We start from the raw sequence: 144,179 nt of genomic DNA on the forward strand, positions 1-144,179 counted from the left end.
GAAGATTTAGCCTTTAAAATTGTTTTAAATATTTTTTTAAATATTGTAAAGACTCAGGAGAATGTATGTGTAACTATTGCTTCCTTTGTTCCTATAATCAGATGGATCAATATTTATGGGATTTTGATTTATCCCTGAATATTAAAGTTAGTGGAAACGTTATGAAATAATTCTATAATCCTTGCATTAGATATAATGCGTTATCACATTGTTGTGATTTATCAAAGGACTTCACAAGATTTTACTTGTGTCACAGAAAATAAAGATCAAGATAAATAAAGAATAAAGAGTTTGCCTATTGTAGGCAAACATGACAATATATTTGCACACAGAAATGTCTCACAAACAACAATAACAATTTGCAGTTATATGGTGCCCCTCACCCAGGATAGCCTCCCAGAGCACTTGGAACAGTCATATTAATGACCAATTTTGTCTGTGGGATTATTGTCTAGGACACTAGGAGAAACTCCCTTCTCATTTGAAATAATGGCATTGCATCTTTTAACATCCACATGAGCAGGCAGCAAGGTTCTTATGATTTAACGTCTCACCTGAAGAAGTAGAATCCTTGCATTTGATATGCGCCTTATCACGTCTTTGAGACATCACAGCATGTATTGTAAAGTAGATTAAGTGTGTATTTTGGGGGTGAAACATAGCAGCCAATTTGTGCACAGTAGTGTCCCACAAACAGTTGTGGATTGAGTGACTAAGTTTTGGGGGGTGGGATTATTACTCCCAAAAAGTGATCCGCCAATCAACTGACAATCGGGTTCCTACTTACTGTGAGGTAAACAGGCGTGTGGAGTAAGGAAACTAGTCTAAGGTTTCATCCTGTCTGGGAATCAAACCAAGGGCTTGCGAGGCGAGCACATTAAGCACTACACTATGGGACTCCACGATGGCATCTCCAACAATGCATCACTCCCGAACAATGCACTGGAGCTTCAGCCTACACTATGAACTCAAAGTTTCATTGAGGGCCTTGACTCCACAATCTTCTGACTGAGAGACAAGAGAGCTACCAACTGAGACAGGCCCTTGTTATAGATAGCCCCATTGCCTCCTCCCTTCCCCTCAGCTGAGAATGTTTCAGAAAGAGCTGTAAATGATAAGGGTTTAACAGCACAATGTTTAGGAGTCAACTATTTTACAATGTTGAGAGTAAAGTGTGCAGTTTGTCCTGGGATAAAACTTTAGAATCTAGATTCTGAATTTTCAGGATGTTTGTCCTTGTTGTATCTGACAGTGATGATGTGTCAGTAGAGCTCAGTTGATAACACACTTAGCTCCTAGTGGGCTGGAGTCCTAGCCAGCAATCCTAGAGTCTAGATTAATGGGTCATTCACATTATTGTTTTTTACGGGACTTTACTGTCATGTTTGTCTTCCAAAATGGGCTCTATATTTTACGGTAATTACTTGGGAAACAAGCTGAGACATTTCAATGTGAGAAGGTCTTATAAAAATGCAATCTCTTTCTCTGCTGCACTTTGGATCTGATTCAATTTCAAGGGTCCGAAATTTCAGGCCCAGCTCTTCGTGAGCTTGTGAGTTTAGAATTGGAAACTGCTTTAAGCTGTGATCACAATTGGTCTTAACAACTGATGAAAGTGAACAGTTCAATGTATTTGCCGTTAAGGGCGAGCTGTCATTGATCACTGCTCCTCCCTTAGCCATTAAAATGAGATTAAAATGAATGAGCTGAGACATTATGGAACCAACCTGAAATTGTTTTAAGTCGTACATGTCTCTTGTGGGTGAGAGAAGGTTATTAAGATAATGTTTAGTTTGTCTATCAAATCAAAACCAAATCCCCTCAACTGGCCAAACTGAGTTGAATAGAGACCACAAAGTAACTTGTTTGATGCTATTTTGACATGCAAATAACCATGCATACATTGAACTATTTCAATTTGTGGTCTGCTTTGGGTTACTATTTCATCTGACAGTAAAACGTGCACAAGTACTATTTACGTGTATGGGTACAGAGGATGGACACTCTATGGAGTGTTTCACAGAAACTATAGGTGTGATCTTCTGAACCTTATCCTGCATACATACCTACCTAATAACTTGTTTGCTTACCAAACAAATGGTCACCACACTTTATTGCATTTCCTGTGAAGCTCTTTGAGATGTCTTCCCGACATGATAGGCACTATATTAAACGTAAGAATTATTAAGGATTATTATTTTAAACCATATGTTATATATCCTGACCTAAAAGCTTAGTGTAAATCTTTACATTGAATATAGGTCTGTACTATCAACTCAAAAATGTGCAAGGATGATAACATGCGAAATAAGTGAATTTCTCTTTATTCACACTGAATAGCAGTTCCATCCAGAGACATTTCTTGGGGAATAACATTACATAGAATTACATTACATAGGCTCTACAGGCCTATTCGGTTCAATTAGCCCATGCTAATGTTTAAACTCCACAGGAACCTCCGCCCATCCTAATTCCCTCCCTTTTTCCCTCCCATAATCCCTCTATTCCTTTTTCCTTTGTATTAAATGTTTTGATGTTTAACCACAGCTTTTGGCAGCGTGTTTCACATTCTTACCACGCTCCATGTAAAGAAGTTCTTCTTGAACTTTCTTTTAGATCTGCTAGTGCCTATGTTATATTTTCTTTTTGAATAGAATTTCTATGAGGGAACTTGAATGCAGATTACTTCTGCACTGCGCCCCCCCCCAACCCCACTCTGTCCCATCCTGTCTTTCATCTCCTTCGTAAATCTCTCCACAGTCTCATCCCACTCTATCTCTGTGACCTCCTATTGATCCAGTGGTTGCCTTTGCTCAGCAAACACCACCCTGCTTGATGGCCCAGCCATAACTGCCCCACCATTGGTGGCCAGGCTTTCAGCCACTGTGCCCCGCTCTCTGTACTGTATTATACTGTATGGTATAACATACATTGATTCACAGGAGCACTGAGTACGACATTTTCTCCCAGACATTAGGGATTGTACAACCCTGAGAGAGAGAGAGAGAGAGAGAGAGCTCCTTTGAGTTGTGAAGATTCATTTGTGTTTAATAATAAAAACTGCAATTCTGAATTTTAACTGAGTCAAACAAATTATTTGCAGAACATCTGAATTTTGGTGCAATACAGACCAATTTGATTAGGAATTCAGGCTTAGTATTAACAGGCACTAGTGAAAAGAACCTTCAAGTCTATGTCTTTCTGATGGATTGGTACACGTCTTTAAACTGAAGGAGAGTGACTGAGCACCACATTTTAATTAGGCGACTGAACCCAACAGAATGAAATAAAGCATCCTGATCTAAGTCCACTACAGACACAAAAATAGGCAAACATATTTTATCAATGTTCTTTTATAATTCAGTCCCTTTTGATCCTGATTTTTTTGTATTATTGATTGTGTCACAGCATTAACTAAAATATCTGAAAAGTTTGCTGCGAGAATAAGTTTTTTTATGTGGTTGTATACATATCTATATCTTCTGGGAAACTGACTGTCTACAGATGTGGAACCCCTTCCCATAGTTCCACCTGCCGAGACCGTACTGCTGCAATTTTGAAGAGTGTAGTCCCTCAGGTTGGGGAGAGAGAGAGGAATATATTCTTTTTCAGCTTCCCAGTACCTGTAAAACATGGGCACAGATTGGCAAAAAACAAGGTAATAGGTAATTCACCCACCACCATGCTTTGGAGTATTGGGGACCTGCCTGGCTCAGAATAAGTTCACTGCAGAGGGTTGTCTCAGCTCCACTCTCCTGTGGTTATTTTCCGGGGTGGGAGGGGAGGGAGGGGAGGTAAGCAGGGTCTCCTTGGAGCTGAAATGACTTCAAGGTGCCATGCTTGACAATTCAATGTTGGAATTGAGCCAGCTGTCTGTGGCGGTCTATAGTCCAGTTCCTGAATCAATTGGGTTTGCAATACTCCAGGGCACACAACCAGCCTGGCTCATCGGCAGGACCTGGATGGGCAGACCAGTCACCGGAGGCAGGGAATCATCTCCATGTGCCCCTGTTAACCCTGCAAGCCAAAGCCCAAATGGGTAGGGTGGTCCTTGCTGGACAAGTAGTGGGAAAGCTTGGCAGGCAGTGTTCTCAATGGCAAGCTATCAATTTTAGCTGGTTAGACTTTAGCAGCACCCCAACGCACACCCTGGGATCCCCAAGCCTTGGCTCTTGCCAACCTGCCCTAATACTTTCCGGAATTAGGTAAGCAGGATGTGTCCCTCCAGGAAGAGAATGCGTATTCCATTCCAACAATCTATCTCTGGTATTTCCATGTGTAGATGGGATGTATGGAATTCTCAGCTTGGTTCGGATACTCTTAAGCACGGTAATGGGTTTCCACATGTGCCAGACACCCGGCTGACCAAAAATAAATCTCTCCCTTTGCCATAGGGTCAGCTCTATTCCAGAGAGATCCCTCTCCTCGCCCTCTCCTCACACTGGGGAGTCACACATTAGTTATCAAACAACTGACAAGTGCAGGTTTGAGCACTCGCTGCATGGATAATTAAATTCACCAGCTCCTCCTATGCAGTATGTTGAGCTACAACTGTTATTAAATATTTGAGTGCAATGCTACCATCCTCCAGAGCACAGACAGTAATTTTTCAGAAATAAAGTAAAATATTTTGCGGGGTAAAACTCTCAACAAAAATTCACTGGAAAGAAAGGCCAAAAGGTTTCATTCAGAAGAATAAAGCTGGCAATTTAGCTGATAAGTAAGTGTAGATAATACATACAGGCTTTTACGTTTGTTTTTTACACAAATAATCTCGTTTTATAGTGTGTGCACACATCGGGTCATATCTGATTTTAATTCTATGGTTGTTATGTTGAATTTATTCAGGTTATAAATTGCCCCTCAGGCTTATCTGGAAATGTTACCATGGTCAAAAGGACAACATACATAATTTATATGGCTGAACAAAAAAAACCAAATGTTTTTAATCTCCTGAGGGCTACTTCTGCAAAATGTAGACCCATAGAAACCTTGTTCTGTCATTTTTTAGATCATGACAGACTTTTTAATCTCATTTCCCAGCCTTTTCTCCAGAAGGTATAAGCCCCACGTCAGGACTCTTAGCACATTGTCTTGGCTGCCTCTCCAGTGCCGTGCTGGGGGAGTACAGCAGAGGCCCCATGTTTTGGATGAGACATTAAACTGTTGGTAATCTGTTTGTTTAGCTGGATGTTAAAGATCTCATGGCACTATTCAAAAAAAAAAGGATGTTTCTCTCGGTGTCCTGGCCAACAATCCCCCAAATAAAATTGGCGATTTATTTCATGGCTGTTTGAGGGAAATTCCTGTGTGCATATTGGCTGCTGCTTTAACTGGAAATGCACATTATAGTAAATCCTTTGAGCTAATTTTAAATGTTTCAACGACATAAGGATGTAAGGATTACTATTATTATCATCCCTCAATACCCTTACTTACCAGATGGCTATCTACCACTCTTTAAAAATCCCAATTGCTTCTGTATCTTGTTTTTTTTGGTGCAGCATATTCCAAATTCTCATAATAATAATCCTTGCATTTGATATAGTACCTTATCATATCGTTGAGATGTCTCAAAGCGTTTCACAGGATACACTGTAAACAACAACAACAACAACAACAAGATTCCATTTATAAAGCGCCTTTCACGTCGAGAGGACGTCCCAAGGCGCTGGACAGTTGGGTCAGGACCCGAGCAGAGGGGAAATGGTCAGGGTGAGGGGAGGGAAGGGAGGGAGCGAGGAGGGGGTAGAGAGTCGAGAGAGGAGCTGAAGGCACGGTCAAAGAGAAAGGTCTTGAGACCGGCCTTGAAGGAGGAAAGGGAGGAGGCGGCGAAGGCATTGGGGGATAGAGCTCCAGAGCCTCGGGGCTGAGAGGCTGAAGGCCCGGCCACCGATGGTAGGGCGGTTGGGGCGGGGAATGAGGAGCAGACCGGAGCCAGAGGAACGGAGGGTACGGGCAGGTAGGGGGATTGTAGGTCAGAGGTAGGAGGGAGCGAGGCCATGAATGGCCTTGTAGTGCCATGAGATCTTTAGCATCCAGCTATGTATTTTACGGGCAAAATGCGACAGCCAGTTGTGCACAGCAATGTCCCACAAATAGCCATGGAGTGAGTGACCAATTTTATTTAGAGGATTTATTTGCAAGAGCACCAGGAGAGAGAAGCTCCCTTTTCTTTTTGTAACGCTTTGTGTGTTGAACTATTTTTGAGTCTCAATTCTAGCTAAGTGTTTATTCAGTCCTTTTCTGAAGGAGTGAATTGACACACTACTAAGAGCTTTTGGAGGGAATTCTTTGATGTATCCACTTTCTGTGTGTGTGGCTGCATTTAATTCTGGTTGTTGGAAGGTTGTTTATTGGACACTCAAATCCTCTAGTTGTGCCATCTATGGGATTGATGAAGCACTCAAGCAGCATAAGCATAGCAAAGCATGCTGAAGTAAGCTGCATTTTCTGCAGAATAAATGCTTCATTCCAACAAACCTTAGTTCTGGGTGAAATCTCCCGTTATAATAATCCTAGCATTTGATATAGAGCCTTATCTTCGAGAAGTCTCAAAGCGCTTCACAGAATATACTGTAAAGTAAGCTGACTGTATATTTTGTGGGCAAAACATGGCGGCTAATTATGCTCAGCAGTGTTCCACAAACAGTGACCACATTTTAAAAAAAAAGGAATTATTACCCCCGGAAAAACAAAATATATAAGCGATCCACCAATCGACTAACAACCGGGTGCCTACTTCCTGCTAGGTAAACAGAGGCAAGTGGAGTAAGGAAACTGGCTGAACGTTTCGCCTTGCCTGGGAATCAAACCCAGGACCTGTCTCTTGCGAGGTAAGTGTTCTAACCACTGAGCTACAGGACTCCAGGTTGAGGCAAGGTCTCACCAGTTAAAGTAGCAGAAGCAAGTTTCCCTGCAGAAAACACGGTTTAATATCTATGAGTCAGTTAAGCTGTTTGAGTGCTTTTCGAACCCCAAAGTTGCCATTGGTGTGGCATTACTGTGACACAGGTCTATCATATAAACAATCACAAGAACTAACTATCCCTAAATCTTTAACAATGGAATTTCCCATTATAGTGACACAGAGAGAAGATTGCTGTCTTCAGCAGTGAACATCAGTAAAGCACAATAAAGTCAATTTTTGTTAAGTTCAACTGCATTTCTTATTTGAAAACGTTCCAAAGAAGTTGAAAAAGTTTCCAAAGAAGCACCAGTGAGGCGATTAAAAAAATAGAAAAAAAATCCCAGAGATTTGGGATGTTCACTTTGATAAGAAATGTCTGGATTTGTCAAGAATAATATGAATCCGTAACTATATTAGAAACATATTAAACTGCCATAAGATACTAATAAATAATGCATTCTCAAGATAGTTATGCACGAAAAACTCTAGAAGGATGAATTAATTGCTAATCGGCTGCTATTTTTGAAAAAAAGATCTGAAAACGGATTTATTTAACTATCAAGTGTTTTATATCAATACTAATGTGTGTGCTGTTGCCTGTATAGCTTTGTATGTCACCAATCCACATAAATTGCAATCTTAGGAGAAAGCAGCTATGAAAGGTTTTCAAAATACTTGTGTGGTAGTTTGCAGTACAGTGCCCCCATCCTTTGGAACTCCATCCCACATTCCCTTCGCCTCGCTCCCTTCCTTGCCTCCTTCAAGGCAAGACCCTCCTCTTCGACTGCGCCATCACCACCCTTCTATCCTCCCTGCCCTCGACCCCGTCCCCCACTCACGTCCAAACCCCTGACTGTCCAGCACTTTGGGACCTTCTCCTGACATGACAAAGGCTATACAAATCTAATTTTGTATTGTATTTATTTCCTTAATTCTGGAGTTAACTTCCACATGTATGTGATGCCACTCAACTCTACCTCTCTGCCTCCACCCTCAACTCCAGGACCCCTGCTGTTCTGACAGAGTGTCTGTGTCTGACAGACGTCAAGTCCTGGATGAGAGCCAACTTTCTACAGTTAAGTGTCGACAAGACTGAGGCCCTCCTTCTTGGCTCCTGTTAGTGCCTCCACACCTCAGGCGCTGACAGCATCACCATCCATGGATGCACACTACCTCACCGAGCCAGTATGGAACCTTGGTATCTTGTTTGACTCTCAACTGTTCTTTACACCCCCCTATCTGTGCCATGACCCATTCTGCCTTTCCCCCACCTCTGCAACATAGCCCAGCTCCGTCACTGCCTCTCCTCTCAGGCCTCTGAGACGTTCATCCATGCCTTCATTGTGTCTAGGCTCAACTATGCTAACTTCCTGCTCTTCAGACTTCCCAACTCTTCCCTCCACAAGCTGCAGTCTATTCAGAACTCTGCAGCTCCTGTCCTTTCCTGCACCAAAGCTCCATGAGCCAATCACCCTTTCCTTGCTCGGCTTCAATGCTCTCTATTCGCCAGAGGATCAAGTTTAAGATCTTACTAACACCTTAAAAATCTTCTTTCTCCCTCTGCTTGGCGGACACTAGTTTGCTCCATGCCCCTCACCCTGCCCACACTACTATTGGCTGTCGGACATTCAGCCATTCAACCCTCTGAAACTCTGGAATCCCTTTACCTTGCCCCCTCCCTTGCCTCCTTCAAGGCCCATCTTAAAAATCTTTAGCTTTGACCGTACCTTTGGTCATCCTTTACTCCTATCCCCTTGGCCCACACCCCTCTTAATAACTACCCCAGGCTGGAGTGCAAACCCTTGACTGTCCAGCATCATGGGAAGTTATCCCAATGTGAAAGGTGCTTTATAAATGAAATTTGTTCTTGTGTAAAGCAAATGATCATTTTTCACGTCTGGCATGCACTATATATTTTTCAGTTTACTGGCAGAAAGGGCAGATTGCAAGGAATTCCATTATAATTTTATAGATATAAAAGGATATAAGACCTGAAATTACACCTGGTTTTGGCTTGTTAAGATCATTCTGGCCAATTTTATGCATAATTGTGGACAATTCTTAAATTAAGCCTTTATTTGGAGGCTTCTTTTTCCTATTCTTTAAAAGATTAGTCTACAGACTGATAAATTTAAGAATTTTCCACTCTCTGGTCTTAAATTATAAGACAAAATAGCCTTCTCGGCTAATACTAGAAGAGACTTCAGGCCAAATAATTTCCAAATTCTTAATTTGAAAAATGAAGTACACCCTCAGCACTGTATTAGAGTATCAGAGTTCAAAGTCAAGATATGGGACTTGTACGTTAGAATATATTAGAATATACAGCACTGAAACAGGCTACTCGGCCCAACTGGTCTATGCCGATGTTTACGATCCACATGAGCCTCCTCCTGCCCTTCCTCAACTAGCATAACCTTCTATTCCTTTCTCCCTCATGTACCTATATAGCTTTCCCTTAAATACATCTATGCTATTTGCCTCAACAACTCCTTGTGGTAGCATGTTTCACATTCCCACTACTCTCTGTGTGAAGAAATTTCTTCTAACTTCCCTATCTGATCTATTTGAGCCTATTTTATATTGATGGCCCTGGTTTTGGTCTCCCCCACAAGTGGAAACATCTTCCCTATGTCTACCCTATCAAAACCTTTCATCATTTTAAAGACCTCTATCAGGCCACCCCTTACCCTCCTCTTTTCAAGAGAGGTATAACCTCTCAGTTCTGGGATCATCCTTGTGAATCTCCTTTGCACCCTCTCCAGTGTCTCTCCATCCCTTCTATAATGTGGGGACCAGAACTGCACACAGTATTCTAAGTGTAGTCTAACCAAGGGTCTATAGCAGTTTACCATAATGTCCCTGCTTTTCATTTCTATCCCTCTAGAAATGAACCCCAATGTCTGGTTTGCCTTTTTTATGGTCTCATTAACCTGCATTGCTACTTTTAGTGAATTGTATATGTGTGCCCCTAGGTCCCTTTGCTCCTCTACCCCATTTAGGTTTTTATTTTCCAGAATATATGTGACTTCCTTATTCCTTCTACCAAAATCTACCACCTCACACTTCTCTACATTGAAATACATTTGCCATTTAAATGCCCATTCAGCAAGTTTATTAATGTTTTGCTGTAATTTGTTGCAGTCCTCCTCTATATTAACTGCTCCCTCTAACTTGGTGTCATCCGCAAATTTTGAAATTGTACTGCTGATTCCGGAGTCTAAATCATTAAATATATATTGTGAACAGCAGTGATCCCAATACCGATCTTGTGGAACACCACTGCCCATCCCCTGCCAGTCTGAGTAGCTACCCTTCACCCCTACTCCCTGTTTTCTGTTTTGCAGTCAGCTTGCTACCCATTCTGCTATTTTTCTCCTGACCCCACATGCTCTGACTTTATTCATTAGTCTATTACGTGGTACCTTATCGAACGCCTTTTGGAAATTTAAAAATATTACATCTACTGCATTATATTGTCTCCTCTTTCTGTTACCCCTTCAAAGAATTCAATGAGGTTGGTCAAGCATGACCTTCCTTTTTGAAATCCGTGCCGACTATTCTTTATCATGTTTTCCGTTTCTAGATGTTTTTCGATTACCTCCTTCAGTAAGGATTCCATTATCTTTCCTACCAACGATGTTAAGCTGACAGGTCTATAGTTCCCTGGGCTTGTTCTATCTCCCTTTTTAAATATAGGTATAACATTAGCTATCCTCCAGTCCTCTGGCACTACTCCCTTTTCTAATGAGTTATTATATATATGTAATAGTGCCTCTGCTATCTCTTCCCTCGATTCTTTCAATATACGCGGATGCAATCCATCTGGACCAGGGGTTTTATCCTCTCTGAGTTTCATTAGTTTTTCGATTATATCTCCCCTTTGTATCTTAAATATATTTATATTATTTTCGATCTCTTCTTCTACTGTCATGTCCACTTGATCTGTATCCCTGGTGAATACAGAGGCAAAGTCATTATTTAATATTTCTGCCAATTCGCTATCGTGGCCTGTGAGCTTATCTTGTCTATCCCTTAGTGGCCTACAATTTTCTGACTAAATGCTACCATCCAAACCAAGCTCAGGAGATAATCAATGTTAGATTCTAAATAAGTTGAAAGATAAAATATTAAATTTACTAGTAGTTTATTCAACCATTATTTCGATACACATTAAATTTGTAACAATTTGCATTATTTATATAACTTTGAATTTGATTTTGGACTAATTCCTAAAGCCATTAAGTGTTTCTAGTAAATGTTTTTTTAATTTACATTTTGCAACATTTACATGAATCTTATGCAAATTGTTTTACAGTGAATTACAGAAGAAGCAATGATTTCTAAATGCTTATTGTGTTACTGAAATGCATTGAGTTGAAGTCTAGGCATTGAAACAAAGGTTTTGATTTGTTTTGGCTTCCAAACATAGGTTAGTCCATTTCCAGCGACATTCACACTAATAGATTCATCTCCTTGGAGCTGAACTGACTGCAAGGTGACATGTTTGACAACAAATACAACAACAACAACAAGATTACATTTGTATAGCGCCTTTCACGTCGGGAAGATATCCCATGGTGCTGGACAGAGAACAGCATTTCAAGCTCGAGCTGGGGTCAGGGGGAGGGCAGGGGAAGGGGAGTGGCCGATGGCATGGTCGAAGAGGAGGGTTTTGAGGTGGGACTTGAAGGAGGCTAAGGAGGAGGCAAGGCGGAGTGACTGGGGGATGGAATTCCAAAGCTTGGGGGCAAAGTGGCTGAAGGCTCTCCCGCCAGTGGTGGGGTGGGTGGGTCGGGGGACATGGAGCAGGCCAGAACTGGCTGAGTGAAGGGAACGGGCGGGTTGGTAGGGGGTTAGCAGGTTGCAGCGGTAGGGTGGGGCGAGGCCATGGAGGGCTTTGTATGTGAGGACCAGGATTTTGAACTGGATCCTCTGAAGGATAGGGAGCCAATGGAGTCGGGCAAGAGTGGGGAGATAAGGTCACAGAGTTTGGTGCGGGAGGGACTCGGGCTGCAGAGTTCTGGATTATCTGCCACCTGTGGAAGGAGGAGTTGGGAAGGCCGACAAGCAGGGCGTTTGCATAGTCGAGCCTGGATTTGATGAAGGCATGAACAAGAGTTTCAGCGGCCTGAGGGTGAGGTAGTGGTGGAGTCGGGCAATGTTACGGAGGTGAGGGAAGGTAGAGCGGGTCATGGCTTGGATGTGGGGGAGAAAAGACAGTTGAGGGTTGAACAAGACACCAGGTCCCTGACTGGCTGGTGAGTTGATGTGCAACCATGGAGGTTGATGCTGCCAGAGCCTGAGGTGCTGAGGCGCTGGCACGAGCCAATCAGGAGGGCCTCAGTCTTGTTCACATTCAACTGTAGGAAGTTTGCCCTCATCCAGAACTTGATATCCGACAGACAGTCTGTCAGGACAGCAGTGGTCCTGGAGTTGAGGGTGGAGGCAGAAAGATAGAATTGGGTGTCATCCGCATATATAGGAAGTTGACCCCATATCAGCGGATGATGTCACCACGGGGGAGCATATAGATATTAAAGAGGAGAGGGCCAAGGACAGAGCCCTGGGGGACCCCAGACGTGACAGTTCGGGGGCTGGAGGAGAAACCGTGAGAGTCAACGAAATGGAGATGGTGAGAGAGCTAGGAATTGAACCAGCAAAGGGCAGGTTTAACATTGATGAGTTGGCAGTGGCATAGAGACACTGGCTCTCATTTTTAAAATGAATGTTTTTAGTTTACGAAGGGCAAAATGGATTTTTGGAATCCACAATTGGCAGAAGAGACAGGGTAAGAACAGGGTCATGATCAAATCTATTAGAATTGGAAGAGAAAAATAAATCTTTGCAGAATCTTTTCTCCGATTGTGAATAAGTAAATTGGGTAAAATTCTTGGCTGTTCGGGTTTTACATAGTCTTTAGAAGGCACAGGCTCCAGTCTTTCTTTTGTCTTTCTACAGTAAAACTTGCATAAATCTTACCTTTATAAATTGCATATTCATACAGGCACACAAGTTCCATTCAGTTTCCTATCAAAACCATTTTGATTTCTTTGTACTAGTTATATTAATCAACTCCTAACTCGTAACACTGTTCCCCTATCCTCCATTACGCCCACACCCATTGACTGGTTGACTTACCAACAAACTGCTTGGAATCATTGGAAACATAGTCTTGAAACGTGCGCAGAAAAATTTAATTTCCCACAATTTAATATGATTCCAACGCTTACCAGTAAGTGTGCATGCGACGACAGATGAAGACGCATAGAATTGCAGGAAATGTAGTCTTGACACACTTACCGGCTGCAGTGACGAAGTACCGCATGTGCATTTACCGGCTGCATTGAATTACTATTGCACAGTGTAGATTATTGATTAAATTGATTTTTTTATGATTTATACAAGTATGCCTTCAACTTGGACATAACATAATTCATATTAAGTGTTGTGGTCACTGTTCCCTCTAAGCTATGTGTGTTTGCAGCCGCCCAGCAGTCTGTTGTATTCCACGCACNTTTTTTTTACAGAGGTGATCATTGCCTTTAAAAATTAGAGGGAACATAGGTTGTGGTCCCAACTAATATGACTTATGTGAGTTTTATTGTATTAATAGAGACACATTGTCATTTTATAGGCAAGATTGTTTCAATATGTTCATCAAAAGTCTTTGAGTAGCTTAAAATCACAAAAGATAACATCCATACTTAGGAAGAAGAAAGAACTTATATATTTATAGAACCTTATCATATCAGATCTTCTCAAAAGAGCTTTTTGTGTCAGCTTGGCTCGGTTGGTAGGACTCTTACCTCTGAATCAGAAGATTGTGAGCTCAAGCCCTATATTGAGAATTTAAACTCATAATCTAGCCGGATTCTTCAGTACTGTCCTGGGGAAGTGTATTGTTGGGAGTTGCTGTACTTTAAATGAGATGTTAAACCAAGCTCCCACCTACCAGTTGAGGTGGACGTGAAAATATCTCATGACATTATTTGAAAATTGAAGGGAGTTTCTCTTGGTATCTGCACCAACGATCACCCAAATAATAATTGATCATTCATGAGTTTTTGTAGGACATTGTATGCAAATTGTCTGCTATGTTCGCCCACAAAATATACAATCACTGCACCTTACATACTGTAAAGTGCTTTGAGACATTCTTCTGACATGATAGGCTCCACATCAAATGCAAGGATCTTTAAAGCCCATCTGATGAATGGGCAGACATGTAACCTTCTATGTCTTTCTATGTGTATTAGCCACTCTACGGTTGGAGTATAATTATTGCAGTACAGTTACCCATTGTACAATAATCATTTTAAACATGGCTGGGTCCCACCACTTAGGCCGATATATAAACATGAATGTCAATGCTCAGTCTTCCTCAGGCAATTATCTGTTTTGTTTTATGCTGTCCATCTGTTCATTTCTGCTCGTAACATTGAGTATCTTATTCCAAATTGGATGGTATAAATAGAATTACTCTTAATTGTGTTGAATCAACTATCATGGCCATTGTGAAAGATTCAATTGGTCAAAGACCAAATTGCCATTTCTTATATTACAATTTTGTTATTTGTGTTTCTCTGCAACTGAGTTTCATGTATAAGGATGAAATGTAAATCTCTGTTCCATGGGAGAGAAATATAAAGAGGTCATTCACTTAAGGTCTGTTTATATAATGATGCTTCTGGCTTTTATAAATATATAAAAAGTCATATTAAGAAAACAACATTATTAAAATGTACTCAACCAAACGCAATTCAGAAAGTTTCCCCGGGCAGTGCTCTTTCATCACTTTGCACAAGCTTTCTGCACAAATCTGATGCATGATCAGACAAATCAGCGTGTATCTTCTGTCGGGAGATTAGAGAACTGAAAAGTTTTTAGCTAACACGCTTGAAGGAGCTATATAAAAAAGTTAGCTACTACTTATGGTAATGTTAGCCTGGCTTAGTTAGTAGAATTCCTGCCTCTGAGTCAGAAGGTTGTGGCTGACATTCCAATGCAGTGCTGGGTGTGTTGTGCATTGTTGGAGATGCCATCCTTCAGATACAACATTGAACTGAGGTCCCATCTGTGCCTGCTTAGGTGGACATTAAAGATCCTGTGGCACTATTTGAAAAGAAGGGGGTAGGGGTGAGGGTTTTCCCAGTGTCCTGACCGCCAATCACCCAAATATAGTTGGTCATTCACTTCACTGCTATTTGTGGGACATCACTGTGCACAAGTTGACTACAAATGCACAGTCACTACACTTTACAGTAAACTCCTGTAAAGCACTTTTAGACATCCTCCTCACGTGAAAGGCATTATACCAAATGCAAATTCCAAATTATTGTTATTGTTAATAATGTCAAAACTTTAATAAGTACCAAATACAGGCCCGAAGGGATCTCAAGTACATACATTTTGGTTAGTAAAGTTTCCAAGTTATGTGTGTATGATGAATTTTTCCATTATCTTGATACAAGTACTTTCTTATTGGAATTTCAGACTGGCAAGGTTGGTGACTTAACCACTTGGCAGAATTTATCTCTTGAAATATTGTTGCTGCTCTTTACCTGTGCTATAGGAACACAGGAAAACAGGAACAGGAAGCCATTCAACCCTTCGAGCCAGTTCCACAGTTCTAGAATCTGGCATGCCTTATTACGCCAGTGCCTCGCTCAATTGCCTCATATGTTTTAATGCCTCTACTATCCAAGGATCTGTTTGTCTCTCACTTTGTGAAGTGCTTTTTTCTCTGAACCTTTCTAGCTCAAATCCAGACTGTGCCCAGAGCTGAGCAGAACAGAAGTTGTGGGCTGAAAAACCAAACAGTGATTAAATATATATTTTTTATTGTACATGCAGCATGTTCCATGTTTACCATTTGAAATAATTTACCAATTACATTGAAACATTCCTAATATTAAAGAAGTCCCAAAACTCATTAATTCCCATCAATGTTTTATGCCTACTTAAAAGGTTTGAGCTGACACAGTGAGTTTGATGTTAGCAGCATTCATTTATTAATATATCCAGAATACTACAGAGATTATTCCAAAAAGCACAAAAGTGGCTAAGCTACATTTAATATCTTGATATGTCAATACTGTGAATTTTGTACCAGTTTCTGGTGCGACTGATGACCATAATAGCATAATTTTCTTAGCACTTTTCTTTCTCTTAGCAATTTGATGCAGAGATGATTACAGCAGCTGAAAAGATAATCCTCAGTGCCTCTATTGGAGGAGGGTTGTTGTAATACTATAAATGGAATTGATTAATGTGTTCTTAAATTGGAGTTAATTTAAATTAAGTTCCTCTCATTCAAATCCCTCTTCACCTTGCCCAGTATACATCTGTGATCTTCTGTGAATGCTCGACTGCAGAAGATTCTGAGCTTGTAAATGTAGTGCACGACTGCATCCTGACTCAGTGTATCAGGGAGCCCACAAGGGGCAGTTCCCTTCTTGATTTACTTGTAGTCAGTGACCCAAGCATAACATGTGGCGTCAGGGGCAGGTCTTGTTTTAAGTAAGTTGCTGTTTATTGAGTTAGAGAAGGTTGCACACAAATCCATCAGTTTCCATGTCACATCCAATCACTGCTTCCCGGTTTAGGGGGACTTCTATACTAAATGCCGCAGGACCCTTTTGTGTCCTGGTTATGCCTCTTACAAATATATATATATATACACTATTCAGCGAGTGGAAGTTGTTTGGTAGTGACCACAACTCATTAACCTTTATTTTAAATTGCGAAATAGCAAACCAACTCCAGTGTACAACTTTAGGTGAGCAAACTTCAGGGTATGACGACCGACCTCAAGCTCCCCAGGCTCTTCTTCAGACTCTCCGAAACCGCGCGCAACTTAGGAGTCAGGTTTGATACCCAGCTTTCTAATTTCTAACACACATCCGTTCCCTGACCGGGATCACTTTTTTTCCACCTCTGTCACATTGCCTGCCTCTGTCCTTACCTCACAACCGAGACACCTGATGTCCATGTCTTTGTCACTTCCCAGCTGGAGTGTTTCAATGCCCTCCTCGCTGGTCTCCCCAGCTCTACCATACACAAAATTCAATTAATCCAAAACTCACCCGCACAAAACTCCATACCCCATCACACCAGTCCTTGTCAGGCCCCACTGGCTCCCAATTACCGAATGGATCGATTTCAAGATCCTCTCACTTATTTTCAAATGCTTTATGCCCTTACACCTCCCACCTGTCCAATCTGCTTACCCCTCATTCCACCATCACGTCTTCTAGATGTCTCAAAACAGGATATACTGTAAAGTAAATCGACTGTATATTTTGTGGGTGAAACGCAGCAGCCAATTGCTCATAGTAGTGTCCCACAAACAGTGGTGGGTTGAGTGACCAAATTATCATTATTTTCTGAAGGAATTACTATCCCGTAAAGTGATGCACCAATTGACTAAGAAGCCTGTTCCTACTTACTGCTAGCAAAACAGAGGGCAATTACAAGACAGTGATTGCTCCACACTGCAGCTTGTAACCCAATAAGACAGGCGGAGGCAAGCTTTGCTGACCTTTATTTTTAACATATGTATTTATTTTTAAAAATCTTAGTTGATAAAATTCTGAACAAAGCCTTCTAGCACAGTGCTAACATTAGACAGCTCCACCATTCAGGGTAAGATTGTTACAGCAACAAACAATGTTAGTCCTGTCGAAGTGGATGGTTTGCAAGGCTCTGTTTTCGTCGAGTGACCGGCTGTGGGAATGGCAAGCCGGTACTTTAGTGGAGCAGCCGGGAGCGAGTTCCGCTTTGTATCTCCAGATGGCGATATCGCCGTCATCGCTACAGGACACTAGTAGCCCTTTGGATATTTACCAAAGGCAACTTGTTTACCAAAGAGAATTAACTATTTTAAAATGATATTGCCTATGAAATGCTGCTCAATCTGACCTCACTGGCTGCAATGGTAGAGTTAAATGTAATTATATTCCTCACAGGGCTGGATCCGAACAACAGATCCTTTTCCTCCTTGAAAATGTTACTTTATGAACAGGAACAGCGTTTGTTGTAACTGGTTTAGTAAGCAATTGGTTTTGTTGTTATCAAAGTGATATTTGTTTTTCTTAAAAAGTAAGTGTGAAACCTAGTATATCTGATACCAATCAGAAGATATGAAGATTATTACCTGATATGATATGATACCAATCAGAAGATATGAAGATTATTACCTTCTTATTTGTTTTATAGACTTACCTTTTCAAACACACCTGTGGTCATCTCCCCCTCCCCCTTCTCCTGTGCTCGACAACTAACCACTGTGCAGAACTCTGTATAAATGCAAATAGTTGTAGTTATTATAATAATAATACTCTTGCATTTCATATAACTATAACATCAAAATATAACAAATAATAAGTATAGTAAACATGCATTTTTTGTCAAACAAGACAATCAGTTTGCACACAATGTCCCACAAACAGCCATGAAGTAAATGCTCATTTTATCTGGAGGAACACTGGAACACTGGTTAGAGCACTGGGAGAATTTCCCTTCTCTATTTAAATAGTGCCATGGAATCTTCAAAATTCACTTAAACATGCCAGTGGAAACTCAGCTTAAAGTTTCAACAGCCTACCTTGCCAAAAGGGATCAGTCTTGTTAGCAATTGGCCTTGTTGACCACATTTATCATTGATCTGATTTATTTATCTCCAGTGATCAATTTTCCTGTGTTGCAGTTTCAACCCCATGTCTAATGACTTAGAGTCTGATAGTATAGCATGGTACTGTGTCAGCTTGATGTAATGGTAGCTCTCTCACCTGTGAGTCAGAAGGTTGTGGGTTCAAGCCTCATGTTGGGACTTGGAATCATTTAGTCTAAAATGACACTCAAATGCAGTGCTGAGTTCCCATCTGCCCATTCAGGTGGAAATTAAAGATCCCAGGGCACTATTCAAAAAGAGAAGGGAGTTTCTCCCAGTGTCCTAACAATTACCCATATAAATCACTCACTCCATGGCTGTCCGTGGGACATTGCTGTGCCCAAACTGGCTTCCGCATTTTGCCCACAAAATACACAGTTAATCCACTTTACAGTATATCCTGATAAGTGCTTTGAGACATTTCAATGATATGATAAGATGCTCCATCAAAATGAAAGGATTATTTTTTATTATTATGGTGGCAATCAGAAAATGTAGTTAAATAGCTCACTCAAAGATGCATTGATTCATTGGAAATCACTGAAATATCAAACATCCTATGTTTGTGCCTTCAATTTACTTTCAATCTTTGTTTCTACCCTTGACATAAACCAGCATTTGCAAAACATCACAAAAAAACAAGTAAAAGCTGATGATTAATGATGAAAGAGCGCAGTTTTAATTACTTTGATATAATCCTGCTCTTTAGAAAAACCCTGTTAAGTCCCAAACTGTGTTGCATTAGTCATACTAGATTTTAGTATTCATGTGCTAATACATGCAGAACAATGTTATAACACTCATCATTGTGGTTCTGCCCGAAAGCTATAATTCAAGTACAATCACTTGGCATTCAACTAAATAATTTCTGAAATGTCAAACTTTAAGGTTTTGTAGATATCGGTTCTTTTTGGATTTTTATTAATTATCATTAATCCTGTAGTGTACGCAGACCCAAATGACCTTAAACAATTTCAATTTATTAAGATGTAAATTCAGTTTAACAAATGTCCTTTTTTAAAAAAAATATGTTCATCCAACCTTTAAACCAAAAGATTTAATGTCTCCTTCACAGAGATTCATTTGTACTTTGTTTTCTATTTCTACTCAATAGCAAAGAGTCCATCTCTATCATAGGCTTGATTGGTCAAATGATCTCCCTCTATGCTATCATTCCTGCAGCTCATTTGGAATAGATTTTAAGTGACTGAGAAAATACAGAGTCTAATTTGTGGTATTTCTGTGATTCCTTAGAATTCCTATGACCTGAGGATCTCCTTTCCCATAATAAATCATATTGAAGTAGTGATCCTGTGGTTGCTGTGATGCATTTCCAGTTACCAAATGAGAACAACTCAGATTCCTTCTTAAGGGATTCTATTATGAAATCCTTCATCTTAGATCCTTTTACATTATGAGACAAAGAACTAGAGCTCCTTTTACACAGCAATGGTACCATTTACTAGCAAATGTATAACAAACACAAGAGCAGGCCCTCTGGATATATACTTAGTTCTCTGGCTAAATATATATTCCTCAAGTTAATAGCATAAATGATGATGTTTAAAAACCAAACTAAAGATGAGGTTTGTCTTTAATTTTCTCCTCTCTCCTTCTGAAAATGGTGACTTGTGTTGGAGAAATGCTCCACAAGCACTGGTAGCTCCATAAAACTTTGCCCAAGTGGCTTTTCTAGGTGTGTGAGCACCAGTATGCTTTTTGACCATTTGGCCACCATAGCTGAGTCAGATGATGCTCTCACTCAAGATCCACACAGTTATTTATTTTCCAGTAAGTGTCTGATAGTGACTAAGCACTAGCAGATATGAAGAAACACTATGTACATTCCAACATAAGAAAGTGTAATATTTTGCACCAGAGTGATACAATTCAAGCAAAACTGGTTCAAGAAACATTGAAGTAAAGCTGCCAACTATTTATTGGGAGACAGGTTTTTTTTACAGCTTATATTTTATTTATATAACTGAGATGCAAGTTAAATGTAAAACACATTAGTTGGTAGGGTTGAGTGAACAGCCAGGGATTTTTTTTTGCTGACTTAGTTCTATTTAGTCAACCCTATGAAATGTGAACTGCATGCAACTCAGGTCAGGCTGTACACGCCTGTTTAAGGATAGTCTTAAGAAAGTTCTTCAGTTGAATGTTTGTGCAGTGCCAGAGAAAGTCTCAATCCAGATTCTTTCAAGAGGGAACAAAGGAGCATTCCATTGATGTGTGTATGATGTGAGCGAGTATTTTCTTAGATTTCCATCAGTATAATTTTCACATCTGCCACTTTTACATTCACACCAGTGAATATCAACAACAACTTGCATATATACAGCACCCTTCACGTGGCCAGCATCTCAATGGTGAGCCTGATGCATGTAGAAATCAAGCAGAACTTTCATTCTAAGTATTTCTAAGTATTGCACATAAGAAAGTGTAATACTTTGCACCAGAGTGGTACGATTCATGCAAAACTGAATATCAAATCAATACACTGCACTCACGGTTGAGAAGAGCATTCTACAATACTGTGGGTAGTGATGTTTCTCCAACATGAGGATTGGCAATCAGGATACAACCTTACTGAGCTGGTCCAGAAATAGGAACACAAGAATGCACCGGACCGGAAAATAGTCAATTTGGTTCCTATCTTTATTATAAAATAACAGTAAGTTACCCTACATTACTCTCTCATGCTAGCTCAATTGAATTCTTCATCAAATAGTTTATCCATTGGTGTCGGCCTCTCTCAGTTGGTAGCACTATCTCCTCTGAGTCAGAAGATTGGGGGGTACAAGGCTCACATCAAGACTTTGAGCTCATCATCTAGGGTGGGCTGACACTCAAATGCAATGTAAAGGATGTGCTACATTAACGGAAGTGTCTGATTTATGTTTGGCAGACATTATGAGGCACCCATCACCACTGAAGAGGTTCCAAAATGTGGTTCCTATATTGAAGAAAAGTAATGGAACATACCTGGCAACAAAGTCCCATTAGCCTGACCTCAGTATTTGGAAAACTGACTCCCTCATAATATCTGTTAATGCTTCATAAACCACCTGCCTTGTCTCTCTAAGTACCCTGAGGTACAGTTCACCAGTCCTGTAGGATTTATTATTTTCGGTCCCTTGAACCTACCTAAAAGCTTAGACTTAAGTCAAAGTCCTGGAGCTCGAACACTGTTTGCTAAACGCTGGACATCGATAAACCTCCAGGAAACAATTGTTTAATTTGTTCAGTATCTGCAATTAATTCTCTTTTTCAATCTCCTTTGGGTCCATTAGAGTTCAAAGCATCTTCCCTAACTGCCCTTTTACTGTTGCAATGTTGTTGCATTGACAAGGTCATAGAAAAGGTTTTCATACAATGAATTGCAAAAGTAACTGTACACATACAGACCATTAAAGGTCCATGTGGACAAATTGTTTTACTGCAGTAGGCAAACATGTAATGGGAACCCTGAGTTCCCATTATATGAATTAAATCAAATGCAGGGTTAATATTGAAATAGACCTTGAAAGGGACAGCTGCTTGAAGAACACTGAACGCAACCTCCAGGCAAGGCGACTGGAGGATGGCCAGAGAGGTCTGTGGAAGATGGGATGTCACTTAAGGCAATTTTGAAGCAGTGCATATTTTGATAAAAAGCACCTTCAGTTAATTGGACTCTGAGGAAATGAAAGGATAATCCCCTCCCCTTTCCCCTGAAAAAAAAGTTTCATTGTACATTAGAAAATTATTATTTGATTACGTAATGCTACAAATGACAAAATGTGTCAGTTTTCTTACCAGTCCAGTAATACACGGTCACACCACTTTACAGTATATCCTGTGAAGTGTTTTGAGACGTCTCGACAATACAATAAGGTGCTATACCAAATGCAAGGATTATTATTATTGATATTGAGGCTATTTTCCTTAGTTAGTGGTTGTGGACGAATTAGTTGATCCACGAAGATGCAGGATTCAAAAGTTCCTCATGCATGGATGACTGGAGAGACGGTTGGATGAACAGAAATCTGAAAAATTGATATCTTAGGTGTCTCAGGTTATTGACAACCATATTTCAAAAAAACACAACAAAACAGCAATTTAATGCAAGCAGACACAACCACATGTGTCAAAGCAGTTTATTTTTTGGCAAATTGAAACATTGGGTAGGCAAGGTCTTCAAATACTGTACATATCATTTAAATGTGTTTGTGTCATTCTCACTTGCTGTGTTATACAATATACATAATAATAACTTAATTTGATATAGTGGCAATAATGTTGAAAATTGCTTCACATGTAACTGCTATTAAATGTAGTGACTTTGTATTTGTAGGTAAATGTGGCAGTCAATTTTTGGGCAAATAATGCTACAAACAACAAAATGTGTTGGTTTTCTTACCAGTCTAGTGATGCAGTCAGTCCGCTTTACAGTATATCCTGCGAAGCCCTTTGAGACGTCTTGATAATAATAATTCTTGAATTTGATATAGTGCCTTATCATGTCTTCAAGACGTCTCAAAGTGCTTCACAGAACATACTGTAAAATGAATTGACTGTATATTTTGTAGATGAAATGTGGCAGCCAATTGCACACAGCATTGTCACACAAACAGTTTTTGATTGAGCCATTCAATTATTATTATTGTTATTTAATTCAATTTATTTTTTTGAAGGTATTATTACCCCTGTAAAAGCATGTCACCAATCGACTAACAACTGGGTTCCTACTTACTGCTAGGTAAACAGTGGAGTAAAGAAACTTGCCCAACGTTTCGCCCTGCCTGGGAATTGAAGCCAGGTCCTCTCGCTTGCGAGGCGAGTGCTCTAACCACTGAACTACAGGACTCCATTCCATGATAAAGATATGATGTGATAAGGGGCTATATCAAATGCAAGGATTATTATTATTATTATCATTATTGATGTTGGGGCTGCTTTTCTCGGTTAGTGTCAGTGGGCTGATTAGCTGATCCATGACTTCTGTATCTATAGATGAGCTTGTTTCCATGATCGTTTATTCCCTAGCAGAAAAGTGGAGGTAATCCATCCATTTCCCTGATATTTGTGTGCCAGTTTGTGGCACTGGTATCAGCTTTATGGAAATGGAAACCAGCAATGTTACGATTCCAAAAAGTAAACTAAATGCAGCTGCTCCCCAAACCAGCATTTACCTGCTCTGTCTTTTTCTGGGACTGTTTAATCAGTTTTATAATATAATAATAATAATCCTTGCATCTGATATAGCTCCTTATCACGTCTTGAGGACATCTCAAAGCGTTTCACAAAATACACTGTAAGTAAATTGACTGTATATTTTGTGGGCAAAACGCGGCAGCCAATTGTACACATCAGAATCCCACAAACAGTCGTGGATTGAAGCGACCAATCTATTATTATTAATTTTTTTAAGGTATTATCCCCAGAAAAGCGTTCCTCCAATGGACTAACACCCAGGTTCCTATTTACTGCTCGATAAACAGAGGTGTGTGGAGTAAGAAAATTTGCCCAACATTTCGCCCTGCCAGAAATTGAACCCAGGTCCTCTTGCTTGTGAGGCGAGTGCTCTAACCACTAAGCTACAGGACTTTATGTTGCACATTCCTAAGATACCACTATTCCTTCTTAATCCCAGGGTCACCTGTGTGTTTCTTATAAAATCTTTCTACAATAGGAATCACTAAATTAAGTTTTTAGGTCCTGGTGAACTTACTTTTATAATGGGTTATGGCAGAACAATTCCCAGAGACTCCTAGTCATAGTGTGTGAATTGGAAACCCTGATATATACTTGTGTCGCCCTGACTCTGTTGGTAGCACTCTCAACAGCAACAACTTATGTAGACAGTTACCTGAACAGGTATGCTGCAACAAAAACTTGCATTTATATAGTTTATATAGCACCTTTAACCTGGGAGACAAGCCTCAGTGCATTTAACAGTGCTGGAGCTTAACGCTGAGCTGGGCAGAGAGGGGAGGTGACATGGGTACGGTAAGGTGCGGTAAAAGAGGAAGGTTTTTAGATGCAAGGAGGGGGCAGGGGGAGGGAGTGAGGCAGAGAGCTTCTGAGTCTCAGAACGTAGTGGCTGAAAGCACGGAAGATGATGTTGGAGCGGAGGGGAAGTGGGACGTGCAAGAGGCCGGAACTAGCTGAATGAATGAGACAGCTAGTGCAGTGGGGTATAAGCAGGTCAGAGAGGTACAGAGGTGTTGGGGGATTGAATTGATTTATAATTAAGTGTGAGGATCTTGAAGTTGATCCATTCCACAATGGAGTCTGGAGACTCAGATGAGGGGGGTGCAGAATTTTGTATAGGCGAGAATACGGGTGGTAGAGGTTTGAATTGGTTGGATTTTATGAATGGTGGAGCTGGGGAGACCAGCGAGGAGGGCATTGAAAAAATCAAAGCGGCAGGTAATGAATGTGTGAATAGGGGCTTCAGCTGCATTGGATGAAAGGTACGGGCAGAGGTGGATGAAAGGTACGGGCAGAGGTGGGTAATGTGAGGAGGTGGAGGTAAACGGTGCTGCTCAGGGTCTGAATGTGAGGTAGGAAGGACAGCTGGGGAACGAACCTGACCCCTAAGTTCAGTTCAGTAAGTCTGAGGAGTAGGCTGGGGAGGTTAAGGAGATCGAAGCCACAGGTGAAAAGACGCTGATGGGAGCCAAGGAGGATGGCTTCCACCTTGTCAATATATCACTCTCATCACTAATACAAAAGGTTGTAAGTTCAAGCCGCACGTTGAGACTCTATAGCGAACCCACAGCCTAGGCTGACACTCGAGTACAATGCTGGGGGAACAATGTATTGTCTGAGATGTTTTCCTTCAGATGAGACATTAAACCAATGTCTGGTCTGCCTGTTGAGGTGGATGTTAGCGATCCCAGGACACAATTCGAATAGAGAAGGAAGATTGTCCCAATATACTTGCCGTCAATCTCCAGATAAAGTTGACCATTCGCTTTATGGTTGTTTGTAGGACTGAGCACAAATTGGTTGTGTTTATTTACAAATACACAATCACTATCCTCTACAATCAATCCTGTAAAATGCATTGAGTTGTTTCAATAACTTGATAAGTGCTATATCAAATGCAAGAGTTATTTAGTTATGGATGAATACTCAGAAGTTTCAAGAGTTCTTTGCAAGGATTGATAGCTGCAGAGCCAATAAGACAGCAGCTGATGCTTCTTTCCAACAAATTGCTGGTCAGAAGCTCTAATAGTAGATCTGCAGAATAATAATCCTTGCATTTGATATAGCGCCTTATCACGTCTTGAAGATATCTCAAAGCACTTCACAGAATATATTGTAAAGTGAATTGACTGTATATTTTATGGGCAAAACATGGCAACCATTTGCACATAGCAGTGTCCCATAAACAGTCATGGATTGAGGTTACAAGCAGAGATAAAGTTGGCTCAGAATACTTCAGACTAATCAAGTCAGCATATATAATTGGTAGAAAGTTTACAAGAGACAGCTGGTGGGAATGAAAAAGAACATAAAATGGAGAAAAGCAATGTACGAACTGGGTAGTATATGTTCTGAAATGTGACATTTTATTAAAACTAAGGTTTCAAAAGTAGTGTCAGATCACTAAATTGTAATGACAAATTATCTTAATTATGGCATTAGCAAAACTGTGTTGCTGATTTAATCTTCCGAGGCTTTGGAAAGGAAGAACAGTGTATGTGTTGGACTGTTCAACAGCCTGGGTTGGAAAGCTGTTTGGGATATTAGGGCAGTATGGAAATGATTGAAAAACGTAATAAGTAGCAAAAGTAAAAAATGCATTGCAGAAGCAGGAGGACATCATAAATATTGTATGATAAATATTTCCATAAGCTAGATTAACTGGATAAATCCTAAGAATTGATGTCACAAGTGAATTATGATTGTTTGTATGGATGGAGCAATGAAAAATATATCCACATTTCCAGCTTACTTGAAAGTTAACAGCTATAAGTGTAAGGGTTATAAATCTTCAGGTCTCAGCTCTAAACACTGGATATTACTGGAGGTAGATAGAGAACAATGTGACACTTCAAAATGCCATTTTGTAACTAACAGAATATCGTTTTGCATAAATGTTAATGATTGGACATTGGAACAGTACATTAACATAAGTAAGAGGTGTGGAAGGTATTCTGATGTGTGACAGATTAACCTGGGTGGGGAGTGCAGAATGTAAGTGGAAAGTAATGAGCAGAATGTCCGCAATACTAAGTAACACCACTGATAAATGTAGGATTTACACATCTTCTGAGTTTCCGGCATTTGTTGCATTCTCCACGTGTTCCAATGAGTATAGCTCCCAGACTCATTTCACTAAAAACAATAGCAAGTACATCTTAAATGATTCATCTCCTCCCTTTTAATTCCGACCGCACCAGGTACTATTTATAAGGTAACAAATGTTGGATGTACTGATGCACAATTTCCTAAGTAACAGTTCACTTCAGCATGGCCTCGGGCTGTACCTGAAAGGGGGAGTACAGACTTGGGCCATACAAAAGCTGTTCCCTGAACACTGTTGCTTTGGGTCTGATTTTATTTTTGGTCAGCTGGGTGTCTAACACATGCAGAAACTCATGCACTCTGTCCCCAATGACTGATCTGCTTTTCCAAGTCCTGCCAAAGAGCCAGGCTGTCTGTGCTGTCAACAGTAGTGCCTGGAATACTGCAGACCCACCTGCCTGGTTCTGGGTTAAGGAGGCCTTCCAGGGTGGTTCAAATAAACAAATAAGAAATGAATAATTGAACCCTACAGGTTAGCCACATGGCCACATCAGGAGAAGGTGCCAGGGTCAGACTTTCAGCCTATCTGCCCCACTCTCTGGAATTGCAACACAGAGTCCTTTTGACTCATCCACTCCCTGAACTCTTTCAAGGTCCGTTTCATGCTCATCATCTTTGACCGCGACTTTGGCCATCTTCCTTTCCTGCCCCACTTCCCTTGGCTCCCACTTCCAGCTTGGGTGCTAAGAAAGGCCTGACAAGCACCTTAGGATGTCCTCTTGATGTGAAAGGCAATATATAAATGTTAATTTGCTGTTGTTTATTTATACATTTTTGAAAAAGCATTATGTTGATGCTGGCCACATACACTTCTGAAGACAGAAGCGCCCCCAAAGCAGTTCACAAGGGTTTCAAATCAAGCCAGCTGTCTTATACATTGGACTCACACAATCACAAGACTATCTCAGGTGAAGAAGATCCTTGGGCTCATCCTTCCAGAACACCCATCCTACCGTTCCACCATCACAGTTTCAAGCTGATTTTTAAATGAGTCCAGTGTCCTGGCCTCAACCACCCTTCCCGGTAACCTGTCCAGTTGTTAATTATCCTCTGGGTAAAGAAAAATCCAGGTGTCTGTCCTGAAATTGCCCTTGGCAACTCATTCTTTCAGCTTACGGTTTGGCTGCTGGATAGCAAGATACTAACTTAGCTATTTTTGTTGTTGAATTATTTGAGGGAGAGGATGGGGGGAAATCTGCCTACAGCATTGCTGTGGATCATACAGCCAATTTTCATTAAAAAAAAGCCAATAAACAGTCATGCGGTGAATGATCAGTTTTAATGGAGGATTCTTGGCCAAGACTCTGGGAGAAACTCCTCTTTTTGAATAATGCCTTGGAATCTTTGACGTTGACCTAACAGGCAGACGCCCTGTGGGATTTAACCCCGTGGCAGTATAAAGGTTCATATCTTCAAAAGTAGCCTCAGTCCACATGATAACAATTTCCACATGGCTGTAACTCATAATAAAAATGATACTCTCTTTGATGTTTAACACAAGGCTTTCCCAGCAGCTAAGCATTCAATGTAAAGATGTTCATTTAATTTTTTTTTCTTTTCAATGCCTGTGGGATTAGTTTTAGCAGATATCTACTATATATCCCAAATGAAATTGCCTGTTTAAGAGATTTGTGTCAGTTTCTTTTGTTATTGTAAATTAGATCATTTGCATTTGAAGTTGATCCAATTGTGCTGAACTGAAAGTGGATCCTTGGTGTGAAGGATTTCATAAAATGAGCAATCTGGAAAACATAACAGACCAGTATTACCCTTCTCTGAGGATAGACAGCATCACCTCACAGAGAACCTGTGCTTTCAAATACAGGTAACATTTCATTCATAAGTAAAGGAATGCAGACAAAAAGTTATTGTTCAGTTGTAATTTAACATCAGGCTTCTCTCACCAGAAGGTTCATATTAAGATGCATGCCTAATTAAAATGCATGAGATCTTAATTCTTGACAGAAATTTTCTGCAGCAATTATAGTGGTTTTATCTAAGTACTCCCTTTACTTTCTAGTTTCCACCAGGGGATGAGCTTCCTTAAGCATACAAAGCATAAATATGCCTGTTATTCAGTTTTCAAGATTTATCTTGTTGCTTGTCACTCATTTTAATTTGGGTTCGGTTCTCTGAAGATCTTCTTCTTATTTTTCCTGAAACCTTCCTTCTACTTTGAAAAGTTATGACACATCCTCTTGCCAGATGGCTCTAGATAATCATTTCACTAATAATTGTATGTGACACTGTGGATGCCACAGCACATCCCATTAGCTCTTAGTAGAAGAGGAATGAGCAAAGTTTCCCCTGATCAATTCACCCTCACTATCCCTAATATACTTATAGGGCATAAATGCTCCTTTAAAGCCACTGTTTATAAAGCACACAACATAAGTAAGTCTGATTTTAAGTTTGCCATATTGCAATGTCATTCTTTTGGTGCAAAACAAATACACAGTCACTGTCCAGACCCCTTTATTTCATTACTGTTTGGCTACTGGAATTTCAACTAGTAAATGTGGCAAATAGTATTCCATTTGAAAATTAGCATTTCATCCTCAGTTCTACGGCATTCTCAGGGTGAAACAGCAAAACCTACATTTGAAAGATTAGATAAGAAGCAGTTAGTTTGAGAGACCCCGATTTGCATATTGATACTCCTTTAGTATCATAGGAAATACAAAATTCAGCCTATGCTGATGTCATCTGGACAAAAAGAATAAAATATTTACTTTGTTAATCAGGTAGACTAGGCCCAAAGCTGAAGTAAACGCTAAAAGTTAATTCTTTGACGCAGGAGAGGTTTTTGGATCTGCTCAGGAGATCAATACTGGAGAAGAACTTTTAAACCAACAAGCTGAAAGCCCGATGTCAGGCCTAAAGTTTACAAAACAAAAAAAATCTCCTCTGTAGCAAACATAATAGTGGTGCTAGGACCTTTTGAGGAACAAAGCATTTTCCCAAGAGGGTTATGCCACATCCTGCCAGTTACCAAACATTCCTTAAATAAGTTAAGGATCACTTTAGGAATGCCACAAATTTGGCCCCCACATTCCCTCGTCCCAAATAACCTGTTCTTTCCGTGTACACCTTTTCCATTGCTTCAGATACTTATTCAATCATTCTTTAGATGTTATAGTCTCAGCTTTCTTTCAGACTATGTACAGTTCAGCACTTTCATGGCGAATTACATTTATTTTTCATGGATGAGGTCCTCAAGTACATTATTAGGTATATTTCTAGTCCAAATAGCCAGATATATTCCTGCTGGACACTAATCTGTATTTCAAGCCACTCATTGCTCTATCCTTTATTACACACAGCATTCCATTTCAGGATATTTATGTACTTCTGAGGAAGCTGTAATGTGTGAGATTCTAGGCGATCAAAGACATTTCGAAATTGATAACTTTGATGATGACTCTGGTATTTTATCTGTTCATAGTTTTCTCTACAATAATGTGGAGTAGGAGGATAGGTTTACTTATCATCTTTCATTTCTAAACCTTGCCTGTTCTTTTCATCTTCTCTTCTCTGCAGCCATATTTTTATGAGATGGATATCAACTTGGATCAGTTGGTAGCTTTCTCTTCATTGAGTCATAAGATTATGAGTTTAAGTCCCATATCAAGATATTGACCTCACAGTCTAGATTGGCACTGCAGCCCAGTGTTAGGGGTGTACGGCATTGCTAGAGGCTGAGACATTAAAACAAAGTCCCTTCTGCCTATTAGGGTGGACTTTAAAGATCTCATGGCACTCTTCAAAAAGAGATGGGAGTTTCTACCAGTGCCCTGGCCAACAATCCACCAGATAAAATTGGTCATTCACTTCATGGCTGTTTGTAGACATTGCTGTGGGGGCAAACAATCTGCCACATTTACCTACAAAATACACAGTCACTACACTCTACAGTAAATATTGTGAATGGATTTGAGATATTGTGACAATGTAATTAGACACTATATCAAGTGCAGGAGTTATTATTATTATTATTATGATGATTATTATTATGATGATAATTATAATTACTCTCTCAAGTGCCATCTTGTTTGTGCACATTTACAGCAAAATTAGTTATTTCAAGATCAAAGGGAGGAGAAGAAATCAAAAAGATGTTTGGGAAATAGGATATGGCAATGTGGCATAAATAATGACCTATTCATGGTTATTACATGTTTCAACTCATCAAAGCCCTTGAGATGGATCCTAGTAATTACTGTAGCTCTCGTTGTTGGCATCAGCTTCACCAGAATTTAAACCTTTCATTGAATGATCAACAATCACTCCCAAACCCTTTTCCTGTTCACCTTTGTTCAAAAACATACCTCAATTGTGTGTACAGATTTTACATCCGCTTTTCCAAGGTGCTTTAATTACATTCACTACATTAAACTTGAACTGCTTCTATTTCATTTATAAGCAGTATGAACACCAGGATTTCACCAGGGAATAGAGCCCTACAGAAGTCAACAACAACAACTTGCATTGATATAGCACCCTTCACGCGGGGTAATGAGCTGGAGTGCTTGACAGTGATGGAGTCTGACCCCGAGTCAGGGGGAGAGGGAGGGGGCGAGGTGACCATAAGCACGATCAAAAAGGAAGGTCTTCAGGTGGGATATGACAGTGGAAGGGGAAGGGACAAGATGGAAGGATTGGGAGAGAGAGTTCCAGAGTTTCGGGGCATAGTGGCTGAAGGCACGGCAACTGATAGTGGTGGAGCGGAGATGGCAAGGGACAAACAGGAGGCCAGATCTGGTGGAGTGGGGTGTAATCAGGTCAGATAGATAGGGAGGTGCGAGGGCATGAACGTATTTGAAAACGAGTGAGAGAATCTTGAAATCGATTTGAAATCGAAACTGGTTTGCAAGTCAAGTAGACCTGCCAAATTAATTGAGTTCAGATCTCCCGAAATCGTACTCATACTGTACTATATTGTGCTTTGGTCAAGCCACACTGAGTACTGCATAAGGTTTTGGTTGCCATGACATAAGGGGGCTGCCAAGACCCAACAGGCACTACAGAGGAGAGGATTGAAAATGATCTCCAGTGTTAGAGGAATGAGCAATTATCAGAGAAACTGTCTCTCTTCAAAGGAGGCCTTATAGAAACCATAGAACCATAGAAATGTATACCATAGAGGTGTATAAAATGTTGAGTGGGATTGAAAAAGTAAATCCAGAACAATATTCTCAGACGCACTGAGACAGCTGAACATGTTTGTCATGCTCCATTCTGAAAGGACTTTACATCTGATCAGAGTTGCTGCATGTCAGAATGCGAGACTTCCACTTTATTAAAGGAATCCCATTAGAAATTGTTAACATTACATCCCATGCAGGTCTCATTACTGTCATTCTGTTTTGAAGGGTAGATTATTTCTGGCTATTATTTAGGAACAGGACAGTTAAAGTGTATATTTTTAAATCTGTCTTTAGTGACACACCCTGACCAGGATCAATTATTTTTTGATTCTGTGACTTTTTAAATGTAAAAAATATTTTTAAGAAATTAACTGTCAAAGAAATGTGACATCTGAGGTGGGTTTATCGACTTTTCCGATTTCAGGGAAGAGTTTAATTGGGAATGACACCTTTATTCCACCTAAATTGCTTCAGGAAAGGTAAGAAATTCCACCTGGGGCTAGATTTGCTTAATTATCATAGTGTTTCATAACTTCTAAAATTTGACAATTTTTAAAATACAGTCCTTTCAAAGCATTTTTTTTCGTAGGTGTTTTCAGAACTACATAGAAACAGACTTCAAAGTTAAGACTTCAACAATTTGCCACATTCAGGACACTCCAAAATGTTAGGAATGTTAAGTTCTCTAAACATTACCCCCCATTGGAAATAACTTCTCCCTTTTTACCCTATCAAAATTTCTCAAATTTTGTATGCCTCTTTCAGATCCCCTCTCAACCTTCTCTGTTCTAATGAAAACAGACCCAACTTCACAATCACTCCTCATAACTATAGCCCCTCATCTTGGTATCAGAGAAAAAAAAGACATTGGAGCAAAAAAGAAAAATGAAAAAACATTAGTAATTTTTCATTGGATAATTACACATTATTTACTGCATATGAGGTTTACCTTGAATACTTTTCTTTTAAGCACTCCAAGACACTACCCTGCCTGAAGGGCGCTATATAAATACAAGTTTATGCTTTTTGTAACCTAAATTGAATGCACTTGTATAAATATTCTGAATTGTTTCATGGTCTTCTGGCAAAGAGAGAATGTATAACAACACAGGCCATTATCTCAATGTGCAGCTGGAGGAGGCACAGAAATAAATCTGGCAAGGCTCTTAAAACTGTGAGATTTCGAGAAATTACAGGGTTTAGCAAGAGTCGTTTTTCAAGTGAAAATCAGTTATTTCTAATCAGTATTTATTAACTTCTAGCAATTCATCGGTGATAAATGGTAAATATTGAAAAGGAAGAACCTCATTTAATACATGTTATGGCATAATGCATGTCTCACCTAATAATTCATTAAACAGTTCCTGGAGTGTTGCTATCTAATTAAGACCTAAAATAAGAATTATTTTTTAAATGTGCATATTAAACCTTCACCACGCTGCACAATGGTTGCGTTTGTCGTGCGTCTATTACAGGATTTTGCTTTTTAACGAGACCAGTTTTCCTCAAGAGATTTTAGGAGAACTTGGATGTGCATGTAATGTGCACATTTGCCCTTCCTTGCCTCCAACGCCTGTCGTCTCCTGAATTCTCCTTAATGTAGCCCCCAAGGGCCTTCCAGTAACTCATCAAAATGGGGATTCTTTATGTGTTTGGTGGCACAGAAAGTGTCAGTAGTTTTTTTTCCATCCATTGGATTCTTCTTTGGAGTTAATCATCAACCTGTTCTTACCTGATGATCACATGTGCCTTCCAGCTTGGGATAAATGGATAGTATGGAAAGTGGAAAACAGAGAATAAACATAAGAACTTTCCAAGAGGGAAATTGAAATGAGTCACTGGTCTCCTCCACATTCTATCTTTCCCACTATGGATGAGCGAGGTAATTAAAGATTGAAGCAAGTTACAAAGAATGGTGGTTGAAGCCTGGACACAGGAAACAACCTGATACTGTAATAGGAAGATGGTACAGTGTTAGTTCTGGAAATATGAGGTCAAGAGCATTTTCATTCTGAACCACTCTTTTGATCTCATCATCTTATGAACCCTTAAATGCTATTATTTCCAGGCATAACAACATAGTTTTTCATGTATTTATAATCTGTTATATGCAGAAAATATTCCAGGTGAAATGTATTTAAGGAGATGGTATTGGGGCTCATGTGGAGTATGGACTAGTTGGACCTGGGCTAGTAGGGCTATATGCTTTGTTTGCATGCCATATCACTCTATTTAACTATATCTCTAGAATGAATTAGAAACAAATGAGATGATACCTTATGCTTTTTCCATGTTGAACTTCATATTCTGAATGCAGCTGTATAAACTTTCACTATACAGTCTACAAATTAATTTCTAACAATACATTTTAAGATAATTATTCACATTGACAGATAGACAGAGTTAAGTGGGTTTGAACTGACAACATCAAAATATATTGATGTCCTTTTTGACAGGAATGTCTCAAAAAGCTCTCACATTGATTTCAGTAACAGTTGCTATGATGAATATAAATTACCCATGCATCATGTGCACAGAAGAATGAATGCTTGTGCTTAATTATGAATATGCATCAGTCCTACATTTTCTGGGGAGGTTTATCATAGCTTAATGCAATAATAAATTTTGTTTTCTAGTTTACTTAATCGCTCAATCCCAAAAATGTAAGTACAGGTAAGGGCAAATATGTCTATGAGTTATAAATAAATAATCCTTATATTTGATATAGTACCTTATCAGGCTGTCAAAATGTCTCAAAACACTTCACAGGATTTTCTGTAGTGACTCTGTATTTTGCAGGCAATCACAGCAGACACTTTGCGCACAGCAAAATCCCACAAAACAGCCTTCAAGTGAATGATCAATTTTATCCAGAGGATGTCAGGAGAAACATCCTTCTCTCTTCAAATAGCGCCATGGGATCTTTAACATTCACCTGAATAGGCAGACAGGACCTCAATTTAGCATCTTATCCAAAGGCGGGCACGTTGCCATTCATTTGTTCAGCCAACAAATTCCCGTATGAATTTAAGATGTAAATTTGTCCCTCCTCAACTTAATGCAGTCCCTGTAGTATATGATCAATCTAAATGTGGTACTTACAGAATTTCAACCCACCTGCTAACCACTCATAAGAGCATTCAAAAGTGAACAAGATAAATATTTAAATAGGAACAATATAAATGAAACAGGGAAAGAATAGAGAATTGAGACTAAATTAGTAATCTCCATTGCAGGAGCTGGCACCAAATATAAACTCAATTCTTCTGTGCTGTAATTACTATGACGATATGATTGTATGATCTGCCCATGTATCATTCAGAGAATTTCCCCCTGCCCTAAGGTACTTGACTATGAAAGGCTTCCGAAGTTGAAACTTCTAATGCATCCATATAGAATAATAAAAATAATATTCCTTGCATTTGACGTAGCGCCTTATCACGTCTTCTAGACGTCTCAAAGCGCTTCACAGAATATACTGTAAAGTGAATCGGCTGTATATTTTGTGGGTGAAACATGGTAGCCAATTGCACACAGCAGCACCCCACAGAGTCATGGATTAAGTGACCAAATTATTATATTTGTGGAGTCCTGTAGCTCAGTGGTTAGAGCACTCGCTTTTCAAGTGAGAGACCCGAGTTCAATTCCAGGCAGGGCGAAACCTTGGGCAAGTTTCCTTACTCCACACAACTAATAATAATCCCTCCAAAACCCAAAACAATAATAAATTGGTCATTTTCAATCTACGACTGTTTGTGGGACATTGCTGTGCGCAATTGACTGCCGCGTTCGCCCACAAATATACAATCAATTCATTTTACAGTATATTCTGTGAAGCGCTTTGGGACGTCCTCCTGATGTGAAAAGCATTATATCAAATGCAAGGATTATTATTATTATCTATTTTTTTAAAAAAAAATTGGAAGGAATTATTACCCTCTGAAAAACAATCCGCCAATCAACTAACAAACAGGTTACTACTTACTGCTAGGTAAACAGAGGAGTGTGGAGTAAGAAAACTTACCCAACATTTCGCCCTGTGAATGCCAGTGCATGGAGGTTTCAGAGTCTGCTAGATATATTAAATTATTTTTCATGACATAAAACATCTCTATAATTGATGTAGAACCTATAACATTAAAATATCTTGCAACACTTTATGGAGAATTATTTTGTATTGAGTCTATTAGTAGGGAAACACAAATAGCCATTTTGTGCATAGCAAGGTGCTGCAGATAGCGTAAAGTAACTAATCTGGAGAATTGCTGGCCAGGACACGAGGTGAAATTCCTTCTCTTTTTAAATAGTGTTAAGGGAGCTTTAAAATCCACCTGAACAAGTAGTAGATCCTGTGAAGCACTTGGTATTGATGTTCATTTGCCAGTACATATATATATATATCCTCTCAAGCTCTTTAAAGTAAGACCTTTGCTGCCTCCTCTGATTCCTCTCCTCTCCCAATTTGATGTCATCTGCAAATTTAACTTGCCTACACTGGGTCTGCAAATCCAGGTTATGAATATAAACAAGGACAAGGAAGAGTCCCAGTATAGACTGCTGTGCATCCCACTGAACAATTCCCTCCATTTTGACCCAGCTCACCTAACAATGCTCCTCTGTTTCCTTCCCTTCAGCCAATTCAGATGTGAAACTGACTCAGTTGGTAGCAATCTCGTCTCTTGAGTCAAAAGATTGTGGATTCAAGTTGTATATTGGGTCTCTGAACTCACAGTCTTGACTGTTAATACATTACTTGTGGAGCACTGCATGGTTGGAGGTACTGTCCTTCAGATCAGATGCTAAACTGAGGTCTTCAATTGTACCCATAAAACAAGCACAGGTTCAGCCTTTTGCCTTTGTCATATATTTAGTAAATGTTGGTACGTGTTGATCTTTATAACAACTTACATTGGTATGATTTCTTTCCATGATGATTCATGAATTTACATACTTTTGGAACATAGCACCAATGTCCCTTCTTTACTTATTTTTGGTTATGTGGGTTTTGAGTTATTGGCTCTCCGTCTATTTGTGTTAGCCATTTAGGAGTGTCTGGCCTGCACTTACCTAATCTTGGTTTTGTTCATCTGAAATAAGGGTTTTTAAATGAGATTGTCAATTATAGCCTTGAGCCTCATTAAAAATGAAATCAGAAACAGATGTAGATCAAACGCTACAAATTGGACTTGTAGCTTCAAATCTTCAACCTCATATTCTTTACCTATTGTCAAGCAAGGCCCACAAATTAGTATTGAAGTGAACACTCAAGAAGCATTAAAGCATAAGAACATAAAAATTGCTAGATGAAAGAAGACCAAGGTCCATCCAATTCGCTTTCCACCATCCTGACAGTCGGATGCACGTGCCATCCCAAACTATATCCCACAAAATCTCAAACTATATACTGTAACTCACGATAAGCAAATTGAATGTGTAACTTTGATATGTTCAGCAAGGCTGCCCAAGCCATTCCCTCTGTGCCTGTTTTTGAGGCTCAATAGGCAGTTGAGGTGGCTTGATAAACTCTAATTGTCTCTCCAGCTTCTGACTTTCCTCATCCTCCGAATGTAACTTTTCGACAATCCTGAAATTTCTCTAGACTAAACAACATTCTGCATCAAAAGGACAGTAATATACATTCATTCTATTTATTTTTCTGTTAATGTAAGGATTATCTTATTCTCCTAATTTCTGTCCAACAGTGAGGAATCTAAGAAGTGTACCCTTATTTTAAAGCTGTAGTGGCCAATTCCTTTGTAATCTTTACCTGCAACCCTTGGCAAATTTGCTACTCCATCTGCCTCTGTGCCTCCATTCCTAGCTCGCTGCTCTTAATGTTATAATAAATATCATTATAAATTTATTTGCCCTGTTTTAGAGCCTTTAATACAATTAGTTTTGCATTGTTTCAAAAGATAGAGAACTCCTCTGTCTCTGCTCCTTCAATGTGATTTGCAGAAAGGTCCTGCCCCTTTTTTGTCATGTACATTTGTATGAATTTTGACCTTTAAGTGCCAAGTAGAGTTTTCCTGTGGCATTTCTGACCGACTGGTTGAACATCAGCTTTGCTTCAGATAACTTTTCAATGTCATTAAGATGTTTGTCATCCTTCTTTCCTATGGCTTCCATCAGTGATACAGGCAGAATTGTGTGAGAAGAGAAACAAGACATTAAGCATGCAGAGTAGCAGAGGACAAGCACCTCCGTTGGATAAAAATGGTGACAAGGAAGGCTGTTGGTGCCAAATATTGTGCCTCTTACTATTTTCAAATAATATTTCCTGCTGTCAGGTATTCTCCTTACAGGAAACATGGGCACACCCAGCACACCCACCGACACCAAGACCAGGTATATTATACATAATATATGTATTATATATCATTAGATATGGGACTAACTTGTAATATTTGTAGAGAAAGTTTTCATAACAATAATAATTTTCTTATATTCTTTGTGAAGTTTTTTTTAATAACAAGGGGGGAAGTGGATGCATGGTTAGGTTAAGCTACAATCTAAAAAAATGTCCTCAATGGCAGATTTGGGAGTGAACACTCCTGAGTCAGTCAAGAGAATTATTTCACCAACAAACTCTACAGATTCATTACAAGGAATTACATACAACACAGAAACAGGCCATTTGATCCAACTAGTCTATAGTCCCTGCGAGCCTCCAGCTCTCCCAGTCCACTCTCCTATACACTCTATTCCCTTCTCAATCATGCAAGCATCATGTTTCCTCTTAAATATGCTGATGCTTTCTAAAATTGATTTATTTTAAAATGTACTGCATAAATCTCTCAAAATTCTCAAAAGATAACATTATGCAACATTAGATTATTTTGTATTCTTGAGGAATAATGGAATAAAACATATTTGCATATGATTTATCAACCACACATTAATTGGTGTGGGTCAGATATTTGCTGATGACTTGTTTTGTGCACTGATGCGTTTGCCAAATGTAGAAATGAGTGTTTCGTGCTGCATTGCAGCTACACTGTAGCTACACAAGCTTATTTTAAATAATTCAATGCGCTGATTGCCATCACAAGGGAAAAGGCAATAAAAAGTATGTATACATACATTCTTTGCACTTGAGAATCAATATCATTAAATATTTTGTGGTCTCTTGGTTATTCTGTCACACCTCATACCTACATATGTCAAAGCTAAGCTTATTGTATTTTCACTTAAATGTCAGTCTCTGAGTCATCAGGCAGTTCAGCACCAGTGAAAGGTCTTATTGGATTCACTACGTTCAATGTATGAACATCTTATGATTTACAGTTCATTAAAATAATACATTTCCCCAAAGTCCCTAATTAAGAGCATCAGAAACACAAAGCATATTCTGCAGTCTGAAGGCCTGATTATGAATTCATTATAACAATTCAAGGTTGAAAAACATTGGCTTTCTCCTTGGCTTCTAGTTTCAGGTCCAGAAGCTTTCTCAAGTGAAGAACAAGATGGCCATTATAAATAATTATTGTAAAAATACTATTACTTGCATTTGATATAACTCCTTAACAACATTGTTGCATTTATATAGTAACCTTCACATAGAGTAGCTTCTCAGAGCACTTAATAGTGGCAGTGCTTGACACGGAGCCAGGGATAGGAGCGAGGTGACTGTTAGCACAGTCAAAGAGGAAGGTCTTTAGGTGTGATCTGAAGATAAGGAAGGAGGAAGCAAGTGGAAAGATTCAGGATTCTGAGGTGGAGTAGAGGGGATGAGGAGGAGGCTGCAGGAGGCTGTAGCCAGCTGAGCAGCAGCAATGATATGAATAACCAACAAACTTGGTGAATTTTGGACCGAGAGCAATGTTGGGCAGAACATTGCAGACATTGAACATTGCCTGGTCTGAGGAAACTTACTAGGGAATGGCAAACCCAGAACCCAGCCATAACCATGAATGGGTCATTAATTAGATAAGTAGAATATACCCTTCTATGGTGATATATTCAGTTTTCACCACTGTAACAATAACGCATAGCAATCATATATACCTTTATAGCTAAATGGTTTGCTGTGTTTTAAGCCAAGTGTTGTATTATTTGTCAATCCACGACACAGTTTAGATTCAATCTCCTTCCATTCAACTGGTCACACCCACTCTCTTCAACACTCTGCCCACTCTCTGTCCCAGAATCCTTTGATGTTTCCTGCTGGCTTCTCATTGGTCAATGTCCAATTGCCAATTTAGCCCTAAAGCAATATGCAACAACAACAACAACAACAACAAGATTCCATTTATAGAGCGCCTTTCACATCGGGAGGACGTCCCAAGGCAAATTTGCCAAGGGTTGCAGGTAAAGATTACAAAGGAATTGGCCACTACAGCTTTAAAATTTAAAATGCAGCAGGTCTTATAATAATAATCCTTGTACTTGATATAGCACTTTTCACATCTTCTAGACGTCCCAAAGCACTTCACAGAATATACTTTAAAGTGAATTGACTGTATATTTGTGGGCAAAATACTAATATATGCTGATGTAAATAGTCTGTAGGCAGCAATGATACCATCCCAGGATGTGGAATGTTCCTCTTCAGACCTGAATTGCCATCATTTTTGTTCATCTTAAAGTGGAGGTGAATGTAGTTGTACATTTTATGCCCTGGAGTGATTTTAAAGACATTTTCTTTGTTTAACTTTTTTTACATTGATCTCCTGAGAAACGGTGAAAATCAGCCTCTCCCTGGTCAAAAATAAAATGTTTAGCTATTGAATGAGCTAAGACAAGAATTTGAAGGGTTTTGGGGCAAGTTAGGCTTCAGGTTCACCAGGCTTTGACAGATCAACACTGGAAAATAAATATTGAAGAAACATATGACCCAAAAAACACTCTAAACTTTATAAGATTTGCTTTTTTGTGGAGTCCTGTAGCTCAGTGGTTAGAGCACTCGCTTTGCAAGTGAGAGACCTGAGTTCAATTCCAGGCAGAGCGAAACCTTGGGCAAGTTTCCTTACTCCACATGCCTAATAATAATCCCTCCAAAACCAAAAATAAATTGGTCATTTTCAATCTACGACTATTTGTGGGACATTGCTGTGCGCAATTGGCTGCCGCGTTTGCCCACAAATATAGTCAATTCACTTTACAGTGTGTGCTGTGAAGCGCTTTGGGACGTCCTCCCGACATGGAAAGCGCTATATCAAATGCAAGGATTATTATTATTATTTTACTAAATCAGTTGAGTTTAGACCCCAGTTATTATGCTGTACAGTGCTCTGATCATACTGAACCTTGAGTACTGTATACAGTTCTAGATAATTTCAGGCCAATACCAGGAAGAACAAAACACAAAATATAGCAGATGCTGGAAATCTGAAAACAAAAACAGAAGTCGCTGGGAATACTCAGCAGGTCAGGCAGCATCTATGGAGAAAGGAAAGTGAGAGAACTGGGAGGGAGAGGCTATTAAGGGCTAACCGAGAGGGGGAGGCAGGGCAATGAAGACAAAGGAGAAAATAGGCTAGAGAACAGCGGATGATGGGTTAAAGAGGTGTTAACTGTTCTGACTAAGGGGTGTGGACCCAAAACATTGACTTTCTCTGTCTGACCTGCTGAGTGTTCCCAGCAAATTCTGTTTTTTTATTTTCAGATACCAGGAAGATCTTCTTAACTCAGAGGGTAATTAATGACTGGATCAGGTTGCCAGGAAAGGTGGTAGAGGTCAGGACACTGGACTCATTTAAAAAGTAGCTTAATGGCGTATGGGTAAATGGTAGAGTGGGTGTTCTAGAGAGATGAAATCAGATGGGATGAAATCAGATGGGCTGAAAGGCTTTCTTCATCCACATCAATCTTGAGATCTTGTAACATCTATTTACGGACTAACAAAGATGGTAGGAAACCAGATCTGAGGTAATCAACAACTAGAACAGGGTGCCAGGAAAGGTGGTAGAGGCTAAGACATATTCGAAAAGCAGCTTGATGCAATGATGAGGGGATGGCAGAGGGTAGATGTTCTGGAGGGATGAGATTGGATGGGCCAAAGGGCCTTTTTTATCCAGACCAATCATGTGATTTTGTGACTTCCTGTGAGGGCAAACTGACACCCAGTGACCATTCACCTCAGCATAAATTAGCACAACCCCACCCTTAAAACATTGCAAACTATACCGCCAAAATATTATTTTTAAAAATGTTCCTTAGTGAAAATATTATAGTCAAATATAACAATCATTCCCTTTTTAGATACAAATTTCACAAATAGAAAACAACACAAGATCACAAAATTAGTTTGGATGAAGTAGGCCCTTCAGCACATCCGATCTCCTCTCTCCCGAACAACCACTACTGCAAGACATTCAGCAGGTTTCTGACAATCATTGACATGAGGATTCAAAAGCCACAATTTTTTTATTTTAAAGTTCTGAATTGAAAAGCAGGTTATTAATTAATGTGGTTGCAAAAATGGTCTCATGGACCAAAATATGAATTAGTAACGTAAAGAAGAAAGTAATATCAGTGAGATATGTGACTGTAAGGTTCACATCCTTCCCCAACTCCCATTCCCTGTTAGGGCAGCCATCCAGCATTGTTAAGCACTTTAAGACATCCTCTCGGCTTGAAAGCGCAATATTAGGCAGGGCAAAACCTTGGGTAAGTTTCCTTACTGCACACGCCTAATAATAATCCCTCCAAAATTAAAACAATAATAAATTGGTCATTTTCAATCCATGACTGTTTGTGGGACATTGCTGTGCGCAATTGGCTGCCGCTTTCGCCCACAAATATACAGTCAATTCACTTTACAGTATATTCTGTGAAGCGCTTTGGGACGTCTAGAAGACGTGAAAAGCGCTATATCAAATGCAAGGATTATTATTATTATGTCAATTTGTATTATATTGTATTTGGGACATCCTGCAGCACTTTGGGATGTGTAAGCAACAGTTTTACACTTTTAGTGTAAAAGGTTGCTTGAGTTTGTGAAACCCCATAATAAATCAAGGCAACGATGTTAAGCTTAACACAATTATTTACTAAACTAAAATGGCATAGTATAACAGTTATAATATGCGGCGTGTCGTTCCAAACTATCAGGTGATCAACTCTGAGTTTGGGAAGAATTGGAGTGTTGGCTTGCTTGCAGTAATCTTTCAGCTGACAAGTCTTCTTGCTGTAGTTTGCTTTTCTAACTTTTTGCCAGAACATCGATCCTTTATACTTCTGATCAAGCACACGATTCTGATCTCAGCAATCCCGGCTGTCAGTACTTGTCTCTCTGACACAATGCAGATCCTTTGGGACTGATCTTGTGAACCGAAGGTTAATCTCATTATCTGCCATCTCCATTGTTTCCTCTCCTGAAGGATTCTGGATTTTACAGTCCTTCTTCTACTGATCTTGTCAATAGAAGGTTAACCTGTTCTGGGTGAGCCTGTTCTGGTCTCAGTACTCTGAGATGTTACCCTGCGTGAGGGGTGCTATATAAATGCAAGTCGTCGTTGTGGTTGCCTTCAATTACCATTGAATTTTGGATCTTACAGACGTCCTCCCAATGTGAACAGCCCTGCACAAACGTAATATATTGTTATTGTTGTATATTTATTAGAAACAGTGCTTAAAGGGTTTATACCATCTTCAAAAAGGATTAAGATGAACATTCTCAGAGGCAACCTGAGGGATTCAACACGGAGATATTGAATTAGTTGTTTAGTGATATTTTGGAAAATTTCAGATTCCCTAGATTTAGGTCACATCATACACATTGTAACTATCACAATTTGGCAATCTTCATGACCGATAGGCCTCTGGAGAGCTTTCATTAGAAAATAATATACCTCCATTTATTTAGTTTCCTTTTATCACCTAGTCCCAAAGTTCACGGATAAGCATGGAACTAAATTACAAACTTACAGAGGCTGATATTGCTTCCTTTGTGCATTCCTGAGCTCAGGCCAATTCAGCCCTCTCTCCAATAGCTAATGTGCAGCTCTCTTTCTGAAGGATATTGCAGAATTTACAGATACACTATCTTTTTCATGTGCAATGTAACCTTCCATTAAATAGTTGGCAGGCAGTCAAATAAGTACTGCAGCTAGAGGCCTCATAGGAATGTTGAATTTCTTTTTACATCGATATTGGGGTCTAATATATTACAATTTCCAACAGGATTATTATTATTAATAAGGAAACAATCTGGAAATTCCTTCTGGTAACCAGAGGTTTAGTGTTTCAATCCCAAGTGCAGGAACACGGTTTTGAAAGTATATTGCATTGGAACGGAGTTCACTTGAGTCGGTGTAATTTATTCATCGCTTCTTACTAAGAAATTCTGTGGAAATTAGCATAAATTAGACCCCATTATGTATTTCAACATATGATGTCTAATGGTGGATCTTTATCTCGTGGGAGGAATGAGACAATGCATACATATTTGTGATCTCCTATGGGAAGTGGAAAATGGATACATTGATGCAGTTAAAGAATGCAAACTGAAGTACAAATCCTAGGAGTACTGCATCCTGATTTGGGCATCTCACTTCAAGGAAGATGTTAAGACCTTAGAGGTGTGTGAAGGAGGTTTACAAGAATGATTCCAGGAATGAAGGGCTATGGTTATGAGGAGAGATTGGAGAAACTGGGACTGTTTTCTTTGGAGCAGAGAAGGTTGAGTGGGGACCTGATGGAGGTGTACAAAATTATGAAGGATTTTGACAGGGTCAATAGGGAGAAGTTATTTCCATTGATAGGGGAGTCAGTAACTAGGGGGCATAGTTATGATAGCCACAACAACAGAGAAAGGAGAATTTATATTAACTGTTTTCACCTACAGACTTGTTGGGATGTGAATGCCCTGCCGAATAGAGTTGTGGAGATGCAGTCCATTGCAGGTTTCAAGAGGGAAGTAGACCAGCCAAATGTCCTCCTCCTGCACTGTAGATTTCTATGTTTCTATGAGGTGTGTAGAATTTGTCACTAAATTTAAGATGAACTTATCCCAGGTGACATGTGACATGAAATAGCTAGGGATCGAATATTTAACATTCTTGCTACAGATGTGTGCTAAGACAAAAAAAATGCAGTTAATTCTTGTAGCCACCACACAACCACAACCCCAAACATAGTTAAGTTATAATTTGTTGATAATCTAGGATGATGCCTCCCGACAATGCAGCATCCCAAGCACTGCAATGGAGCATCTTACATGCTTGAGTCCAAAGTCCCAATATAGACTTGAATCCACAACCCTCTGACTCAGAGGCAAAAATTTTACTAGCTGAACAAGGTTGATATACATTGGAATTTCTTGTTAACAACTCTGAGTCACTATTTAGTGAATCCAATTGCAAACCACTGCTTTTTCAACCATAATGTTTAACTCATTTTAAACTCCAGCTTGCTTCTTATAATCCCCAATTAACTGTGAGGCATGCTTCTGCACCAATAAACTAACAAGAGTTTGCATTTATACAATAAGTAGATGGTGAATAGGAGAGGGCTAAGGATAGAACACCACATGTGAGTGTACTGGGGAGGATGGAGAAAGCATTGAAGAGATGAAGTAAATACCCAAGAATAATAATTATAATCCTTATGAACCCACATCCTTCTGACTCAGAGATGAGAGTGCTATCAATTTAGCCAGGCTGATTAGTAAAAATACTTGAGTATAATGCACACAAGACAAAATTGATAGATAAAATACTGAGCAGAAACAACAGATGCAAGAGATTCTTGGTTCATTATTTGTCACATTTCATTACTTTCAAAAACTAAAAATTGTCAAGAATTTTTTTAGCGTGGCTAAGATACCTAAAATAGCCGAAGTTTGCTGACATATTTTCTAGCTCTATCAATAATAATCATTGCATTTCATATAGTGCCTTATCACGTCATCGAAACGTCTCAAAGTGCTTCATAGGACATACTGCAAAGTGTATTTTGTGGGCAAAAGGTGGCAGTCAGTTTTGTTAAGTAAATATAGATGTAAACATATATGTGAAATACATTTACTTGTGTTGTGTGAGTGTATGTAAGGTGATCTTACTGTCTATTTAGTAGGCAAAACAACTCCTATGCATACAGCATACAAGTTTAAGAAATGTCATGCTCCTCTGTGATTGATATTCATGGGCATAGTTCAACTATGACTCAAAATAACTCTGGTCACTTCATCTTAAATATATCAGCTTTCAATTTTTTGTATTTTTTTATAAAAATGTCACATATCATATTTCACAACCCCAAATTAATTCAAAATATGTCGAATAAATTCACATTTATTTTCTCAAGCTATCAGTCACTGTGATAGATTCTCTGAAACTGTCATGAGCAATCTAAGAAGCAACACCTCATACTGTGTGATGATCCATTCCCCATCTTGTGTATTCTATTTAAATTCTTCCAGTTTAGGAACCAAACTCTACAGTATTGGACAGCATACTTTAGAAAACTAACTATTCTGGAATTTTTTAGGATCAGCTCGGTCTCTGACCCATGCAAAACCCATCACCAAGCTTAACAGTATCCAAACCAGACTGAGTGTTCTATGTATGCCACCTACACATGGAAATTGCCTTGTCTGAATTGGAATATGTTCTCTCTCCCTGGAAGGATGCATTGTGCTTTCCTAAACTTGGAGAGCATTAGGCATAAAGCCCATTCAGCAAACACCAGCCTGTTTATAATAATAATCCTTGCATTTGATATAGTGCCTTATCATGTTGTTGAGATGTTTCAAAGCACTTCACAAAATACATTGTAAAGTGAATTGACTGTATATTTTGTGAGAGAAACACGGCAGATAATTGCACCCACAGTGTGCCACAAACAGTCATGGATTGAATTTATCATTATTATTTATTATTATTGTTTCATGTCCGCCATCGGATCCCCAGCACTATTGGAACATGAGCTATCAGCCATTCTGCCCCTGTTCTCTGGAATTCTATCCCAGAGCTCCTACACCCCATCCCTTCCTCCCCACTTTTAAAGTCCATGTTAAGACTTATCTCTTAGACTGCACTTTCAATTAACTTTCCCCTCCTCTCACTCTCTTTAACCCCTTCCCCCATCCCTGGCTTTGGTGCCCAGCCAGCTGGATGAAATGCTTTGAGACATCCTCCTGATGTGAAAGATGCTTTATAAATATAAATTGTGTCTTACTGTAATCCCATTCCCTTACTTTTTCCCCATATGTTTTAACATTCGTTTTCTTGAAGCATATGTCCAGTTTCTTTTTAAATACTAATATCGACACAACCTGAACAGTCATATGTGGTAAGGCATTCAAAAGTCTAATAACAGGATGTGTGAAGGGAAGTCTAACCTTCCCTTTTTCGATTCTGGTGATAATCTTAAAACTATTCCCTCTTGTTTCTGACTCACCAGGAAAGAGTCTCTTTATAGGAAGCACATTGTCGGATCATATTTATCCAGTGCACTGAGGTAGTAAACTGACCAAAGTGATCAGTGTTACTTACTGGCAAAAAGTTTTACATTAAACTAGAAAAGAACAGCTGGAGTCCAGTATCTTTATCCACATCTCTCTCTCTCTCTCTCTCTCTTCATGAATCGACTACCTCCATAGCGATTTTCAATCCTAAATTAAATACAGGAATATTTCATAAAGGAATATTTTCTATTCCTATAAAATACAGTCATTATCCTTTGCAGTAAATCCTCTGATGCACTTTGAGACAGCTTCCCTATGTGGAAAATACGGTATCAAATGCAAGGATTTTTATTATTATACACACATAGACTGTCAGGCACACACCAAACTGAGATAGAAAAGATTTTGGATATTCTTGCACAAAAAAAAATCTTTGTCATGGCATATTACTCATTCCAAGGTGATAGTTGCTCAGTGGAGATATAGAAAGTCATCAGTTGCTTTTAGAGAGTTGCTGATATGTTAATGTTTTGAAAATGTCATGGACTTGACAGGTCAGGCAGTTTTTCTTTCTCATGGTTCCTTTCAGGCTTCCCAAAATGGTGCTTCGCATTTCACAATTGTGAAAGTACCGATGTACTCTGATTTCACTAAGAACTCAAACAGCAATACCACTCCTGATTACAGCAGAATGCAAGGTGGACGCTCAGAAAATTGAGGGTCAAGCATTCAGTACTTTGCCCATCTAAATGTAACTCAATCTTTTCTCAGAGTTCTGTTCACGACCACAGAGTTCAGATTGAATCCCCATTACTCTTGGTCAAAATCTGTGATGCAAGAAAATGCTAAATGCAGTGTGATTTCATGTGCAGTAGCCTTTATCCTAGGTATAGCATTCAATTAGAAGTCTAAAAAGGATTGCTAAAGGATTATTTGTGTGTTAGTCTGGCTCAGTTGGTGGCGCTTTCATCTTTGAAGCAGTAGGTTATGAGTTCAAGCCCCACTTTGAGACTTTGAACTAACATACGCTAACACTCCAATGCAGCGTCATGAGTGTGCTGAATTGTTGGAGGTGCCTTCCTTCAGATGAAACATTAAACCAAGGTCCTGTCTGCCTATTCGGATGGACGTTAAAAATCCCATGGCAGTATTCAAAAAGAGAAAGGAGGAGGAGGCCTGGTAGGAGAAGGGAGTTTCTCACTTCATAGCTGTTTTGGGACATTTCTGTGTTCAAATTAGCTGCTACATTTCCCTACAAAATACACAGTCTGCAGTAAATCCCATGAAGTGCTTTGATATGTCCGCCTGCCATGAAAGGCACTATACCACATGTGAGGACATTTATTATTATTGTTATTATTATAGCTTTGTGCAATATCCAGTGTTCTCTTTCAAATAATAATCCTTGCATCTGATATTGTCACGTCGGCAAATTTCTCAAGGGGTTTGCTGTGAAGTGTAGTGACTGTGTATTTGTAGCTGAACCCACAAAGTACATGAAGTGAATGATGAATTTTATAATAATCCTTGCATTTGATATAGTGCTTCATCACGTTGTTGAGACTTCTTAAAGCGCTTCACAAAATATATTGTAAAGTGCATTAACTGTGTATTTTGTGGGTAAAAATGTGGCAAACAATTGTGAACAGCAGTCCCACAAACAATCGTGGACTGAATGACCCAATTTTTTTTGAGGGATTATTACCCCTGGAGAGCGATCCGCCAATTGACTGACAATCTGTTTCCTGTTCACTGCTAGCTAAATAAAGCATGTGGAATAAGGAAAGTTGCCTAAGGTTTTGCCTTGCCCGGAATCGAACCCAGGTCCTTTCGATTGCGAGGCAAACGTACTAACCATTACGCTACAAGACTCCTGTGTTAAGACTGGGCAGAGTGCATCTTCCCTTCATAAAAACATTGCTTTATGATGCAGGATTTGGTCTGATCCATGTATAATTTGTAATAAACTAGAGGTTCTTTCAGGCAAAAACTCAGTGCACAACCAGCACTGTCTAACTAACCATTCAAAACTTTCATTGGCCACTGTGTGAGTACTGCATAAAAAAAAACTGCTGTATGAAAGCTACTGTTACTTGAATGGGTTTGAATTACTAGGCTTCCTTAAATCAAACAAAACAGATTGTTTGTAAAAAAATAATAATCCCAGGTTAAAAGTTGAATAAAATAAGTGGTAACCGTATCCTTCCTAATGATACACTTTCTACACTGTTGAAGCTTTCAGAAGAGTTGATGCAGTAAAGTACATGTGGCTATAATTCCTTCCTTCCAAGTCTGGGTGTTTACCTCATAGTTTCGGAAGATTAGGATTAAGTGCAGCTGCTATATAAACATGCAGCCAGTATGTGTGATTGAACAGAAATATGACTTTATGGTTTTATATTTTAGAAATGAGAAACTTAACACAAGTTTGAATTGTAATGAAATCATAGAATCATCGAAATGTACAACACACAAGGAAGCCATTCAGCCCATCGAGTACACATCAACTCTCAGAGAATTAAATCCCAACCCCCAGCCTTGAAAGGTCCTTGAAAGAGTCATTGCTTCCCAGTTTCGCTCATTTCTCATCTACTACACCCTTCATGAACCCCTCCAATCAGGTTTCCGTGCTGCTCACAGCACGGAAACTCCTATGGTCAAGCTGACAAATTACATTTGTTTGTTCAAATGTCTTGTTCGACCCTCAACTGTCCTGTCTCCTCTATATCTGTGCCATGACCCGCTCTGGCTTCCCCCACCTCCTCAACCATTGCCCGACTCCGCCACTGCCTCACCCCTCAGGCCACCAAAACCCTCATACACGCATTCGTCACCTCAAGGCTCGACTACGGAAACTCCCTCCTTGTCGGTCTCCCCAACTCTTCCCTCCACAACCTGCAGATCATCCAGAACTCTGCAGCTCGTGTCCTCTACTGCACCAGGCTCTGTGACCCCATCACCCCCATCCTCACCCGACTCCACTGGCTCCTCATCCCTCAGAGGATAGAATTCAAAATCCTCGTCCTCACTTTCAAGGCCCTCCACAGCCTTGCCACTTCCTATCTTTCTGATCTCCTATCAACTCTCTGTTCAGCAGGCTCCAGCCTGCTCCAGGTCTTCCGCTCGAACCCACCCTATCATTGGTGGCCGGGCTTTCAGTCTCTCTGCCCCCACCCTTTGGAACTCCATCCCACAATCCCTTTGCCTTGCTCCCTCTCTTGCCTCCTTTAAGGCACGACTCAAGACCTTTTTCAACTGTGCCTTCAGCCGCCCTCCTACCTCTCTGCCCTTCCTCACCCCAACCCTGGCTCCCCATGCTCAGGTCCTGATCCCCGACTGTTCAGCGCCTTGGGACGTCCTCCTGATGTGAAAGACGCTTTACAAATCTAATTTTGTTGTTGATTAACAATAAGTAATATTTCCTTTATCAGATGTTTGACTCAAAATTTTAATTAACCACAAAACAGGAGGTTTGTTTGCTCGGTAACGGCACTGCCCAATTCTGGCAATGTTGATCATTTGTTTGTTGATTCATGACCTCATTTCATTGCAGTAAAACATGTTATTTTAGTTTGCACATGTTCACTAACAAAAAGTCAGTACAACAAATACAGTGTTTTACTTGAACAACAGTCACTTTGCTGTTGATGACCAGATCCTGGCTTTTAATGGGAGCTGCATGTTTGGCATACTGTCTGAACCACTTAAAGTTCCTTCAGTTTTCATTGTTTCCCTGGCAACATCAGAGCGCCGTGGAAAGTGCATTGCTATACTAATCCTGGCTGGCTTTATTTTCTCTATACTCTTCTTGAGAGAAGAGGCAAGTTCAGAAAAGATCAGATATTTTCTGATCCTTTGGATGAAATCATTTGGATTAAACTGACAGAATAAGCATTTTCCCCCACCCCCCCACTTGTTTTGCATTATTAACACTGCTTTAACCTATCATTTCCTGTCCTCTATCCCATTTTCTCCTTTGTCTTCCTTGCCTTGCCTCACCCCTCTCTGTTAGCCCTTAAAAGCCTCTCCCTCTCAACATGCCCCAGTTCTCTCACTTACATTTCTGCATAGATGCAGCCTGATCTGCTGAGTGTTCCCAGCGACTTCTGTTTTTGTTTCACATTTCCAGCATCTGCAGTATTTTGTAGAATAAGCATTGTTTTCCACAACATACGGCAGCTTCCAATATAGCAACAGAATAATAGAATAAGGTTTCTATTGCAGCACTGGAACACAGGGTGATGGAAGGATGGGTGAAAAGACTGAATCTTTCTTGGTGGATGTGAAAAATAAGAAGGGAAGTACTACTTTGTTAGGAATTTATTGAGACAGCAAACAGAAATGAGATGGATAAATCTTCAGAAAAATTCAGGAGAGGAGCAGAAATAACAAGCAGCTGAGAAGCAATGACTCATTCCAGGATCTTGGAAAGGAAGGGGAGGTTGGAGATGGAGCAGTAGTTAAGAGAGCAGGTTTGGGTCCTGAGCAGTTTTTTTGAGGATAGGGGTGATGATGGCTGTCTTTAACAGGGTGGGAACGTGCCAGTAGACAAGGAGAGGTTGATGATGGCTGTTAATAGAGGGGCTAGGAAGTGGAGATGGGTACGGATGGGGTCGAGAGAGCAGATGGTGGGCTTCATTTTAGATATGAAGTACGAACACCAGTTTGAAGCTCAAAGCAAACATCAGAAAAACAGAACACTGAGCTGGAAGTTGAATCTGTCATTTATGATTTTGACCATGAAGCCTGGACCATATTTTTTAAATAAAGGCGTAATTTAATTTCGGTTGTTAATCATTTTGTTGTTAACTTAAAGTTAATACTGCATCAGAAGGTACTGTATTGGAATAATAATATATGAATAATCCTTGGATTTGATATTATGGCTTATCTAATCGTTAAAACTTCTCAAAGCACTTCACAGGATTTATTGTAAAATCTAGTGACTGTGTATTTCTAGTCAAACACAATTCTACGCACAGCAATGACCAATTTTATTTGAGGGACTGTTGACTGAAAAGCGTCATATAAGGAGTAAATGTTTATATTTATACTGAGAATACAGCTCGAACAACAAGCTTGTCAATTTCAGGAGGCAGCCTGAGATGAGCTTTAAATCCAGATATGTCCAACACAAACAAATGCAGCACAGTGTGCATGCAGCGTATGCATTATGACAAGTCTCTCATTATCTGCATGAGCTAAAAGCATACTGCAGTTCAGCATATTTTCAGCGTGTAGAATTTAGGACATATTTTTGCTGACTCAGAATTGTGCCCACTTGCTCCCAGCTCCAGTGGGAAAATGGTACTTAGCAAGTCAGCTGGGCCAAGGAAACCTGTGGGATACAAACATCAGTCCTGCACCTGATTGTGCCATTTCAGGGATTTTATTATTCATTATTCATAACTACACACTAAATAATGCATCCTAGAGCCATAGATAAAGTCATCCAGTGAGTATTATGTAAGATTGCACTCAATGAATCCCGGTATTTATTAATGAAATCCTACATATTGGCAGAATTATTTAATGCATCATAAGAATCGTGGAGTCCTGTAGCTCAGTGGTTAGAGCACTCGCTTTGCAAGCGAGAGACCTGAGTTCAATTCCAGGCAGAGGGCGAAACCTTGGGCAAGTTTCCTTACTCCACACAGAGCCTAATAATAATCCCTCCAAAAACCAAAAACAATAATAAATTGGTCATTTTCAATCTACGACTGTTTGTGGGACATTGCTGTGCGCAATTGGCTGCCGCGTTCGCCCACAAATATACAGTCAATTCACTTTACAGTGTGTTCTGTGAAGCGCTTTGGGATGTCCTCCTGACATGAAAAGCGCTATATCAAATGCAAGGATTATTATTATTATTATTATTATTATTATTATAATCAAAAATGAAGAATAAAACATTTTTGAATATTTTCCACTCGCACTGATTCTGAGACTGTCCGGAATTGAATGGTTCCATTCAATCAGAATTAAAGTCCAATGCCTATACTGTATTTTTCAGTCACAGTTTGCATATTAATTTTTTTGAGAGAGACAAGCTCACTCAGCACAATTCCTTTGGTCACAACATAAAATCCTATTTTCCATTTCTGCTCCAATCCGAGCTGTGACTCTAAGCATTAATTCAGCATAATTGTTCAGTACATTTGATATGTTTGATGGGTTCCATCAGTCATGCTTGTTATTAGCTTCTTAAAGTAAACCATGAGACTTAAGCATTCACCCTGCGGTTTGGAAGCTTTTCCTGCTGCCTGTGAGGTGCGAAAATTGAAAATGGGGCCAATTATTGCTATCGCTCAAAGGACTCTAACAAAGAGAATGAAAGGCAATGAAACAAACAGGATCTAAGGGGAGAAATGAGCAGATACAAGCCCTGATTGGGGGACACAAAGTAGAGGAAGATTTATCAACTCAGGAACAGTGGGGTGCAGACAAAACAATGGGACTGTTCAGACAGCATGACTAAGCTTCAGTTCCTGCACCACAAGACTTTCTGGATGCTTGTTCTGTTTGATTAGTCACATCAATGGCTCTTTTGTTTACCTCATGCAGAAAGGATTTGAAAGGAATGTCTGCCTTCAGAAACCTTTTCAGGGAAATGAAGGCGGAATAAACATTGACTTTCCTGATTTTCCTAGCACACAAATTCAGGTACAAAAAAGTAAGAGATAGCGTAGCACAATAGAATAATAATAACCCTTCCATTCGATATAGTGCCTTATCACGTCTTCGAGATGTCTCAAATCACTTCACAGAATACACTGTAAAGTGAATTGACTGTATATTTTGTGGTCAAAATGAAATTAGGATTGTGATTAGGGAGTAAAAGGAGCGTTTCAGAAGAACATTTTCTCCCAGAGGGTTCATAATGATCCTTGCATTTGATACAGTGCCTTTCGCACCAGAAGGACGTCTCAAAACGTTTCATAGAATATATTGTAGAGTGTTGGAACAGGTTGGAATGATTTACTGGTGGACTTTGGAGCAAAGTCATTTGGGCATTTAAAAGAATTATGCAAGATTTATACAGAGGAAGGGTATTAGAGGAGATGGGGGTAAGAGCTGGCAATTGGGTTCAGGATGAATGGCATTTTGGTGTTTCCATACTGTGGAATCAAACATGTTTGGTTCTATAGGAGCAGGAATAGACCATTAGATCCATCAAGGTTGTCCTGCCACTATATTACTATTAGATCATGTCTGACCTTTTAACCCATTTCAATAAGGGAGAATCACAGGCACAATGTTGACATTCTGAAATGAATGGTGGTTCGAAAGGGCACATGGGATGTGTGAAAGGAAAAGTGTTGCCAAGGATATACATTGAAGAAGCACAATTGACTTGGTTAGGAATCACATTATTAGTTGTCTGAGATCCAACAAGCAAATAAAATTAAGCTATGTCTGAAAATTAGATAAATAAGGTGAGCACGTTTGATTAAAAGAGAAAGACGGAATGGGGAATCTAATCTAATATAATATAACAGAGGATAGAATATAAATAACTAGGATTAATAGTTAGCTTGCCAAGCCAGAGTATTACCTTTGAAGTTCTTTCCAAAAGGCAAGCAATATCAATGGAAAAGGGAGCCTGGCTCCATGCACAGAATCCACTGTTCCAGTTCAGCTAAATTGGTTTAGCAGTAATACTTTAAGTTGCCCTGCTGTGAATGAGTTCTGTGAAAACCTTAGGACATGAGGACAGAGCTGATGGAATAAGAGGATTTGTGCATTAGAATGCTGACTCAGCTGGGAGTAACCCTGACAAGAATAGAGGTGCTGTGTCTATAAGTCAATGTGCAAGATAAGACGAACAGAGGACACAATGAGGTTTAATCAGCAATGTTCACAAACCAGATTTTTGGGGTTAATTGGGATTTCTAGATTGAGAATATTGAACTGCAGGATTCATATCAGATTCCCAGATGACAAATTCTAAATCCTGAAAGTCAGTAAATTCCCAAAAAGCAGTCCATTGAGCATGGCTTTCTGGTCACTGTTTTTGTTTTACTTTACAAACTTTCAGCATTTGCAATTTATTGTTAATAAATTTCACAATCCATTATTCCCAAGTAATGCAACATATTTGGTTTATAAATATCAATTATTAGATCCATTAAATTGAACATAAGAAATGCTAGATGAAGAAAATCAAGGTCCATCTAGTTCGCCTTCCACCTTCCTGGTTCGCATGCGCATATATAACAAACTACCTATGTACGATATCCCATAAAAGAAAACTATCTAATCTGTATTTGAAAGAATCAACACTTCCTGCTTCAACTGTCTCCTAAGGGAGCCTGTTCCACAGGTTCACTATTCACTCACTGAAATAGTGTTTGCGTAGATTCGTTCTGAATTCTCCCCCTTTCAAGCGCAGGCCGTGTCCTCTGGTGTTACTATTCTGGACAAGTTGAAACAGCCTGTCTTGCCCCTTTAGAATCTTAAAGACAACAATCATGTTGCCTCTCATTTTTCCCTTTTCCAGGGTGAACATGCCCAATTTATTTAGTCGCTCCTCTTAGTCCAGTCCCTCCAATATTCTTTTTGTACTGCTGCGATCAGAACCCTACACAGTACTCTAAGTATGGTCTCATCATATATGGTATATATTGAAACAATATCTCAGGGAGAAACTTACCGCCTATGTATGCCTCCTATAAATGGAAACTTCCCTATGTCTTGAATAGAATGCCCACGTTCACCTTTGAGAAACATACCCTACTTACAGGGTATGGTAGAGTAATATTATTATGATACCTTGGGAGGACATCCCAAATTACTTCATAGGATTTACCGTAAAGTGTAGTTGCTGTATTTTTAGGCAAACAGGGCAGCCAAATTCACACACAGCAATGTCCCACAAACAGCCATGACGTGAATAACCAATTTTATGTGGGGGATTGTTGGCCAGAATATCAGGAGAAACTCCCTTCTCTTTTCAAATAGTGCCATGGACAATCAGTTGAGGATCAATGAACATCCTTAAAGAACATTCTGCAGTGCTTGCAGGACAGGTATATACCCAAGAGCAGCAGGGGAAAAATTAACAAAAACACATCAAATAAAAAATAAAATAGAAAATAGGAAAATAAAAAGGGAGATAAAAAAGAAAAGGAAGATTTTTAAAGCTTGTGGGAAGAAAGGAGAGGGTGACCACTGTGTTGAATACAAGACTGTACAGAAAGATGTTAAAAAAAATTAGGGAAGCCAAGAGAGAACTGGAAAGGAACACAGCAGCACATGCAAAACATAACTCCCTGAAATTATTTCAATATTACAACGATAAGAGAGTAGTTAGGAAGATGAAAAAGAGAATGAACAGGAGACAGCAAGCATATTGAAAGACTATTTCCTGGAGAGTTTTTTTTATCCGGAAGACACTAAGAACATGATGTGTAACACGGGTAAAAATCCCCATTTCAGCACCATGGAAACAGCATCAATATTCTATGGAGAGAGTTGCTGTCGATCGTGGTCAGATCAATCAATTGGAATAAGTACTCCAGGCAGCAGAAGAAAACAAGCCCAGCAAATAGCCAGCAGCTCCAATAGAGCACCTCATGGCAAACGTCCAACCACATTCTGGAAGGAGAGCAGGGGTGTTTCACGAAAGAAAACTGTAAAGACTGCAAAGTTTCGCACTGAATGGTGGTAGATGTTTGTTAAGTAAATATACGTGTAAGCATGAATGTGAAGTACATTTACCTTGTGTACATTGTGTGAGTGTTTGTAAGGTGTTTGCTACCAAAATTAGTGCATGTGGCTAAATCAGTGTCACTGTAGCCACACCTGTGGCTAGTCAATGATTTTTATTGGACAATAAAAGGGAGATAAAGAAGAAAAGGAAGATTTATGAAGTTTGTAGGAAGAAAGGGTAGGGTGACTATTATGTTGAATGCAAAGACGGTAATTGAAAGCCATTAAAAAAGAGACTAGGGAAGCCAAGAGAAACTACATGAGTTCAAAGTCCTGATGTGGGGCTTGAACCCATAACCTTCTGACTCAGAAGCTATTAAGCATAGTTGCTAAGAGCTAAGGCTTGGGGACCCCAGAGTGCCTGTTGGGGTACTGCTGGAGTTTAACCAGCTAAAACCACATAGCTTGCCATGGAGAGTACTGTCTGGCAAGCTTCCTGCTGCTTTTCCAGATTGCCCAACCCATCTGTTAGGGCTTTGGCTTGCAGGACCTGAGTGAGAAGAATCCCTGCTCTCAGTGGCTAGTCTGCATCTCCAAATCCTGCCAATGAGCTGTGCTGGTTGATCTATCATCAATGAGTACTGTGGACCTGCCCGGATTAGGAATTGGACTGCTGAGACTGCCATAGAGGGGTAACTCAATTCCAACATTCTGTTGCCAAGTACATTGTCTCGGAGTCAGTTCTGCTCCAAATAGACCTTGCTTACCTTCCCCCCTACTCCCCCCATCCCCAAAGGATAGTCACTATTTGGTCATTTGATATCCGACAAACACAGGCTTGACCTCTCACTGGTTGGATGGCAGGTACCAGGAATTATCTGTGAATTTCCTGGTGGGCAACACAGCATGAGAGCAGTATCACCATCTCTCTGTCCATATCTCAGACACACCTCCCTACCCACTGAATGATAGTTCCATCAATTAGAGGTGCAACAGCTGCTCAAATATACACTGAGTGCAGAATATTAAATCCTCCACAGGATCCGTGGTTATTCTCTACAGAAAAATGTAGTAGGGACATACATAACAAAAAAGAGGTTATGCAGGAGTTAATTAGAAAGTAATCCTCTACTTTGAACACTGCTATGTGCTAAGTTAGTGGAGGAATAATGTTTTCAAGGAAACTAGATAAGAATACTTTTACAAAACTGTAGAAGAAAAGGCTAGGATAGAAAGAGAGCAAGGCAGATTATGAAGCCTTAAGAAAGAGGTATATGAGCATGATAAGAAAGACAGAACTGGAAGCTGATAGAAGGGACAGGAAGGAACAGGGCAAAGAGTAGAATTAATTGGTAGATCCAACTGTTCACATTATTTGTCCAGCTGGCTCCAGTCTTCCAGTTAAAGCTTTAAATTACACGGTTCAGGGCATCTTCATATCTCAAGCTTTCATTTTAATGAGCAACACAAGCTGACCAATCGTCAACTCTCCTAGCCTTTACTTCCCCTATTTTGTAAAAGAACTCTTATCTGGTATGACCTAAACTTGGCCTAATGTGGACTTTGCCAGACATGTCTCCTTGGAGCAACTTCAATGCAGAGAGTGCTCTTTTACCTCTCTTCAAAGGAGCATGCAAATAAGTCATGGACTTCTTCATGAGGAAGCTAAATAAAATCTGTCTCACCACATCTTCCTCCTCATGTCTCTCCATTCCAATCTCCTCATCCTGTACCCTTTCCTGCTTCCCCTACCCTGCGCACTTTTGCCCCCATTTGATCTTTGTCCTTCTTCACCCTCATCATTACCCACCAGAAACTTAACATCTGCTCCAGTGAACCATGCCTCACCCAATCACTCTGCCACCTACTGGCAGACATTGTTCCTAACCTTCAAAGCAACAAGTTGCATTTATACAGCACACTTCACATAGAATAACATCTTGGAGCACTTTAAAAAGACTGGGTCAGATATTGAGCATGGGGAGAGGAGGAGAGAGGGAGATGTGACTACAGACACTGTTAAAGAGGTAGATTTTAAGGTAGGACTTAAAGATAGATAGAAAGGGGCAAGAAGATGGGGGATAGGGGAAGGAAGTTCTAACATTTTTATAACACCATTGTGGGAGAAATTCCAACTGGGTTGAGGTTTAGCATTTGTTTAGCATTTCAGGATATCCAGAATTTATTATTATTAATGATGATTCTTGCACTTGCAGGTAATTTAAGTTGATAGCCCTCTTGCCTTCGAGTCAGACGATTGTGGGTTCAAGCCCCATGTTGGAATATTAAGCTCATTTTCTAGACTCACCCATGTAGGTGCTGTCCTTTGGATGAGACCTTCAACCGAGATTCCATCTGCCTATCCAGGTGGATGTTAAAGATCCAGTGACACTATTCAAAAAGTGAAGAGAGTTTCTCCTGGTGACACGGCCAATAATGCCCCAGATATAATTGGCCACTCACATCATGGTTGTTTGTGGGAGTCTGCTTAAACAGCCACTTACGTCATAACTGTTTAAGCGCTCCAAGACACAACCCCACATGAAGGGTGCTATATAAATGCAAGCTGTTGCTGCGTGTCAATTTGCTGTTTATAAGTCTTTTACAAAAAAATGAATCAGAAAAACTGGCTTTTCAAATTAAGGCTGAATTTATTAATTTTCACAACTGACGGAATCTTCATTTTAAGGTGATGGTCATAAGGTTAACAGCATGAGAGTTTTGTGTCCCAGTTTGCCTGTTATCCCGGGTCTTTACATAACCCCTTTTTATATTGAGCTCTTTCAGCTTCAATTCACATCCAGCAAAGCCTTGTTTTACCCGCCAAATTTACAGTGAATTCATTTTACAGTATATAATGTGAAGCCCTTTGAGACGTCTCATGACGTGATTAGACGCTATATCAAATGCAAGGATTATTGTTATGACAGCTCAGCACCATTTATGAGGCTGTTATGGGGACAATGTAACTTCAGGTTTAATGGTACTATCTACTACCCCACAAAGTATTGGTAAATCTCTTTCAGAAATAATTGCATCTTATTTCAAATATTTAGAATCCTGCATATTAGAAAATGGAACTTTAAAGGGAAAAGAAATGTAGTCTAGACAACAGACCATTTATTTCTTATTGCTTTCTGATATAACCTAAGTCATACGGGCAATCCTCCAATCCTCAATTGAACTAATATTTTAATCTTTTGTAATCTGTTCATGTAAGTTCATTCTAGTCCTTTGAAAGTTATTCTGTGTCTTTTTTTAGTTTGAACTTTCCTTTGTAAAAATTGACAGACGCTTTGGTCTGCAACATCTAACATATTTAAATGAGATTTGATATTCCTTGCAGAATGTACTGTTGATTCTCACTCATGATTCATATGGCAACAGCCTGAAGGGTAGAGTAGAGTTACTTACAAAAGCAGCACTTCAAACAAAACTCATTGGAAGTAAGAGAAAATACTTGTTTTCTTTTGCCAAGCTGTCACCGCACACCTAAATCTCTATTCAAACCTATTCAAAGCTTGAAGAATGAATTACCTGCCGTGGTTTGTAGCGGCATTAAAAATAGATCATTCATAATCTTTAATAGTGCATAAAGGGCACGGCAGTAAATAATTCCTGACCACCAGCAGTGAAGATGTCAGCATGTTCATCAACCTTTCCAAATCACGACCTTTTGAGAATTATATCAGTGCTAATACAGATCTCATGTGTACATTAAAACTGAAGGTTATTTAACAATTGACAAGTCTGATTTTAATAATCCTTGCATTTTGATATAGCGCTTTACACATCTTCTGGATGTCTCAAAGCGCTTCACAGAATATGCTGTAAAGTGAATTGACCGTATATTTGTGAGCGAAACGGGGCAGTCAATTGCACACAGCAGTGTCCCACAAACAGTCGTGGATTGAAAATGAACAATTTATTATTATTTTGGAGGGATTATTATTAGTAAGGAACTTGCCCAAGGTTTCGCCCTGCCTGGAATTGAACCCAGGTGTTTCGCTTGCAAGGCGAGTTCTCTAACCACTGAGCTACAGGACTCCACTTTCATTTTAGGCATTCGCTTTTCATTTTATTATGAGTGAGTTTGGGGCTGATTTATTGTGTGTCAGCTGTGAAGGCTTTTTATGCAGTTGTTTGTTGAGCTGTGAACTCAGCTGCCACCCACATGGGAGCTTGGCATTTTCCAATAACATGAATGCCAGCCAGCAGGATGTTAGCCCACCTAATCAGACCTCAGCCAAGATAATGAAGGTTATCACCTTAAAAAGCAGCAAACAAGCCTTTTGACCCTGACAATGCACCAGCAGGTGGAAATCCAGATGTGCTAATTGGAAAATGGCAGCATAATAGCCAATTAGCAAGAAAGATTGTTGGCCAAATACCAAGAGAAACGCCCTTCTTTTTTCAAATTGTGTCACGGGATCTTTTAAAGTCAACCTGATAAGACAGACAGCAGTTTAACATCTGATTTTAATGACGAGCAATTAGCAGTCCTCCAGTGTCAACCTAAAGTAGAAGCTCAAGTCCCAACATATGGCTTGGAACCCACAAGGGTCCGTGAGGCAAGAATTTTTACCAATTGAACCAAACCGAACAAAGAACCTCAGCTGGATGAGGGTTTGAAAGAAAGAATAATAAAAGTCAGCCAAGACGTGAAACTGACACAGACAGATAAATAGGTTAATACATGCTTTCAAAATGCATGTTTGAGTATCAGCCTGGTGACAGAGCGGCTGCATTGGTAGCACGTTGTCTGAGTCAGAAGGTTGTGAGTTCAAGCTGCAAACTGGGAGGACTTTGAATTAACAGTCCAGCTGACACTCCTATGCAGTGCTGGGGCGTGTTGTGTGTGGGAGGTGCTGCCTTTCAGATAAGATGTTAAACCAAGTTCCCTTATGCTTGTTCAGGTGGTCTTTAGAGATTCCATAGCACTAGTTGAAATAAGAAAGAAGTTTCTCCTAATTTTCTGGCCAATAATCCCCCAAATAAAAAAGTGGCCACTCACTTCATGGCTGTTTGCAGGATGTTCTTATGTGCAAATTGGCTGTCGCATTCGCCTACAAAAATATGATTACAATTCAGAGTAAATTCACAGTGAAGTGCTTTAAGACGTCCTGACAATGTGATAAGGCGCTATGTCAAATGCAAGGATTATTATTATATTATAATTCTAATACCAAGCCCTTCATTGCTATGGAATGGAAATTTTTGAAGCTATCCAATGAATACCAGGGATGGTGACAGGCACCTGTGAAATACCAAGATCAAGAATGCAATGTGTGATCTGATAGTTATCACAATGCCATTCAATGTTTGAACACACTGACAAACACAAAATGTGCTTGAAGACTGATTAGTTTTTGTTTGCATTCAAAATCATCCACAGTTTATCGTAGCTATTTGGCCATCAGCGTATCTATGTGATACTGTGAATCAGGGAAATGTTGCAGCGTATTGTCCTAAGGCTCTTCCTTTACAAGTTGACACCAGTTCATACAGCAGTCACCCTATACCCAGGGGCCTACCAGGCTACCATGAAGAAAACAGAATACTGCATTCTGCACAGAGGGTTGTGAAAGATTATTATATTACATCACCTGCCCTCACAGCACTTTATGAATAAACAAACAGCTCAATTCTTGAAAGCCAGCACTGGAAGTAATCACTATAGTATTCTGAGTTAGGCAGTATATATCTTGCTGTTTAGAATTTGTGGTAAATTGGCAGTGAATTATGTGGAAACTTACACATAACTCAGATGAGAGGGTTTCTGGTGCCAGGACCTTTCAGAATTATTTTGATATTTTTATTAGTTCTTAAATGCACTTCCTTTTGCTACAATCTCACTTAAAATCAAAATGCATTGCACCATCCTCTTCTCTAATTTATTCTGTCCTAGAGCCTCAAGACTGTATCTCCTTACCTCTCTTAATCATCCCCTCCTACTATATTCTACAGCCTTCTAAAACCTGGGATCACTAAAACAATTAATGTTTTAATTCTCTTGTATCTGTCGTGCTTCTACATTTTGATGTGTAGCACAACAAAACTGCAACAACTTGAATTATATAGCAACCCTTAGCATGTAGGATCCCGTAGAACTTAGTGGAACTTGACACCGAGCCACGGAGAGAGAGTAGGTGACCATAGTACAGTCGAATAGGAAGGTCTTCAGGTGTGATCTGAAGATCGACAAAAAGGGGGCAAGGTTTGAATCCTGATCCTGCACCTAGCTTTCCTTATGTGATGGAACAGACCAATTCATGTGACTGCAAAATAAATTAATAATCAGATCTGGGAAACTATGAGAATAAAAACATAGCAAATCAAACTATTTTCCACTTATATTTGACATGACACCTGTAATACCAAAGCATATCACAGGTAATTGCTGTCAAATGCAGTATTTTGTAGAGGAATGTAACAGCTAATTTATCTACAGCAGGTCTCATTAACAGCTAAAATGTGAATGATCAATTTATCTAGATTGTTGGCCGAGACATTCCCTTCTCTTTTTGAATAGTGCCATGTAATATTTTTGACATTAACATGAACAGACAGGCAGGACCTTAGTTTAATTGACATATCCAGCAATGAAGCATTCATCCAGTACTCATCCACTCAGCTTGGACTATGAGCTTAAAATCCCAAAGTGGGCTTGAACCAACAATCTTCTATGTCAGAGGCATGAATGTTAACCAACTGAGCCAAATGACAACTTTCCAGAGAAGCGAGGGATGAGCAGGGGAGACTTTTGGTGCTAAATCTTCCAATAATATGCCTAAGTGTTAACATGTAACTTTCAAAGTTTAGTACAATTCATACCTGGCCTGTGATAAGAAAAATCTATCAAACCATTGTAATCGCTTCAAATGAATACCTTTATTGTTTGTATTTGATCGTTTTGTTTGGTCAGCCAGGTATCTGACACATGCAGAAACCCATCACACGCTTAAGAGTATCCAAATTAGACTGAGGGATCCACATTTATATTTCATCCACTCATGGCACTAAATTGAACTTTGTAAAGAGTCAGCTTTAATTCCACCAGTGGAAATAGTGTCAGAAGGTAATGGAAAACAAGACAAGAAACAAGTCAAGGTAATAATATTTAAAATGGATTTTCCATAAACACTTGAAGAGGAAGAACAGAAAATGACCAGGAGAGCAGGGAATTGGAATTATAGTAAATAGCTAAGGTGTTACAGGCTCGATAGACTAAATAGACTCCTCCTATTTGTAATTTTTATGTTCTATAATTCTATAAATCACAAATAGTTTGTACAGTTTATGGATGGAATGGTAGAGTGAGCAAAATTGAATTCAAAAAATATTCCCCACCCTCCTCACTCATCTTGTGCAAGATTAAACAAATATGCCTTGAGTAACCCACATTTGTCTCTGAGTTAGAAGGTTGTGGGTTCAAGCCACACGCCAGGATATCTCAGCTGACATTCAAAATAAAAAGAGCAAGCTGCAGACTATTTCAAATTCTGCTGCTCAAGTCCTCTCCCACACCAGAATCTGTAAGCCTATCACCCCAATCCTCATCCAACTACATTGGTCCCCTATCCCCCAAAGGATCAAGTTCAAGATCCTTGTCCTCACTTTTACCAACATGAAAGGTATGGTATAAATGCAATTTGTTATTATTGTTAACATTCCAGTGCAGTCTTGGATGAGACATTAACCTGAAGTCCCATCTACCCATTCAGATGGACATAATTTATCTCATGGCATTATTCAATAAGAAAGTGGAGTTTCTCCCAGTATCCTGGCCAACATCCCAATAAAATTGGTCATTCATTTCATGGTCGTTTGTGGGACATTGCTGTGCATAAATTGGCTGCTGCATTCACCTACAATTACACATTCACTATGCTTTAGAATTTATCGTGTGAAACGCTTTGAGATGTCCTCCTGACATAAAAGGAACTATGCTAAATGCAAGGTTTATTATTATTCACAAAGTTCTCAAAGTAAATAAATTACAGAACTGAAAGGTTTATAGGCATGAAAAGCAAAATACTTGCAACTTAATACCATCAAAGAGATTAGTTTCTTTAAACCAATATATTTTTTTAGAAGTTTGCAGACTCCAAGATTACAGAAATAGAATTGAGCTCATCAGGAATACTGCATTGTCAGAGGTGTCCTTTGGATTACATGTTAAACTGCCTGTTCAGCTGGATATTAAAGATTCCACAGCATTATTCAAAAAGAGATGGGAGTTTGGGCCAACAATCCTCTGTGGTGGTCTCAGTTGTCCAGTTCCTGAGCCAGGCGGGTCCACAGTATTCCAGGGCACTGCTAATGACAGACCAGCCATCAGCTGCCAGTTTGTGCACAACAATGTCCTACAAACAGTCATGGAGTGAGTGACCAATTTTATTTGGGAGATTGTTGACCAGGACACCACGAGAAACTCTCTTCTCTTTTCAAATAGGGCCATGGGATCCTTAACGTCCACCCAAACAGGCAGAAGGGACCTCAGTTTAACATTTCATTCGAAAGATGACACCTCCAACAATGCAACATATCCCCGGCACTGTATTGAAGTGTTAGCTCAGACTATATGATTCCAAGTTCCTGACATAGGGCTTGATCCCATGACCTTCTGACTCAGAGGTGAGAGTGCTCTCAGTGCGCTAGACTGTCAGTGGATCAACAAGAAAAGATCCACTCTCGAAGAATACAAAATGACCTGAGCAAAATTGGGTTGTCCAAATCAAAGATCTAAGCCAATTATTAGTATTATCCAGTTTGTCATGAATCCACCTATATTTTTATAGCGTCTCACAGGATCACAAGGGAGGTTCCATTGAAGAAGGCCCTTTGGTTCATTTGATCTTATACAACAACAACAACAACAAGATTCCATTTATAGAGCGCCTTTCACGTCAGGAGGACGTCCCAAGGCGCTGCACAGTTGGGTCATGACCCGAGCAAGGGGGAAATGGTCAGGGTGAGGGGAGGGAAGGGAGGGAGAGAGGAGGGGGGAAATGGTCAGGGTGAGGGGAGGGAAGGGAGGGAGCGAGGAGGAGGAAGAGAGTCGAGAGGGGAGCTGAAGGCACGGTCAAAGAGAAAGGTTTTGAGACCGGCCTTGAAGGAGGAAAGGGAGGAAGCAAGGCGAAGGCACTGGGGGATGGAGTTCCAGAGCCTGGGGGCTGAGAGGCCCGACCACCGATAGTAGGGCGGTTGGGGCGGGGGACGTGGAGCAGACCGGAGCCAGAGGAACGGAGGGTACGGGCAGGTAGGTAGGGGGATAGTAGGTTGGAGAGGTAGGAGGGAGCAAGGCCGTGAATGGCCTTGTAGGTGAGGATGAGGATCTTGAAATCAATCCTCTGGGGGATGGGGAGCCAGTGGAGGCGAGCGAGGGTGGGAGTGATGTGGTCGCGAAGCCTGGTGCGGGACAGTACACGAGCTGCAGAGTTCTGAATGACCTGCAGCTTGTGGAGGGAGGTGGCGGGAAGGCCGGCGAGGAGAGAGTTCCCATAGTCCAGCCTTGAGGTGACAAAGGCGTGAACCAGGGTTTCAGCAGCGTGAGGGGTGAGGTAGTGCCGTAATCTGGCGATATTCCGGAGGTGATGGAAGGCGGTGCCAGTTGTGGTGCGGATGTGAGGGAGAAAGGACAGCTCAGGGTCGAACAAAACGCCGAGGTTCCTGACTGGCTTTGAGAGGTGGAGAGTGCAGCCTTGGATGCTGATGGTGTCAGCGCCTGAGGTGCGGAGGCGCTGACGTGAGCCAATCAGGAGGGCCTCGGTTTTTCGCACGTTGAGCTGAAGAAAGTTGTCTCTCGTCCAGGACTCGATGTCGGACAGGCAGGCTGTCAGGACATCGGTGGTCGTGGAGTTGAGAGTAGAGGAGGAAAGGTAGAGTTGGGTGTCATCCGCATACATGTGGAAGTTAACCCCATGTTTGCGGATGATGTCACCAAGGGGGAGCATATAGAGGGTGAAGAGGAGGGGACCGAGGACAGAGCCCTGAGGGACACCACATGAGACAGTACGGGGGGTGGAGGAGAAGCCATTCGTTGAGACGAAGTGAAGACGGTGGGAAAGGTAAGAGCTAAACCATTCAAGGACAGTGCCTTGAAGGTTGAGGTGGGAGGACAAGCGGTGGAGTAGGATAGCGTGGTCGACCGTATCGAATGCTGCCGATAGGTCGAGGAGGACGAGGAGACAGAGGGAGCCCTGGTCACAGATGGTCAGGATATCATTGGTGACCTTGACCAGGGCAGTTTCTGTGCTATGAGCAGCACGGAAACCTGACTGAAGGGGTTCAAAAAGAGAATGGGTGGAGAGGAAAGAGCGCAGTTGGGAGGCGACAACTCTTTCCAAGACCTTGGAGAGAAAGGGGAGGTTGGAGATGGGCCGGTAGCTTGATAGCTGCGACGCATCAAGGGAGGGTTTTTTCAGGGTGGGCGTGATGATGGCAGTTTTTAATGGAATGGGGACAGAGCCAGAGGAGAGGGACAGGTTTATGATGTCAGTGATGTGTGGGGCAAGAAAATGGAGCTGGGAGATAAGGAGTGGAGTGGGGATGGGGTCAAGGGAGCAGGTGGTTGGTTTTAGGGATAGGATGAGTTCAGTGACAGAGGGTGGGGAAACGGGTACGAAGGTGTGTAGGGGAGGATGGGTAGGAGTCGGAGTGTGGGAGGGAAGGGGTGGGTGGTGGGTGGAAGTTGGAGGGGAAGTGACCGCGGAGCGGATTCCCTTGATCTTGGATTCAAGGAAATCCAGCATCTCCTCGCAGTGAAGGTTGGAGGAGATGACCTGCGCGGGGTGGCGGGGGGGACGGAGGAGTCGGGATGTGGTGGAAAACAGTAGCCTGGGGTTGTTCTTCGCCTCCAGGATTATCCTGGAGTAGAAGGACGACTTGGCCGAGGCTAGAGTGGAGCGGTAAATTTTGAGGAGGTCCAGCCAGATTTGTCGGTGGACCGTTAGGCCAGATTTGACAAAGGTGCGCTCAGCAGCCCGCACCTGGCTTTTCAGTGAGCGGAGGTGGGTGGTGTACCAGGGGGAGGAGCGGGAGTAGGAGACAGTGCGGGAAGTGATGGGGGCAAGAGTATCGAGTGTGGAGGAGAGGATATTGTGGAGGAGGGAGAGAGGAGAAGAGGGGTCGGTGAGGGTTGAAGGCCAGAGGGAGAGGAGTTCAGAGGACTCCAAGGCATCGGTTAGGGATTGTGGGGGTAACTTCTTCCAAGGGCGGTAGAAGATGGTGGTGGGTCTGGTGGAGGTGGGGAGGGGGGTGGAGGTGGTGAAGGAGATGAAGTAGTGGTCGGAGATGGCCTTGTCGGTAATAGTGACATCCGAGACACTGAGGCCCCGGGTGATCACCAAATCGAGTGGGTGGCCGTGACTGTGAGTGGGGGAGTTTATGTGTAGGGAAAGGTTGAGTGAGGAGAGCAGGGAAGAGAAGTCTGTGGAGATGGAGCAGGAGGGGGTGAAGTGTAGGTTAAAGTCGCCCAGGATGATGAGGCGATCAGAGGAGAGGCAAAGAGATGTGAGGAGTGTTGAAATGTCAGAGATGAAGGTGGGAGAGGTTTTAGGGGGCCGGTAGAGGAGGAGGATTTTAAGGGAGAGGAATGAGGGGTGGGAGAGGGTGAGGTGCTCGAAGGAGGGGAAAGAGCCAGAGGAGTAGGGGGATAGGGCAAGTGGTGTCCTTGAGATAAGGGCAACACCACCGCCACGGCGGTTGGGGCGGGGGATGTGGTGGGAGGTGTAGCCGGGTGGCGTGGCCTCCGTGAGGGGGAAGGTGTCGCCTGGGGTGAGCCACGTTTCTGTCAAGGCCATGATATCAACGTTCTCATCAAGGATGAGATCGTTGATGACCAGGGCCTTGTTGCAGAGGGAGCGGACATTTTGCAGTCCGATGTGGAGGGAGCGGTTGACAGAAGGGTGTGTGGGAGGGGAGGGGGTCCAGGTTGTGAGGCAGGGGTGGGGGGATGGGGATGAGGGAGGAGAGGTTGACTCCCCGGGTCTGTGTCCGGGGTGGGTGGCGAGTGTGGTGGGGAATGGGGCAGTCGGTGTGGCTGCTGCTGGACAGCCAACGCCGAGTGCCGCGGTGAGCCCGGCGGAGGATTCCCAGACTGGAACAGAGGGAGGTTGTGGGAGGGTCAAGTGGGGATAGAAGACGAGAGGGACGGAGAGAGAGGAGGAGAGAGCGGGAGAGATGCAGAGGGGGGAGGGTTTGGGGGGAGAGAGGAGGGGGGAGGGAGGGAGGGGGTGAGGGGGCTCGGGTCAAAGCGGCAGCCATAGTGCGCACGCGGGGACCGGGAGCGAGCGGTCAGGTGGATGGCATTATCCCGTAGATTGGGGCATCGAACCCAACAGGACCATAGTGGGCTCTGATGTGAGCCCTGGGGGGGGGGGGGGCGCAGAGGTTTTTTTTTGTTTTTTTTGTTTTGTGCGCGCGCACTCACCTGAAAACTAATCTATGACGTCGCAGTTCCCCCGCTCCGCCTCCAGACCACCCCCCCCCCTCCCTCCCCTCCCTAGCTGAACTCGCTCCGGCGTCGAGTTTAAGTACCTGGGTCAGTAGGCCCAGGCTCCTCCCCGCGCTGTCCTGCTGCCGCTCGCCGACTGCATCCAGAATACTCACCCTACCATTCTCCCACTAGAGCATCAAGTTTTTTTTAAAATGAGTCCATTGTGTCGACCTTTCTTGGTAACCTGTTCCAGCTATTAATTAATCTATGTGAGCTCCAAATGCCTTTTTTGAAATTGCAGAAACAGGATTTCATTACCGGTGTCTCATGAATATTGTGCAGTTTGGGCAGAATTTTCATAAATAATAAATTGAGTCTCCCAAATAGATCGACAGACATTCATGATTGCAAAATTTTTCAGGTCTCAGTGGCAATTAAAGTCTGTCAAGAGAAACAATGCCTTCAGCCGAATGGATAACTGGAGATTCCCAGAGAACCTGACTGATCCTCCTGGAGAAGAGAGTGGCAGAGCTCTTCCTGGTGGAGAGAGTCCAAGGGATTCTGAAAGCTCCAGTCAAGCTGAGATTTTAGAAACCTTTATATTTAGAAGGAGATATATTTGAATCCTATAATTATTGTAAAAAGCACCTTATTGTAATGCACATATCTGAAAGTAAACCGTGCCGTACATGAGTAAAATACAATATAAAGTCGCATCACTGTTGCCTATTTCATCTTCAGACCCTTTAAAATAATAATAATCTTTGCATTTGAAAGGAAACTCATCACATCATCCAGACATCTTAAAGTGCTTCACAGGAATCACTGTAAAAAGCAGTGGCTGTTCATTTTGTAGGCAAACACTGCAGCCAATCTGCAAAGCAATGTCCAACAAACAGTCAGTGACCAATTTTATTGGGTGATTGTTGGCAAGGCTATCAGGAGAAACTCACTTCTCTATTTGAATAGTGCCATCAGATCTTTAACATCCACTTGAAGAGTCAGACAGTTTTAACATTTATTCTGAAGGACGGCACCTCCGACAATGCAGCACTCCCCCAGCACTACATTTTGAGAGTCAGCCTAGACTTTGAATTCAAAGTCCCAACATAGAGCTTGAACCCACAAGCTTCTAACTGAGAGGCAAGAGTGCTGCCAACTGAGCCAAACTGACACCTGGCTGAGGAACTGATACTTTACTTAATAATCAATATTAATCCTTTAAATTCTCAAACTAAAAGGAAATATCCACAGAGTTGAAATTAATTTAACAGCTGCAATTTAATATTTCATACATATGAAGCCAGAGACTTTGAAGTGTTAGAACCAGCAGGGGCTATGGACACTAATAAGAAGCCAGATTTTAGGATTAGAAACAGAGCAGCTCACCAACCATTGAGGAGAGGACTTAGTATCCAACGCAAAACATCTGCGATATATTGAGCCAGATTTGACAGGCAATTCAAAAACACCCCACAGACCTGGACTGCACTTAATACTGTAACATAAAATGCCTGATGATTGCATCAATTGCATTAGAATTTAAAGCAGCAGCTGCAGTCAGAAGTGGTTCATTAGAAGGAGGAGGAATGTAATGGCATTTATTAAACAATTTTAACACAGAGCAGAACACCTAGAAATCTGGGAGTTAAAATTAACATTTCTATCCCATAATTTCCCTGATTCCTGATGTGTTGGTGGTGAACGTACAATACAGTCTTTCTGTCGATTCGATTTGGGGAGCACTGAAAGTCGCTTGCAGGAATTTAGTTACCTTTTCACCGTAACCATGCATGTGGCAAATTGCTCTGTCGACCGGATGATTTCTTCTTGGTTCTTGTTCTTGTAGCTCAGTGGTTAGAGCTCTTACTTCCAAGCGAGAGACCTGAGTTCAATTCCTGGCAGGGTAAAATGTTGGGCTAGTTTCCTTACTCCACACCCTTCTGTTTACCTGGCAGTAAGTAGAAACCCGATTGTTAGTCGATTGGCGGATCAATTTTCCAGGGGTAATAATTCCTTNAAAAAAATTGGTCACTTCAATCCACGACTGTTTGTGGGACACTGCTGTGTGCAATTGGCTGCCACGTTTCACCCACAAATATATAGTCAATTCACTTTACAGTATATTCTGTGAAAACCTTTGAGATGTCTCAAAGACGTGATATGGCCCTATATGAAATGCGAGGATTATTATTACTAACAAAAACAACTTGCATTTATATAGTGCCCCTCACATAGGGTAGTTTCCCAAAGCTCTTGACAATAGTGGAGCATAACGCAGAGCCGGAGGGAGGGGACCGTAAGCATGGTCGAAGAGGAAGGTCTTTAGGCGCGATCTGAAGATAGGGAAGGAAGGAGCAAGACGGAGGGATAGAGGAAGAGTGTTCCAGAGTTTTGGGTCACAGTGGTTGAAAGCGCAACCACCAATGGTGGAACGGAGAGCACGAGGGACATACCAGAGGCCAGAGCCAGTCGAGCAGAGACAGCAGGTTGTGGGTTGGAAGATAAGCAGGTAAAAGAAGTGGGGAAGTGCCAGGATGTGAAGGGATTTGAAAACAAGTGTGAGGATCTTGAAATACAAATATGTATTTTCCAACTCTGCAAAAACATCCTCAATTTACAGTTGAATGATGTAGTAGTCCTCCAGTTTTCTCTTCATTTCTGGGTCCTACACAATAAAAAAAACTGATGCCCAGTTCCAGAAGCACAACAATAATAGTAATAATCCTTGCATTTGAAATTGCACCTTATCACGTCTTCGAGACATCTCAAAGCGCTTCACAGAATATCCTGTAAAGTGAATTCACTGTATATTTTTGTGGGCAAAACACTCTCAAAATAAATGCAGTGTGATGTTTTTAATTTGAAGGGATTATTACCCTGGAATAATCGACTAACAACCAAGTTCCTAATTTCTGCTAGGTAAGCAGACGAGTGTGGAATAAGGAAACTTGCCCAACATTTCATCCTGCCAGGAATCAAACCCAGGTCCTCTCGCTTGCAAGGCATCCACTTGGCATTGTATTTCAGTGTTTCTTGAAAGAACATAGTTAATATGACAAGGATCCTTTCAGCTCTCAGGAGGCTGCTTTGATCTGTGTGTGTGCAGAATGGAACCTGACAACACGGGAGGTACCTCACCCACTCTTCACTCTGAGTCCCAGAAGTCTGTAGTAAGTAGTACTTCTGTTCCATATCTCATTACTTAATGGTTCATTTCAGAAAGTCAATGGATGTGGCTGTGAGATGATAATGTCAGAGTTGATTTGCTATCACGTTTACACCTCTATCTCAAGTCTTCTTGGCTCATTTCCATTTCAAAGACGTGAGGCTGTTTGCTCCCTGCTGAGCATTTTGCCTTCTGTCTGTGAAATGTTCTATTGCTATATATTATCCCATCATCTGATGGTTTACAGTAAAATCACAGCCACAGAGTTCACAGAATAATAATCTTTGTATTGGATGCAGTGCCTATAACATCAAAAATTCTCAAATGTCACTTCACAGGTAACTGCTATCAAATGTAGTGGCTGTCTATTTCTAAGCAAATGTGCAGCCAACTTGTGCACACCTAAGTCCCTCAAACAACCATGAAATGAACGACTGCCAGCCAGAACACCAGAAGAAAATTTTTTTATGAATACTTAATGGGATCTTTAACATGCACCGTAAAAGGCAAGCAGAATGTGTACAAAAAATGGCTGGGTGAGTAATTCCTGCTGCTTTCGTATAAGGATCCACAACTCCTACATCTCGTTTTATGTGATACAGTCTCATCCTGCATTTTATACCTAATACCAACTTTAATGGAGCTATAGAATATTTAGAGCAACTTTTGGTCTGCAGTGTTTTTCATGTCCTAATTCCCACACTGGAACAATCTATACTAATCTTCATGTTCATATTCAAATGTAACAGCTGAAAAGATGTTAATGTTAATTCAATTTTCTCCTCCATATAACATTTGTAATGGCTTCTGCACAGATTGACTTGGCTCACTCTCATGTCCTGATTTGTATGTTCCTGATAGCTTTGTTAGTTAAAGCCTTACCATGTAATGTGGTCCTAGCTAGACAAACAGCGGGAAACTTGCCAGACAGTGTTTTCAATAACAAACTATGAAGTTTTAGGTGTATCCCAACGCACACTCTGTAGTCTCAACAACAACAGGGTTACATTTATACAGCGCCTTTCACGTCGGGAGGACGTCCCAAGGCGCTGGACAGTCTCCAAGCCTTGGCTCATGCCAACATGCCTGTGCCTAATAGTCTCCAGATTAGGTAAGCAGAATTCAACCCTCCAAGGAGAGTGTGCAGATAATAATAATAATAATCCTTGCATTTGATATAGCGCTTTTCACGTCAGGAGGACGTCCCAAAGCGCTTCACAGAACACACTGTAAAGTGAATTGACTGTATATTTGTGGGCGAACGCGGCAGCCAATTGCGCACAGCAATGTCCCACAAACAGTCATGGGTTGAAAATGACCAATTTATTATTGTTTTTGGTTTTGGAGGGATTATTATTAGGCGTGTGGAGTAAGGAAACTTGCCCAAGGTTTCGCCCTGCCTGGAATTGAACCCAGGTATCTCGCTTGCAAGGCGAGATATACTTAGATATACATATGAGGAACTAATTCTAGTTTGGATAATCTTAAGCAAGGTGATGGGTTTCCTCAAGTCAACCAAAAAGAGTTATTGATCAAACAAAGCATTTGTAGTACTAAATGAGTACTACTACTACTAATAATCCTTGCATTTGATATAGTGCTTTTCATGTCTTCTAGACGTCTCAAAAAGCTTCACAGAATATGCTGTAAAGTGAATTGACCGTATATTTGTGGGCAAAATGCGGTAGCCAATTGCGCACAGCAGTGTCCCACAAACAGTCGTGGATTGAAAATGACCAATTTATTATTGTTTTGTTTTGGAGGGATTATTATTAGATGTGTGGAGTAAGGAAACTTGCCCAAGGTTTCGCCCTGCCTGGAATTGAACCCAGGTATCTCGCTTGCAAGGCGAGTGCTCTAACCACTGAGCCACAGGACTCCACAATGAGATGGGGGAAACATGTCTTCAAAAATGAGCCAGAACAACAACAACAACAAGATTCCAATTATAGAGCGCCTTTCACGTCGGGAGGAGGTCCCAAGGCGCTGGACAGTTGGGTCAGGACCCAAGCAGGGGGGAAATGGTCAGGGTGAGGGGAGGGAAGGGAGGGAGCGAGGAGGGAGTAGAGAGTCGAGAGAGGAGCTGAAGGCACGGTCAAAGAGAAAGGTCTTGAGTCCGGCCTTGAAGGAGGAAAGGGAGGAGGCGGCGAAGGCACTGGGGGATTGGGGTTCCAGAGCCTAGGGGCTGAGTGGCTGAAGGCCCGGCCACCGACGGTAGGGTGGTTGGGGCGGGGGATGTGGAGCAGACCGGAGCCAGAGGAATGGAAGGTATGGGCAGGTAAGTAGGGGGATAGTCAAAAATGTATCTAATCAAAATATGTGGTTAATAATACATTTGGTAAATCTTTACACTAATGTAGTTCCTTAGAGTTATAGTTTTCTGTAAAGATTAGTGACTGTATATTTGTAGGTGAATGTGCCAATCAATTTGCATGCAACAATGTTCCATAAGCAGTCATGTTGTGAATGATCATTTTTAACTGGAGAATTGTTGACCAAGATACCAGGAAAAAATCCTTTCTCTTTTCAAACAGTGCCATGGGATCTTTAACATCCATCTGTGCAGGAAGATGGGACCTCAGATTAACACCTGATATGAAAGCCACCATCGCAAATATACTGTGCTTCTCCAGCAATCACGTGCAGTGTTATCCTAGATTTTGAATTTCAGGAGAGGACTTAGGGCTTCAACCCACAACCTACTCACTACCAACTGAACAAGACTGACATGCACCCAACCAAATATTGGTTTAGTTTCTTTAACTTTCCCTATGTTTTCCAATGTGTATCCAACTTTTGAAACCCTAGCTAATTGTACATCCAAGGGGAAGTTCATTTACTGGGTGGTTGATCCAATTGATCACAAGGTAGACCATCATTTTAACAGCCGAGGAGGCATGAACAGATAGGAAATTGGATTGCATGGTTGGCTGTGATGATATGTGATTAAGGAAATTGAGTGTTTAGCTTAGTTTAGTAATTTGTATATAAAATGAGCTGGGGTTACGAAAGTTGTTTGCAAGCCAGACAACATGGGAAGGGTTGAAGAATCAAAAAATTAAACTCACATTTCGATATTGGAAAATCATCAAACATTGCAAGGTCCAATTTGTGGATTGGGCTAACACTTTTGTGCAAATTTAATAAACCATGTGCAATTGTGTGCTTAATTATGCATTTAACTAGTAGAATCACCTTTTCATTGTTTGTTGTAATCCCCTCTCTGCAGATGTGTTCGCACGTGGTTAGTCCATCCCGCAAATTTTTAATTTCTTTTACACACAACCTGCTAAGTAAACTCTAAATAGTGTCAAAACACATTGTGGGTGTGACAGAAATGCTGCAGTAAAGATGATGTCCTCTCACTAGATTGAGCAGTCACACTGAATAAGAGTCTGGAAAGTTTTCTTTTGTGCATCTAAAAAATACAGTGATAAGGAATAATCTTCCTCTCTTAAGCAAATCATGAGTTACATATAATATATATATATACAGTTGTCGCAGCCTAACTTGCAAAAAGCTATTAATAAAAATATTAATCCTTGCATTTGATATAGCATATTTAATGTTGGGACAAAGTCACTGTACTTACAGTATATCCTATGATGTGCTTTGAGACATCCTCCCGACCTGAAAGGTGCCATACCAAACCTAAGGATACTGTAAAGTATAATGACTGTGTATGGTGTAGGCAAAAGCAACAGCCAATTTGCGCACAGACAGGAATGTTCCACAAGTCATGAAGTGAGTAACCAAAGCTGTAGCTACAACACTATCCAAAAGCTGTAGGTAATCAAGTGAGAAGATTTGCTTTCTTCAACATAGAGGGTATCTTTCATTATCAAGAATGTAGTAGTATTCATTGCTCGGTAACCATTCTCAACAGAATTACCCAGAGTTCGTTAGACAGGAGTGTGGAATATACAATCTGCTGCACATGTTTGACTTGAAGATGTTGCCCAGCAACAAGTTGTGTTTCAGATTCTACCAATAGAACAACAGGAATTAGTGTCACATTGAACATATCAAAGAAAGCTGTAAATGAAAGATACATGACCAGTTCAATGCCCAATTCTGCAACCAAGGAGTAACAGGAACTTTTTTTTGTTATATGCAGTTAATATTTCAGAAAAGTCAACAATGTTTGATTTCTTGTGTCCATTCAATGGCATACACCTCCAGTTTTATAAATAGTGGAGGCACTTTTAGATAGAGTACATCTTTATTGCAATGAGGCAATCCATATTTCAGCAGCAGCATGAAGATTGAAAATTCAATATAATAAGAAGACAGCTTTGAAGCATACATCAATAGTGGATCTGAAAGCTCCTTGGCAATTCATGAAAATTGAAAGCTAAAATATACCAAGGGTAACAATTACACCCAATATTGTGTACATGAATGGCAACCAGGGATATGAAGGCTAAAAAATAATCACAGAGAATCTAGCAAGTCACTACTGATACTTGGACACTGCTATCAAAATAAATTGCAGGCCTATCTATAATGGAATTTGTAGGTTTTCATTGGAATTGAACTGAAGCATGTTCTCTTGTATTAGGATTTGAAGGGACCAGAACCCTTGTCATTACCTCTTTAACAAAGGGAGAGATTTCAATTTCTGAACCTATTTTTTCTGGTGGATATCTGAGTCATGTTTCCAAGGATATTGTAAATAGTATGAAGAGTGTTGAAATCTCTATCTCAGATGGGTTGAGAGGCTCATTTCTGTTCCTAAAGGTGCTAAACCATGGACACCTGCGATAAGTCAAAGACTGTTCACCAACCTTCAGGAGCAGAAGCTGAGATGAGTCTGCTGAAAGAAAGCATAAGCATTCTGATCTACTATTTCTTCATTCTGAATTACAGGATAGTCTGTTCTAGGCCATTTTGTTTCTGATTTGAGACCACTCACTTCCCAGTTTGAAAGAAGATGGTGAGGAGCCTCTCGTGGTTTTCTGAGTATTTAATGCAAGGATTATTATACAAAAATGAACTTTAACAAAAGCTAGATAGATTTCAATCAACAACACAGGATAAACTCATGAGAAGCTCACATTAAAGTCTTAACGCTTAATAAAAAGAATGTCACAATTGTACTTTTCAATGGCAAATTATTGCTGCCAATAGAGGATATCTACTTTATATACCCTCATTTTTTCAGATCTATTCCATCCGTCATAGTGCTTTGAGTCTTCACACCTCGCAGTTTATTTGCCATTAGTAGCCATTGTTTTTATCATGATCTCACATACATGTCCCACCAGTTGGGACCTCTACGAGTGGTATTTGTTACAGAACTGTTGCAAGATCTCTGCAGCAAACACAGACTTAATTGAAGAAAGTTGGAGAACTGTCTCTTATTTCTACAGGAATAGCAAGTGTCCAGGCTTGGATCGAAGAAGGAAGTGAAAATAGCCCATCTGAACACAAAACCTGATGGCTTTTCCTATTCCCACTCTCAGGTCTTGAGCAAGCAGAAGCAATCCTGTCCTCAATGGGAATATATGAGGTGATGAAAACCAGATGTTTCTCTTCTCAGACACATATTGTGAGATTTACATGAAAAGTCTCAGGGAGTATGTTTTGGCTCCAGAGGAAGACAGAAGCTGTTGCTTTGTGGTTTGCCACATGTCTTTTAATGGATTTGATCATAATATATTTAGGTTCCTCACATCATTATCGTTGACTAAACCACAGTTCTCTGTCAAATATTATTTTTTGCCTGACTAAGCATTGAAATATCTCTTTTTGACAAAAGTAGAGAGAAGATGATATAACTGGCATCCAAAATGCTTATTTTCCCATTCTTGTGTCTTAGATTCTCCGATCATTTTGGTATATTTGATCCCCTCACTAATGTTTGATCTACATTGTTAGTCTAAAAGTTTGGCACACTATATGTAATCAACTGCAAATATGACAATTACACTGGGAGCCAATCTCTCAACAAGCCAAATGATTATCCCAAAAATGAATTGCAGAGCACTTACCTACTTCTAAAGTAGAAAAGCAGATGTTGATTACATCTGCAATGTTAAAACTGATTGTATAATTTATTAATCAGAGGTCTGGTTATGTGCTAGTTTGTGTGACCTTGGGATATCAAGGTTGTCCGCTTATTTTTAAATGACCTTGAAAGGCCATAATATCGCTGTTTATTCCAGATCTACACATGGTTTCCCCAGTCTCTTGGTACATGATGGTGTTGCACCTAAACAATAATATAATATTAACAATTCTTAGATATAGTGCCTTATTACATCACCTGAAAGCCTCAAAGCACTTCATAGCATTTACTGTAAAGTGTAATTTGTAGGCAAGCACAGCAAACAATTTGTGCGCACAACAATATCCCACAGTCATGAAGTGAATGACCAACATTTTATCTGGGGAATTGCTAGCTAGGACAACAGGAAAAACTCCCATCTCTTTTTGAATAGTGCCATGTGAACTTTAATGTTCACTTGAAGACGGAAAAGGGAGCACAGTTTAATGTCTCATCTGAAGAATGGCATCTCCAACAATGCAGCGTTCCTCCAGAGAGGCTTCAGTTCACAGTATAGGGAGATACTCCAGTATAGGAATAGCATTACATGGTCGGAGGTGTCTTCTTCTATCTTCTTCTATATACTAGAAGACAAAATGTCTGTGTGTATCCGCCAAGAACGCAATGACAGATTGACGTAGAGATATGATTTATCCTTCATTTGAAAGGTCTTGCAAGGGGAAGCGTTATGGGCATATTTGTTGGGGGAATCTCCTTTCATTGATGAGTTATATTAAAAAATTCTTTAATTAAGCCCCCAAAATATATGCATGGTATTCTGCAACAAAGTACCGACAGAGGTCACACACCCTTCTAGAGAGATACATCTATACTAACAAAGATGAAATGTCTGTCTGTGTGTCTGTCTAATGGATTGATATAGAGATATGATTTATACTCAGCGGAAAGGTCTTATATCAGAGAGTGTCATGGGCATATTTTTTTCAGGGATTCTCTTATCGTGACCTAAACAAACTCATCACATATCACAAATGGACTCCAACAAGGAGTCCTCATAATACAAGTCCTCCCAACCAGGTAGTGAGGACATCATTGTACTTTGTAGGTAAAATAAGGCAATTATTTTTTGCAGAGCGATGTCCTTCAAACGTCCATTGAGTGAATGAACAATTTTATTTGGGGGATTGTGGATCAGGACAACAGGAGAAACTGCTTTCTCTTTTCAAATAGTGCCATGGGATCTTTAATGTTCACCTCAACAGGCAGATGGGATCTTGGTTTAATGTATCATCCAAAGAATGTCACCTCCAACAACTCCTCCCAAGACCGCACTGAAGTGTCAGTCTAGACACTGTGCTCAAAGTCCAGATGTGTGCCTTGAACCCACAACCTTCACCTCAGAGATGAGAGTGCTACCAACTGAGCCAAGCTGATAGAGACAATGGTGAAATGTTCCATTTAATTGGAAAGGAAGTTATAAAACATATGTTAGCAAAAATCTTGTGACAAAGTAGAATCATATCTCTACGTCAATCTGTCATTGCACAATATTTTTGTAACCTGTTTTTTCCTCGTGAGCTACAGTCTCATGCAGCTGCTAAAATGGGCCAAAGGAATTCATGTATAAAAGTAGTGTTTTAATGGCACACAGAATGACATGACAGATGTGAGGGAGAAAGCTCCTTCACTTCATTTTGCTGGGGGCTTGAATAAAGAAAGCTGAGTTTGCAAGCAGAGAAATTGAACAGTTTGTGCGTTTTCTGCAAAACAAAATGTAATTTGGTAAGAATGATTTTCAAAGTGTAAATTCATGATAATAATATACACCCCTCCTAAAAGGAAAACACCAGGGTTTAATTTGCACTGTTTCTTAGCTGGCTTTCTAAATAAGAAATCCTGTTAGAATTCCCAAGAGCTCCCACAAGCCAGTGTAATCATGATCTGAAAGAGTACCTCTTTGTGTGACTTGGATAAAATAATTCTGTTAAATACTGCAAGTTAAAGATACTGTATTCCCATAATTTTATTAAAGAATTTTAACAAATTTTTAAAAAAGTTTCATACTTTTACCTCAGTAAATGGTTCTCCATGTTTCCTCTTGGGAGAATTCCTCGAGGGAATCCACTCCGCTGCCTCTGCCATTTCTACTGCAACCCCCTCCCTAACTTCCCCTCTGGCCTCTACCTGTCCCTCCCTCCATATTTCCCCCCACTCTTCTCTCATCTCCATCATCTCCCAAACGAAGCTCACCACCTGCTCCCTTGACGCTATCCATACCCTCTTCTCACCTCCCAGCTCCACCTCCTTGCCCCCTTCCCCCATTAACAGACATTGTTAACCTCTTTCTTTCTACCAGCACCATTTCACTCTCTTGAAAACAAGCATCATTATCCCCATTGTTAAAACCTTCCCTTGACTCATCCCTTTTCTCCAACTACCAACCCATTTCCAACCACCCCTTTCTTTCCAAAGTTCTGGAATGAGTTATGCCATGACCCATTCTGCCTTCCCCCACCTCGACCACTGCCTCTCCCCTTAGCCGACACCCTCATTCATGCATTTGCCAGATCCAGGCTCGATGACGCAAACGCCCTACTCGTTGGACTCTCCAACGCTCCCTCCACAAGCTGCAAATCATTTGGAACTCTGCAGCTCATCTTCTCTCCTGTACCTAGCTCTGTGACTCTATCACTTCCATTCTTGCCTGGCTTCACTGGCTCCCCTTCCCTAAGAGGATCAAATGTAAAATCCTCGTCCTCACTTTTAAATCCCTCCACAGTCATGCTCCTCCCTAACTCTCTGACCTCTTAACATCATACCAAATTGTCCACTCCATTCATTGAGCACTGGCCTGCTCCATGTCCCCCACCCTGCCAGTCCCACCAACTGGAGGTGTTGCAGTGAATTGTCACACTGACCCTCGGCCTGAATCCTGCCCACAGACTCTCTCTCCTAAATTGGGCAATCTCAATACACTTCTTAATAGCCTTGGGACCACATTATAAACTATCCCATTATTTGGTGATAATATGCAGCAAATTGCATGAAATAAATAGTTTCACAAATCTGACTCTCAGTTAGTAAGAGAGGCCAAAGCTCTGGCTGATGTGGGAAACACATATTCTCTTAAAGCATAGTCTTGCTTTACATAGTCTGGAAACGCCTGGAGTCACTGGGAGCCAATGTTGCAAAAAATGTATTTCCCAACATTGACAACATGCTCTGGTAAGCATTGAATAAGTTAAACACCCCTCTCCGTAAAAGAAAAAAATTCTCAACCCTCTGCATGGAGTCCAGTGCTGTACATATTTAATAACAAAAAAAACTTACCTCAGAATACCAGACCATAATATTTGCATATCATATTCCAAAGTATTGGCTATTAAAGATGGCAGTGATAGGATTGGCCCAGTTTAGAGCTAAACCCCCAAAGAGCTCAATTTCCCAATTAAATCTTAATTTGGAAGCGCACATTTCATATTAGCAAGGCTAGCATCACTCCATGCTGTCAGTTTCCATTCTATCCTGTTGGGGTATTCCAGTTTCCTTTCCTGTTACAAAAGCTGAGTTAATAATGAACAATTCTTGTCAAATGTCCAAGACATCCATCACCGAGACTGGATAACAATGCTTTAGGAGTGACAGCAAAAGAAAAAAATTCACAGAATCCACATTTGATGTTCTTAATAAGAAAGGTACATTTTAATCAAAGAAGCTGTTCTGATTTGGAATACTGTCAGCATTGTTGTCTTTAGGGAAATTCTTTTTCGAGGGATGAAGAAGGAGTATGCATACAGAGAGCCAAGCATCCTGCCCCAGGCAAAGTATGTCTGTTCTCACCACTGCTCCACTGTGGCTTGCTCCATCCTATCCTGCAGCTTCTCATACCGAGGTCCAAACAGCACAATGCTGTGTGATAACTCAACCCCCATTGTCAAAAGACCTTTTCAACTTGTTCATCAAAGGCATTCACCATAATTAGAAGTTGTTCTAAATATACTTTAAGCAGATGATGGAGGATTGCTACATTAACAAATGACTATGTGGTCTGGACAGTGAGTTTGCTGCAGCACACACATGGTGAAACTTCAAACAACAACAACAACAACAACAACAACAAGATTCCATTTATAAAGCGCCTTTCACGTCAGGAGGACGTCCCAAGGCGCTGCACAGTTGGGTCAGGACCCGAGCAGGGGGAAATGGTGAGGGTAAGGGGAGGGAAGGGAGGGAGCGAGGAGGGGGGAAATGTCAGGGTGAGGGAGGGAAGGGAGGGAGCGAGGAGGGGGAAGAGAGTCGAGAGGGGAGCTGAAGGCTCGGTCAAAGAGAAAGGTTTTGAGACCGGCCTTGAAGGAGGAGAGGGAGGAAGCAAGGCGAAGGCACTGGGGGATGGAGTTCCAGAGCCTGGGGGCTGAGAGGCTGAAGGCCCGACCACCGATGGTAGGGCGATTGGGGCGGGGGACGTGGAGCAGACCGGAGCCGGAGGAACGGAGGGTACGGGCAGGTAGGTAGGGGGATAGTAGGTCAGAGAGGTAGGAGGGAGCAAGGCCGTGGATGGGCTTATAGGTGAGGATGAGGATCTTGAAATCAATCCTCTGGGGGATGGGGAGCCAGTGGAGGCGAGCGAGGGTGGGTGTGATGTGGTCCCGAAGCCTGGTGCGGGACAGTACACGAGCTGCAGAGTTCTGAATGACCTGAAGCTTGTGGAGGGAGGTGCCGGGAAGGCCGACGAGGAGAGAGTTCCCATAGTCCAGCCTTGAGGTGACAAAGGCGTGGACCAGGGTTTCAGCAGTGTGAGGGGTGAGGTAGTGCCGTAGTCTGGCGATGTTCCGGAGGTGATGGAAGGCGGTGCCAGTTGTGGTGCGGATGTGAGGGAGAAAGGACAGCTCAGGGTCCAAACAATGGCTCAGAACTCATAACATTATAAATTAAGTGCTAAAGTAGTCCATGCAGTACTTGTGCATTCATTATTTTACAATGGAAACTTTAAGCAAAAAAGTAGAACAAAAATCTTTTGAGTTTGATGGAAACATCCAGGCTTAGTACAAGTACAATTACTAGAAACCCATCACCATGCTTAAGAGTATCCAAACCATACAAGACAGTTCCATATATGCATGCAACTTACACATAACAACTTATGTTTGGAATGGATTGCACACTCTCTTTATGGAGGGATGCACCTGCTTACTAACTCCAGAGAGCATTGGGCACAGGATGTTGAGAGCTGAGGCTTGGGGACCCAGAGAGTGTGTGTTGGGGTACTACTGGAGTTTAAACAGGTAAAACCGCATAGCTTGCCATTGAGAGTTCTGTCTGCTCATTTGGGGTTTTGGCTTACATGATTAGCAGGAGCTGGATGAGAAGAATCTCTGCCATTTACAGTCTGCCCTTCCACCTCCTGCCGATGAGCCAGGCTGACCGGTTTCTCAATGCAGTGTCCTGGAGTACAGCGAGCCTGCCTGGCTCAGACACTGGATTATTGAGTCTGCCACAAAGGGTTTACTTTATTCCAACATTCTTTTGCCAAGCATGTCACCATGGAGCCAGTTCAGCTCCAAGGAGATGCCGCTTACCTCCACCTTAAAGGAGAGTACTCACCAGCAATTCTAAACACTTAAATTAAGACCGTTCAATAATCTCATTTTGTGTTCTGTATTCTCATATATCTTGTTTAGCCTGTCGTACTTTTTTAACTTCAGTTTTAGTGTTTTTCTGCCTAACTAAAGATTTAGTTTTAAATATTTTTCAGATTGATTGTGTTCTTGAGGCTTCATCCCCTACTGTGAAGCTTTTTACAATATTGTGAGCATTGTGAATAATATAAGAATACAACTTTTTTCATTTTAGTTTGTGCATTATTTCTAATTATAATAATCCTTGCATTTGATATAGCACCTTATCACTTTGTTGAGATGTCTCAAAGCGTTCCATAGAATATATTGTAAAGTGGATTGACTATGAATTTTGTGGGCAAAATCCACATCTTGGCGCTCCATCACATTTGTGTACGATCTACAGAAAAAACACGAAGAATCTATCTGAATGAATCCATCACATTGCTTCACAACAACTAAACTAATGTTTGAAATGCCAATATCCAAGCCATCTCCTGCATGAATATATTAATGAGAGCAGGACTCAAAGGAGCCGCAAGATGAAAGAGCCACACATGTGGAAGAAACATATCAAGTTCTGGATAATCATGGTGTGCAGGTGTCAAGTCGGAATATAAATTGGAAACAGGAAATGCTACTGTTAAGGCTTTTTTTCCCCCCATTTTAGTTGTTTTGACTATAAATCTGCAATAAAAATAGAAATAAAAACAAATTTTGGCTACTTTTTTTGAAAACATCTCCGAATGGGTAGATAAAGAGTATGCGGTTGATATATATGAACTTCCAGAAGCTGTTTGATAAGAGATATGGGGAAAGGGCAGGTAAATAGGGCTGAAAGAATTCCTCCTAAAAGAGCCAGCCTACAATGGGCTGAATGGCTTAGTGGAATTTTTCACCAAAAGCTAGTTTCAAGATCAGTGGTATTTACCAGTGATATGAAGAATCTGAAAGAATATTTCATTTCTCTTCTTAATTAATAATGTTAAGGCTGGGTTGTACAAATCATTTTCAGCCTGAATATGCTTCCCTAATATATTTCTGGAGGTAAAATACATGCTGGAAACTTAGCACTGGATCTCTTTTTAAAAAGTATCAAAAGAATTTGCTTTAATACCATAAAATGCACAGCAACATCTTGAGATATAGCTACTAGAGCAAAATTGTTAGCTTGACATCAGGAATAATTAGCAGTGGGAAAATAAGCATGAACTTCAAAGGCATTGTTTCATATGCATGCAGGTGACATGATAATAATTCAATTACATATCCACCTCTGATACCTGGTGACATTGGTTGAAGTGTGTTTCCAACAATGATCCCTGATATCTTGGCTTTCAGCAGTAACTCACAACTACAGATGGGATAATAAGTAATGGCTTTAAAAATGTATGTTTCTACACAGTTAGCCTTCCTGTCGCTGCTTCCGAGGTGACTGCTCATAGTAAAACCCTGCTGTGCTTCTTTGTTATTTCCAAATGGAGTTCACACTATTTGGTGCTCTGCAAGCCGGGCCTGTATACAGCTATTATCCCCAAGCACTGACCACACTAATCTCATCACATTAAGCAAACTAGGTCTGCAGTCTTGAAAGTCTGTCTTTTTTAATGTACATCTCCATCCTCCAGGCATATCTCTTCCCCCTCATTGACAGCCACTTCTAATTTGCATCTCCTCTGTGTAATGGCTTTTGTTCTGCCAACTAAGTATTTGGGGGGTTGAAAATAAATTAATCAAGAGACATTGATGTGTCTCCCAGCACAATTTTACTCTTTCATTAAGTTTGGTGCTGTGCACTGTACAATTCTTATTTTTGTTGATATCACCAAGTATTTGACTTACATTGTGTAAAACCCAACGCATACAACATTAAAGTCATGGATGGGAGAAACAAAATACAATATTTACTCTTTAGAGATTTCAGCAATATCATAGAATCATAGAAACTCACAGCCACAACAAGTTTCATTAATATAGTGCCCCTCACACAGGGTAGCAATCCACAGCACAGAAGGAGGCAATTCAACCCATCAAATCTGCACCGCTCTCAGAGCAAGGTTCAACCTTACTGCCCCACCTGTGCCTCTTTCATTTTCCTTGTTGGGGCATTCCATATTCCAACAACTTTCTGCATGAAAACATTTCTCCTAAGCTCTTGTCTCATCCTTCTTGTGACAATCTTTTAACTATGGCCCCCATTTCCTGTCTCTACCACCAGTGGAAATATGAAGAGGAATGAACACTCTTTTTGTATAAAATTCAGCGCTAATGTCAAGTAGTTAAAAAAAGAGGTGTTACATTAGAATACATTAGAATAGAATACATTAGAATATGTAGCACAGAAACAGGCCATTTGGCGCAACTAGTCTATGCCTGTGTTTATGCTTCCTGCCCTTCCTCAACTAAGTCTTCAAGCATAACTTTCTATTCCTTTCTCCCTCATGTATCTATCTAACTTTCCCTTAAATGCATCTATGTTATTTGCCTCAACAACTCCTTGTGGTAGCATGTTCCACATTCCCACTACTCTCCGTGTGAAGAATTTCTTCTAACTTCCCTATCTGATCTATTTGATCTATTTGTGACTATTTCATATTGATGGCCCCTGGTTTTGGTCTCCCCCACAAGTGGAAACATCTTCTCTATGTCTACCCTATCAAAACCTTTCATCATTTTAAAGACCTCTATCAGGTCACCCCTTACCCTCCTCTTTTCAAGACAAAAGAGTCCAAGTATGTTCAGCCTTTCCTGATAGGTATAACCTTTCAGTTCTGGGATCATCCTTGTGAATCTCCTTTGCACCCTCTCCAGTGTCTCTCTATCCCTTCTATAATGTGTGGACCAGAACTGCACACAGTATTCTAAGTGTGGTCTAACCAAGGGTCTATAGCAGTTTACCATAACTTCCTTGCTTTTCATTTCTATCCCTCTAGAAATGAACCCCAATGCCTGTTTTTTTTATGGCCTTAATAACCAGCATTGCTGGTTAAGTTAACCAGCATTGCTGGTTATTGCTCCGGAACATCGCCAGACTATGGCACTACCTCACCCCTCACGCTGCTGAAACTCTGGTCCACGCCTTTATCACCTCAAGGCTGGACTATGGGAACTCTCTCCTCGCCGGCCTTCCCGCCACCTCCCTCCACAAGCTGCAGGTCATTCAGAACTCTGCAGCTCGTGTACTGTCCCGCACCAGGCTTCGGACTACATCACTCCCACCCTCGCTCGCCTCCACTGGCTCCCCATCCCCAGAGGATCGAATTCAAGATCCTCATCCTCACCTACAAGGCCATTCACGGCCTTGCTCCCTCCTACCTCTCTGACCTACTACCCCCCTACTTACCTGCCCGTACCCTCCGTTCCTCTGGCTCCGGTCTGCTCCACATCACCCGCCCCAACCGCTCTACCATCGGTGGCCGGACCTTCAGCCTCTCAGCCCCGAGGCTCTGGAACTCCATCCCCCAGTGCCTTCGCCTTGCTTCCTCTATCTCCTCCTTCAAGGCCGGTCTCAAGACCTTTCTCTTTGACCGTGCCTTCAGCTCTCCTCTCGACTCTCTACCCCCTCCCTCCCTCCCTTCCCTCCCCTCACCCTGACCATTTCCCCCCTGCTCGGGTCCTGACCCAACTGTACAGCGCCTTGGGACGTCCTCCCAACGTGAAAGGCGCTCTATAAATGGAATCGTGTTGTTATTGTTGTTGTTGCTACTTTTAGTGAATTATGTATGTGTGCCCCTAGGGGTACACATTATCACTAATGATAATTATCATCATAGAAACTGCCACCCTAATTTATCAACTGTCAGAAGATCTCATTTCCTGATGCCTTCCCTGTTCCTTCCACATTCAGTGCTATAGGATTCTTGTCTCATTGCATGGCATTGGAGTGCTGGTTTGAGAGACACAGATTTTCTTTTTCAGTTAAACCAGTATTATGCTAACCAGCACACTAATACCAATACTAATACTAATACGCTCCATGAACCAGAGATTCAATGACAGCCACCGACCAACACAAAAACATTGCATGGAAGTGCGGGGGGGGGGGGGTTGGGGGAGAATCACACATAGGATCAACTGTCATTAGCAAATGATTTAAGAATTGCAGAAAAACAGCATTAAAGTTAAAACTCAATTCAACAATTTGCCAAATTATGCACGTTCTACAATGTTACATTAATGGAGTAAATCTAGACCCAGGTGGAATATTACACCATAAATTCTGTCTTTTACTGTTCATTTTTCTCACTGCTTTGATCATGCTTTAAATCTTTCCCTTCATTACTATTAATTTGAGGTCTGACGCATTTTTCAATATCACATTTTAACAGCATCATTCTCTAAGAGTTCCTTTTAAACCACCTCTAAGCAATTTGCCAAGAAGGCCAGGACACTAGATTCATTTAAAAGTTAGCTTGATACTATGATGGGAGGACAGTAGGGAAGGTAACTTCTGGAGGGTTGAGATCATATGGGCCAAAGGGCTTTATTCACCCAAACTAAGTTTGCATGATTTTATGAAAACATTGACAAGCTCAATGGACCTTTATTTCTCTAAAGATTTTAACTAATTTCTAAAAGGCAGGAATGCTGAGAGTTGCCTAACATTGATAATATTTATTTTGGCATAAGCTTCCAAATTGTCTTCCCTGTTTACACATTTCTTTATCTTAACTAAGATTAGCAAACACACAAATGTCAGGCCCACCATTGTTAGTTTTTTTTAAAAATCTGTGGGGATGGATAGTGTAGTGGATCAGATATAAATCTTTCATCTCAACGTTGACCCAGACAGAACCATAGACAGTTACTGCACAGAAGAAGGTCATTGGTGTTTGTGCCGGGTCTTTTAAAGAGCAAACCCTTCAGTCTATTTTACCTTCCCTTACCTCATAGCCCTGTAGTTGACTCCTTTTTTGATATTTTGATATTTGGAGTCCTGTAGCTCAGTGGTTAGAGCACTCGCTTTGCAAGTGAGAGACCTGAGTTCAATTCCAGGCAGGGCGAAACCTTGGGCAAGTTTCCTTACTCCACACGCCTAATAATAATCCCTCCAAAAAACCAAAACAATAATTAAATTGGTCATTTTCAATCTACGACTGTTTGTGGGACATTGCTGTGCGCAATTGGCTGCCGCGTTCGCCCACAAATATACAGTCAATTCACTTTACAGTGTGTTCTGTGAAGCGCTTTGGGACGTCCTCCTGACGTGAAAAGCGCTATATCAAATGCAAGGATTATTATTATTATTATTATTTTTCTGGTTCCCCTTTAAAAGCTGCTATGGATTGCGTCTCAACCAGCAGTGCCGGCAGAGCAATCCATATCCTAACTAGTCTGTGAAAAGATTCTCCTAACCTCCCCAATTGCTTGTGTGCTAACTATTTTAAATGGATGCCCTCCAGACTGATGGAATGAAAGATTCTTGTGTCTTTTGGTTATACGTGTCCAACACAAAACAAGCTTGGGCAGTTTCTATCAGCATCTTAGTAGATTTAATTTTGCATTAATTGGCAATATCACTTAAAGAAGCAAAGTACACCTGATGTAGGAATTGAAAAATTGTTATGCGGGAGCAGTAGGTGAACTCTTCTGGGGTTGGATTCAGCAGTTTTCTCTGCATTGTAGCTGTGCTGTACCTGATACAAGAGTACTCAAACTGACTCTGGGTCCCCACATAGGAAAGTGTTCCATTTACGTTGCATATGAAATTCTCACCATGGCGAGCACAAAATTAGCTTAAAATAATTTATATCAGAATTCTTTAGGTAAACTTACTGCTTCACAACTACTCAAAGAAATTCTTCCTTAAGAATGAAGTTTTGAAAACCATCCAAATTTTCTGCAATTAATTTTGTAAGATTGTTTTTACCTGTAAATTAAATTGATAGCTCACAATGCACAGCTATGCCTTCAAATGTCATCATTGTAGTGCTTTTGCAACAGGCTCTTCCCAATTATTGATCCCAGAGCTCCAAGAAGGTGGTGACCAACCTTTTTGGTCATCCAACAAAATACATTTTTTTATTGAATATTTCTTGATTTATGGCCATACCGTAAATATCGCCACTCAGTGGCTACTGGAAACAAAATACAGACTTGCCTCGTCTAGTGTGAATGTTCAGTGAGCCACTTCTTGATGCACTCATGGGCCACTTTTGGCCCGAGGCCCATGGGTTGGCCACCACTGCTCTAAATGATGTTTCCAAGGCTGGCAAGTGAACCAAATCCTTTAGAAAATAACAAGAATTATAAAATAATCCAAAGTAATCCATCTCCATGACCTACTTAAGTGGAGTGGACAAATCATGGTAGACATATTGAGGATTAAGGCCACAATATTCTTTAGACAATTTACAAGATATTTCCAGCTATTATGGGGGGAAAGTCCTTACTTGGCTATGTAGCTTTCAGCTGCCCTGGTCTTTCCCGCTCTACAAATTCGGGTCAATTGCTCCCTCTCCACTACATCTATCCCATCACGTGGTTGTGTAGTCCTGTAGCTCAGTGGTTAGAGCACTCATCTCGCAAGCGAGAGACCTGGGTTCGATTCCTGGCAGGGCAAAATGTTGGGGAAGTTTCCTTTCTCCACATGCCTCTGTTTATCTAGCAGTAAGTAGAAACCCGGTTGCTAGTCGATTGTTGGATTGCTTTACCGAGGGTAATAATTCTTTAAAAAAAATGATAAATGGGTCACTTCAATCCACGACTGTTTGTGGGACACTGCTGTGCACAATTGGTTGCCATGTTTCGCCAACAAAATATACAATCAATTCACTTTACAGTATATTCTGTGAAGCTCTTTGAAATGTCCCGAAGACATGATAAGGCGCTATATCAAATGCAAGGATTATTATTATTATTATTATTATTATTATTATTATTATTATTATTATTATTATCATCAGCGGCTGAGCTTCCTGCCACCATGCCCATGATTTCCGGGATTTTTTTCCAAAACCACTTTACCTTGTTTCCTTTCCTTAATACTTCACCCTCTTAATGACAACTTTTCAGTTTTGGCTTTGATCAAAATCTATTTTTTACTGCTCAGTGCTAAACCTTATGTCTGTCAAACACTTTCAGGCATTAATTCTACATGAAAGGCAACAACACAAGGTGACCATAGGTACAGTTGAAGAGCAAAATCTTCTGCTGACAATCTCCTGAAAGCATGGAGCAGAGAAGTTGAGGGATGGGAAGAAGGGGTGTCTAACTAACAATAGTTAACAATTCAAGTCTGAAAATGGTGCACAAGAGATGTCGTTCACAGTCGTGTGATTTATTCATAGCACAACTGGGATCGAACAATGGGAGGTAAGTATTTATTCAGAAGTGTATTACAAGTATAGTGCAGGATTGGAGACAGGGAGACAGAGCAAGATAGAAATAGAGACTCAGACAGAGAGAGAAATTAATGGAATTAGAGAGGGAGGGAGAGGAGAGATAGAAACAGTCCAAGACACAGGGATATAAAGTAAAAGGAATTCAGAAAGATTCAGAGAGAGATAAAGAGAGAAGACTCTGAGATGAAAAGAGAAAAAAAGACTCAGAGTAAGTCCTAGTGGAAATAGGTTTGGGTTAGTACTGTAGCTAATATGTTTTCCAGGAGATCATGAGATCAAATTGACTCATGGACTGTCTTAATGTAAACCTCTATTTTGATCTTGAGATCCGACTTATAACAGATATGATTTATAATAATTCTTAAATTTGATAAAGCACCTTATTACATTGTCACTTCACTATATTTACTGAAACAAATAGAGTTGTTGGCCAGAACAATTTGTACAGTAATGGAGACAGACTTTTAAAAAATGGCCATTTGGATCAAGATTGCCTCGTTTGCTTTGTCCCATTCTCTTCAGTTGTATGTATTACATTAAGTAAAACTTCTTACCAGAAACAACGGCTTTTATCACATTTATTATTAAAGATAATTATATTTTCTTACAAGACAATGAAAAAGATCACATTGGCATCCTGTTTGACCCTCGACTATCCTTTCTACCCCACATCTGTGCCATGTCCCACTCTGCATTCCCCCACCTCCACAACATCGTCCACCTCCGCCACGGTCTCACACCGCAGGCCACCGAAATCGTCATACATGCTTTCATTACATCAAGGTTTGACCATGCAAACTCATTGCTTGTCGGCCTCCCCAACTCCTCCCTCCACAGGCTGCAGAGCCCGTATCCTCTACTGCACTAGGCTCCGCTACCCTATCACCCCCATCCTCACCCGACTTCCCATCACACGGAGGATACAGTTCAAGATCCTGGTCCTCACCTTCAAAGTCCTCCATGGTCGTGCTCCCCCCTACCTCTGCGACCTCCTTATCCCCTACCATCCTGCTCATTCCCTCCGCTCAGCGGGCTCCGGCCTGCTTCACGGCCCCGTCTCGCTTGCCCCACTATTGGCGGGTGGGCCTTCTGCCAATCTGCCACCACCCTCTGGAATGCCATCCCGCAGTCCCTCCGCCTCACCCCTCTTTTCCGCCTTCAAGACCCATCTCAAGACCCTCCTCTTCGACCGTGCTTTCGATCTCCCTGCTTCCCCACCTGTCCGCCACCCTCCCTGACCCCGATCCCCAGCTCGGGTCCGAAACTCTGTCTGTCCAGCACCTTGGAACGTCCTCCCAATGTGAAAGGCGCTATACAAATGTAATTTTGTTGTTGTTGGTGGTGACAGTGTACTTATGTTGCAAGTGTATAAAAAGAATGGTCCAAACAAAATTGCTCTACTGATATAACATAAAAGGTGATGGCAACCGGCATTAGGAACATATCCTTTGACTGTCTCTTCCATGTGTACCCATAGATCTTGGAGTACTCTATGTTTATTGTCTGAGGTTTGCTTTTAAAAATAATTATCCATGACAAGCTCTATGGTTTCAGCTGTTTGAACTCCAGCAGTACCCCAAGCCTTGGTTCTCACTAACATGTGCCTAATACTCTTTGGAATTACGTAAACAGGGTGTTTTCCTCCAATGAGAGAGTACATATTTCATTCCAGATACAGGGAGATTTCCATGCATAGGTGACATACATATATGGAACGCTCAGTTTGGTTTGGATACGCTTAAGTATGTAATGCATTTTCACATGTATCAGACACCAATTTGACAAAGAAAAGGCTAGGCTGACAGGTCAATGCACTGTTTGGGGAGTGCTGCATTGTCAGTGATGCCATCCTTCAGGTGAGATGTTAACCCAATGATCTGTTTGTGTCTTTTCAGATGGAAGTTAAAGTCTGAGTGAAGCAGGGACAACAACGTAGATAAAGGTGAATCAATGTAGGAACATTATAAAAAAAAACCCTGATTACCTGTTTGAAGCTCTTCATCATATTGAATAAATTTCTCAAAATTAGATTTTGCTCATGTTGGGGATTAACTTACACGATAATGTCTATGGATATCTCCTGGACATATCTTCAACCATGGAAGCTAAACTCCCAACAGGTAAGGCTGTCCTAGCTGGGTACTTACCATAGAATCATAGAAATTTACGATACAGAAGAAGGCCATTTGGTCCATCAGATTTAAGTGCTCCAGGGCACTACCCTGTGTAAAGGGCACTGAATAGATGCAAATTGTTGTTGTGGTGTCTATGCTGGCTCTTTTAAAGAGCAATCCTTTCAGTCCCATTTACCAGCCCTTTCCCCATATTCCTGCAGTTTACTTCATTTCAATATCTATCAAATTCCCTTTTGAAAGCTCATATGAATTCTGCCTCAGTCATCGCCACCGGAAGTGGGATTGAATGGACAATTTGCTCCAAGAGTTGGTGCAGACTCGATGGGCTGAAAGACCTCCTTCTGCGCTGTGATTTTACGATTTAAAGTTAAGACTGAATTCAACAAGTTACCAGATTTTGGATACCCTGAACATAAATGGATTACTCAGTTGCTAGGTGATCGTTGCATCCACTCTAACAAAAAGTGGCCTATCCAATAATGAAATAACAACAATTTGCATTAATATAGTTCCTTTTGATCAGGACAGTGTCTCGGAATACTGCTTAAAAATGTAACAGCCAATGGCACAAGCCTGGCTGTCTTCTATAAGAGCAACAAAAGTTTAGCAACACAATTGCATCTATTTCATAGGGGCTGGGTGGATGGATCATTGGAGATTTAATGAAGCATTTAGTTCCACTGCAATAGATAGAAGCCTGGGTGAACCAACTCATTGCTGCAGTGGCAAATTATCTTGTGCAATTATACCTTCCCCAGCTGACAGATTCGGGAAAAGCTGAAATGGATGCACCGATTTCCATTTGTAACATGCTAATAGTCTGGCAAAGCAATGGACCAAGAGGCTTTTTATTCTGAATGTTAAAAGGTTTTGGGAGAGCTAATCACATAGATTTATGAACCACATCTGACAATCTGAGACCCAAAATATCTCAAGGTCTTCAGCCCTAAAATTTAAGATGCTTAGAATTTTAGAACATTCCTAAATTTAGTCATAATTTGGAAGTATCTTTGCCACAGTTACCCAACATAGAAATTAAGACTGAATATAATACAATGCAATTTACACATATATAGCGCCTTTCGCATCAACAGAATGTCTCAAAGCCCTTGATGAAACTGGGGGAAAAGCACGGGGAAAGAGGTTCATTTGAGGTGAGCCTTGAAGGAGGAGGAGTGTGCAACTTGGAGTGAGTTTGTGATGGAGTTCTAGAGAGTGAGGTCAGAATAGGTAAAAGCCCACCTGCTGACAGTGGACCGAATAGGGCGGGGAACGTGAAGCAGCCCAGTGTTCGCTGAGTGAAGGAAGCGGCCTGGTCTGTGTGTTAAAGGAAGTCACAAAGTCAGGGTGGGGTGAGACTGTGGAGGGATTTGAACATGAGAATGGAAATGTTGAGTAGTTTACATGTGTGGAATGGTATCCCCCTCCCCATTCTTTGGAACCCCATCCCCAGGTCCCTCTGCCAATGCTCCCTCACTCCCCTCTTCCACCCACAAAATACAATCAAAACAAATCTCTTTGCGTCATCTTTCCCCACTTCAACCCCCCCCCCCACCCCACCTCAGTTCATGTGCCAAGTGTTTGGGGCTATCCCACTGATGTGAAAGGCACTATAAGTGTAACATATATTGAATTTCTTCATTGATTGGGATATTGGGCTAGGTAATTGGAAATTTGCTTAGGATCTCTGACCTACAGATAGCAGGTAACAGAGTGCAAATGGGACGTACTACATGTTTCTTTTCCCTGCATGTGTGGGAGTTTGCAAGGTTATGGCTATGTCCTTGTTTATGATACTTTGTATGAGCCTATAAATTGTTATTTTTTTGGTCAGCCGGGGACAGAAACCCATTACCATGCTTAAGAATATCAAAACCGAATAGAGTTCCATGCTTCCCACCTATACAAGAAAATTTCCATGGAATGGAATATGCACTCTCTCACTGGAAGGATGCATCCTTCTTACCTAATTTTAGAGAGTATTAGGCACAGCCTAGCAAGAGTCAAAGCTTGGAGACCCCATAGTGTGTGCATTGGAGTACTGCTGGAGTCTAACCAGCTCTAAAATTAAGCAATGTAAGTAGGACTTGTTCAAGTGAAGCTTGTAAGCAGAAGTAACAATAGGTTTGTTGAGCGTCACAGTTTTAAAAATTACACTATTATATAGTAATAATAATCCTTGCATTTGATACATCATGTCATTGAGATGTCTCAAAGTGCTTCACAGAATACACTGCAAAGTGAATTGTCTGTGTATTTTGTGTTGGCAAAACGTGGCACCCAATTGCACACAGCAGTATCTCACAAACAGTTGTGGATTGAGTGACCAAATTATTATTGTTTTTTCAAAACTTATTTATTGTTTGGTTTGAAGTTCTTTTGGGAACAACAGAGTGCAGCCTCTGTTCAGCTTTGGGGAAAGACTTTCTGGATTTTCACATCGTCCAACAGTTGGTCTCCATCTTTAATTTCCACCATTCTAATGCGATTCACTACTCTGATCCCTTGGCAAACATGGCCAAAGATGGTATGCTTTCCATTAAGCCATTGCATACGATCCCAACAAAATAAAGTAACTGGCTGTCATTTGTATCTGATTCTGCGTTTGCCATGGCAAGGATCCCTGCACCTGTGAATTTTAGGTCTGCGTGCAGTCCATCTTCAAAGTGCTTCCTGTTATTGTCAGGTCACGCCACATTCTGTGTATGCAAACTTAGGCCTCACTGATTTTTATAGTCAGAAGTGTCTAGATATGTTTGGTTAGTTGTGCAGTACATTAAATAGATCAAAAGTGTAGGAATTATTTGAGGTGAGGGCATGAACTTGTGATTCATCCTGAGAAATGTCTCCAACAATAGAACAATTGCTACCAGCTGCTGACAAAAGAAAGTTCAGCTTTATTTATTGTTTCAGGCTTGTGGGACAAAGATTGGGTGGAGTGAAATAGATGGAACATACTTTGGTGAGTACAATTGTTATTGGATGTAGTAAGAAGGCCAAGCAGCATAGTGTCTGTCTTGTCAACATTCAATTGAAAAAAATGAGCTCTCACACAGGACTTGATGTTTGACAGGCAAATGATCAGAACAACAGTGGTCTTAAGAACATAGGACATAGGAGCAGGAGTAAGCCATTCGGCCCCTCAAGCCTGCTCCGCCATTTAATAAGATCATGGCTGATCTTCTAACCTAATTCCATTTACCCGCTCTATCCCCATATCCCTTAATCCTTTAGAAATTTATCAAACTCAGTCTTGAATATGTTCAAGGACTGGGCATCCATAGCCTTCTGGGGTAGAGAATTCCACAAATTCACTACCTTCTGCGTGAAGAAATGTTTCCTTAACTCAGTTCAAAAAGGCTGACCCTTAATCTTGAGATTATGACCCCTAGTTTTAGATTCTCCAACCAGGGAAAACAGTCTCACGGCATCTACCTGTCAAGACCATTAAGAATCTTATAGGTTTCTATAAGATCACCTCTAATTCTTCTATATTCTAGAGAATATAGGCCTAGTTTACTCAACCTATCCTCATAGGTCAAACCCCTCAACCCAGGAACCAACCTAGTGAATCTATATTGCACCGCCACCAAGGCGAGTATATCCTTTCTTAAATAAGGAGACCAAAACTGCACACAATATTCTAGGTGCAGTCTCACCAAGGCCTTATACAACTGCAGCAAGACCTCCCTGCTCTTATACTCTAACCCTTTTGCAACGAACGCCAACATGGCATTAGTCTTCCTAGTTGCTTGCTGTACCTGCATACTAACGTTTTGTGACTGGTGTACAAGGGCACGCAAAAGCCTCTGAACACTAACACTACCTAGTCTCTCCCCCTCTAGAAAATAATCTACTTTTCTATTTTTTTTACTTAGGTGAACAACTTCACACTTCTCCACGTTATACTCCATCTGCCACCTTCTTGGCCACTCACCAAGCCTGTCTATTTCCATTTGCATTTTTCGTGTGTCATCCTCACAGCTTACTCTCCCACCTATCTTTGTATCGTCCGCGAATTTAGATATGTTAAGTTCTATTTCCTCATCTAAACCATTGATATAGACTGTAAATAATTGAGGCCCAAGCACTGATCCTTGTGGCACTTCACTTGTCACATCCTGCAATCTGAGAAGGACCCGTTTATCCCTACTCCTTAGTGGACTCCTGTAGCTCAGTGGAGTGGAGTCCTATAGCTTAGTGGTTAGAGCACTCGCTTTGCAAGCAAGAGACCTGGGTTTGATTCCTGGCAGGGTGAAACCTTGGGCAAGTTTTCTCATTCCACACGTCTGATAATAATCCCTCAAAAAAAATAATAAATTGGTTATTTTTAATCCATGACTGTTTGTGTGGGACACTGCTGTGCGCAATTGGCTGCCACATTTCACCCACAAATATACAGTCAATTCACTTTACAGTCTATTCCGTGAAGCGCTTTGAGATGTCTAAAAGATGTGAAAAGCGCTATATCAAATGCAAGGATTATTATTATTATTACTCTGTTTTCTTCCTGTTAGCCACTCTCCAATTCATGCTAATATATTACCTTTAAATTCAAAGTTTTCTGTGTGCTTTCACTCATACTCTATTCGGATGACAATTGTGTGAATGGAAAAGCGCTACTGATTATCTCAAGTTGACTTTTTAACCTCTTTTTTATATATCAATTTGAATTTCCTTCCTCTATTTTCTTTATACTTATTTTGCCTATTGTTTGCTCCCATCTTAAACTCCACATAATTCATGAATTTGCTAATGTCTGAAGAATTAACACTATAAATGTTAAAGCCATTCACATGGAGTCTATCATCAAATTAATTTGATGAACATATTGTTGGGATATGAAAAGGAATGACGATTTCAATAGGCCTCATTATTGGGGAGTATGAAGTGAACCATAATGGGATCAGTAAAGAACAGCCTAAGCAGCCAAGAAAAGCTATGACTGTAATGAAATTGCAGCATTACCACAAGTTGCCCACAATCTTTTCAATATTGCTATTTTGGAAGATGTCTAACAATGTCGTCTTCATTTATGAAGTGAATAAAGGATGGATGCTTGAAGATACTGAGAAATAGCAGCTACTGGGTATGAAGAATGATAAACAACGACAATGCTCAAATACACAAGAGGCAGAATGGTGAGGAAAGGATTCAAGGAATGGCCTATTCATGTTTCACAATGGTAGCAATAGCAGGTGTGTTAAAATCAAATAAGACCTTTAATAGAGGGCTTAAGAAGAATATTAGTGTTTAAAGTGTTTTGACCATCAAAAATAGCAACATTCATTTTGGTTTGTTTCAGTTTTCACTTTCGTGAATTGTAAAGATTCAGTAGAAGATTGCTTGTATTATCAATCAACAACAACAAAATTATATTTGCCTTTCACATCGGGAGGATGCCCCAAGGTGCTGGAAAGTATATGTTAGATCCCATTGAAGATCAGGAAAAGGTGGAGTAAGCTTTTCACAAACATAAACTGGTCAAATGCAGATCCAATTATATTACTGTATCAAATTCAAGGATTATTATTATTGTTATTATTGTTAATGTTTTGACCCCAGAATCCTTAACAGCACTAGAGATCAGTAGTGCATTTATTAATAACAAATCAAGAATTAAATTATTGGAAAGAAATCAGATCAGATAAGATATATCATTTAGGAATGGGTGAGGAGTTATTTAATATTTTTATGAGTTCCATAAACACTGGAGCTTGTACCCCTGTATCACATTCCACATTTTCACTCCTATATCCAGAGGGGAATGTTTGCACAGATACTCCAAAGGTGATCAAACAAATACTGTAAAATATTTTTCCATCACTACATCTCCACTATTCAAAATATAGGGGAGAAGCAGATGAACACAGAAAACTGTGAGCCAGTTCTTGGTTTAGATTGGAAAGGTTTTGGCTTTAATAAGATCTATTAAACTCTTATTATGATTTTTATTAGTCTTTGAAAGGAAAATTCATCAGCAGATGTGTCAATAGCATAGTTTCAGGTCTTATATGGGAATCAAAATGCCACAAAAATATTGCAAATGTAAATATTTCCCAATTCTCTATTTACCCATAGTGGATAATAGCCACACAATTATTTGGATATGTGTACTGCATGACTTTTAGTGCAATAGTTGCATTGCATTAATTTTTAGAAAACATCACTAGCTCATAAAAGATCGACAAGCTTCCAATAGTTATTTCATATTGTAAATCACCATTTGTTTTGAAGTGAAATAAGTGGATTGGCCTTTGAGATTGTTAATAAAATGACATATTGCCTGGTGAGAGCCAGGTTTAATGGGATCATCTCCTTCATAGTCAGTATCACAGTGATGATCATTTACTGCTGTATCAAACTCACAAAAAAGTGCTCATAATTCATAGAATCCTCTATCCAGTCAGTGCACAGCAAATGGTAAAATTATTGGTGGCCTGAATATTCCCCCCTATATTTTTTCAAGGCCACATTTTACAGAAAGAAGGTGTGCAGTACCTAAACTTTCAGTGAATTATTTGCCTCTCTGTTTTGGATTTTACACTTGAAAACTTTTTTTTTGTTGTTTTTACAATAAGAAAAGTATCCCCGTCTTCCCAAAATGAAATAGAAATTTCACTAATAAGATCTACTGGCTGTTATTGTCAATTGCTTTGTAACTATACAGTTCAGCATTCATGTACAAATTTAGCCTCTTTCAAACTTGATTGCAATGGTATTACTGGTAGTGCTATGTTCCTTTTTGTCTCCTGCGGATTTATATATTGGCAGGGTACAATAGCTATTCCATTCACAATCAGCTACAATTGTGGCAGAATACCGGGATTTTTTTTTTGACACAGAAGGACAAGACCGAAATGAAACACATGTGCAATCACACAAAATTGCGTCTCTTCTACCATGGAGAGAGAAAAAAATCAATCTAAGTGTCAGAGTGCAAGTACAAACAGGAGAAATGATTCAGTGCGGTATCTGCAGATAATAACACAGCTGTTCTGTACATGTACAATGTTGAAAACATTAAAAATCACAGTTTGGTTGTGAGTCCTTCAGGTGGAAAAGATAAATGAAAAGTTTCATAAAAGTTTAAAACACATCAAAAGCACACACAAGGAGTTAGTGGCAGGTGAGTAATCTTGTCAATAAATAGTATAATACCACTACTATTACAACTAATAATTTTAATAATAATGTTTGGATTTGATGAAGGGGCCTTTTATGTCAGGAGGACATCTCAAAGCACTTGACAGGATTTACTGTAGAGTGTAGTGACTGTGTATTGTGCAAGCAAAAACAACAGCCAATTCACACACAGCATTGTCCGACAAACAGCCATGAAGTGAATGATCAATTTTATCAGGAGATTTTTAGCCAGGCACCAAGAGAAACTCCCTTCTCTTTTTAAAAAGTGCCATGGGAACTTTAATATCCACCTGAACAGACAGGAACTCCATCAGTGCAGCGCCCCCAACCAGCACTGTATTGGAGTCAGGCTAAACTGTGAGTTCAAAGTCCTAATGTGGGGAGTCCTAGTGTGGGGTTTGAACTCACAACCTGCTGACTCAAAGGCAAGAGTGCTACCAACTGAGCCGGGCTGATACCTCTACACCCCAAATAATAATAATAATAATCCCTGCATTTGATATAGCGCCTTATCACATCGTTGAGATATCTATCTAAAAGCGCTTCACAGAATATACTGTAAAGTGAATTGACTGTATATTTTGTGAGTGAAATGCGGCAGCCAATTGCGCACAGCGGGTACCCACAGATAATCGTGGATTGATTTTTTTGAAGGGGTTATTACCCACAGAAAGCAATTCGCCAATTGACTACCAACTAGGTTCTTACTTACTGCTGGGTAAACAGAGGCGTGTGGAGTAAGAAAGCTTGCCTAAGATTTCACCCTGTCCACAAATCGAACCCTGGTCCTCTCTCTTGTGAGGCGAGTGTTCTAACCAACATGCTATAGGACTCCACATAGAGACACACAAGACTGTGAAAGATTGTGATGGTGAGGATCAATTTCTTAACGTTGTTCTGCTGATGTTCTGGAAGCTTGTGGATCCTGGTAACAATGAAAACAACTTTATGTAGCATTCTTCACATAGATGGGGATAATGGTAATGAGAGCCTGGTGCAAAACACCACATACACAATAGTGTATGGGATTTTGATTCAGCTTTTCAATAAGTCATCAATGTCCAATTCAAGAAATGATGGAAATTCATGTGTTAAAACTACTCTCCTGATTGTTGTCTTCTTTTAGTTCAATATAATATCCCCCAAATATCTAGAATGTTTTTCCTCTAATTGTTTTGAATGAAGAAGAATTTCACCTTAAACCACTAGGCACTGGGACAAGAAACTACAAAAAAGTGAAGTAAATGTGAAGCTGTAATTAGCAAAGAAAATCAAATGCTTGGTTATATCTCAAGGGCATTGCTGATAAGCTGAGAAAAGTATTCCAGTCTTCTGCAGATCACCGACAAAACTGATCTGGAATATTGCATGAATTTTGAGTTGTCTGCCTTCAGAAGGACATGTGTGTGTGCCAGAAAGATGACGAGGCTCAACTTAGAGCTCTAAGTTATGAAGGGATAACATGATGTAAGCAGTTACTTGATTTGCAATTACTGTATATTGTTTTAAAATTAACAAGCCTCGAGTGGAATGAGATTTCTTTGCTCTCACAGAGTATCAGACATGCAAAATACTCTCAACAATGGGGATCTCATTTCCATTAGTCATTAAAAGTAACAATTGTTCACTGACCTTAAAATAAAAATGCAAAAATTTGCTATTTTTAGTGATTAGCACAGATTACACTCTGTTGTGTGGATTAAACCCTCCAACAAAGCACTAGTAAAGTCCTTTTTGGGAGCAGGATTTGAAGTTATGTGACGAGATAGAGATTGATATGATCGAAACTCAACAAGAGCTGATAGTTTCTATGATTCTGGATCTTTCATGATGAAATGTGCCAATGGTGTATAGCAGAGAGAGTTGTAGGCTGGGTGTCATGGCTGGGTGATCAAATATATTAGCACAAATAAATGATATACAATATTCTAAACAGACACAGATATGCATTCACACGTGTTGGTTTATCATTGACAATGAATATGTCTTGTTCTACTTTCACAAAGGTTTTTTGTGCCAGGAGATATTTACAACTGATATGGAACCATCCCCTTTTTATTTTTCGTAATTGGTACTTTGGTGAGACAAGCAATAGGCTGAGTGGGCTGAATGGCCACCTCCTGTTCATTTTTTTTAAGTTCCTAAAATCAGAAAGAAGGTGCCTTCTCCCAGTATCCTGGCCAACAATCCCCCAAACAAAATGAGTTACTCACTTCATGTCAGTATGTAGGACACTGCTGTGCACACATTGGCTGCCATGATCACCCACAAAACACACTGAACACTTTTAGTCGTCACCCCCCCCCCCCCTTGTGACTGATATAGGTGCTATGACAGTCACAAGGATTATTGTCTAGTTAGCTTCCCACTGCTTATCCAGCTAGGACTAAAGTCTCGAAAAGGTGAAAATTAAGCAGAATGGAAATGAACGCGATATTTAACCTTATGATAGCCAAGTCAGTACCCTCTGATCTCATTAGTGAGGGAATAACCAGCTGCGGCTGATCGCATGTCTCATTGCAATATCACAATCATTCCTGTTGAAGCTCCTACCGAATTTAACTGAATTTGCATCCCAGATATTTTACTAATTTCAAGGGAAAGGGAATACAAAAGAATTTTGAAACGGTTCTGAAGAAGACATATTATCTGGTTAATCTCATGGCAATTAAACAAATTAGTTGTCGACAAGTTAAAACTCCACCAGTCTCTGAGTGAGATGAGTTCATAATCTGTCTGAAGCGGGCCTTAATTCAAAAAGAAAGTAGTGGTTGTGTCTGCTTATCTGTCTGTATCTCGCCTCAGGAAATAGCGTGGTTTGAGAGATGTAGTGTTAAAATATTTATAATGCAAATTAATTGTGGCTCTGGCATTTGAAATACTAGGAACTATGGGCTCAAATTGTAGTGTAAAATCAACACACACGATTCATCTCTGTCACCAAAATGAAACAAGTAAAACAGATCATGTCGCAGGCAACTGAAAATCTGTAAGAAAGAATATGAGTGTGGCGTAGTCTCTACTGGAAAGTTACTTGATGGGGTTTGTATTCATGCAAGAATAAAGAGAAGTTGGAATGATGAATGTCATTCAGCACACTGAAGCTCATTCCTCCACATTATGAAATTTCCTATCACCGTCTCCAATTGTACTGCATTTTGAATAACCCTCATTGGTTTTGCTCTAGTGTTTTCCTTGGAGAATTCAGAACACTTATCAACCTGAATGAAGAAGTCTTTTTCTGAAATCTGTTCTAACTGTGCTTTTCACTAAAATCACTTATAGCCTCTGGCCCTACTTTTTTTTAATATTACTTTCAAGTAATGGCCTAGGTTTAAATTAGTTCTAACCTTTGATGGACTATCACAATTTTGTTTCTATCAATCTCTCAGCGACACAGGGGTACAAATTCCATTCTGGATTAGATACAACACCTTTAGCAATGCACAACTATAATAGGAAATCTCATTAGCAGTCAACATTACCAAAGGTAATATATAACACTGAATGGAAATTTTACCCATCAGTTTCTTCATGTCTTTCACAGGTCAATTGAATAGTTACCACTTTCAACAGCTCTACTGTTAATCCGTTTTCACCGCTCAACAATCTTGGTCTCATTATCTCTGCTGAGGATGTCTTGATTGTGCACAATCTTAAATTTTAAGATAACAGACGTAAGCTCAGACCGAGAGAATTTACGTCTCTGAAGTTTCCACTGCTAAAGCAAGTTCCAACAAGCTCAATATAATAATAATCTTTGTACATGATACAGCATCTTATCACGTCGACGAAATGAGTCAAAGCACTTCACAGGATATACTGTAAAGTGGATTGTCTGTGTGCTTTGTAGTTGAAACGTGGCTACCAATTTGCACACAGCAATGTCCCACAAACAGCCGGAATCAGTGATCAAATTTATTTGGGGGATTTGTTGGTCAGGACACCAGGAGAAATTCCCTTCTCTTTTCAAATAGTGTCTTTGGATCTTTAGGGTCCACCTGAACAGCTAGCATCGGTTTTCAGACTGGTTTTCTGGTCCACTTAATAATAATAATAATAATTCTTGCATTTGATATAGCACTTTATCATGTCTTCGAGACGTCTCAAAGCGCTTCACAGAATATACTGTGAAGTGAATTGACTGTATATTTTCTGGGCAAAACACAGCCAATTGCACACAGCAGTGTCCCACAAAAAGTCGTGAATTCAGTAACCAAATTGTTATTTTTTTTAAAGGAATTATTACCCCAGGAAAAGCGATCTGCTAATTGACTGACAACTGGGTTCCTACTTACTGCTAGGTAAACAGAGGCGTGTGGAGTAAGAAAAATTGTCCAACGTTTCGCCCTGCAGAGAATTGAACCCAGGTCTCTCGCTTGTGAGGTGAGCACTCTAACCACTGAGCTACAGGACTCTTTTATCACTTATTGTGATAAAGGAATGAAGCCCTCAGCCTAATTTAGAAACATTGATTGGACTCAAACAATGTAGTCGCTATTTTTGCTTGCGATCAGAATGCACAGTGTTTTAGTGCCCTTTTCCTGTTTCATTAGATAATATTGAATCAGTTAAGAAATGTCACTTTTTTTACCCCATAACTCGTTGAAAGGTAAATCTCTCGCCATAGTTTGTGTTAACATGACCTTGATTTGTGTGATCAGCTCACAAGTGTGAAGTTAGCACAAATCATGTCTGATGATCTTGCTGTTAGAAAGCCAACTCAGCCCTGATGTTCTGGAAAGCCACCACGCAAACATCGGGGATTAATTTGAAAAGATCCAGATACAAAATATCTATGTAACAAGATAAAAAGTCTGTCACCGGCACGTTGTGATGCTTGTCAATGTTCTGCTATTGAATCTTCTTGTAGCTGTGAATTTATTAATAATAATAATTCTTGCATTTGATATGGAGCCTTACCATATCAAAACATGTCAAAACACTTCAGCATTTTCTGTTAGTTACTGTGTATTTTTAGGGAAATGCAGCAGCTACTTTTCAATTGTTCCACAAACAGCCAAATGTCTAATTTGTTGAAAGTGCTCTGAGACGCTACTCTGCGAGCAGAGTACAATATTAATCCAATTTAATGTTGTTATTTGTCTGAAAGATTGTTGGCCAGGACAACAACAAAGTTACATTTGTAAAGTGTCTTTCACGGCGGGAGGATGTCCCAAGGCTCTAAACAGTTAGGGATCAGGACTCGAGCATGTGACAGATGTTGTTCTGTTAACCCGCTGTTATATTTTCTTGAGAAACTAAACTCTCATTCAGCCAACCAGAAATGATGCAGCAGTAATACAAATAATTCTTAACCAGATTTAATCTCACACTTCACTGAATTGTTAGGTCCCATTCCCATTATTAGTTTCTGGTTAAAAAGAACATTTGTTTTCATTTCTCACTAATACATTAGTGATGTACATCGTGATGTAAAAATCCAAAAGAATGCTCCTGTACATTGTTGCTTAAAACTCATTCTATACTCATTTAAAGCTCCTTGGGGATAAATTTAGCGGTTGAGGTACAATGCTACAACCTTCCAATTTATAATTAAAGTCATTCTCTCTCCAATTCTTATGTTCCTACACACCACTATGGCCACCACAGCACCTTACACCGGCGCAGTGCTCCACACCGGGGCACTGCTCCACACCGGGGCACTGCTCCACACCGGGGCACTGCTCCACACCGGGGCACTGCTCCACACCGGCGCACTGCTCCACACCGGCGCACTGCTCCACACCGGCGCACTGCTCCACACCGGCGCACTGCTCCACACCGGCGCACTGCTCCACACCGGCGCACTGCTCTACACCACCATAGCCACTACACTGCTTTACACCACCACAGCCACCACACTGCTTTACACCAGCACAGATGATTAATTATAATTTATTGGCATGCGTCTCAATGTGAGGTTGTTTAGAAAGTTAAAACAATTTGGAGGTACCATCATTCAGGTGAGCTATTAAACCAAGGTTCCATCAGGTAGGTATTAAAGATCCCATGGCACTACTCAAAAAGAGAAGGATTCATCTGATGTCTTGCCCAATAATCCATCCCTTGAAACTGATCATTCACTTCATGTCTGTTTGTAGTCTGTGCACAAATTAGCTGCTTCATTTGCCAATAAATACAGATTTTACACTTCACAGAAATTCCCTGAGAAGCACTTGGAAACATTTCAACATTCTAGGCACAATATCAAATATAAGGATTATTATGTTTGCATAGACTCACATGTGGAGCTATTGCTCTTTTCAGTCTTTGAAATGGCTAAAATTAGTTTTGCACAGAATAATAGAAAGAACATTTGTATAAAAAAATCTAGTTATGTGTAATTTGTCATGTCTACCTGTGTTTCTCCACCGACTTCTATTGCTGGTTCCAAGTATTATCCACATGCAGCTTCCTCAAACTTTAATTAACTCACTGCTTCTAACACTGCTTGTAACACACCCCACGGTGTCAGTGAAAGATCTTAACCTCGCTCCATAATCCTTATTTATTTTAATGCCACTGTGATAATTATTGATGAAATTTGTACGTGTGCTGAGCTCAGAGTCCATTATAAATTGTTAATATTCCGCCAGTGCAATTGAATTAAGAGCTCAGTGTATTGCAGACCTCATTAGCATTTCCTTACCTCTTAAAAGTTCAAGCATTTTTTTAAAAATGAGATAATTAAACCTGTCACAAGATTCCTTGTAAATTTGTCATCAAGGCACATTATCATATCTCGATGCAAACTTTTCTAGAAAACAGCATAATTTCTTAACAAGCCTTTAGCTTGCTTTCAATTCATTTGAGCGAGAATAACCATTCACTACCATCCCCTTGAAGAAACAATACAATACCTCAATTATTGCTCGACTGATTGAAACAATCTGCAGTATAGTATCGCTGGCTAATAATCATTTCGGGCAAGAGGTAGAGAGTCTGTCCATCAAACTACGTTCATTTCAAATTAACTAGTATTAAGAATTCCTTCTTAGCTTTTGTAATGCTGTCATAATTTCCTTGACTGAATAATATGAGACTACTAGCTGCTGAGCAGACTATATTCAGATTACAATGCTTCATTACTTCCCGTTTCAAATAACAAAAAGGATGACTGAAGCTAAATTGCTTTCGTCAAGAGGGTGCACTTGCTGTCTTTTGAATGGTATATGTAAGCAAGAAAGTTGTAGATTCATACTTAACAGTAGTAAAATCTAAAACACAATCTGATACTTATAAACCAGCATTTGTAAACCAGAAATCATAATTAATGGAACAAACCCAGTTTGAGACATTGGTGGTAGATTTATAAAAATGGATCAGTATCATAGTCATATTCAAACTTGTTATGAAATGTTACAAAATGTCACCTCACAATTATACAACATCTTAAACATAAATATATTTGTGTATATTAAGGAAACTATGAAAAAGAAACTGGGGAATGAGAAAAGGCAGGTCAGCCCATTAAGACCATTCTTTCTTCGGACCACAACCAATTTATTCACGTTGTTTAAACTTTTGAGGGAAATTCACACAAAATGTTCCCAAATTGAGTAAAATTCTACAAATTTTCTCAGACCTTAATACAGTCCTTCCATTGTTCAATCCTGGCCAGCTACTGTTAACATGGCAATTTGAACCATTCCTGCAACCAGCAAACATTGTGTTCTGTGGCCTATTCCTCATCATTGTCTGCACTGATTTGTACAACTTACAGTCCAATTCTTACCAGATATTCCAGATCTTTTTAAAATGAGTTCCGCACATCCACCATTTTGTGGGGCAAACATTTCTTCCAGTTAGGGTGAAATGTCCTGATGGCCTGTCGGTGCATTGATGTACTAACACAGGAGAGAAACCACTTCAACATATTGTGCATAAAAAGTCATTTAAAAACAGCCGGAGATCTACAAAAGCATCAGCAAACACACTAATGAGAGACTGTTTGAATGAAGTTGTGTAAAAAGATATTTAGCTGCTACGAAACTGAAAAAGTGCAGTAAATCACTCCAACAGGCACAAATTCTTATATATTAGAATACATTAGAACATACAGCACAGAAACAGGCCATTCGGCCCAACTTGTATATGCCAGTGTTTGTGCTCCATGTGAGCCTCCTCCTGCCCTTCCTCAATTAAATCTTCAAGCATAACCTTCTATTCCTTTCTCCCTCGTGTATCTATCTAACTTTCCCTTAAATACATCTATGCTATTTTCCTCAACATCTCCTTGTGGTAGCAAGTTCCACATTCCCACTACTCTCTGTGTGAAGAAATTTCTTCTAACTTCCCTATTTGATCTATTTGAGACTATTTTATATTGATGGCCCCTGGTTTTGGTCTTCCCCACAAGTGGAAACATCTTCCCTATGTCTACCCTATCAAAACCTTTCATCATTTTTAAGACCTCTATCAGGCCACCCCTTACCCTCCTCTTTTCAAAGTAAAGGAAGTGATACTTTGGTCTGACCAATTCGCAACCAATAGTAAATAATACTATTATTCCTTCTATATGAGCCTGTGCAGTGAGTGTTAATGAGCTGTTGGAGCATGAAGGGCTGAGCTAATTTTCACCCATAAACACATATACACATTTTCCAGCGAGGATTACTGGATAGAGTTCAAGAACACGAATAACATAGTCTAATTGTACCATCCCTTCTGTTGGTTTCATTGAAAATAGATAGCAGTCATAGGAAGCCTTGAATCTTCAGACCGTTTTACTCTGCATTGCTCAGTTTCACACTGAGCCAGGGCTGTTCTTATTGAGCCGTTGGGGAGTCTGCAGTGCACTTTTTAAAAGCATAGTTCACTTAATCACACCAATATAGCAGATGGTGTATCGGATCTGACCAGCAAGCTACAAAACGTTATACAAAATTTTCAATACTTTGTGACATCTTCCTGGGTATCAGATTAAGATCTTTGATCTATTAGGACACAAAGCTGTAAATCACACCACCCTCAGCATTGCTTGAGGAATATAATTCTGAATCTTGTTATAGCTCCTATTCCACAGATTCATGAACATTTTTAACTTGCCAATTCTGTCAGCTTGCACAAGCTGTGCACAATTTTAACTCCAGTTGAAAAAATCCAAATTGCTGTTTTTTGTCAAGATCATATTTATCAGCTAGTGATGACAGTATATATGAATTCAAAACTCATGCATGCATAAAATATACATTTTATGCAGCTGGAAAGGTTTATCCAGGAGTTTGTTTTGGCTATCTTCAAGAATGTAACCCAAATATATCCTATGTTTGGAATATAGATGATTTAATCCCAGTGATAGCCTCAGACAATATTTGTTAAAAGAGGTTAAATAATAATAATCCTTCAATTTGATATATAACACCTTTCACACTAGGAAGACGTCTTAAAGAGCTTCACAGGATTGATACACTGCAAAGTATGGCAAATGTGTACCTTGTAGGCAAAAGCAGCAGCCGTTTGCTCACAGCAATGTCCCACAAACAGCCATAACATGATCGTCTGCTTTAACCCTCTCCATCCACTTTACCAACATATTCTGCCTTTACACTTCTCAACCTTTACCTTGTGTGTCTGTCTGCCTTGTGCCTCTACTCAAAACATTTGGCTTTACCTTCCAAAGAGCTATTTCCAATTTCTGACTCAGAAGTATGTTTAACAGACATTTTTCCGCCTTTATTTTCCTGATGGTTTATGTCGATCATACAAGCCATACACCTAATGGACAAATTATCAATGATTGCAGGAAACCATCTCACCAGCACGAACAACAGTCATGTTCACAGTAGGAAAGTTGCAGTAAGAAAACTGTATTAAGTACTGTTATGTTATTCTTTCTTATGCTGCGATTTATTTACACCTGTGTACCTACTTATACTCAGCCCTATTGTTCTGTTACAAATATTACCAGATCTTCACAACACACTTAGTGGATCTCGCATCCATTTCAGGTTAATTACTGTCTTTTTTTTGATAATGCTGTTAATCCTGCCTTTGCTTCATTTCTTTTTCATGTTAGGTGCTTTGCATTTATGAGCTTAATGCCACAGTGCTTTTCACCGTGTTAATGGCAATATATAAGGCTACTTTATGTTCTTGACATCATAAACCTCTCCCTGTCCTCTGGTACCTTTCCCACCCCATTAAAAACAGTCATCATCATTCCGATCCTTAAAAAACCCTCCATGGCCCCTTCTCTACTCCCTAACTATCATCCCATCTCCAATCTCCCTTTCCTCTCCAAGGTCTGGAACGAGTTGTTGCTTCTCAGGTTTGCTCCTTCCTCTCCCGCCACTCCCTTCTCAAACCCTTCCAATCGGATTTCAGTGCGATCCACAGCACAGAAACAGCCCTGGCCAAAGTGACAAGACATTCTGTCCATCTGCGACCAGGGAACCCTCTGCCTCCTTGTCCTCTTTGAGCTCTCTGCTGATTTCGACCCCATCGACCACTCTATCCTAATCCACCGCCTCTCCTCTCACCTCAACCTTCACGGCTCTATCCTTGACTGGTTCAGATCGTACCTCTCACACCGCCTCCACTTCATCTCCACAAACAGCTTCTCCTCTAGACCCGCACCGTATCATGCGGCATTCCTCAGGGCTCTGTGCTTGGTCCCCTCCTCTTCAATATCTATATACTCCCTCTTGGTGACATCATCCGCAGACATGGGGTCACCTTCCACATGTATGCGGATGACAACTAACTGTATCTCTTGCCTCCACCCTTGACTCCAGGACCATTGCTGTGCTGACAGGATGTCTGTCAGACATCAAGTCCTGGATGAGAGCTAACTTTCTTCAGTTGAATGTCAGCAAGACCGCGGCTCTCCTGATTGGCTCCTGTCAGCACCTTTTAACCACAGGCGCTGACAACATCACCATCCATGGCTGCACACTCCACCTCACTAAGCCAATCCGGAATCTTGAGGCCTAGTTTGACCCTCAAGTATCCTTTTGACCCTACATCTGCGACAAGACCCGCTCTGCCTTCCCCCACCTCCACAACGACGCCCAGTTCCGCCACTGTTTCATACGGCAGAAATCCTCATACACGCTTTCATTACATTGAGGCTCGACTATGCAAACTGATTGCCTGTCGGTCTCCCCAACTCCTCCCTCCACAGGCTGCAGATCATCTAGAACACTGCCCGTGTCCTCTCCCGCACTTGGCTCCGCGACCCTATCAAACCCATGCTTGCCCAACTCCACTGGCTTCCTATCACACAGACGATACAGTTCAAGATCCTGGTCCTTATCTTGAAAGCCCTCCATGGTCTTGCTCCAACCTACCTCTGCAACCTCCTAACTCCCTACCATCCTACTTGCTCCTTCCGCTCAGTGGGCTCCGGCCTGCTTCACATCTTCTGCCTCGCTCGCCCCACTATTGGCGGGTGGGCCTTCTGCCACTCTGCTCCCACCCTCTGGAATGCCATCCCGCAGTCCCTCCGCCTCACCACCTCCCTTGCCATCTTCAAGGCCCATCTCAAGACCCGCCTCTTCGACCGTGCTTTCGATCTCCCTCCTTCCCCCCGCCCTTCACTCTCCCCGATCCCGACCCCCCAGCTCAGGTCCGTAACTCTGTCTGTCCAGCGCCTTGGGACATCCTCCTAACGTGAAAGGTGCTTTGTTGTTCTCATTCAGACTGATGGTGGCCACAAACTAACTTCTTCAACATAGGAGCTGAAATAATCCCCTTAAATGTAAAGCTGATGAGTCTCCATCACAACCCACTGTGTTAAAGTGATGATGGCACACTTCATAACTATTTCTGAGATATTTGTAGTGTGACACAAAGGGGCCCAAAACCTACAGCTCGAAGGTCATGTGATCTTAAAATTTAAGGTCCTGTAAAGTAGTGGAAAACCCTTCAATTCACTCTGTTTGGAAGCTCCTTTTCCACAGTTCTTAAACAGGGCTGTCTTAAGACTAAATTTAAGAATTGTTCACAATTGTGTTGTTCTTAAATTTGAATGAAATTGTCTTAAGACTAAGTGGAATTTTGGCCCCACTTATTCTTTAGAAATATGTGACATGTTGGACCAAGGTGCTGGTGGAACAAGGAACTATAGAGGGTTTCAAAAAGGAATTGCACAAATTTGGAAATTGAAATATTAATAATAATAATCCTTGCATTTGATATAGCGCTTTTCACGTCGGGAAGACGTCCCAAAGCGCTTCACAGAACATACTGTAAAGTGAATTGACTGTATATTTGTGGGCGAACGTGGCAGCCAATTGCGCACAGCAATGTCCCACAAACAGTCGTAGATTGAAAATGACCAATTTATTATTGTTTTTTTTTTGGAGGGATTATTATTAGGCTCTGTGTGGAGTAAGGAAACTTGCCCAAGGTTTCGCCCTGCCTGGAATTGAACTCAGGTCTCTCGCTTGCAAAGCGAGTGCTCTAACCACTGAGCTACAGGACTCCATGAAAGGATTGAAAGGATTCATAGTTCATAAATGATGCATCAAATGAGTCTTTTGGGATAGGCTAGTTGGACCAATATTCTATTGCTGTCTGAAACTATTTTTATATGTGTTTTGTAACTTGATAATGAATTGTCAGTCTAGTGCCTATCTGTAATATGGGTATTGATACTAGTCAGACAGTACTGCTTTCATTGTAAACTGAGGTATCTATTCGTATTTTTGTTATATTTAAAAGTATGGAAAAGTATATAATTCAAATTCATGTGAGTTACACATCTTCCACACTCATTTTATTAATCTGGCAGTTTAGTTTAATGCAATTTTTCTTCACGACTATCTGTTGATTATTAAAAGTGACAATGTTTCTCCTACATTTTTATAAAGGGATTTCAAATGGGAAAGATTGCTGTTGAGGATTTCCTTATAGATGTATAAGACTGGTCCAACTGGGCCAGCCACAATATAAAAATTACATAAAAATAAAATTAAAAAATAAATAATCCAAAGTTACAGTAAATCTCAATCCCCTCAATCTAATTTCAACTTGATTTTGTGAACACAATCTGCCTTCACCTCCTCCCTAGGTAGTCTATAACACGAACAAAATTCATCACATTCTGTGCAAAGTAATTACATCTGAGCTGTCTCTTTATTTGATGACTACAGTGAGGTTCTTTGAAGTGTGATCCCTCTTTTTAACAATTTCTGGTTTGGATAATATGGGCTTTAAAACCTGAGAGCACTCTGCAACAGCACAGCACCAGTAAATTATTCAGGGGCATAATGCTTCAAAATCTCAGCTTTTAAGATCATCCAAAATCATTTATATTTCCTTTTTGAGGATTCCCACCTTATATTCTTTGTAACTGCGTTTTAATAAATAAAAGACCCAAGAATCCTCCAGCATAAATCAAAACGTGAATTTACAACACGATCTTCACTGAGACTTCAATATCCTTGATCATTTTTCACTCATACATCACAACCTCTCACCTGATATGTAGCTTTCTCTCAGGATCCTTTGCTCCAGATATGTGACCCAATTTGGCTCCAGTTACTTCTTGCTTAATCTCATATAAAGGTTCCTTGAAACCATAGAGTTGTATCTTCTTTAGGGAAAACATACATCAGTTATTGAATAAAGTCTCAGTATTGAGATTAGACTAATGAATCAGTAGTTGCCTCGTATGATTTTCACCCTTCTTGAACAGTGCGACCAGATTGCTTGCTTCCAGTCTGTCACAACCTGGCAATGTCTGTCAGTGCTTTACAAGCCTTCTCTCCTAAGGTCAATACTAGATTTTGATGGTGTACTTTCACTGTTTCAGTCAAAGCAAACTTATTGAGCTATGGTAACTACCATCCAGTGGATAAAATACTCCTACTCCCTGAATACTGCCTTTGAAATTATGAAGGGATTTAATAGTCTCCAATTGAGAGGGAGATAGTCGAGAGGGAGAAATTATTTCCACTGAGCATTTATTCATCAACTCATCATCAATATGCATCAATATAAGGTAATTCACAAAGGAGCGAAGAAGGAGATAAGGAGGATTTTTTTTCACATAGAGACCTGTTAGGATGTGGAAGGCCCTGCCAGGAGCAGTGGAATCCTCTCCCAGAGTCCCTCTTCCTCGACTCTCACTGTCCATCTTAAAGACTGCTTTCAGATCTATCATTTTGACTGCACTTTCAATCATTTGCTCCCCTCCCAACTCTTCCCATCCTCCACCCAGCTCAGGTGCCCAATCAGCTATTTCAAGCACTTTGAGACATTCTCCTAATAGGAAAGGTGCTATATAAATATAAATAGTTATTGCTCATATATCCAGGGTTTGGTATCCAACTTGATTGGTATGCAGGGAGGTATTGCTCAAGTTCCGCAGGTCCACCTGGTAGAGATGAGAATGGTGGGCAAGATGGTGGTGGCAATGCACTCATGTATTTTATGCTGCTCACCAGGAAGTTTGCATATTCCTGGTATCTGAGAGCTCAAATCTGTGCTTGCCTAGTATATGTCTGTCAGGTCTCAGTAGCCCAGATTCTGAGCCAAACAGGTTTGCAGTACTTCAGGGCACTGTTGATGACAGACGAGCTTGGCTCATTGGCACGACTTGAAGGAACAGAACAGTTACTGGGGGGCATGGATTCTTTTTGGATCCTGTTAGCCCTGCAAGCCAAAGCCATAACAGTAGGATGGTTCAAGCTGGACAAGCAGCACAAAGTTTGCCAGACATTGCTCTCAATGGTAAAGCAGTACTGCAACACACACTCAGGTGTCCCTAAACCTTGGCTCTTGCCAACCTGCACTTAATGCAACTCAACTACAATTTACATTTGAGTCTCAGAGTTCTTAACAATGGCAGAGCTTGACGCTAAGCCAGGGCACTGGGACAGGAGAAGTGACCGTAGCCACTTTTGTGAATTACCTTATATTGATGTCCTCCAGTCACTGACTCACCAGTGAAGCCTGCAAGGACTGGGGTGATGAGTGTGCAGACTTTAGTACAGGTGAGAATGAAGGCACCTGACTTACCCTAATTCTGGAGAATATTCTGTCCTCTTGCTTGTCAGACATCAAGGCCCGGATGAATGCCAACTTTCTGCAGGCAGCGGAGCTTAGAGTCATTTGGATTTTGTGGGATGTGGAACTGGGGAGACCTGCAAGGAGGGCATTGGCAAAATCAAGGCGGGACGTGACAAATGTGTGAATGAGGGTTTTGGCTACATTGGGTACGGCCAGAGATGGGCAATATGGAAGAAAGTTGTCTTGGTAACGGACCAGACATGGGGTAGAAAGGATATCTGGGGATAGAACCTGATGCCTAGGTTGTGCACAGGTTCAGTACGTCTGAGGCATAGGCCAGGGAGATTAAGGAGTTCAGAGCCACAGGTGAGAAGACATTGATGGGAGCCAAGGCAAATAGCTTCTGTCTTGTCAACATTCAGCTGCAGAAAGTTGGTGCTCATCCAGGCCTTGATGTCTGATAAGCAGGAGGACAGAATATTCTACAGAATTAGGGTATGTTCGGTGCATCTGGGAGGAGAGTGTATTTTCCATTCTAAACACAGAGAAATTTCCAAGTGCACACGCACTGATCAAAAAAACACTGCCCTATGCTGCTTTTTTGTCTTACCTTTTTGCCAACAAACACACTAAATTGTCCAGGTACATGCTTACAGCGTGCAAATATGAGATGCCTGACATTGGTGTCCATTACTAATTTTTTATTTACAAATCAAAAATGCAATTTCTCCACATTAGGATTCCCAATTTGCCAAATATGGCACGTGGCTAACGTATTGGACAACTCTGCTCTTGAGCCTGCGTGGGCCCCTTGTATTAGCCCCCGATGTATATCCTATCAAGCTTTCTTTCTGGGAGCTTTGCTACTTCCACTGATTCCACAGTTTCCCGTCAACTTGTCTTCTGCAAATGTAAATAATTTACTGAAGAAAGCCCAAAGCAAGTTCATCGGGCTACGGTTTTAATAAAGAAAAACTTGTTTAGGTTGTATGATAGCAATAAACAGGAACCTTTGAGAACATATTTTAATAAACAGCTTCTCATCCTGCAATAAATAGTGACGTGGATTTAAGGTATTTATTCTGCACAGGGGAGCAGTTTAATGTCTCCGCTGTCAAACTCAAGTTTATAACTTAAATTATTAAGTTGGAAAGGAACTTTGAAAGGGAGGGGAAAGAACCAGTTGTCGTTATCCATGCGGGAACCAATGACATAGGAAAGAGCAGGAAGGAGGTCCTGTTAAAAGAGAGTTTCAAGAGCTAGGGGCCAAATTAACAAACAGGACCTCGAAGGTGATAATCTCCAGATTGCTACCTGAGCCATATGCAAATTGGCATAGAGATAAACAGATCAGGGAAATGAATGTGTGGCTGAAAGAGTGGTGTGAGAAGGAGGGTTTCCATTTCATTGGATACTGGTATCTGTATTGGGACAGAAATGAATTGTACTGCTGGAATGGGCTGCACCTGAACAGGGCTGGAACCAAGGTACTCGCGAAAAGGATAAGCAAGACTGTAGAAAAAGTTTTAAACCAGTAAGGGGGGTGAAAACCAAAAAAGCAAAACATAAGGCAAGGAACGGATGAGAGCAATGGTCAGAATACAAATAGTGATAAAGATAACATAAATACTACAGGAATTAAAAAGGTAATAGGAAGTTATCACAAAAGGTGTAAAGGGGTATATAGTAATTTGAGGGACAGTAACCCAAATAAGAGTTATGTATACAAATGTACGTAGCATAAGAAATAAAACAAGTGAGTTAGAAGCATAAAGTCAACTTAAAGGGTATGGTGTAGTAGCCATTACAGAGTCCTGGTTACAAGTTGGGCAGGACTGAGAGCTAAATATTCCATGCTGAGATCTTTAAAAAAGACAGGGGCATTGGGAATTTAATTTTCACATAGAGTGGGAGAAGCAGGACACCTCAGGTAGTAAAGGCAATACATTTCTAGAATGTATTCAGGATAACTTTTTGGAACAATATGTTTTAGAACCAACAAGGGAATAAGCCATACTGCATTTGGTGATGAGTAATGAGCCAGAACTAGTTAACAATCGGACAGAAAGGGAATAACTTGCAAATAATGAGCATAATATGATTGAATTTGACATTGGTTTGAATGGGAGAAGTTTGGGAGTCCCAAACCAAGGTTTTAAATGTAAGTAAGGCAAACTTCAATGGGATGAGAAATATATTCACCACAGTAAATTGGGTTGAACTGTTAGTGGGTAAACTTGCAGATGAACAATGGGAAGTATTCAAAAAAGTATTTGATACAATACAGAACAAGTACATACCCCTAAAATGCAAAAGCTCCAATCATGTAGTTAAGCAACCATGGTGGACAAAAGATGTTAGAGACCGTATCAAGTTAAAAGAGAAAAGGCTTACTCAAATACAAGAAAAAGTAGGAATGCAGAGGACTGGGAGAACTACAAAAGGCAACAAAGGGATACAAAGAAAGTAATAAGAGGAACAAAGAGGGAGTATGAAAAAAACTTGCAAAGGACAGTAAAACCAAAAGTAAATGCTTTTATAAATATATTAAAAGAAAGGGAATGGTCAAGGGGAATATGGGTCCATTAAAGACAGATGTAGGTAAGACTATAACGGAAATGGCTGACTTATTAAATAAATACTTTGCTACTGTTTTTACAGTAGAGGATAAGGACAAAATACCAGCCGTATAGGGGAACCTAAAAATAAGTCAGAGAAATGTCTAATAAAATTAATATAAATTAAAAAACGGTAATGGAGAAAATAATGAGACTCAAGATAGACAAATCTCCAGGACCTGATAGTTTCCACCCCAGGGTGTTAAAGGAAAAAGGAGAGGAAATTGCAGATGCATTCGTCATAATTTTCCAAAGCTCACTAGATTCGGGAAATGTGCACTTAGATTGGAAAATTGTGAATGTCACCCCTTGATTTAAGAAGGGAGGGAGAAACCAGGAAACTACAGACCTGTCAGCTTAACATCAGTTGTAGGGAAAATACTGGAATCCATCATCAGGGACAGAGTGACTGAACACTTGGACTAGTATGAGTTAGTCAACGAGAGTCAGCATGGGTTTGTGTAAGGTAGGTCACGTCTGACTAATTTAGGTGAATTTTTGGAGGAGATCATTAAAATAGTGAATAAGAGAGTGTCTATGGATGTCGTTTACATGGACTTTCAGAAGGTATTTGATAAGATTCCACACAAAAGATTATTAGCGAAAATGGAAGCATATAGAGTCAGAGGTAACCTTGTGACGTGGCTTGGTAATTGTTTGGGAGGCAGGAAAAAGAGATTAGGGATAAAGGAAACGTTCTCTGATTGGCAGGATGTGACAAATAGTGTCCCCCAGGTGGCTGTACTGGGACCTCAGTTATTTGCAATATATATATGAGTGGCTGAGATGAAGGAATAGAAAGTTTTATATCTAAGTTTGCAGACAACACTAAGCTTGGAGGCTCAGTAAGTTGTGTAGATGGGGATAGAAAGTTGCAAAGGGACTTAGACAGATTAAATGAATGGGCAAAGCTGTGGCAAATGGAGTTCAATGTACCTAAGTGTGAGGTCATCCACTATGGAGTGAAAAAAGATAAAGCAGAATACTTTCTTAATGGGCAGAAATTAAGAACTGTGGAGGAGCAAAGAGATTTGGGTGTCCATATCCACAAAGCACTAAAAACTAATGCGCAGGTGCAAAAAGTAATCAAAAAGGCAAATGTTGGCCTTTTTCTCAAGGGGCCTGGAATACAAGGGGAAGAAATGATGCTTCAGCTGTATAGAGAGGTAGTCAGACCCCCACCTGGAGTACTGCGTTCAGTTTTGGGCACCACTCCTCAGGAGAGATATATTGGCCCTGGAGGGGTGCAGCGCAGGTTCACCAGAATGTTACAGGCCTAAAAGGGTTAAGTTACGAGGAAAGGCTGTGTAAACTTGGATCGTATTCCCTTGAGTTTAGAACGTTGAGGGGTGATTTGATTGAGGTATTTAAGATGATAAAGGGATTTGAATGGGTAGATACAGAGAAGCTATTTTCTCTGGTGGGGAATCCAAAACTAGAGGGAATCGTCTTAAAATTAGTACCAGGCCATTTAAGAATGAAATCAGGAAGCATTTTTTCACTCAAAGGGTGGTAGAAAATACCATCACTACATTTTACAGTAAGTCCTGTGATTCACTTTTAGTCGTCATCCATATCTGAAAGGGCTATATCAAATGCAAGGATTATTATTGGTGACATAATTGAAATCAAATATATTGTACGACTTTCGCTGCTTTACAAACAGATCCAGAGAACGCTGGGCTTGAATAAGAAGCAGGTAGATGCTCTAATGGGAGCATGGCGAGTATTCTGGAAAGATGAAATCAAATGGGCCAAAAGGTCTTCTTCATCCAAACCTCTGGTGGTCTCTCATGATCACCATGGCAACACAATACTGATAAATGAAACATCTACTTATATGGTCTATTTCCTGTTTTGTACACAACGGGAGAGTTTTGCCTGCAAGAGAATCTTCATGGGCAGCTTCCAAATTACTGTCAGTGCTGAAGGATGACATCACAGATAACGTTCCTTCTCCGAGCCCTGCACTCACATTTCATTCATTGTTGTTCCTATAATGGCACATGAGATGAATAAAGCACTGTTTCAGGCACCTCTAAACCATTGGGGAAAGCTTGCCAATGTGAATGGAAAGTTAAGTGCGGCAGTATAATATATTTTATTGAGTGATATAGCTGTAAAGCTGTTAACTACAGAAAAAAACTCTTATAATATCAATCATAATACTTGCATTTGATATATTACTTCATTACATCAAAACCTTCACAAAGTTTTCGGTAAAAGTGTAGTGACTGTGTAATGTAGGCAAAGCTCGTAACAATGCTGGATGGACACCCGAGCTAGGAGTGCCAGCTTTGTGTCTTGCAACAAAGATATTTGTCAGTAAAACACATCTTATGGCCTCTCAGGTTGTCCCAGATAACAGCCTTAACATTGAACAGCAGAAGTGTTGTGTTTCCTTTCCATGTATAAAACATTGTTGTCTCACTAGCTTCATGCAGTGATGGGTTCTTTACATTGTATAGGATTAATAAAGAAGTGAAAGATCACACAGGCCCCTCTCATCAGGGGAGAAATGACAAAAGGAAGGGCTCAGAGGGTCACTAAAGATAAGGTAGAAGTGCTCAACATTTATCAGAGTACTCTTGACCAACCAGGAGTGCCATTTGGCCATGTCAGGGATTAAGACCTGCTTTCAAATCGAAATAACGCACATCCTCAACATTATTGTGTGTTATGTTGCTTAGCAACCAACATGGTCTTGGCAGTTTGAAGCTCAGAGTAACCCAGTTGCTTTATGCTTCATTTTAACTGTGTCTAACAGCGAAGGAGGATACTTTAAAAAAAATTGCTCACTGAAGTGAAGAGGGGGAATTCAGGTTTAAAAAATGAATCTAGCATTTATTGTGCAATTATTGTCTTTCACCTGCCCGAGTCAATGCCTTGAGGTTCTTTAGATGAGGAAATCGAGAGATGCCAGAGAACTTCTTGAAATTGTACTTGAAACCACGATAACGTGATCCAAACTTACCACCAAATTCAACTTGGCTGCTGACCTCACTGTTGTTTTGGGGTGTTGCAGGTGCAGAATAGCTGTCACATTCATCTATATGTGCAGGAGACAACAACAACAATTTATATAGATACATTAGAGTAGCATTAAGAAATTATTCCAGCAAATTGATATGATACAATATGATTGAATTCTGCATTAAGTTAGAAAGGGATATAGTTAACTCCGAGACAAGTATTCTGAATTTAAATAAGACTAATTTTGTCCCTACTAATTTTGTAGGTATGAGGAAAGACTTAGGTAAAATACACTGGAGAATCAGATTAAGAGGTAAAAATGTAGACCAACAGTGGCAAATATTTAAGGATGTAGTGCATAATTCTCAGCGGTCACATATTCCCTTGCGGAATAAGAGTACCACAGGGAAAACAATTCATCCGTGGCTAACTAGAGCAGTTAGGGAAAGCATCAAATTAAAAGAAAAAGCTTATAAAACTGCCAAGAAAAGCAGCAAATCTGAAGATTGGGAGAGTTTTAGAAACCAGCAAAGAAAACCTAAAAAACTAATTAAGAGCGAGAAAAAGGAGTATGAGGGTAAGCTAGCTAGGAACATTAAGTCAGATTGTAAAAGTTTTTACAAATACATTAAGAGGACTAGTGAGGGTAAATGTAGGTCCACTTCAGTCAGAGATGGGAGAAGTTGTAATGGGGGATAAGGACATGGCAGAGTCCCTAAATGGATACTTTGCATCTGTCTTCAGCCTAGAAGACACAACAATTCTGCCAACAATAGAGATGCACCAAGGGGATCAGGACAGGGACCAACTTAGGGAAATTTTCATTAGTAGAGAATTGGTGCTAGGGAAACTGTTAGCACTAAAAAATGACAAATCCCCTGGTCCGGATGGCTTGCATCCCAGGGTTTTAAAAGAGGTAGCTTATGAGATAGTGGAGGCCTTGTGTCTGATCTTCCAAAATTCCTTGGATTCTGGAACAGTCCCCATGGATTGGAAGATCGCAAATGTCACACCACTATTTAAAAAAGGTGGAAAGGAAAAGATGGGGAACTATAGGCCAGTTAGTGTCACATCAGTGATAGGAACATTTTTAGAATCGTTAATTAAGGATGTGGTAGTGCGGTATTTAGGGAGCACAATATAATTAGGCCAAGTCAACATGGCTTCACAAAAGGGAAGTCATGTTTGACAAATCTCATAGAATTTTTTGAGGATATTTCGAGTAAACTAGATAAGGGTGAATCAGTGGATGTGGTCTATTTGGACTTCCAGAAGGCATTCGATAAGGTGCCGCATAAAAGGTTAGTCCAAAAGATAGGGGCCCATGGAATTGAGGGGAGCATATTAACGTGGATTGGGTAGGAAACAAAAAGTAGGGATAAACGGGTCCTTTTCAGATTGACGGGATGTGACTGGTGGAGTGCCACAAGGATCAGTCCTTGGGCCTCAGCTATTTACCATCTACATCAACGATCTAGATGAGGACATTGAAGTTAATATATCTAAATTCGCGGATGACACAAAACTAGGAGGAAGTGTCAACACAGAGGATGACATTAAAAAAATGCAGCGAGACATAGATAGGTTAGGTGATTGGGCAGGTAGGTGGCAGATGAAGTATAATGTAGGGAAGTGCGAAGTCATCCACCTAGGTAGCAAAAACAGTAGAGCGGGTTATTTTTTACAAGGGGAGAGATTGGAATGTGTTAGCGTCCAGAGGGACTTGGGTGTCCTTGTACACCAATCACAGAAAGTTAGTCTGCAGGGGCAGCAAACAATTAGGAAGGTGAATGGTATGTTAGCATTCATTATGAAAGGATTAGAGTATAAGAGTAGGGAAGTCTTTGCTGCAACTATATAGGGCCCTGGTGAGACCACACCTGGAATACTGTGTGCAGTTTTGGTCTCCGTATTTAAGGAAGGATGTACTTGTCTTGGAGGGGGTGCAGCGTAGATTTGCTAGGTTAGTACCAGGGATGAAGGGGATGAATTACGAAGATAGGCTGACCAATTAGGGCCTATATTCTCTAGAATATAGAAGAATTAGAGGGGATCTTATAGAAACCTATAAGATCATCAAAGGGCGTGATAGAGTAGATAGTGGGAGATTGTTTCCCCTGGTTGGAGAAACTAAAACCAGGGGTCACAACCTTAAAATCAGAGGTCAGCCCTTTCGCACTGAGTTGAAGAAGAACTTCTTCACTCAAAGGATGGTGAATGTATGTAACTCACTACCCCAAAGGGCTGTTGACGCTCAGTCCTTGAACATATTCAAGACTGAGATAGATATATTTCTTATTGCAAAAGGGATTAAGGGATATGGGGATAAGGCAGGGTTATGTTATTAGCTGGAGTTAGATTAGAAGATCAGCCATGATTGAATGGCGGGGCAGGCTCGAAGGGCCAAATGGCCTACTCCTGCTCCTACATGTTGTGTTATATTCACAATCCAAGACCAGAACATTTTTATTGGAAGTGATTTCTGAAGCAGAGAAGTCCCAATTATTATAGGTGGAAATGTTAATTCAATAGCCACTGAGCCTTTGGTGAATCATATGGAATACAAATTCTGCTGTTTCAGCCAAAAAAAGCAATCTATCCTTCTTTCCAAATTACTGATCGATCTGTTGTGCATCTGTTAGTAGCACTCTTGCCTCTGAATCAGAAAGTTGTGGGGTTAAGCCACATATTGGGAGTTGGACCCACATAACATCTGCTGACACTTCAGTAGAAGTCCTGTAGCTCAGTGGTTAGAGCACTCGCCTTGCAAGCGAGACACCTGAGTTCAATTTCAGGCAGGGCGAAACCTTGGGCAAGTTTCCTTACTCCACACGTCTAATAATAATCCCTCCAAAACAAAACAATAATAAATTGGTCATTTTCAATCCACGACTGTTTGTGGGACACTGCTGTGCGCAATTGGCTGCTGCGTATCGCCCACAAATGTATGGTCAATTCACTTTACAGTCTATTCTGTGAAGCGCTTTGAGACGTAGAGAAGACGTGAAAAGCGCTATATAAAAATGCAAGGGTTATTTTATTATTATAGTATAGTGCTGGAGGTGTGCTGCATTGTTGGAGGTGCCTCATTCGGATGAGATGTTAAACTGAGGTCTTGTCTGCCTGTTCAAGTGGATGGTAAACATTCCATGGTACTATTTGAAAAGAGAAGGGAGTTTCTCCCAGTGTCTTGGCCAATAATTCCCCCAAATCAAATTGGGTACTGATTTCATGGTTGTTTGTGGTACATTGCTGCATGCGAACTGACTGCTGCGATCGCCCACAAAATAAACAGTCAGTGCACTTTACAGTACATCCTGTGAAGCACCTAGAGACGTTCTCTATCTTTACTTAAGATTTCTATCATCCTCAGATTTATTCTCCATCATTCGCGGTATTGAGGTCTGTGATTATGTTTTCATTCAGATGGAGAGCTGAAGGCAATCATTCAGGAAACAATTGCAGTTATTAGTCAATCCATCACAGCACATACAAAAACAGAAGTCGCTGGGAACACTTAGCAGATCAAGCAGCATATATGGAGAAAGGAAAGTGAGTCAACGTTTCGGGTCCACGACCCTTCGTCAAACACATACACTTGTGTGTGTTTAAAATAAATTATAAGTTATTGATAAAGATATGAAAACATGCATGCTGTCTGGTTAGATTCTGATATTCATTGATACTTGTTCCTATTACATGTACTAATACCTTGAATTAGGGTCTTTTTAATGGATGCTTATACTTATTCATAAGGACTTCAAAATGTTTATCACAGGAATACTATAATGTGCTGACCTGAAAACCACAATAAATTTACATTTATATACAGCCTTTCAAGTTGGGAGGAAATCCCAATGTCCTGGACAGTTCAGGTTTTGCACCCAAACTGTGGGTGGGAGTTGAAGGGGTGGGGGCCAAAGGGGATAAAGGGGAGGAAAGACAGCTGAAAGTGTGGTTAAACAGAAAGGTCTTCATATGGACATTGAAGGAGGTGAGGGAAGAGGCGAGTCGTAGAGATTCCGGGCTGGGCTTCCAGCAAGTGGGGGCAGATAGGCTGAAAGCTTGACCACCAATGATAGGGCAGGAAGGGCAGGAACATAAAGCCAGCCCACTGGAAAACATTCTCTAAACAGCTTTGTGAATTCTGGTAAAAAATGGTGATCAAGACAGATACTTTGGACGTAAGGATATTAAAGGATAGAGAGAAAGGGCAGGGAAATGAGATGAAAAGATCTACAATGATCTAATAACTGGCATAGCAGCCTAGACAGGTTGAATAGTCTCCTCCCATTTCTATGTTTGGCAGCTTGGTAATTGCTTGTTAAAGCAGTCTTGAACAAATCCCTGTTAACACACACTGTTTTTTCATTAAAATCTAAAATTAGCCAAATGCCCTTATCCTGAATGCAAGTTAAAGCTCATCTTTCAATTCATAGCATGAGTGGGTAGAGCTGCCATACAATACTTTACAAAACAAACAAGTTGCTGCACAGAGAAACTATTATGATCACATATAGGAACAAATAAAATATTTTATTGCCTACTGATGTCTGAGTTTCAGAAGCTTGTGCTGTCTTTTTGTTCCATGATTGGAAAGATAAACATGGATTTGTTCTTCCTTCAAACCTACCTTGTAATCAAAATGAAGAAAACATTTTGGCCTGTTTAATCTTATCCTTATAGAACACCATCCCTACTGTCTTCCCTACTGTGCCCTCTTGTCTTTCTCCCTCGGCATATCTGAAAGTATTATTTGATATTCACTTTATAAATCTCATTAAGCATCTTATATGCCTCTAAGTTCTCCTTTGCAACAATTCATTTGAAGGCTGCAGAGTCCAAGCTTATCTAATCATTTACCTTAGCTCATCTCTCCAGAACTGAGGATCAGCCACTTGCTTTCCTCGATATTGCCTCCAGGGGCCCCTTATGTCATGGTGACCAGAACTCTCTGCAATACCTAACCAAAGCACTGTACAACTGAAGCATAACGTCTACAACAACTTACATTTACATGGTGTCTTTCATGTAGGGTAATAATAATAATAATAGTAATAATCCTTGCATTTGGTATAGCGATTTTCACGTCTTCTAGATATTTCAAAGGGCTTCACAGAATATACTGCAAAGTGAATTGACTGTATATTTGTCACCAAAACGCAGCAGCCAATTGCGCACAGCAGTGTCCCACAAGCAGTCGTGGATTGAGTGACCAATTTATTATTGATTTTTTTGTTGAAGGATTATTATTAGGCGTGTGGAGTAAAGAAAGTTACCCAAAGTTTTGGAATCGAACCCAGGTCTCTCGTTTGCGAGGCGAGTGCTCTAACCACTGAGCTACAGGACTCCACTTTGGGTAATGTTTCAAAGCATTACAGAGGTGGTCCCAAGACACCAAGCAATGAGGAAAGTGGGGGAGGTGGTAGATGACCATAGAGGTGGTTGAAGGGGTAGGTTATCAGAGGTTTTTAAAATATTAGCTTGGTTCAATCAGCAGCAATATTGCTCTGAGTCAGAAAGTTGTGAGTCCAAGCTCCACATTGGGACTTTGAGCTCACAGTCTAGGATGTTACTCTAATGTAGTGCTGGAGGAATGCTTCATTGTTGGAATTGTGTTTTTTGAATAAGATGTTACATTTAGATCCCATCTGGCAGTTCGGGTGGACATTAAAGATCCTATGGGCCTATTTGAAAAGATAAGAGGGTCTCTCTTGATATCCTGATTATCAATCACCCAGATTTTTTTTTAAAAATTAGTCATTCACTTCATGACTTGTGGGATATTGCTGTGCACAAATTGACTGCCACATTTGCCTTCAAATATACAGTCACTGTATTTTACAGAAAACTCTGAGAAGTGTTTTGAGAGGTAATAAGGCACGATATCAAACCTAAGGATTGTTATATTCAAAGAAAGATAGAAAAGGGAGGAGGTGGAGGGCTTCAGGGAGAAGGTCGAGACATATTGACTGAAGCCCGGTCACCAATGGTGGAGTAGAGAGAGTGAGGAATATGCACGTTTGCCAAACAAAGGAGCCAGGGTGTCTTCTAAGGATCTGAACTAAACTGATTTGACAATGTAGCATCCTGTTTTCTTTGCTTTTTGTTGCTTCACACTATCTTGATATGGTGAACAATGAGTCAATTAACACCCCTAGGTCTCTTTCAACTTCACTCTTGGCAAGATCTACATGGGACCTATGTGCAGTAACTTTCATTTCATGGCTACGTTGGAACTTTACTGTGCGCAAATTGACTGCCATGTTTGCCCACAACTACACCGTCACTACACTTTACAGTACATCCTGTGAAGGACTTTGAGACATCAGCCTGATATGACAGGCGCTATCTCAAATGGAAAGATTATTATTATTTATCTGAGTAAACTTTTTTTTCTACGATTAGTTCAGGTGAGCACGCTGTTGAGCTCTCTTTGTAAGATCTTGGCTTCTTTTCTGATTCCAAAATTCCCCTAACTTGGTGCCATCTGCAAATATAACTTGTGCTGAGTGTGAATTCAGGTCATTTTTGTGTAGTGGGACCTGAAGATATGCTGGCGCAGCAGGATTTATAGACACTATGCACAGGTGTCATTGAAATGTGAAGTGAGCTGAATACCTCCTTCCTGAATATGGGCTGTAACGCAGCTTGCAATTTATAGGATGGATAGTTGCATCTGTTACAATTTGCAAAACAAAACAAGTAGCTGCATGGTTCAAGCTGTTATTTTCATATGTTAAAGATTTAATTGCCCAATTCTGTTTGTATTTCAGCCCATCAAAACTTATCATGCTCCACAATCTACTGTGAAGGGTGTTATGTAAATGCAATTCATGGATCAAAACACTGGGTTGCTGGTTAGTGCAATTTTGGGTTAATTCTGAAGTCTAATGAGTGCTGCAGTCAGCTTCAGACCCAACCGTTGCAATGTAGGTAGCAATATGGAGTCACACCTGCCAATCAATGTCTTTAGTTGCAGACATTGTCAGAAATTTTGAACATAGTAATAATTAACACCCATTTTATAATTATTGTCAGTGTTAGGTAACACATCCACGTATATTACAGTATCCACATGAACAAAAGTGACTGAGACAGTAAAGACATGCTGTAAATGCCAATGTTTCTGAAGTACAAGAGGTGATAGACCTGATGTATCCATCAGAGATCCCACCGCAATCTGTTAGATTTTAATAAAGAGAAAAGATGAGATTTCTCTTTTCATGAAATTTAATGATTCTTCTGAAGTTCATCCTTTTCTATCGGTGTGTAGTTGAATTGGTGTATCATTTTATATATACCCAGACAAAGAAATGGAAAATCTAATGGAAAAATTTAAGGAATCATATGGAAGTATAGACGTCACAACTTGAGCTGACTGGAAATAATTTGCATGTATTGTTATAGTTTGCTTACTTGTTGGAAATTAATTGAATTCACTGCGAGCTAGAGATAATCACAAACAATATAGGGATAAAACCGTATCATCCATTTCTCTAATCCCTACAACAAAAGAGGAATGCGAAATTGCCCAATTACAAATTAATTCTACTATTAAAAATATGTAAGATCAATTTTCAGTTGAAAGTCAAGTTTTTACATAAAATTGTGTGCTAGCCAGTTGCTATCACACTCACCTCAGAGTCAGGAGGTTATGGGCTTAAGGTCCCTGTTCAGGTTGATGTTAAAGATCCAATGGCACTATTCGAAAAGAGAAGGGAGTTTCTCCCGGTGTCCTGGCCAACAATCCCCCAAATAAAATTGGTCATTCACTTCATGGCTGTTTGTGGGACATTGCTGTGAATAAATTGTCCTCCCCATTCATCTTCAAAATACACAGTCAATACATTTTCACCCACAAAATACACAGTCAATTCACTTTACAGTATATCCTGTGAAGCACTTTGAGATGTCTCAATGACGTGATAAGGCGCTATATCAAATGCAAGGATTAGGATTATTATTATTATTATGTCACTGAGGCACAAGACATTTCAATGATGTGATAAGGCGCAATATCAAATGTAAGGATTATATAATTATTAACTGGTCATGGCGGAAGAGGTAAAACCTGAACCTGAACATTCATTACTGACACTATAGGAACAATCCTAATAATAAATTATTAAATTTGGGAATGCAGCTATTCATGATTGTTCAGTATTTCACTTCCAATATAAACAGATAGTAGATTTAGTCAGGCTCTTTCTGCAGGTGATAACAATGGAGGTTCAGCTGAAGATTACCCTTTGAACCATTTGGTTTCAGCCAGTTTAATATAACTGGATCCAAATCAAGGGTGTGTTATGAGCTACTTTATTTGTCAATCAAAACACTCATAAATCCGCCACTCTAAACCACACCTTGTTCCACTCCTAGTGTAATTTGTGTATTTCCTGCTTTTCTTTTTATTGGGCCCTTTTGTTAATTGGCAATTTACTCTTAAAGGAGTATCCAACACTAGGCACTGTTTTCCTATTATGCCAACAAACTGTTCCAGTGACCCAGACTTTACACCTGGTCATCCATTACAGCTCCTGACCACCCTCAGTATATAGACTTCCTGGTATCTGACCTGAAATTGCCCTTCACAACAACAACAAATTGCATTTGTATAGTGTTTTTCATGTCAGGAGGACAAGCCAAGGCATTTAACAGTCAAGGGTTTGCACAACACTGAAACTATGCCTTCTTGTCATGGTCCTTCAGCACATACACAATTAGCATTAGCTGGACAATTATCAGTAGCTAGAATGAGCTCTTCTCAAGAGCCTATTTCAATACAAAATATTCTCAATCCCCCCAAAATATTAAGTGAGACCATCTTTGAACAGATGAACATTGGACAATTAATCAATTGGGTGGTATTAATAAATTAATTTAACCTCTAGAGCTCGGATGCAAATAGAAGGGAGCAAGGGATGAATTGAATACTGCCTCTTCTGTGAAATGAATGGGACACTGTACTTATTGAACTGTGAATTTTGAATCACAAAATGGTCCTCACTCATGGCCAAAACCTCCTCAGTTCACACTGAAATCACAGAATATTGCAAAAAAAAGTTTTATCACAAGCTCCAAGAGAACACTCATGATTCTTGCTTGTTGCAAACACTAAACAAAGATAATGATTGTATAATCACAGACTTTTCACTAAAATAAACTCTAATCATACTAGCTTATGAATGTTCACAGTCGAAAAATAAACACGGATATCTTCCAACAACAGGACAATAAGTTTTAATTTATGTTCTTTAAAAGAAGTAAAATTGACTTTTGAGTGTAAGAATTACAGATCTATCTTTTTGTTTGCATTCACCTCAATTATCCTGATCTTTAAATTATACAGTTATCTTAAATGTTCTTCCTTCAGAGAAAGAGAGATTTTTCAAAAAAAAGTAGGTTATCAATCTGAATACAGAAGAGACCTTAAACATGATGCAGGAGAAAAATCACAAAACTGTTCTTGGGAAATAAATAGATTGGTGTGGGTTCTTTTATACCTGATCTGTGGAAGGAATGTATTTAACAAACCAAATTTTAAAGGATGTTGAAACATCTTCCTCCAGCAGATGGATGTTATTGGATACTATGGTTACCTTTTGGAATTACTGCATTAATTCAGTATCATGTCTAAGGAAATGCCATTCTAACAATGTAATGGAAAGGTCACTCGGTTTAGAGATCGTGACACAACCCAGTAAATAAGAATTTTGAAACAGAAGTCATACAGGTAAAGGTTGCAAACTTTTCAAACTGTGCAAACATTCATTTGGAGATTATTAGAGTATAAATCTGAGCAGAGAGAAACGATGAAAGTATTTTGAATTAAGCATCAGCCCAAATCTAGTTTGACTTTCTCAATAGATGAGACAAGGGAAAGGACATGAATCTTTACCCCACTATTTTTGTTGAAAAGGTTCAGTCTTGAAAGGAGACATCTCAGAGGAGACCTTACACAGAGATATAACATTTTAAATGGGATTGAAAAAGTAAACCCAGAACTATTTCTTAATGGGAGTTTAATTAACAATGGGAGCAAGTTGTCAAGAGGTGAGGTTGAAGCCAGGAAACTGATTTAAAAAAATATAGGCTATGATGAGAAGGTGGTAGGTGGGTATTCTGGAAGGATGGGATTTAATGGGCCAAAGGGCCTTGTTCATCCGAACGAATCTCGTGATCCTGTGTTTCTATGAATGAAGGACAAAACTGCTGCTGGTGACTTCTCCATTCCTATTTTGATTAAATTGCAGGCAGATGCAGTGATTAAGCAGTGTTATTTATTCATTTTCAATGTAATGGATATGTTATTTCTTGCCTTCAATTGATATTGAGTGGTGTTTTATTGTTAGTTTGCAGGTCATACTATATTCATTTGATTCTGGGAACAAAATGAAGATGATTTTCAGTTTTCTACAATTGATGTGATTTAAATGGCAGCTAACAAAATCGAAACCCATTCATGAATGACACGTTAATGTTCATTTAGTGACCCCAGCTATTCGCGCTGATAGAAACTGTTATTGTATTGCAGCAGATGGAAGCACCCAGTGTTGCTCTCGGCAACATGAATTCTGCTCATTCTGGGAAATTGTAGACTAGGTCCCAGATTTCTAACCAAATTTCAAAATAAGGATAGCTCGATGACCTATATGAACTCAGCTCTGAAACAGATTGTAACATAGCATAATTTATATTGGTCTGACTGACGTACTTCCAGTTGTCGTAACGATGTGCAATTTATAAAGGAATCCCATTAGGTTTCTCACATTTTAGACATATTATTGGATGCAGCTTGCCGATAGTTAAATGACAATTCTCACTTTTTACTCTTCTAAATTAGGTGCTGGGCAGTGAAAGTGCGGTACTCTTTGTTCCAAGGAATAAGATTACAGATAGGATAAGAGAGATGCAAATCTTCCAAATAGCTTTTGTCCTTGTCTAAATTTATTATATAACCATAAAAATGCATTATCACTGCTGTTGTTGTGTTTGTTAACTCCTTATTTGCATACAGATTCAGTACACAGTTGGATACCTTTACCAATGTAACTTTTGTCCATCATTTCTATTGCCACAAATCAAAGTAATAAGCTACAAGAGAATTGCATTATTTCATTTCTGCCTCATTGCACAGAATCAATTGTGAAGGATATCACATTTTGTCCTTTGAAGTGGAAATAATATCATAAATAACAGTCCTCTGTGTGTCTCATGCACAAAATACATGCACTATTTCAGCCACGTGTTCATGCTTTTTTTTCGTTTGGGTTTATATAAGTTTATAGGAACTATGATTCACAATACTACTACTGTACTGTTTTTCGTAACAGAAGAGAACGAATGAATACTGATCACTTAAACTGAAGGAATGAAAAGTTTTACTGTGAGACACACTGAATCTGTAATCTACACAATGAATAAGAGAGACTGCACAAGTCACAAGAATGGATGGGTTGTAGAATCCCAGGGAAATTCCACATATGTGGAAATCTCACTCTGACTTGGATACCCTTAATCATGTGTTTTTGACTGTGAAAGTTTTCACATGTGAAATCGCACTTCCTAGTATGCTTACTAATGTATTCACTTCAGATTGCCAAGTATTTTCAAATAAGTTAATAAAAGAAATAATGATCCTTGCATTTGATGGGAGGTCATCAGGAGCATGTGCCAAACCACTTCACAGGATTTACTGTGAAGTGTAGTGACTATATTTTGCAGGTGAACAACACAACAAATTTGTTCACAGCAGTGTTCCACAAATAGCTATAAAGTGAATGACCAATTTAAAATGAATTATTCTTATTATTTAATTACTGCACAAACTCAGCAGCTGCTTTAGTTCTTCCAGTGTTTATATGTCAGCTTGGTTCAGTTGGAAACGCTCTCACCCCAGAGTCAGAAGGATTTTCAGGACCGTGGGAATGCACAGGACCAGAAAAGACCATTGCCAGTCCAATTATAATGCTCTTCATTGTAGTGCCAGTTATTGATTATTTGCTGTGCAAGTGCATGTCCGACCAGCTGACTTCCTGTATACTGGCTGGCTCCCGCACTTAATAATAATGTTAATCCTGGCCTTTGTTGTAGTGCTTTGTATTGCCTGCTCGCTGGACTTCCCAACTCTTCCCTCCACAAACTGCAGATTATTCAGAACTCTGCAGCTCGTGTCCTCTCCTGCACCAGACTCCAGGAGCTTATCACTCCCTGTTCTTGGCTGGCTCCACTGACTCCCTCAAGAAAATTTAGTACAAAATCCTGTACTCACCTCCAAGGTTCTCCACGGTCTTGCTCCCCATTAACTCTCCGACCTGATAACCCCATATCAGCCTGTCCGCTCCCTCCGTTCGGCGGACACCAGCCTGCTTCAGGTCCCCCGCAGTTCCCGCTCAACCATTGGCGGTCAGCCATTCAGCATCTCTGCCCCCACACTCTGGAACTCTATCCTGCAATTCCTCCGTCTCTCCCTCTCTCTTGTGAAATGCGGCAGCTAATTGTACACAGGTGGCCATTTGCACACAGTTATGTCCCACAAACAACCATGAAGTGAATGATTTTATTTCGGGGTTGGTTACCAGAACATGAGGAGAAACTCCCTTTACTTTTGGAAGAGTGCATAAGATATTTAATGCCCACCTCAGGAGACAGACTGAACCTTGGATTAACGTCATGACCAAAGAACAGCACCTCTAACAATGCAGCACCTCCCCAGCATTGTACTGGAATGTCAACCTAAGCTGTAAACTCAAACTCGCTATGTGGGCTAAACAACCTTGTTCATCCAGAGGCAAGAATGCTACCAATTGAGCCAGGCTGACACAGCACAAAGAAAATAATACTGTTGATAACCTGGTGACCTGGAAGTCTGCCATTTGGCTTCACCAACACTAAAAACAACTGACATTAGGTCATCAGGTCACCACTGACAACACTTATTGAATTGCACATGTGCAGTGTACAAGAAGTGATATCTATCGTAATGTAATATCCCAGAAATTGGCCATTTTGGGTTTCAAGCGGCAATCAACAAGCCTGCGGGAAGTGAGGCAGACACCTCTGTGCATGCGCAATGAAACTGGAGAACCCTGCCTCAGTATAATTGGTGGGTGAGCTTTCAGCCATTCTACCCCCACCCCACCCTCTCTGGAACTCCATTCTGGATTCCCTCCTTCTCATACCCTCTTTCACTGCCATAAATCTTACCTTTTTGGCCGCACTTTCAGTCATCTTCCCTCCCACTCCTCAGCTCCTATTCCCACCCTCAACTCAGGCTTCTAGCAGCTGAGTCACATACTGAGATGTCCTCCTGATGTGAAAAGAGCCAAATAAATGTAAATTGGTTTGTGAAATCGCCTATTAAGTAAAGTCTGAATTTAAGACACTTTTCCAAAATTTCATAATCCTTAAGACAATGAAAAATACTTCCCACTCTTTACCATTCTCTGTGTACACTCCCCCCCCCCGTCACCCCCATAATCTCTCTCAGTGAAATTAATTGCCAGTTTAGTCTTGAATTAAGAATGTTAGATTTCATACAAGGCCTTGGCGACAGATTATCAATATGTGAATGACTGGTGAACCTTTTAATTCTGGTGCTCCAGTCAATAACACATTAGCAATAGCAGCTTGACATGCCCAACCATTGCGGAGTGGCTTTGATTTATATTTCATCTGCAATCAGTGATTAAAAAGGACAGACCAAAATAAAATAGAAATGGCAGTCTGTGTCAGGCATTTATCCTTTTTTTTGCTTTGCAGAAACAAGTTAATAATGGGGAAGGTTCATTAGAAGGCAGACCAGATTCTAATAACTCAATCTCAATGATGTTATCACAATGCTTGCTGCTCTGCAATGTAGTCTCAGTCCTTCAGTGCAGAGCTAATTACCAATCACTGTGTGAAAATAGTCTTTAGCCAATTGTTTGCAGTTTCATCCGCTTTGTCACACCATCACCATTGGCTGTGCGGTGATGGAGGATAGAGGATTATACATAGAATATTGGATGTTTAACTATTGGCTCATAAATCAAACGGCAGGGTTAAAAAGGTAATGTTTCCTAGCAGATTTGATGTGATAGTTATCATATCTCACATCAAATCTCTTAGGCAACATTGATATTTTCACCTCAATTAACATCACTTGTTAGGTTTACGCAACAATAAACAACACTGCATCTTGGTATTTTATACAACTCTTATACAGCTCTGGTGAATACATTAGTTAGCCCACGAGGACATGGAATTCCATAATTTGCTTTGATCAGTAGAGTGTTTGACACATATGGAAAACTACCATGCTTAAGTGTGAAAAGTTCTGATGGAAAGTTCCAGATTTTTCGGTCAGTTGAGAGTCGGTCACTTGCAGGAACCCAGCACCATGCTTAAGAGTATCCAAACCAAACTGAGTGGGACTGATCCCTTTGCCTCTTACAATGTTTTCTGTTGAACCGTGCAGAGCCATATATTTGCACTTTAAGTAACCACTACCATATCTCACTGGGAAACCCAGTGCAACAAGTCCCCAGGTGAGTCTGCCAGCAGAGTTCCACAAATAATAATCTCACTCACTCCATGACTTTTTTGGTGGACACTGCTATGAGAAATTGACTGCCACGTTTCGCCTACAAAATACACAGTTACTGCACTTTACAGTATATTCTGTGAAGCACTCTGAGACTCTTCATGTGATAAGGTGCTATATCAAATGCAAGGGTTATTATTATCTACAAATGGAAATTTCGCTGTATTTGGAATTGAATGTGCACTCTGTCTCTCTAAGGAGGGATACACCTGCTTACCTGATTCTGGAGAATATTAGGCACAGGCTGACAAGAGCAAAGGCTTGGGGATTCCCAGAGTATGTGTTGAGGTACTGCTGCAGTTTAACCAGCTAAAACCACAAGTATGTAGTTATTGAGAGCACTGTCTAGTAAGCTTGTCCAGTTAAGACCATCCTCAGAGCACTTAACAGTGGCAGATATTGACACTGAGCAAGGGAGAGGGGGGAGGTGACCATAGGTATGGTCGAAGAGGAAGGTTTTCAGGTGTGATCTGAAAGCAGACAAGGCAGAGGAATTGAGGCAGAGAATTCCAGAGCCTTAGGCTTAGTGGCTGAAGGCACGTTGCCAATGGAGAAGCAGAGGAACCAAGAGATGTATAGGAGATCAGAGTCATCTGAGCGAAAGTGTTGAATAGATTAGTGGGGTGTAAGTAGATCAAAGAAGTGGGACGTCCTCCCGACGTGAAAAGCGCTATATCAAATGCAAGGATTATTATTATTATTATTATTAAGTGGAGACCTGATAGCGAAGCATTTCCAGCAATTCAAGCAATTCCAGAGAGAATCTATCACATTAATTGTTGAAATATTACTCTGCCGTCTGATGAACAATGAATTATTATTGTAGTCATTTATGAACTGATTATACCGCACCTCAAGGCAACCAACAAAGAAATCTACATTATAATGTCATGAGTCTATTTTATTAGGCCATAAATGTTGATAATAAAGTGGCATTGACCCATAATCATGAAATTGAAATTATATTCCTTTCAAGCAGGCTTTTATAATACTATCTAATTACTAAAGTCTTACCTCCACAGTTGTTATTTAGTGATATACTGTATATTAGCTGAGTGGAAACTTGACGTAGAATTTGCCTCATGTTAAGCATTCTATTTGAAGAATGAAAAAAAACACTGGAGAAATATTGCAACAAATTCCCATTCATGACTTTTCTTCAGCAGTGCAATTTTGTCCTGAAATTGTCCTCTGACTGCAATAAACTTTTTATATAGCAGACCTCAGAGACAGAATCCTTTACAGATTGTATTTTTCCATTTAGTGTTTTTTTTGTTACTGGGATTAAATTTCTCACTTAATTAACACCAGCCAATGTTCTACAAAACTAATGTCCTGCACAATTCCTGAATCTCCCCCTCCCGCTGTATAGTAAATATATTAATAATAATAATTCTTGCATTTGATATAGCACTTTTTCACATCTTCTCAACACCTCAAAGCGCTTCACAGAATATACTGTAAAGTGAATTGACCGTATATTTGTGAGCGAAACACAGCAGCCAATTGCGCACAGCGGTGTCCCACAACAGTCGTGGATTGAAAATGACCAATTTATTGTTGTTGTTTTTTGGAGGGATTATTATTAATTAAATGATTAAATGATTATTAATAAAGTGACCAGCAGATCTTTATGTCTCAACAGTGTAATGGATGCCAAGCGATGTGTGAACCTTACAGAAACAAGACATATTTTCTAGTTTCACTGATTGTTATTAGATATATAATAATAATAATCCTTGCATTTGATCTAGCACTCTTCGAGACGTCTCATGTTTGATATCTGTTTAGCTCAGTCTGTAGCATTTCCACTTTGTCACTTGTGTCTGTGGTTTGAAAGGTATGGGTTCAAGCCCCATGTTGGCAGAATGTCTGTCAGACATCAAGTCCTGGATGAGAGCTAACTTTCTACAGTTGAACGTCAACAAGACTGAGGCTCTCCTGATTGGCTCCTGTCAGCACCTCCATACCTCAGGCGTTGATAGAATCACCTTTCATAGTTGCACACTCCACCTTATTAAGTCAGTCTGGAACCTTGGCATTTTGTTTCACCGTCAACTGTCCCTTCTATCCCACATCCATGCCATGACCCGCTCTGCCTTCCACAGCTCTGCAACATCACTCGGCTCCACCACTGCCTCTCTCCTCAGGCCTCCGAAACCCTCATCCATCCATTTATTACATCTAGGCTTGACTACGCCAACTCCCTGCTTGTCAGCCATCCCAACTCTTACCTCCAGAACTCTGCAGCTCGTGTCCTTTCCCTCACCAGGCTCCGTGACCCCATCATCCCCACTCTCACCCAGCTCCACTGGCTCCCCATCCCCCAGAGATAGAAATCAAAATCCTCATCCTTGCCAGCAAGGCCCTCCACGGCCTTGCCCCTCCCTACCTCTGCAACCTGTTGAGCTCTTATCAACCTGTCAAACTCCTTCCACTCAGCAGGCTGTGATCGGCTCCTCATCCTCCACCTGGCTTACCCCAACATCACCGGTCGGGCCTCCAACCTCTCTGAAAGCACCCTTTGGAACTCTATCCCACAGCCCCTTCATCTTGCTCCCTCCCTTGACTCCTTCAAGGCATGTCTCAATACTCCCTTCTTCAACCATGCCTTTAGCCACCCTTCTACCCTCCTTGCCCTCCACCCCCTTGATCCAACCCCCTGCTCGGATCCAAATCCCTGACTGTCCAGAGCCTTGGGACATTCTTCTGACGTGAAAGGCCTTGTCTGTGTGTTCGGAAGAGAAAAGAGATGTTTTCGTGTGCATGTTATATGAAGTGGTCATTTACTTTGTGGTTCTTTGTGGAAATTTATTGTTGCAAATGGTTGTTCTTTATGCCTGGAATTCAGTCACTGCACTTACTGGTAATTACATGTTAAGAGGTCGGAACATCAGTTGTTTCTTATATGAGAATCATCAGCAATTAAAATGTAATTTACATAATTATCATCCTTGCATTTGATAACATCATCAAAACATCTGGAAGTGCTTCACAGAGTTTACTGTAAAATGTAATAATTGACCCGCCTAAAGACCTTCCTTTTCAATCATGCTTCCTATATATAATCACAGTCACCTCCCCCCTCCCTCTCCCCCTGGTTTGGGGTCAGACTCTGCCATTGTCAAGCACTCCAGGACCCTATATAAATGCAAGTTATTGTTCTAATTTCTCCTTGCCATGCTAGAAATGAACAATAGGAAGTCACTGAAGTACGGTGGACATACCGTACACCAAGGAAGAGGTGTGCGCGAAGTTGGTTGGCAACCACGCATTCCAGAGCTTTGGCAAGTAATACCAGTTTTGAGATAGGGCGGTAGTAGCCGAAGTTGGAGGGATCAAGGGTAGGTTTTTTAAGGAAGGGGGTGATGACCGCAGTTTTGGGGGCGAGTGGGACTGATCCTGAGGGGAGAGACTGGTTAATAGTGTCTGCCAGCAGTGGGCAGAGGAGGGGGAGCTAAGTGATCAGCATTTGGGTAGGGATGGGGTTAAGGCAGCAGGTAGAGGGTTACATTGTGGTGATGGTGGATAAGAGGGAGGAAGGAGAGATGGGGGCAAATGAATGTAGGATGGGGGCCATGGTAGGAGCTGAGGGCGAGGTGGGTGAGGGAGATGGAATGGGGGTGGTGGTACATGACACGGGGCTGAGGGATGAAGTTGCCAAGCGGATGTTGTCAATTTTAGAGGTAAGGAAGTCCATGACCTCTTCGCACTTGGCGTTAGATGTGATGATTGAGAGTGCTTGAGGTCTTGATGGAGGGGAGAAGGATGCGAGAGGAGAAAGAAATGAGGAAGTAGTCCGAGATGGCCTTTTCCGTGATGCACAGGTTGGAAATGTCGAGGCCATGTGATGCTGAAGTAAATAACAAATGTATTCAAATACACCTTCCACAAACACAGGGGTCACAGGCCTGTGATATGGGAATTGTTCAAAGGGTAGATCTATTTCCACCTAAGACTTCTCACTCATTTGGTAGAGATGCTGTACAATGTGGAACTGAACCACACAGACTGGGAAAATCCCAGACTCAATCCCAAGTCTGAGTTAGCTGATCTCTGACTTAGTGCTGTAGAGATGCTACAATTGGCCTTACTGCATCTGGGTTAGAGAAGAAAATAATATGAGATATTAATAAGCATTTGTATCAGACGGAAAGGCAAATAGATAAAACATATGTAACCTCCATGATACAGCTAATAATCAATCAAATGAACAAGACCGGAAGGTTTTATTTTCAACAAATCACTGTGAGTTGCTCCCGGAATCCAGGCCAACAATCCCCAATAAAATCAGTCATTCATTTCATGACTGTTTGTGTGACGTTGCTGTGTGCAAAAATTGGTTGTTATGATCACAGGACAAAAAAAACCACTCCACTTTACCTTGAGAAATGCTTTTAGACAACTTCTGGATGAGCATGATGCTATACCAAATTTAAGTATTATTATTATTCTCTATTCTTTTAAAAGGTTGAGAAAAATCTCACTTTTTTTAGGTTATTTGTCTTGCCTACCATGTGCCTTATATGCTATCCCATTTTCTCCAAATATCGGTAAGCAAGCTGATTCCTAGTTTTTACTGCTGCTTTTACTGTTATAAAAATATGTAGGAAAAACCTTTGAGGTACATTTTCTCATACTCTAGTTATAAACAGATAACTTGGCAGTAATTTGCCTTCCTCTTACTCTGGCTATAAGCAAATGCATTTACAATCTATCAATCCTGCATTGTACTAGCTGGATTCAAGAACATTTACACATTGAAGTTTAACCAAGCTAAATTACTTATCAATGGCCCCATCTCTCAATAACAGGTGTAGAATTATTCTGAATGCACATTAAATGGTCAATTTCATGCAATCCAACTCGCTCAAACAATGTTCAGTGTGGTTCGAAGGTTTTGCCAGTGGATGTGTTTCAGAACTGAAAATACAGAAAAGTGAAATGAAATTCAAGCACAGCTCTGAACAGCAAACATATTGCGAATGGATTTCATTTTCAAATGGAAGCCTAACGTTCTTTTCGCAGATACGCTGCAACTTTTAGGATGATCGGAGAATTAAGCAAACAAGGGAAGACAGAAAACAAGCAAGATTTTTTTTCACAATGGATCTCACCTCTATGTTCCCTTGAAGTCCGAGTGGTTGCTGTGCTGGCTTTATATGCTGCGAGGCTGCTTGTCAATCAAAGGTTGTTTGCTACACTAGGGATTTTTCATTGGTTCTCAGATAGGCTTCTAATTAGAATCAGTCATAGCTTGAGTATCTGACCCCAATTACACACACCAGTCATGTTGACCTGTCATGGAGCAACGTTGCTGGCCACCAGAGGATCCCAGGGAGCTCTGAAGTCTGTTACTGTGCTACTCTGGCCTTCAACCTAAAAAAAGACCTTGTGAAGGCAAGAGAAGTCATAGGGAAAAAAAGTATGAAAAAAATGTCTTTAAAACCTAGCTGCATTCTCTGCTGGTAGTGCAAGTATAGAGTTGGCTTGTTTCAGTTGCTGTACTTGACTTGAGGATTACAGATTATAGATGTTTCCTGTGTTCTACATCCCAAGGGCTAGAGTCAAGTCACTGAGCACAGGAAGCTACTGCTGTAAAAGAAAGAAGAGACCGACTTTGAAATCGTGGGGTATAATTTGCAACATTTCATAACAAATGACTTGATCTTGTTTCGGGCACCTGAAGACCTGAATATCCGAAGACCTGTGTGTTCCTGATCACGGAGAACACATAGTCGCTACATATTCACTGCACTTCACAATAAATTCTGTTGGGCACTTTGAGACATCCTCCTGACTTGAAAGGCACTATATCAAATGCAATGATTATTGTTATTATTAACAGTGTGTTTGATGATCTAAGAAGAAGAATAATCCTTGCAATTTGTATCGCGCCTTTCACTTCGAGAAGATATCTCAAAGGGCTTCACAGGATTTATTGTGAAGTGTAGTGACTAAACAAAGAATGAAAGTGAGAGAAAGCTTAAGAAAGATAGAAATATACTAAGAAAGACAAAGCAAGAAAGAAAGAGGAAAAGAGAAAGAGAATAGGAACAAAAATATCAGCGACAAGGTGAATGAGAATAATTGAGAATTTCTTTTGGGCAGCCAGGTGTCTGACATGCGAAATCCATCACTAGACTTAAGGATATCGAAGACAAACTACTGTATGAAAATCTATGTTGGTCTGAATATGGTGTGCGTACTCTCTTTCCAAAGCGCTCTGCCCATTTTACCTAATCCCAAAGAGTTTGGACACAGATTGACAAGAGTCAACCCTTGGGGACCCCGGAGTGTGCACTGGGGAATTGATGGTAATAATAATAATAATCCTTGCATTTGATATAGCGATTTTCACGGTGGGAGGACGTCCCAAAGCGCTTCACAGAACACACTGTAAAGTGAATTGACTGTATATTTGTGGGCGAACGCGGCAGCCAATTGCGTACAACAGTGTTCCACAAACAGTCGTAGATTGAAAATGACCAATTTATTATTGTTTTTGGTTTTGGAGGGATTATTATTAGGTGTGTGGAGTAAGGAAACTTGCCCAAGGTTTCGCTCTGCCTGGAATTGAATTCAGGTCTCTCACTTGCAAGCGAGTGCTCTAACCACTGAGCTACAGGACTCCACACAATTAATTAAACCAGCAAACGTCATTCTGCATTGCCAGTGCTGAGAGGTTCCAGGTGACCTGTATATCAAAGAGCACAAAGCACTCTTGTAAGTGTGAACATGCACGGTAGAAAGTTTCTCAAGAGTTCCTTTATTAGGAACAAATTGATTGCATTGTTGAATAGATTTCTGGAAATCTGTTTCTGCTTCATTAAATGTGATTTTTGGCAAGGCGGTAAATTCAGTTGAAGTATCTTGACAGCATTTGATTGAGTTTCCCATTGAACTAAGTGTATAAATGATACCCCTGAACAAGCCTGGAACCTCTTGGGGAGATGCACAATCGTAGTTCTTCACATGCTTTACATCATCATTATTAGTTCTTAATAATAATAATCCTTGCATTTGATATTGCGCTTTTCATGTCTTCTAGACGTTTCAAAGCGCTTCGCAGAATATGCTGTAAAGTGAATTTACTGTATATTTGTGGGCGAAACGCTGCAGCCAATTGCGCACAGCAGTGTCCCACAAACAGTCGTGGATTGAAAATGACCAATTTATTATTGGGTTTTTTTTGGATCTTGAATCATAAAACTGATTGCAACGTAAAAGAGATCACCACTTATGATATCAGCAACAGAAAATGAACTTGAGACTCTTGAATTATTTATTTTTCTTGCATGACCCAGAAAGAAGATCTTAGCATTGTTCACTTTCCTAAATATGCCACATACCCTAAAGGTGCCTTCCTGACCCAGCTATGCAATTTCTTATGAAACTCCAATTTGAATTATTCACGCTTCAATGTAACTGTGCAGAAATGTTTCTTTCTCATTTTTCATTTTACTCAGCATTCACCAGTGGCTGCTTAGTGCTTCTGACATCTTATTTAGAATCATGCTATGGAAATAATAACCTTGTGGAGAACTGACAGAAGCTCTGAACTCAACACATGCATCATTTGCATCACATAAATAGAGAAAATATACCTAGAGAAAGTAAACCCAGAGGTATGCTTTTTAGATGTACCAAGTCATGAGGGACACGAGGGCATAAGATCACTGCTGTGAAAGGAGACTTTAGAACAAACACCAGGAAGCATTTATTTACACAGTGGCTAGTCTATGGCTTGAATGGACAATTAAGAAGAATATTGAAGTGAGGACTCTGTCCTCATTTTTTAAAAAATAGATGGTGTAATGCAAAGGTTTGTATTATGTAAGAATTAGATTAACTGGGCTAAAATGTCTTCTTGATTTAATCCTCTTGTGCCATTTTGTGACAAATCGTTCAGAACAATGAGGACAACATTGAGCTCCCAATGTTTTTGTGGGGATTAAGACTCTGAACAGTAATGTCATGTCTGTTATTGAACAGTGAGTATCAACAAACAGTGCAGAAAAATCTTCCTTTTTAACAGCTAATTTACGTAGTGATCTGAAATTTCTCACCTGTGGAATCACATCCATTAATATCTCAAACATAAGCCTGCAGCAACTTTTTATGGAATCAGAAATTTCACTAAAT

The sequence above is a fragment of the Callorhinchus milii genome, unplaced genomic scaffold (assembly GCF_018977255.1).
Source record: "Callorhinchus milii isolate IMCB2004 unplaced genomic scaffold, IMCB_Cmil_1.0 Scaffold2, whole genome shotgun sequence".
NCBI classification, from domain to species: domain Eukaryota; kingdom Metazoa; phylum Chordata; class Chondrichthyes; order Chimaeriformes; family Callorhinchidae; genus Callorhinchus; species Callorhinchus milii.